Genomic DNA, 144179 nt, shown 5'->3' on the forward strand with positions numbered 1-144179 from the left:
CCCAGGGGGGAGGGGGGACGACTCTTCTAATTATCTAGCTATTTTCCAGCAGCGGCCACCTGGGCCAGAAGCGTTATCAGACCTGGAGAGCAGCACTGATTCGTCCTTGGAGGAGTTTTCCTTTGAAGACTTTCCATCGTTGCCCAGTTCCCATGGGACTTTAGAAGGAGACTTCGACTCTTATCAAGCCTCTGGAGGGGAGGGGGCTGAAATGGAATGTGAATCTGGAGGGGAGGGTGATGTCATGAGTAAGGATGGCGAGCAGGGGGCTCCCATCCAGGCTGTAAAGCGCATGCGTAGTACTGAGGAATTAGGTAGCCATTCAAAGAGACACAGATTGGGCCCGCCTTAGCCTTTGGGGTTTATATGTCTGGGTTTTTCCCACACTTCTTCAGTTTGTTAGGATTTTCTGTCATGTAGCAGTAATAAAACACTAGAGACCTATTCTTGTCTCAGCGTGGTTCCTGGCTGTTAGGACAGTTTCCATCCCATATCTGGCCCTGAATCCTGCTTGAAAAGGGTCCAGATAATACATTTCATCCAGGATCCTCTGGAGCTGCAATGCCACCACTTTCTCAACCATTCTGGACAAAAATTGTCCAGAATGGTAGGGTCCAGTGATGGTTTCTTGAGGAGGAGGCACACGAGCGCCTCTTTAAAGGCTCTTTAAATGCATCCTTGGGGGTGGGAACACTCCCTCCCCCAAGGATGCATTTACCATCGCCTGGACCCACCCACACGTGGGTCCCAAGCTGCTTTTACCAGCCAGGAGGGACATGGATCTAATTGACAGGTGGTGGCATTTACAGATTCAAGAACCCTGTCCACTTATTCGGTCCCAACAGGATCAAACCGCTCCCAGATAACCTGGCAAGTCCACTCCCTAGGCATCTCCCCAGACCCTGCTACACACTTGGCATCCAACTTAGAATGAATCTGAGTGATTTTATCCTCCAGATGCCCAGCAAACTCCTCAGCCTGGCCCTGTAAATGGATTTCTAAACCCCACTTCTCCCATTGGGCGGCATTCTGCGGATACAATAAGAGCTGAGAAATATTGATGTTTCACCACTCTTATTGCCACAAGGTAGGCCTTAATAGCGGCTCTAGCTTTTGTTCGGTCAAAATCAGTCCTTGTCTTCCTCCAGTGGCGCTCTAGACTTCTCTTAATTCTCTTCAGAACCCTCAACTCCTCCATAAACCATGGGGAGTGTTGGGTTCAATTGGACAAGAGATGTCGCATAAGTACGATCCTGTCCAAGACCCCAGCTGCCTCCCTATTCCAGGCAGCAGCCAGGGCCTCCACTGGACCATGCAGCAGATCCTCGGGTATAACCCCCAGCTCCTTCTGAAACCCCATCAGGTCCATTAGTCACCAGGATGGACCAGTTGAATGGGTCCTGCCTCCCTGCAGAAGGGGACAGCATAGGAGAATTTCAAGGTCATCAGGGTGTGATCTCACCATGACAGAGGGGACAGTTGCAACTCTCCCTTCAGATCACATTGCCACTGCTCCGACAAAAAAACAAGTCCTGAGTGAGACCACTGTCCCAAGTCAGGTCCCAAATAGTCTGGGACAGGCCCATGGCTGCCATGGTGGCCATGAACTCCCGAGCCACCTCTGAGGCACACCCCAGGGACAGCAGGTTGAAGTTCCCCAGAACCATGAGTCTGGGCAACTCCACCACCAACACCGAGATTGCCTCCAGCAGCTCAGGCAGGGAGGTTGCTATGCTGCAGGGAGACTGGTACAGTAGCAATACTCCCAACTGTTCTTGGGAACCCAACTTGAAAAACAGGGTCTCACAACTGGCCACTTGTGGAGCAGTGCTCCTGAAGGCCATCAGAGACTCCTGGATAACAACCATAACCCCTTTCCTCCTGCCCTGGGGTCTCGGCTAGTGCCATACCATAAACCCGACTGGGCACATTTCTGAAAGGGGCACCCCCCTCTTCAGGGCCCAGCCAGGCCTCAGTAATACACACCAGGTCTGCCCCCTCCTCGACGATCAGATCACGTCTGAAGGGGGGCCTTGTTGACCCACCTGGCATTAAGCAGCAGCAGCCAAAAGCCAGGGTCTTGATGGGTCTGCTGTCCAGGGCCCGGGTTTTTGCTGGAGGGCTGGAACACACCACCTGTACCAAACACCAGGGGTACCTTCCCCAGCTATGGCCTGCCCTCTGGCCCCCACCATAATATCCCCGACCTGTCACCACCTGAATGGAATGACCCACCCTAATCCCCCCAGAACTTCTGTCTCTCTCCCATCCTGACCCTCCAGGTGCTCCAGCTAAGGGTCCCTCCATCCAATCATACCTCAAGACTCATACATCAAACAACCATGGGGTGGTGGCAAGCCCCCTGGCACTCCGGCTCTTGCTCTCAGCCCTGTAGTGACCAAGCCATCACCCCACCCCCACTGCTGCTGTGCCCCCTCCACTGGCCTCTCTCACTAGCTGGCAGGGGGCACCCCAATCACTCCTCCTCCCTCTTGACTCTCATTCAAGAAGGGAGGAATCCACTCACACCTCATCCACTCTTTGGCTCCCTCCCTGTCTCTTACCCCCAGGAGGGAGCACCCACTTGCCATACAGGAGGGACCCCCAACTTCTCCCTAGGGGGTTTACTGGTCTCCCCCAATGCTTCTTTGAGCCCGTAGAGTCTGCCATTGCCCCTGGTGAGCTGAGCCTGGGAGCCAAATAATATACCTATTACTCCTTCCTCCTCCTATTTTCCCCACAACCACCATGTGAGGTTTGTTGGGCTGAGAGAGAGTGACTGGCCCAAAGTCACCTGCCAGCTTTCATGCCTAAGGCAGGACTAGAACTCATAGCTGCCCATCTCAACCAGTGACTCTGGGTGGCTTACAACAATAAAAACCATAAAACAATAAAACAATTACAATAAAATAAATAAATATACATGGCTGCCAAGTAAACAATATAAGATGTTAATACAACCAAGAAACGGGACCATTACCACACTCGGGGTCCCAGGCCCCAGCACATAACCAGGTCTTCACGGCCTTACGAAAGGCCAACAGGGTTGGGGACATCCTGATTTCTGAGGGGAGAATATTCTAGAGGGCAGGTGCTACAGCTGAAAAGGCACACCTTCTAGTCCCCGCCAACCGACATTCTTTGGCTGACGGGATCCATAGCATGCCCAATCTACCAGATTGAATTGGATGGGTAGAAACAACTGGGAGAAGGCGGTTCCTTAGGTAACCCACTCCCAAGCCATGAAGATTCCCAGAGGAGAGGTTCCCCTTTCTGGAGAATAATGCCTCCATGGGTGATTTGGTTCAATGGTGCTTCTGATAAATCAGGCCAAGGATCCTGTTCCATCCTCACTGGCTTCACAACTTTCAGATTCTTTCAGCCAAATTTTCTGCACTTTGTCACGTCAAAATATTGTTAGAGGATGGCTTCAGGTGTTAGTAATCTACTGCTTCTTTGTTATTAGATCCCCCTCTTCTACAACTGGATCCTGATAGAAAAGCACATCTAAAGGACTCTGATCCTAGGACTTAACTGGAGGACCCAGGAAGCATAGTCATTGTTTGTAATTCTTTTGCATGGACATCTCAAACCATGTAGATGATGCAGTAGCTGAGTGTTAGAAGCAGTAATTTGTGAGGAAGGGGATGAGCCTCAAAGAGATCTTGACATCGAGAATCTTCTCAGAAAAGTCAGCTACTGTCTTTGCAGAATGACTGAAATGTCATCTAGCAACTTTGCATCCTATTGGTGGATCAGGTGAGAGGAAGGGAGTGGAGCAGTGTATGAGAGTGTGGCTGCAAAGCTGTCAGGCCCAGCCCAAGAACAATGAAGAATCAGTCCATTCAAACTTCAGTTATTTATTTGCTCATACCATATAGACAGAATCTTGCCAGACTACAGCTACTCTACCTAACCTCAGGGGAAATAATCTGGGAAGGCTCTAGGGTGGGGCTATTCTGAACCCCTCGTTTTCCCACCATTGCCTCCTGGACTGTGCCTCCTCTTATCTCCTCCACCTCCTTGGAATGTGCTCCCTCCTTCCTGAGAACCAGCGGCACTGCTGAAATCTACCACAGAAGCACTCATATCTGAATATTTATGTGACAGACTCTGGATTTGCAGATGACAAGACAGCTTTGAAAGGGAAATGGCAAGATGGTTTTGAAAGGAGAGTAAAAGCAAGGGGCAATTTCCCCTTAATGCACCCCAATCCCACTGTATACCAGCTTCTCCTCAGTCCCTGCTCTGGAATAGCATCCAGCTCAGGGGATGCTTCACTCCTGGATAATCAGCCTTCTTTTGATTATGAGCCCTAAATATTGACCCTGATATGTCAAAAGTTGATGGTGTTGGTAGGCTTCAATGCAGCACCTTTGGCTATTTTTGAAATGAGAATATGCACCACTCAATCTTCCAGGAGATGGAGAAATCTATATTTCTGTGGATAGAAATCTTTTTGGGCGATATGGGCGGTGATAAAATTTGAAAAATAAATAAAAAATAAAATAAATAAATAAACAATTAAAGATATAAATGAATATGGACCCTTAAAAAAAAACTAAGAAATATTCCAGCTGACTGCAGATGAAGGGATAGGAACATCGCTGTCCTGCTACATATTCAGGGAGTGATTGACAGTTTTGTTTTCCTACCCACTGATGACACTCAGGATAGGAGAAGAATGTCAAGTTCCTGCTTCCTGCTGCCCTGAAAAAAACCCACATTACTTTCTCTGAAGGCAGCAACACTTGTGATCAGTATGATGTGTGGTGTGGTGTGGTAAAAGGTAGCCTGTGAGAGAAGCAGTTTTCAACTTTCCTCCCCTCTCAAGAACAGGAGGAAAGCACGTGAACATGGTCACCTGGATGATTTCTCAACTCCTATTTCTTGTTATGCCTCCTGAAACACTTATTTTTGTAGTATTAGGCATGGTATTCTAGATTTTGGCTCCTTTCTTCTAACCCACTTCCCTATCCATCTTTGGCCTCTCTCATTATTTTATATTTTGATACCATTTTCCCCTTTCCCCATACTGTATAAGGATATATGAAAGAAAGGAGAAAGGTCCCTGAGTCATTTTCTAACTCTTTGAGGGATGCCGCTTTCGTGACTTTTTCTTGGCAGACTATAGCGGGGTGGTTTGCCATTGCCTTCCCCAGTCGCCTTCCCCAGCAAGCCGGGTACTCATTTTACCAACCTCAGAAGGATGGAAGGCTGAGTTGACCTGAGCCGGCTACCCGACTCCAGCTTCCGCTGCAAGCTTCAAACTCGGGTCGTGGGGAGAGTTTCGGTTGCAATACTGCCGCCTACCACTCTGCACCACGTGAGGCTCTATAAGGATATATAATAACAGTAATAAAAAAGAATTCCCTTTCATCTGGAACAGCCCCATTTCCCCCCCAAATGCAATCACATTAAACAAGCAACTTGGTTTTCTTTGTGCGGTTAAAACTGAGGCATGTGTATGTTAGTGTGTGTGTACAGTGTGTGTGTGTGTGTGTATATAAAAAAATAATAAAGGCGGGATAAAAATTAAATAAATAAATAAATAAAAACACACAGACACAGACACACACACACACCCTTCTGTGGTTTCTTTTTCAGGCAATGATTCCAAACCATTAACCTTTTAATCAGCTACCTCTGCCGTAAACCAGCATATAGTATGTTTTTTTTTCTTCCAAATGAAATTGTTGATTACATTTCCTTCTCCAAGCATTCCTCCTAAATCCTGACAGTTTCTCCCTGTTTCCTCTTACCTGTTGGAATGCAAGAAAAGCCGCTGGAACTGTGGAGTATACAGGGATACTGTATAGTGTTTGGAGGATAGACTGAAACTGGATAAGGAAAGGACTTGATTCAACCTTCCACCCATTCTTTCAGTTCTGCAAGTATAAAAGCCAGCTTAGAGTTAACCAGATTGCCCCACTGCCTCCAGCATTGTATTATTAAAATTCAGAATTCAAAAAAATGTGTTGGAGCTGTATTGCTACCTTGTGTTTCATTCAAGGCTCCAATCAGATTGGAACTGGAATTCTAGATTCCAGTTCAGACTTCACTCCCCCAGAAGGGGGGAAATCCAGGAGGTAGAAGGGAAAGGTCACTGTACTTTCTTTTTTACCGCTCAGCCCTTCTCCTATGGGTTCCATCAGCTGAGTGATAATGAGAAGAACCTTTTTCTGAGATCCTGGAGGGTTCCTGCCAGAATAGACAATGCAGGTCCAGAAGGACAAACGGTTTGAAAATCTGAAATTAGGAATACTTTATACTAGATCTGGGCTGTAAACATCTGCATGGCCATTTGCTGCCATCTAGCAGTCATCTGGAATTTTGCAGCCCACATCTTGGGAGGCCTATTTTATCCTGACTTTAAAGTCTTAAGATGTTCCTGAGCTGAATGTGTACTGAATCATTCATAAAACAGGGAAACCCATATCAAATGTCAATTAAATGATTGCAAACTGCCCCCTTAAACTCTAACTGGCTGAGACAATTGCCCTCTAACATGGAAATGCCCTTTAGGAAGTTAATAATAGAAAGAGAGGTCTTTAGATGCCAGTTAAATTGGAGATAGCATGATATGCACTAAGTTAAAATTTCACGGACCATTTAGTTTATTCTAGCATAGTAGCGTAACACAATGAGCAAATAAAAGCACACACATAACAGCAGATTATAACTTTCCTGCACAGTTCACGGGCCACTCCCCCCTTCCAATAGCTATCCTTTAGAATTGATGTGAGCAATTTTAAGACATGTTCCCTATTGAGAAAAGCAGAGTCAAAATGGTAGACTCTTACAACTGCTTTATTTATACACAAATACCTATATTTCTCTTTCACAGCAAGACATAGTTTGCTACTGTATCAAAAGCTGAGGGGTTTTTTTTCCTTGCAATCTCTAGTTAGACAGAAATCCTGAATTTGAAAACAAGATAGTTGTGAAGCTATCTTCTCCTTTTGAAGTGTTTCACCTGTCGTTACCTTCTGCATGAGAGTAGTCAGATACAGGACAGAGGGATTCAGTCTAGCTGCATTTCTGATAGTGATGAGCACTTGGTAGAGAAAATGAAGGAATGCCCCAGAGCCACATTGAAGTAAATGAAGTGTTTAAGGAATCTAGGTTGTACTGAATCAATTCCTGCTCTGACAAAACCACTTCCGTCAGGGGAATGGGGAGGGGGTGAATTCCCTTCCCTCTCTGTCCCTCCGTGCAGGCATAAAATTTGCTCAGAGGGCTGGGGAAGGAGAGAGGAGGAATAAGTCCCACTGTGTGGACAGAATCTTACTCCTCCAACATGGGATTACACACTCTGACCTTCTCTGGGTGATACCCATTGTGCTACGAGTTGGGATTTTTGTATCTTTCTTGTACGTAGTGGGTTGGTTTATGCTTTTACATCATTTAAAACACTTTATATTAAAAAAAAAAACTTCTCAGGGCAGCTTCAGTTAGTACAAATAACAGTGCCTTTTAAACATTTAAATTATAATGTTTAATTGAATCGCAAATAAGCGACAGCAAGAACACTGCAAAATACCCAGCCCAACAGGATACTCAAAGCAGGCGCCTACTGAGAGGCTGGCTGCCCTTGGCTCTCCCCATCTGTTTCCCAGCTGGGTGACTCCTAACTGGGAAATCATCAAGCTATCTGAACAATTGTAATCCCTGCTGGTTGTGATAGGAACTGCAACTTTAAGGACTGGTGCCTGAACTTGAAGGTTTTTCCCCCCCTTTATTCCTCTGCCACCTTTTCTCCCCTCGTATACCAGGGCTTTAATTTTATAAGCTTGAAGGCACAGACTTTCTTACTATTGATATTTATAACCAGCTCTGGGAGCCTACACAGAGAAAATAAATACAGCTAAAACAATTCCAAATTTAACCATTGGATGAAACTTATTTAAGAGAAAACATATACAATAGGAAGGTTCATCTAAAAGGTCTGTAATGGTGATAGATCCTGAGGTGTATCAGCTGGTAACATTTTCTACTTGCCAGAAAAAAAGAATCTGATGGATTTACTGAAATGCTGTTTCCATCCCCAAAAAGGCTACAATTATTGATCATAGGCCAATTCAGAAATATAATTTATGAATTATCAGTATAAACTGATAACTGGACCATTTGAGATTACACTTAAATTAATACATAAACACACACTCCCATAAGCAAAGTTCCTTCTTGTACAGAAATATTATTTATCTCAGTGGACACAGAATATAGCTAATTGTATTCAACAGTGTCATTTTGACTTTCCCCCTCTGTACAAATTGCTTTTGTCTAGTTTGGAGCAAAATATAGAAACAGAAATGGAAAATTGTTATCACCTGCAGAACTGAAATGTCCAGCTTGTTGGAAGCGAAGCGAAGCGAAGCGAAGCGAAGCAAAGCAAAGCAAAGCAAAGCAAAGCAAAGCAAAGCAAAGCAAAGCAAAGCAAAGCAAAGCAAAGCAAAGCAAAGCAAAGCAAATCGAAGCAACGCAAGATATTTTTGTTGTCTCAAATGAAGCCCAGATGGTACCTTTGAAAAATCCTTTTCCACCACTCAAATTTCCTTCATCCACCATCCCTTCCTAGTATCTTCTAAAGAAGGTTGCTGACTGATGAAGTGTTAATAATGAATGGTTACTACCTAAGATAGTTTATGTATCAACTAAAAAATGTCATTTTTCTCCACCAGGCTGATTCCATTTCACTCTGAAAACAATATGAAATAATTTATAGAAAGTGAACACTGAGAATGCATTTTACTCAGGGACAAAAATGGCATCATGTGGATAAGATCTCCCTTTCCGTTTTGTGTTCTGACAGAAACCAATTTTCTATTAGAACAGCACTCTTTCCCTTTCCTGTGATTTATACTTGGAGCAAGTGAAGGTGGAAGGTATAGGGTAATACCCTTTCAAGTTCACATAAGTCTTCATTATTATAAAGCAATTTGGCCTTCCTATTGTACTTCTTCCTATTCTGACTAATAGAACTGGTTCCATCATGTAAATCAAATACAGTGCAATCTGAGGGCCTCCCACCTTCAGCTGTAGTCTTCAAGAATATTTTCCTACATTTCTGTTTACAACTGCTGACTAATGACTGGTTCTGAGGGACTCCAAATCATTCTTCAGGAGTTCTCCTGAATCTGTAAGAACCTTAAAGTAGAGGATAGAGTTCTGCAGAGAATCCCAGCCACAAAACAGCCAAGAATCAGAAGAATTTAAGAATCTAAACTACTTGATTTACTAGTTTCCACCTGATCTGGACCCCTAATGAAGCAAGATCCCAGCCTGCACTGTGGGCTATACTTGTATTCAAGCAAAATAAGTGCAGCTCTCCTTCAGATCATCCTGACTGAACATGTGGAGGTTGGAGAATACAGGAAGTAGGTCCACCCTGCATGTTCCATCTTCTACAGTGCTCTCTTTTGAGCCCTTACACATCAAGCAAATGCCAGAAGAATGCTCAGTTCTCCTCTGTTTCCATGAAAAAGAGGGTTGACTTGATAAAAGACAGCATCTACTTTAAGCTAATTTTGTTCTACATTTTCTTCCAGAAACTAAATCCTATATAGAGGAACTAAATAGGTTGCTTTATTTATCATCTGCAACAAACCACAACAATGCCAAAATGACAATACACATGTGGTGACAATTTCTTGAAAGCCTCTTGGCATTCTGGTGCCTAGTGTAAGTGTGCCCTTGGGGTGGTTACTTTGCGTGTTTCTCCTCAACTCCTTGTTTTTAACAAGTCAGTGTTAAATTGCAATGTAATTTGGGCAAATTGGGGAATAAATTGTCGGTAAAAATTGGCGAACCCCAAAAAGCTTTGGAGCTGTCATCTGGTTTGTGGGGGTTCCCATACTATAATATCCTGAATCTTTGCCAGATCCATCTCAATCCCCTTAGTCAAAATTTGATAGCCCAAATAATCTAACTGGGTTGTATGAAATTCACATTTGGAGAGCTCAGCATAGGGCTGGGCATCTCAAAGTTTTTGGAGCACCTTCTTGACCAAGTTCACGTGCTCTTGTTCTGTTGCTGTATAGATTAAGTTGTCATCTAAATAGACCTATACTCCTTTGTATAAATGGTCATGCAAGACATCATTGATGTATTGCATAAACACTCCTGGGGCCCCAGCCAACCCAAACGGGAGAACTTTATATTGGTAAGAACCTAGCAGGCAATTGAAGGCAGTCTTCCATTCTTCTCCCTCTCTAATTCTGATTTGGAAATAAGCTTCCCTGAGGTCTAGTTTGGTAAAAAATTTTCTCTTCTGACTGATGGAACAACATATCTTTCATCAGTGGGAGAGGGTATTGATTAGTTATTGAAATGGCATTCAATCCTCTGTATTCCTTAAAGAGCCATCCTTCTTGGCTCTGAATAGGACCAGTGCAGCCATCGGAGAGTTCGCAGGCTCAGTGAAGCCCCTAGCTAGGTTCTTATCAATGAATTCCCGCAATACTTTCTTTTCTGCTTCGGGCATGGCATACATTTTGGGTTTCAGGAGCTTTGTGTTTGGGTCAATTTCAATGGCACAATTAGTCTTTCTATGGAGAGGCAGCTGGTCTGATTCCTTCTCGTCAACACATCAGCAAATTCTCAATATTGGTTGGGGATTAAAGGGCCAGGCTCAACAGTCAGCACTTGGCATTCTTATATTAAAATCCCTGCAAATTGACTGGGAGTATGCTTCACCTCCAGACGGGCATAGAACCCATCAGCAAATTTTAATCCTCCCGTCTCCCATTGTATTTGGGGCTTCCTGCTTTTTAGCCAGGGTAAACCCAAGATTATGAAGTAATTATCTATAGGGGCCATGATAAATTGCAAAGTCTCTTTGTGCCCCCCTATGCGCATGGCCACAGTCTCTGTGCAGAACTCTACTGGTCCCCCATGGGCCATAGACCCATCCATCTGTGTAAACTTTATTGGCTGTTTTAGTCTCTTTATCTTTAAGTTCAGGGTGGTAATGAGGGCTGGGTGAATTAAGCACTTAGTGCACCCAGAATCTAGCATGGCTGTTAGATTCGCCTTATGCTTAGTCCTCAAATTTTTTATCTCAACTTTAATGAGCAAAGTGGAACAATCATCGCTCACCATTGGGTCTTCATCGTTGTCCTCCTCTGAGGTGGAACTTTTGCACTTTGGGTTCTCCACATGTTCATTGCCGCGCCTCAGAACAGGTGCCTCCCATTTCCCACCAGCTGGGGGGATTCATCGTCTGTGTCCTTTCCAGAGTCCTCTAGCGGGTCTAGGAGGTTGTCCTTGTGGCCAATGGCGGCAGCGGCTGCTGCTTTGCGCTTGACCAGCAGAGATTTGGTTGATTTCCTGCTTGTCTTCCCAGTTGCGCTTGATCCTCCATAGGGGCATTCAGCAGCTCGGTGGCTTTGCCACATTTGTAGCAGCTCCTTTTCTTCCATCTCTTTTCTCTCTCATCCTCACCTACTCTGGAGGGCCTCCTGGGTCCTGGGTACATCTGGCCAGGCACCATGGTGTTCCTGCCAATTGCCTGGGCTCTCAGCTGCCAGTGGAAATGGCATTCTCCACTTCTCCTGCCAGGTAGATCCACTCTTACAAGGTGGGAGGGTCCCCTTGCCCCAGAGCCCATCGTAGGACCTTGGGCTGCAGACCACCCTTGAAGTAGTCTACCTTCGTGGCTTCATACCAGAACAGTGCCTTCCCTGCCAGGGCTTTAAATTCCATGGCATACTCAACAATAGTTTTTTCTCCTTGCCTCAGCTGCTGCAGGGCTGTTTTGCTCACAATTTATCAAGTGGGTCTTTGAACCTGTCCCTCAAGGCTCTCATGAAATCTCTGAAATTGTCTAATTCTGGGGCCATAGCATCATGGAGTTGCACATACCAGTCTGCTGTGGACCCCCTCAGTTTGGCTCCTACTATACCATATATGCTGACACGTTTGTCATGAAAAAGGAAAGCTGTTGGGGATACCCATTAAATTTAACTTGGAGCTCCCTGGGCACATTTTGGGCAGAGGGTAGGCTTCTGTGCCCCGACACTGGGTCCTCCCAGGTCACTGATTGCCTCCTGCTCCTTCTGGGCCTTGGTGGTGGGAGGGTGTTAGCGGTCTAGGCAAGGGCGTTGGTTGGGGTCCCACACCTCAGTCAGGGGAGGATCTCCTCGAATATGGTATAGACACATCATCTTGTTGACTCACCAGGTAATCCAAGGCTTTGGACATGTGCTGCAACATCTCCTCCATTGCGTCTATCCAAGTCTCCAAGCCTCGGACTTGCTGCGGGGTTGCCCCCTTCTCACGCTCAGTCCCTTGGAAGCTAGGTTGCCAAACATGAACATAAGCCTCAATAGGGACGGGTATTCCCGGTGCCATCCCCCTGTCCATGCAGCAGTCCAGCCTGGATCTCTGAGTAGTGACCAATCCGACTCTCTAGAGTTCAACTTCCCCTTAGTAGAGGACCATGGTTCGGTACCTCGGGATCCCTGGGTCACATCTAGGGTAATAAGCTCGGTTTCCAGCTTGGTGATGTAACCCCTTGGACCCTCAGACTCCTCTGTTGCATCGCTGGCCAGGTCCCTTCCTTTCTTCACTGTCAGCTCCGGCCCCTCAGCATATTGAATGGTCTCTTCAGTGTCCTCCAATAATGAGGGTTCCCTCAATCTCGGTTTCAACATGTCAGACATGTCCCTTGACTCTCAACTGGGTACAGCAGTCACCAGGTAGAGTCGCAGGTTAGACATTCACAACTTTATGTCAATGACTGGTCACTCGAGCTTCACTCAATCACGACCCATAAGCAAATGCTTATAAATCTCTTTAATGAAGTGAAGCATCCAGTACATAATGAAGGTTGTGAATGGCATTTCCCATGTGTTCTACAATTTAAAATCACAAAAGCTTCTAATTCCCCCCCACTACCCCCATAGGTATGCGCCCCTCCTCCTTGTGCCAGCAGATGTCTGGAACGGTTTCTTGCCCGTTGACCTTGGGGCAGGGAGCATCTAGCCCAAACGAAATGATTCACACTCCAGTCCAGCTTCCCCTCCCCACCAGTGACTCGGAGTCTGACATGGGTTGCTAGAAGATGGATGCGAGTCCAATAAGATGTTCTGGGAACATTTGATCGGAGAGCCTGACAATTACGTAAATGCAGGTCTTGCATATTTGTGTCCTGATGTTTGACATAAATATGGAAGTCACAATATTTGTGCAATGGCATTGTCATGCATGTTTTGTCACTTACTTCCTCTTGCCTTCCATGCATATCTACAAAGAACTGCCTATTGCAGAACACCTTCCTCCCTTTCCTAGAGTTTAGATCTTTTCTTTTTCAGGTCAGTGGATTTTTGCCTATTCTTTTCTTACTCTTGTAATTGGAATTCACCTGCTCACTGTCTATGCATGGTTCTGTCTGACCTGAGAGAGAACGAGTTTCTACCTCACCAGCGTCAGCATTTATGTCTGTATACCAAAACCTAGATCTGTAATTAACATTTAAAGCATCTCTCTGAGATGGCTGTGGAGATTGGGATAAGTCAGGGATCCCTCCCAATTATCCAGAATGAAATTCTCAGGACCAGAACACCACTTGTTTCACATATTCTGCTCATTCAGAAGGAGCAAACCTTCTTTTGCTTAGGGGATAGTTTTCAAAATAAGCATTTACTCCTCGCTTCAAACTTATTTGTGGGGATCTACCTAATAATACCATGGCTGAATCTGAGATTTTTCTTTATGATAAAGCTTTACATCTTATAATAGAAAGTCACTGTATGCAGCCTATGTGTTATAAAGATTAACTGTAGTAAAGTGGTAGAATTATGGACCGTGCTTATACAGTCAGCCTTTAGGATATTTGTTCCAATAGCAGTATATTGCTCTGTATGGCTATAGACCGAATGAACAAAGGCCATTTCTTAGTCATTTCACTGTGTCAACATCAGCTGCTTTGTTTCGCCTCCTATATACTCACATGGACACAGCATCAACCAAGGATTTTGAGCCACCAACACTTAGCTCTCTTGCTGTTAGAGGCTGCCTGCGAGAGTTTGCTTGTTTAAAAACAAAAAAAACGTTTTGGTTGGTGCTTGCACTGAAGCTTTGAGATTAAGCTAAATAATTCTGCCATGGCAAGTATTCAGTGGCAAAACTGAGAGTCAATAATTTATGAAGGGAAATGGAGAGAGAGAACCAAGAAAGGAAATCTACTCTACCTTTAAAAATTCAAAAATTGGTGCCAGTTGCAAGGGTGGTGGTTTGCAAATATAGCAAGAGTGGCCACTAGCATAGGCTACATGCTATATCAGCTTTCCCAAACCTGGAGCCATCCCACTGTATTGGGATTATAATTCCTAGAATTCCCACTCAGTTCTGGCAGTGGCTGTCCTAATGCATTGGGTGCAGCAGGCCAAGAAAGGTGACGTCACGTTTATGTTCCAAATGTACCTCACTTGACTTTTTTACTCTGAAGATTAAAGACAGGGCTGTGGTCTAGATGAAATTTACCATGTGTGGGAAGGCAGAAAGTTATCCTCCCAGTCACTTCCTTTCTGAAAAAAAGGGGGAAGGGGGGAAAAAGCCTCCATCTCTTCCTCTGTTGCCTAGGCAACCAGAGGATGCTAGCTTTCTTCCTTAGTTGCTTGCTTGCAGGCAAGAAAAGCTGAAGAGAAACTGCCAAATGAATCAGCAAAACATAGTCAAGGGAGTCCATTTTGCAAAAACCTTGCTCTTCAAAATACTGCAACAGATTTTCAGTCTTTTAGAAGAATCAGCATTTCTCTCCAGCCTTCAGCTCATACAGTGCTGAGAGGTATGGCCAGGGGCCCTAATATAGCAAATCAGGGTGAGATGAACACATCTCCCCAAGGGAGACTACACTTTGCTGCCAGCCCTGGCGAAGTGTCTTCTCTATCTGGATACATGTACACACATTTGCTGAGAAGGCCTTCCAAGTGTCTATGCCAAACCTTCAGGGAGACATGGCTGCCTTGCCTCTTCATTGCCACAAAGTGCCCCATCAAGTAATTTGCACTGCTGGATCCTAACACGTATTTTTTAATGATTACCAAAACCACAGCTGGTCTGTCAAAGTTATGCAGGGAGAAAAGAATGATAGAACTGTGCTGCTGGTCACCCCTCTCAACTTTGCATATGCTACTAGCTCTGCTCCTACATATCCAAAAAGCCATTGTGATGTCTGCAAAGACAGGGATATCTACACATGAGGAATGTAATGTATATTAGATATTAGACCGCCACTTTATTGTATGGGAGATTCTGTTTGCGGGGAATATGCATTAAGTTTCTCATGACTAGGGACATCTTTGCAGATATTACAATGAACAGATAGATAGATAAACAGGGTCACTCTCCCCTTTTTCTCTGAACAGTGAGACCTTCCAGGGGCTGAGCACTTATGCAGATTTGGTTCTGTTGATACTAAATGTACTGAAAGGTTATTTACAAATGTATAGGTTGAACATAGGGGGATGCAGTCTTAACTAGGCACTAATGACCTTTCAAAATTCTTCACTGAATTTATGGGCAGAGAAATTGGGGGGATGGTCTCTTTGAATTTCTTCAGGGGAAGAAGACAGTCTCTGATAATTTCTCAAGAGCAGGATGCTCCATTAGCAGTAACAATAGCACCACTATAGAAAAGCCCAATGGGAAGAATTTCATGTCTTCCCTTGGAATTTAATGGAAGGCAGGGAGGCTACAGAATGCTGGGGAAATAATAGTACAGTGAAAGGCAGGATGCTCATTCACACCCCTTGGCCATCTTTGAATAACTGAACTTATGACAATTTCTCCAAAATTGTTTCCACCTTTGAAAGAATTTCTAAAGCAAGCTTTCTTTCATCAGCTGGAATGAAACCTGATGTGGGGTGGGGGGAAGGCAAGAAAATTTTTCTGCCTAATTTTTGTTTGAAAACTTGAGCAGAACCAAACTGTTGGAAAATTACTATAGATAATTTCCAGTTTAGTTTGCATCCAGCACACTCCCAGTCATTCCCTGTTGCAGATCAGAACAGACACACATGCAACTCAGTTCAGCTAGCACATATATATAGAAAGGGAGGGGGGGAAGGGACGGAGATTTATTAAACAAGAGCCAGTTTGGAGTAGTGGTTAAAGCACCAGGCTAGAAACTGGGAGACTGAGAGTGTCATGTTCTCATTCTAATGTATGGTTAACATTGTAACGTTTCACATGTCATTCTCTGTTCCGTGTTCTTTCACCCGGGGTTTTTCCATTCTTTCGCCCTCTCTTGTTTTGAGGGCTTGGAATGCATGTTTGGGTTTGCGCTCCTGTTCAAGGTTACTTTCCCAGGCGCGTCTAACGGCTTCCAGCACCTGGGAGGGGGAGCGTCCTGACGGGCGACGGGGCGGGACCTGCTCACAAGCAAGGCTTTTAAGTTTGTATTTGGCGCGCTTTTGCTCATTCTCAGCTTTCTCTGTATTTGCATACTATTCCTTTAATAAATCAGTTATCTTTAAGCCCGAGCTTGTGAGACTGAGTATTTGGGTTTAGGCAATCATTACATAAAGCTGAGAATCATTTTTTTTTCCATTTTCCGCTGGCCCCATCCAATCCTTGGATAAGAGGGAACGCCAGCGATGACAGAACCTCAATTTCGCGTAAGTGAGGGAGGCGAAGAAGAGCGGGAGGTGGCCAAAAGCCGGCCAGCGCTAACCTCGAGAGCGCAAAGAGCAGCACGTCGGGAGTTGCGAGATACCCAATTGGACGAGCTGCTAACATCCATACAGGAGAGTCTTAGGAGTGAACAGAGATCTGTTATGGAAAGAACCACGGGGAGGGGGTCTCCCCAATTGGCCTGGGAGCACGAAGTCCCCTTGTCACCAAAGGTGGTGATAACCAACCAACCCCAGGAGGAGCCGGTCACTCCGGCCCGTATGAGGGCATTGGAAGATAAAATGGATTTAATAGTGACGATCCTCAAGGATCTACCCAGAGAGGATCAGCCCAGAGGGGCAGAGCCCACCCCGGAGGATTGGGAGGAAGAGCCGTCACAGTACCCCAGGCACAGCACCCTGTCGACCCGGGGGAGAAGTAAGACTCGATCAGCCCATCAAAGGGGAGAGCGAGAGGCAAGACCCCCTAGGGATCGACTACCTGTGGGGGCTCGGCGTACGCTGTCATTCGCGGCACCGCCACAGCCAGCTGAGCCGGCAAGAACCTTCCCACCATTTGGAGTGAAGTTTGATGGAGATCCCGCAACGCTCTCCTTCTTTATTACGAATGCCAAGCATTATATAGAAGACTGGGGTCGGAACTTTCAGTCTGAACACGGCAAGGTCAATTTCATTGCCAACAAGCTGAGAGGAAGGGCAGCAGATTGGTATGTGCAACTATGCCAAGCTGAGGCAACTGAGTTAGAGGACTTTGATGAATTTTTGTGGGCACTCAAGGAGCATTTCGAAGACCCCCTAGCTCAAGAAACGGCCAAAAATGACCTGCGCAAACTCTACCAAGGGTCCCTCTCAGTTGCTAAATATGCGTTGGAGTTTAAAGCTTTAGCAGGAAAAGTGGAAGACTGGTCTGAGCCAACAATCATCGAATTGTTCAAGCAGGGGCTAGAACCCGAAATCCTTCGATGGGCGCTAGGCAGAGACGATCCCAAAACGCTATATGGGTGGATTCAGTTGGCGGGAAGCGCAGAAAATGCCCTACGAACCTATGCCCATACCAAGGAGCTTCGACAAACACGTCTCGCTAGAGGGGCGCGCACATCTGGACTTGCCAGCCGCCCCAAACCAAAAACCTGGGAAGAAGAGAGGGAGCAACGGTTCTCCAAGGGTCAGTGCCTCAGATGTGGGAAAGAAGGACATCGAGCCACTTCGTGCCCAAGACGCCGTCCAGAGGAACGACAGACGAAACCCACGGTAAAGACGCCTGCTCCTGCTCCACCGCGAAAACTGAAGGCAGCCCTCGCGGAACTGGACCCCCCAGACCTTCCCTTCGGTGAAGAGGAGGAAGAGTTGCAATTCGAGCAGCCGGCGGGAAAAGCCTACCACCTGCCCTGAAGGGCGCCCTAGGGCAGGTGGAAGAAACCGGGCGTAACCATGATTCGGTGAGTGGAAACTTCCCCACACTGACTGTTAAAGTTAAACTAAGCTCAAAAACCAAAACGGTGGAAGTGTGGGCCATGCTAGACTCGGGTTGCTCCCGTTCCCTGATGCACCCTGATGTCGTAGCGGCTCTGGAACTGCCCACGTTCCCTTTGCCAAGACCCATGATTTTCACCCAATTGGATGGAACTATGGCGGGAGGGAAGGCAGTCAATCTTTCCACGGGACTGGTCGCCTTGCAGATGGGCTCCCATCAGGAAAAGCTGCCATTTGTGGTAGCTCCAGTGGGGGGTCCTCTGGTAATCTTGGGGATGCCTTGGTTTGTGAAGCAAAACCCTTTTATCAACTGGCTGCATAGAACTGTGACGTTTGCAGATGGATTTTACAAAGTACCCGAAAAGGACCTACTGGAGGACATGGAGGGTGGTGGGGTAGCGTATACCACTGTGCAAACGCTTCAACCTCTTGAGGGGCTACCCAATCAGTACCAAGATTTTGCTGAAGTATTTGGGGAAAAGGAAGCAGATCGCTTGCCACCCCACCGAAAAACGGACTGTGCCATTGAGTTTTTACCAAATGTAAAATTGCCTCACCCAAAAATATACCCCATGTCTCCCAAAGAGCTTACCACGCTAAGGGAGTTCATTGACAAAAATCTAGCTAGAGGTTTCATTGAGCCGGCAAATTCCCCGGTAGGAGCGCCTGTCCTATTCAGGCCAAAAAAGGATGGGTCATTAAGGCTTTGTACCGATTTCCGCGGGCTCAATGCGGTCTCAATATTAAATAAATATCCTTTGCCCCTGATCAAAGATATGTTATCACATCTGGCCAGAGGCAAAATCTTTTCAAAACTGGATTTGAGAGAAGCCTACTTTCGCATTCGCATAAGGGAAGGGGATGAGTGGAAGACAGCGTTCAACTGTCCTCTTGGGGCTTTCCAATATAAAGTCTTACCATTCGGGTTATCTGGGGCACCTGGGGTTTTTATGCAACTAATCAATGAGGTCTTGCATGACCACCTATTTAAAGGGGTACTGGTATATTTGGATGATGTATTGATTTACACTGAAACCATGTCAGAACATATCCACCTGGTGCGTCAGGTACTAGCTAAATTGCAAAAAGCACAGCTGTATGCAAAACTGTCAAAATGTGCCTTTCATCAGTCGCAAATTGATTACCTAGGGTACCGGATTTCAGCTCAGGGCATTGAAATGGACCCTGCAAAAGTAGAAGCCATCGTGGCATGGGAACCTCCCCGTACCAGGAGACAATTACAGAGTTTCCTTGGATTCTCTAATTTCTATCGAACATTCGCCCAAAATTTTGCGGAAATCGCCCTCCCCCTTACTGAACTGTTAAAAACTAAAGGACAGGGGGATACGCGACGTTCAAAGAACCCAGGCGCGCTCCTTAAATGGACTCCCGCCTGTCAGCAAGCGTTTGAAGCGCTGAAACAAATCTTTACCACAGAACCGATTTTACAGCATCCAAACCCCTCTAAACCCTTCGTGGTACAAGTCGATGCTTCTGATTTTTCCATAGGAGCAATTCTGTTACAAGCTGACCAATCCGGCGCTTTAAAACCCTGTGCCTACCTCTCTCGCAAATTCACGGAAACAGAGAGAAGATGGCATGTTTGGGAAAAGGAGGCTTTTGCTGTAAAAACAGCGTTAGAGACGTGGCGACACCTATTGGAAGGCACTTCAAACCCTTTTGAAGTCTGGACTGACCATAAAAATCTGGAAGCTTTAAGCACCAGTCGAAAACTCAGTCCCAAACAGCTGCGCTGGGCTGAGTTTTTCAACCGCTTTGACTTCACCCTTAAATTTATACCAGGCAGAAAAAATTTCTTAGCTGATGCACTATCGCGCAGACCCCAAGATGCTGGCCCAGGGCCAACGGTCCAAGGCACCGTCTGGACCGACAAACAATTAGGTTTGGCAGCGGTGACTCGCAGCCAGACCCGAGCGCAATCAACTCCGCCTCCAGCCGCTCCGCCTTCCAGCCGCCCGCCTCCCTTGTCAATTCCCTCCGATTTGCAACAACAGTTGCTCTCCCACCTTAAAACAGATACTTGGTTGCAAGCCAATAGACACATTTTAACTTTCACCGATGATCTTGCCTGGCGCAACGATCGTCTCTATGTACCTGAATCAATGCGAAAAACCATACTCCAGCGCTGCCACGATGACAAGCTAGCTGGGCATTTCGGCTACGTGAAAACTTTGCACCTCGTTCGCCGCCAATTCTGGTGGCCAACTTTACTTAAAGACTTGAAGGAATATGTCACTGCGTGCCCTGTATGTGCGGCGATAAAGCGCAAACCGGGCAAGCCCCAGGGTCTCCTTCAACCTGTGGCCACTCCATCTGTCCCTTGGCAGGATATCTCCATGGATTTTATCGTTGATCTACCCCCTAGTCAACGCAAAACTGTCATTTGGGTCGTCAAAGACTTTTTCTCCAAACAAGCCCACTTTATCCCATGCGCTTCTATCCCCACCGCGCAACAGCTGGCACGCCTCTTCCTCATCCACGTGTACCGCCTCCACGGTATCCCCGCCCGTTTGGTGACTGACAGAGGCACACAATTTACGTCACAATTTTGGCGGGCATTTTTGAAACTTTTGGGTACAAAACAATCGCTTTCTACCGCCTGGCATCCGGAAACGGACGGATCTACAGAGGCGGTTAATTCTACATTGGAACAATACCTCAGAGCTTTTGTTAACTACCAGCAAGACAACTGGGTCGATTTACTCCCATTTGCTGAGGTCGCTTACAACAACTCCATTCATCAAACCACTGGTCAAGTTCCCTTTAAAACAGTTTTTGGACGTGACTTTGTTCCGATTCCTGAACTTCCTCATCCTCAACCGCTACCAGCCACCCTCGCTGACTGGGCAGACTCTCTCAAAGACTCATGGTCTAATATTCTACTCGCTCTCCGCCATGCCCAGGCTACCTATAAACGCCATGCCGATGCAAAGCGGTCCCCAGAACCATCCTTTGCGGTCGGGGATAAAGTCTACTTATCAACTAAGTTTATCAAGTCCCCACAACCCTCTAAAAAACTTGGTCCTAAATTTGTCGGTCCTTTTCCAATTGTTGCTCAACTCAACCCTGTTACGTTTAAACTTGATTTACCTCACAACCTTAAACGTTTGCATCCTGTTTTCCATTGTAGTTTACTCAAACCCTGCCTGTCGTCGGACCGTTGGCATCCGCAGCCCATTCCTCCACCTCCCCTCATGATTGACAACCAGCAACACTTCGAGGTGGCATCTATCCTTGATTCCCGACGCCAGCGCTCCACTCTGCAATACCTCATCCGCTGGAAACATTTCCCTCATCCTGAATGGGTTGCTGCTCCAGACGTGCATTCTCCTCGTCTCGTAGCCCAATTTCACTCTGCCTATCCTAACAAACCAGCTCCCTAATTTCTTTTGGGGGGGCAATATGTCATGTTCTCATTCTAATGTATGGTTAACATTGTAACGTTTCACATGTCATTCTCTGTTCCGTGTTCTTTCACCCGGGGTTTTTCCATTCTTTCGCCCTCTCTTGTTTTGAGGGCTTGGAATGCATGTTTGGGTTTGCGCTCCTGTTCAAGGTTACTTTCCCAGGCGCGTCTAACGGCTTCCAGCACCTGGGAGGGGGAGCGTCCTGACGGGCGACGGGGCGGGACCTGCTCACAAGCAAGGCTTTTAAGTTTGTATTTGGCGCGCTTTTGCTCATTCTCAGCTTTCTCTGTATTTGCATACTATTCCTTTAATAAATCAGTTATCTTTAAGCCCGAGCTTGTGAGACTGAGTATTTGGGTTTAGGCAATCATTACAGAGAGTTCTAGTCCCGCCTGAGCCACAAAGCCAGTGGAGTGGCCTTGGGCCAGTCGTTTTCTCTCAGCCCTAGGAAGGAGGCAAGGGCAAACCACTTCTGAAAAACTTTGTCAAGAAAACTGCAGGGATTTGTCCAGGCAGTCTCCGGGAATTGGACACAATAAAAAAAAAAATTAAACATCAGCAAGCATCAAAAGCCAAGCAAAAACAGAGAGAGAGAGATGAACAATGGGCAAGAGATAAAAGGGCAGAGGACTTAATAACAACGATCTACGGTACCTATATCTCTATCACACTATTTTCCAGAGCTGTAGGAAATAAGATCACAGGCAGCATCCTTGCATGAAGATCTGGAAACCAGATAACCAAAAGAAATTCTGGGCAGCTGCCTAGAGTTTGCTTCAGAGCAGAAAAGCATCAGACACAGGTAGCTGTGTTTTATGCAAGGTCCTCCTTAAATACAGGATAGCCCTGGTGGCTTCTAGGTGAATTCTAGCATTCTGCATAAGTCACCAGAAGAAAAAAAAGAAGCTTAAAAATACCCTGTCCAACCTTTTCTTCTTGAATCTCTTTCTCCTATTAGCATACAGGGCTATCCCCATTTTCTTTTCTTATATGAGAGCAAAGGAGTTTAAAATATTATCCAGTCCTTCATAGTCACTGCTCCATCCTGCCTCTTCTATACATTCTGGATTCTGTTGCTGGCAATCAACCTAGCCAGATGCATCCTCAGTCAGAGCATGTTTTCCTTATAGATAATGGCAAATGGACTAGCAAAACCTAGCTGTAGGGTTGTTGTGGTATGTTGCTCAGGCCTATGGAGAAGAGGGCTGTATCACCATTTCTGATAATAGCAATGTCCTGCTAGACAAATTTTAAACTTGGAAATAAGCCTTCACAGAGACTTCATGGCAACTCAAGGTTCAGATTACCAGTGTTTTTCTATTTTCATTATTCAGTATGGGCCAATGGAGAAATGACAAATGGAAATAGCTTACAATGCTGAGAGCAAATCACAGCTGGAAAATCTTTTCAGCAGTAATACCTTTGGTACTGCTGACAAACACAGAGCACTTGTGTTTTAAATGCTCATTAAACCATCGCTCCTTTAAGTCAGTGTTTCCTGAGCAGCTGAGGCACACATCTGGGGGAGGGGGAAGAAGTGGGAGTATGAAAGTTGGAGGCACACTTAATATTGAATCTCAAAAGTTTTGTTTTCAAGGTGTAAGAGGAAATGAGTCCTCCAGTATTAATTAATCAGCAAGGAAAATTCAGTGAAATTAACAAAGCTTAAACGTCAAACATTTACATTCCCCACACATTTCGAGTTTTAACCAAATTAACTCAGAGTCTAGGGCAAGGAGTCACACCACATCTTTATAGAAGCCTTTAATTAAAAGTTAACTTAAATAAAGAATCACACATAATTATTTAATTAAATTATTTCTTACAACACACCAGACGTTTCCCCTGGGGTGCCCCTCTCCATCTCAACATTTGGAAAGGAATGCAAATAAGGAGCTTTCAGCTGGGCTCACCGAATCGTACATGCTGTGATGTTTCTTTACCAAGAGAGGGAGCACCAGTTCCCCAAGAATTTCTCAATAGGATTGTGCAGTGAATGTGTAAGGAAGAAAGCAAAGCTATCACTGTTGGCCTTGAGTCAGTAGCGCAGCAATGTTTCTGTCAAATCTACATTCCTCAAAAAAAAGTAGGTTTTTGTCTGAACAAAAAAATCAAGATTTGAAATCCAGTCTTCCAGAGTCTCTTCTCAGTAGGGAGGCTTAGCATCCCTCAACCTTTTCTGAACCAATATACTGTATTATATTGCTGGGATAGTGATATGCTGCTGCCCTGATACTCATTAGTGTCTAACAAAACACTTTGGCTAACAAAAGATACTGTATTTCCTGATGGTGGTGGAATATTTTGATGATGCCGGGCAATACCCAATGCCATTTATTACCATCCTCCTTCCTAAGATACAGGTACCTGGCTGGTCACACGCATACATGCAAAGGTGCAGTCCCCAAACTAATGCTGGATTAGTCCCCTGTTGAAACTCAGGAGTCTGATAGCACCTTTTCTGACTAACAAATTGTATTAATTTTGTGAGCATAAGTGTATGCTTTTTAATACCATTCGATAGTTGGATAAGGTGCTACCAGACTCCTCCTGATTTTTGGCCACCATAGACTAACCCACTTTTCCTCCTACAATGACCCTTGTTGACCAGATGATGTTTGATCACTGGAATGCTTGCAATTGGAAGCAATTTTAAAATAACCTAATATATCCAATACTAACAATAGCTTGGTATTGTTCCATGAGTATCAAAATTGCTTAAAGAAGGAAATGTTACTTCAGAAATAGCAATGGGCTTGAATGGGCAGGGTATGCTTTCCCTGCCTCCAGCCTATTGGGATTTCACTGCAGTAGCATGCTGGAATAATTTGGTGAAAGAGCCCAAATGCAGAATTGCCAATCATGCCAGGATTAGGAATATTGTAAACAATGTACATTTCTTCCCAGGGTGAGTAAAGAAACACGAGGGGATGCTAGCAATTTATTCCCTTTTATTTTTGCAGGAAAGGGAACACTTGCATGTGGGGCAGAATAAAGCAGTTAAAAATCCAGTTTAAAAATCAAGATCAAGATCATCTGGCTCAATTTTGAACACATCTTAAACTGGATATCGAAGGGTTTGGAGACCAAAGGATGATGTTTTTAAAGCCCAAAGTTACACACCAGGTAACTCTGGCAGCTTAAGCAGGAAACATTGATGGTTTTGCAATACAGAAAGGATTGACATGAGGCAGTTTAAACTATGGGCTAAAATCTAGACAAGGAAAATATCTGTAATCAGGGAGGAACAATGAGGTTGTCAGGGTGTTCCAGTGCTAAAATGGACCTCAAAGAAGGAGGTTCAGACTAGGCATCAGGATGAATGTCCTGACCATACAGAATGTCAGCCAGTGAATAGGCTGCCACACAAAGTGGTGAGTTCTCCTTTGCTAGAGGTCTTCAAACAAGCTGGATGGTCATCTGTCAGAGATGCGCCAGTGAATCCTGCACCAAGCAGGGGGTTGGACTGGGGGACATATAGGGCTCCTTTCAACTCTATGATTCTACGTAAGAAAAGGCCTTCAGGACAAGTCCAATTTTCTGTCCTCTGAAGCACGTATACCTGCAAACACAAACTTCTGTTCACAATCATTTTGTGAATAAATGTCTTCTGGAGGTGGAAGCTCTTTTCCACCATTGGCATTTTTAGTCAGATGCAAGGAGAGTAAACTCAGTCCAGAGCCTTTCAGACTAGCAATTTATAGTGTCACCCAGCCATTACTGTGGTGATATAAAGCCTGTCTTCATTAGTGATGTATTACCACAGCAATGGCTAAAGGATGCTAGAAATAGATAGTGTGGAATTGTTAATAATCAACTCTTAAAGCAAAGGAGGCAGGGCAGGTGGAAAAAAAACAAGCTTTGAGAGACTCTGCTGAAGCTGCTGCCTTTCCTTGTATTTTAGTTTGAGATGAAATGCATTGTGATGGATCAGCAATTAATGTAGGATAAATATATGCAACTGACTAGTTCAGGTTTTTTCCTTGACTTTTTCTTGGGTAGAGAACATTTTTTATTTCCTCCACCTTGGCTGAAGGTGGTACTGTCATTGTGTGGGAAATGAGAATATTTCCCTTTGGTTGAGCATTGGACTCTGAGCAAGATATGGGAATCAGTTGCTTCCCATTCAAGACATTGTTTGAGAAGAGTTGGTGCTCTTTTCTCTAGAATGGATCTCTCCATGCTTTTGAAGGATTGAGAGCTGCCTTACTGAGATATTGGTAACGAGGGGGGAACTTTTGTTATCTGTCCCAACTGGCGTATCATATGCTTGAGTGGCAGTTTTTTAAATAATGAACTGAAAATTCATGAGTCAATTTACAGGCGAACCATTGGGTTTTTGTTTTTGTTTTTGTTATTGGGTATAGAAGGCCTCTTTAAATGATGAGAAAAGGAAGAGCAATAGATATATAAATCTGATGGTTCTGATCCCAAAATAAATACCTATAATCCTTTCACTGAGTAAGCCACAAAGTGGCTAAGATCTTTCACCAGCTTTCCTGAAACTTATGCTCTTCTGTTCACTTTGGAAAAGTTGGCAGGGATTCAGATAATGGCACTGGTAGCAGCTTCATTGTTTGGGAGTATAGATCTAAAGCAGGCCAATTTGTGTCTTACCCCAAGCTGCATTTACAACCCTGGTACATATATAAAATAAATTGTCTGGTGAAATGCAAGAGGATGTTGAAAGCCTTGTGGTTTGGATGCACATGCCTTGCTACTGTCTATAATTTTAGGTTGCCACACTAGTAAATTATAACTATGTGTGGAAATTCCCAGCATATAGTAGGTTTACTAGATAGATTTGTACTCATCATTATGATTTTAAATTATTTTTAAACAGAATGCCAAGAATTGGCTGGTATCCACTTCTGAAATTAGATTCATTCTCTAGAAATATTCCAGAACACACTGAACAGGCTGATTATGCAACCTGAATGTATTCAAAATTATTCAGAGCAATACCTCATAGTTTCATAGTAAGTGGGCATCAGATTGCAGCTGCACAGACTTTATTAGGGATGTGCGAGGCATTTGAAAGAGATGCTTCTCAAGCATGTTGGTATGACTGCAGCCACTCTTTTTGAAGCATTAAAGCAGCCAGATCTTCTGAAAGGCTCCGTGCAGCTGCTTCATTGGTTTCTTTGGTTGGCTGTACTGGTGTGCCCGTGCATAGACATCTCCAGCAAAGTGAAATGGTTGCTCCTGCCCACACATACTCAGAAAAGTTCTCCAAACTGAGGTGCTTTGTGGATGTTAATATGCTTCTTGAATGCTTTAGGAATAAGAACATTGTAAGCTATCATCTTGGATCAGGTCTTCTTGTGACTATTTTAGGATTCATTGTCTGGGGTACTGTTATCCTGCACCATAGAAGAACATTGAAAAAGCATGTTGTTATTCTCCCCAAACTCTAAAAAGAAATTTATATTACTTCTTTTCTAAAAGGATCCTTTTTTTCAGGGGTGTGTGTGTGAGAGTGAATGTGTATTTTTAGAAGCAGAACAGTTAATGCTGCTGATCAGAGCTTACATATGGAAGGTTGTGAGCAAAAGGGCTTAAACAGAAAAAGGGTAGAAGGAATTCTAGGAAAGGAAGACCTAGGGAAGTCTTAGGCTACAGAAACTTGAAGGTGGTTAAGAAATGAAGGTTGGGCTTCAGGAAAGGAGTAATACTAAGAGATGAAGGAGAAACTGAGAAAGAGAGAGAATAAGCAGCAGAGAGCCATGGCCAGGAACTAAGGGGAAGGAAGATTCATACATTCATGCAAGGAGCAGAGGACAGGCAAATATCCGGCCCCCAGTCAACCAGAAGTGTAATTTGCTTATTAAAGGTTTTATTACTATGCTCTCAAGCTTTTCCTTTCCTTTCTTTTCGTTTTTTTCTTCATTTCCAAAATATGTCAAGCACTAAACTCCTCAAAACAAATCAAAACACAGCTTATGACATAGGCACGTATGTATAGACTACATGTGTATATACACTGTGCAGGCATCTCTATTTATAGAAGCCTGCTGCAATTATGGATTGTATTCTGTCAGCAGTTCTGCTATAAACATCATCTGTGGGATTTGTTCTACAGCCACGGGATTAAGGAGCCCAACTAAAATTTGCAGTGAGGGATTTCATGTGCCCAGCAAACTCTCTCTTTTCTAGCCCTCCCTTCCTTCCTTCCTTCCTTCCTTCCTTCCTTCCTTCCTTCCTTCCTTCCTTCCTTCCTTCCTTCCCTCCTTCCTTCCTTTTGCTTATATTGTATACAAACACAAACAGAAACAGCTGTTTGCCAAGCTTTATTTACACAGGCTTAATTTAAAAACAGCTCACGTCCAAAGACGAATTCTGTTCTTCAGGGAAACCATGCATATATTTTTTTAAAGCTTTAACTCCATAGATCTGTTGTACAATCTCTTCTCTGTAATTTTGGGAGGGATGGATTTTTTTCCCTCTTGTGACTCTTCCATGTAGCCTATAAGAGCCTTTCATAAATGCACTATTGTGTCAGTTAAATAAAAAGTTCAGAGAGGTGAAATAGAATATAACTCCAAGTAAATGCAGGGTCACCCCGTTGTGACAGAATCACAAGGCAGCTGCAAGGCTGCAACAAGTTAATGTGAGCCATCAAGTATCTTTTCCAAGCGGGGGAGGGGAGGGGAGGGGAGGAATAGGAGGCACTGAAAGGGATTATAGCTGCAGCAGGATTTTAGCATGAAACATTTGAAATTTGAAAAAAACATTTGAAACCCTAACTATGGGAAAGGTTTCATTTGTGGGCTACATAACCATAGAGGAAAGAATTCAAAAAGTGCATGCCAAAGGCACGTAGAACAAGATACAAATGTACATGGGACAATTTATTTAATTAATGTATTTAAACAATGTATAAGCCTGCCCATCTCACAGCAATGACTCTGGGCAGATGCAGGAAATTAAAACCAAGCAACAATAAAATGAAACAACCAATAATGTGCAAAGTGGGCAGAGCTACCCCTTTCATAAGCAGGATGGCCATATACCTCCCTTACAAAATGTACTATTGGTTCTTCCACATCTCCGAGCCTACCCATTTCATGGGCACTGAGTTGTCCGTACACTCCCCCCTATTCCAAAGCAGCTAGTGATCAATTCATGTAGGGCCCTTTTAAGACTTCAAGAGCCTAACGTTCACCTGAGGCCTTTCTCACCAGTGTCTTTTCAGTGCATCCAGTGTCAATGTAATTTTCCTTAATTTAAACAAAAACAAAACAAAACCACACACTAAGGATGCATACCCTCTTCTCAAAACCACCAATATTGACACCAGGATTAACAAACCAAGAAAAACAGAGCTACACTGTTGGTTTCACCTGCAAATTATAGGGCTCCTGCCAATAGTCATTTTTCCATGTTTCATAAACTAATTTAAACGAGATTGAACAGAATGACAATCCATTCTATACTCGCTTTAGCTTACCATCATGTCAGGTACAGACCAAGGTTGTTTTTCATTAGTCAAAGTTCCATCAACTTCTTTTCTCTCTTCTTCTAATACGCTGCTTAAGAAAAAGTTCGATAGAATTCTAGAACTGGAAGACTTGCATATTGTTCTGTTTAATAGGGCCCAGCATATTGTCCAGTCTTGTTTTATATTTAAAGACATATCTTCTTTTTTCTCTTTTTCTTGGCAGTAAATTCAGATATGAGATCATCAAATGACATTTCTCTCAGGAGGTACAGGAAGAACAGATGACAGTCTTGAGTTAGCAGTAAAGACTGAAACTGACTCTTAATCAGAGATCATTTGGAGAAGGTTCTTTTTCCTTTATCACATGGGCATCTGCAGGGGAGAGGGGCATATGACAAAACATGCACCACAACACTGTGATGCAAATTCTGCCCCTTTTGTGCTTTTGTTGTGTGTTGCAAACAGGCAAGGGGTGAAGGTTGCTGTGTGACACCATAATTCACATTTCCTTATTTGGATGAAAGCTCCATTTGCTGTGGACTCCCTTGCTTCACAGTTTGAAATGGGAAGAGTTTGATAAAGGTGGAAAGCCATAAAGACATTGGGAAAGGTTTCAGCCCAGTAGCTATAGTAACGTTAGGAAAAATTGTGTAAAAGAAACAATTATGTGTGATCTTAGAAACACCCATCCATCTTCATTGTCTGAGAAGAAAATGAAATGTTTTTAGTACTGTTGGGAAAGATAATGTAGAGAATTTTGAGGTAAGCTCTTCCTAGAGTGCCAGAAGTACTCTCTAGTAAACGCTAAGTTTGGAAAGCCTGTCCCAGTCATGTCAGGAGACGGAACAAATTCAGCAACTTCTGTCTAAGCAGAGGAGTGCTTTTCCAATCCAACTGAAGTCAGTCTAATACAATTCTATACGTCTCTACGCTGAACTTGTCTATTTCACTTAGCCTGCAGTCACTTTTTCAATCTGAGAAAATTGATTTGTGTTTCAGTGTAGCTGATTTTTCATCTGAATAGGTGGTGGCCACACAAGGACTCATTTTTAGTGTTTTCAAAGCCATTATGCATAACATGAGCAAGCATGATGAAGGAAGAAAGCACTTCATTTTCTGACACAATAATCCTAGTGTCTGAAGGATTTTGCTGACAGTCAAACCAATGAAAACCTTGTGCCAGAATATTGTCACAAGAGCTGTTTCAAACGTCTCAAGGTTTTTAACCAAATAATTCACCTCTCATTTCTCCATCTTTCTTCTGGAATTGTTCACAACCTTCATGAAGCCTTCCACATTGCATATGGAACAGAAGTCAAATGTTCTCTGCAAGACCATTTGTGATGGGTTTTTAAAAGGGTGGTGATGATGGCTTTTAAAGGATAGGTTTTATATTTGGGGTGGTGACGATGGTGGTGATAATGATGTTGGTGTGCATGTGAGATTGTGCATTTGTATGTGACCAGTGTTTAATATTTTCTTGAAGTACTTGCCATCTATGAGCAGTTGTGGAAGAGAAACTACTTCGCTGCATAAAAGCGAAAGGCTTTTGTTCATACTATTTTCTGCTGATGTTTTAAATGTATTGTTGCATCCATAGGAAAAAACCCTCTACCTCCTAGGTGTACCACATCTGGATTGTGAGTTTCCAAATGGCCACTTAATGTCAGTAAAGAGATGTGAAAAAATTCTAACTCTGCTTCCATCTGACAGAAATCTGCATCTTTGCAGGCCTAAAAACTCCACCACCATAACAAAACAACTACAACATCCAAATAGATTTTAAAAAACAACAACTAACCAGATCCATGTTGATATGGTTCATATTCTTAAAAGATCTGATTTTACAGTTGCCCAATTTAACACAGGCAGAACCATTGCTGGTCAATAATCAGGATCTTCCAGAGATAATTTGGAGGCTGCCTTAAGAACTAATTGACGTTTTGTGTAGCGGCTAAGGTACTAAGGTTAGAAACTGGGAGACTATGAGTTCTAGTCTTCCCTTGGGCACGAAAACCACCTGGGTGACTTTGGGCCAGTCACTCACTCTCTCGGTGTAACCCACCTCACAGGGTTGTTTTTCTTGGGAAAAGAGGAAGCAGGAGCATTAGGTATGTATTACCACCTTGTGATGACCAAAAATAAAAGTGGAATAAAAATTTAATGCATGCATGCATACATGTGCCAGCACCATTCATGAACTAGAGTCCATTTTTTTACAGCTAAAGTGTCAGAAATAATTGGAGCCAAAGGTGACTGCAGAAGTATAATATTTCAGACATCATGGCAGTTTTTTTTAAACTAAAAGGATGGAGGTAGGGTGGAAGGGTCAGTTATTTTTGTTGCTAAATTATTGAAATAACTGATTCCACTTAACTTGAGATGGCAAAGGGGACAGTTGTATTTTCATTGTCCAGCTGTAGGAATAGCTGCTTCCAGTCCTGAAGTATGAAATCCAAAAGGTGATATACCTGTGAGCACCCACAATGTGTGTTTTGAAGGTGTGTTTAATGGCATAATTACCTCATAGCACTGGGGTGAGGAGTTTAATTATTTTTCCCCTTTGTTTAATAGTTTTTAAACATCACGTATATGAGATTTTAAAAGGAAAAATACTTTAGCTGAACCAGTGAATATTCTTTGCTAGTAGAGGATAGAAAGTTAATTCAATTGCCACTAACCAGGCCAAGCTAGGAGAAGGCAGTGACTTAATGGTCCATATGCTGGATAAATTTGAAGCTTAAACAACAGGGCCAATGGCTCAGAAAATGGAGTGTGTGTGGAAACTCACATTACTGAAATAATTCTTGATCCTAAGGTTATACTTGATGAAGTTAGTTTTACCACCTTGAATACGAAGGTTCAAAGTGATCATTTCAAATACTGATGTATGCTTTGGATGAGGTTTTCTCCATGGGAAGGGCCAGGGACAATTCCCATGCAAAGGTTTACTGCCTCGCCACTATTCGACTGACAGAGAAATAGCTGAGCAAGGGGAACATGGAAACTGCCCTTTCCATTCTCCTGGTTCTGGGAGGGTATCAAGAAATATCTTCTAGCACAAAAATACCGAGCAATGCTGATGGAGGAAGAGAGCAGTGTCTTCTCCCACTGGTGGCTTGCTTGGTTTCCATGCTGGGTGTATTACTAGGTCTAGGAATTGGCTTCATGCTCTGATTCATCTAAAACATTTATGGAGGAGGCAATAGATTTTGTAAATGCCCTGCCAATTGATTAGTACTATCCGGATCATCCTGTTCATGTTGTGTGTGAAAGAAAGCATTTCATTTCATTTCCTGAAAGCCCATTTTTGACCAGGAAAGGAGAAAAGAGGATGGCTTGGGGATACAACTGGCGAGTCAAATTGTGGCCCTCAAAGCCAGCCAGCAAAATTAATTTTGTCTGTTACAACAAAATGGTTCTTCACAGTGAAGTGCAATGGGACATCACTATGATTTGCAGCTATTCAAAAATTTGCTTGCAGAAATCTCACCTTAATTCCCAGGGAAATTACTACCATGTTTGTAGCTTGTGTGAAGGTAGGGCAAGGGGCCAACTGCCTTGTCCTGTCCCCCACTTTGTTCCTACTTGACTTTCCAGAGTGAATGATTTTGACGGGCAGGAAAGCTGATGCTCATTTTTAGAGGAATAATTTGGATGAGCTTATCTGAGGGTACAAAAGGAAATGGTTGTACTTGGTACAGTTATATTATGGACCTGCTTAATTGTCTCTCTGTATCTCTAATGTATACTGTACACCACAGGGTGTATATGCTATATATCATGTGATATATCCATAGTCCTGAATGCATCTGGCTGGTCACAGGATGACATAGAATGCTGGACTAGATGGGCCATAGGCTGGATCCAGCAGGGTTCTTCTTAGGTTCTTAACAATATTGCAGCCAAGGAGACATCTCATATACAAAAAGAATTGGACTTTCCTTAGAAACAATGTAAGCATATGCAAAATGTTATTGTACAGGTAGTCCTTGCTTAACAACATTAATTTAGTGACGGTTCAGATTTATAATGGTGCTGAAAAAACCGACTTGCGACCGGTTCTCACACTTACGACCATTGCAGCATCCCCATGGTCACATGATTATGATTTGGATGCTTGGCAATCAGTTTGCTTTTATGACCATCACAGCATCATGAGGTCATGTGATTGCCATTTTTGACCTTCCTGACTGGTTTCTGGCAAGCAAAATCAGTGGGGAACTGCGTGATTTGCTTAACCACCATGTGGTTCATTTAATGCCCGCAGTGATTCACTTGACAACAACTGCAAAAAAGGTCGTAAAATTGGGTCGGGTTCATTTAATGACCATTTCACTTAGCAACCAAAATTCTGGTCCCAATTGTGGTCATTAAGCAAGGACTACCTGTAGTCTCAGATCTCTGAGAAGCTGGAGGCAATTATTAGCCATTAACAACACAGTGTTGGACTGTGGAAAGCCCCCACCCAATACATACTGTGATGCTATCAGGGAGCCACTCAATGACTGGTGGTCCAGAAACTTGTAAAGGTTTTGTTTGTGCAAATGGGCAGTTTTGAAGCTTTTGCACAGGAACAAACAGGCTGCTTCTTTATGGAATTGGTAGGCAGCACTAAGGCAAGCCAGTCCAAGTTGTGACCAGAATCAGAGCTGAAAATGGTATGTCTCTGCAACTATTTTCTGTAGCCCCTGGTCAGCAAACTGGCAATTTGGGGCGATGGTTTTTTTCCCCCTGGATTTGTTTGTTTTACAAACAATTAACAAGGTGTTAATCCCCTGGGATGATTAATGAATCTATCTTGAGTGAAAATCTCCTCTTCCAAAGAAATAGGAAAAACATATGGTCCCCACCCTTTCAGCAGTAACACCTCCTATGATGCTACTACAGTAACCATGACCTCTAAAACCCTGAAACATTAGGAGGGGGTGGGGGGTGAGGGGAAAAGTGCAGCCTGCCATGAAGAAAGTGTTCATCCCTCCTCTGAACCTCAGACCTTGATCAAACAAACCCATTTCCTTTTCTACTGCCAACAGAGGCCCAGAGGCTCCTTTGCTCAGCCAGGAATGTTCAGCAATGTTTCTAAGCTAAAATTCGCTCTAGAACACAGGAACCTTTTCCAGGGAAGTCCTGTGAAGTTGTCATTATTACAACCGGAGCAGTGCCAGAAAATAGCCAATACTGAATTCTTAACAGCAACTAGATTAGGGCAAAGCTACATCAATAAAATGAAACAAGAGGTTGGGTGTTAAAGATAAATTCAGAACTTCCAAATATCAAGGGAGTCCTTTAGGCCTTGCTCCAAGGTCTCCAATCATAATTGGTATGACAGCAGATTTTATTATTATTATTATTTACACAACAACATGCAATCACAGCTGCTGGTTCTTTAGCTAGTGTTGGCCTTCATTCACATCGAGTTCTTCCCAAGAACCTAGGATGTTGCAATGTCTCAGTGTCGTACACATGCAGATTCAAGCAGTGTGGCCTTTTATAATTGACATATGGGAATGTTGTCAAAGCGCAGATTTTCTAAGTGCCATCCAAGGCTTTTTGGTATGGCACCCAGTGTGCTGATAACCACTGGGACCACCACTGCTGGTTTATGCCATAATCTTTCAACTTCAACTACTACTACTACTACTCAGTTGCTTAATCCTCCCAAACTGAAAATATCTGTTTGGGGCATCTGTGGGCCTTTGTGGGGCATAAAGGGTGGAAATGAGAAGACTGTCCCTTCTGGAAGCCTCCAACTCCCATTCCCAGCCTTAACTTGGAACAAGGAAAAAAGAAGGGGGGGGGGGAGCTGAAACTGTCATGCCACTAATATTTTGCCACTTTGCTGTTGGATTTCCCCAGGAGGCTGGGCATCACAAATAAGGTACCAGTGCCTACAACCTAAGGATTGCCCATGCCTTCCCTAAACTATCCTCCTGTGGGATGTATGTATGTATGTATGTATGTTTGTTTGTTTGTTTGTTTGTTTTTACAGTAATTCTAGGCCACCTTACTCTGGGTGGCAAGCAATAAAACAATAATGATGTGATTTAAACAAAACAACTAATACAGTAGAGTTCTTATAAAACCATTTTTAAAAAAATCAAGAAGAAAAGATAAAACCTCATCCCAGTATCCCCATTTATCTAGGGCTAAAGACATGATAGAATAAAACTGTTTTCATTTAATTACAGAAAGCTGGGAGTGGGAGCTGCACTTATTTCTGGGAAAAGAAAGTTTCATAAAAATAAAGAATTAAAAGTAATTACAATTCATTCTCAGTTTTGAACAGGGGTGGGAAATTGGATTTAGTCCAGGATTTGCCTATTAACAGTCCTTAGTCTGAAACCCAAGTGGGCAGCCTTGGTCTTTGGGTTGCATTTGACCCCATGGCCTCCAGATTACTTCTGATTAAAAATGGTCATGCTTCAGCAGCATAGTTTCTTACTTTTTGCAAATCTAAGATGCAAAATAGGTGTGTTAAGCTGAAATACTGAATTTTAATACAAAAGGAAAAATGTTAAGATGCTTGGAGAAGTTGGCTCATTCAAAGTATCAAAAGAAATTGTATAATAGGGAATGGAATGAAGGAAGGAATTTGGAAAAACAGACCATTAAAAGGGGATTTCCAGCAGAAAACTGCATAAGAACAGATAGCAAGGCATTTGTTTCAAAATGGCAACTGCAATGTATTGCATTTATGATGAGTGAATAAACAAGGAAAAACATAATAATAACCAAATATAGACTTCCAAACACAAAATTTAGTTGTTTGTATTTGGAAATAAAACAATAATGAAATTGCCAGCTGCAGCTCATGGACAAAGTTCCTTGCGTATGTTAAGGTACAGATGAGTTCTTCAGGTTGAAAACAAAAGGTCATCAGCAGCTCAGTTTGTGGCCAAGATGGAAATGAACATTTTTGCTGGAGGCATAATACTGATTTTTGTCATTTCCACTGAGCTGGAACCATGCATTTGGCAAACCCATTCATCAAGGGCTGCTGCGTGCAGGGATCGGAGTGGGGAATTTAGATGCAAAAGAGAAGATTTCAGATCCTGGGTGACCCTAACATCTTCTGTTTTGTGAATTTTAAAAACAAATGCTGAATCTCCTAGATACATGTGTGAATGTTATTCTCTCAATGAGTGATTCCATTGATAAACAATGGGGAAATGCTTCTGATAACAGTATTTTGCAATGAGCTGAATGAGAAGAGGGTAGACTGGAACCAGAAAAGGCAGAGAAGGCTTTCTTTCTTTTACATCTCTAAGAAAATTCATTCCTTTAGGAATCCTCTGCAACTGGACATGTTGGATAACAAGGGGGCAATGGATCAGAGCCACTGCTCTTTCTTAAAATATCTGAGGGCCTTGATCTTTCAACACTGACAAGGCCCCATCATCTGAACATACATATGCAGACCAGACCTTAACTAGCTTTTAAGTATTAGACATTCAGACTTGTATTATTTCTAGAAAGGAATAACGGACACGTACACTTTTAAATGCACATTTTAAAACATTTCAATGGGAATTTTAATAATTGCAAATTAATGTGGGAATGGGATAGAATGGACTTATGTGGAAATTAGCTGGACCAGAAAGAACAGATTACTTTGTCCAGCCCTAATTTGAAGTAGTATTGAATGTCATTGGGATTCAGTTTTTGGCTGTTTCCAGTCCCTGGAAAGAAGCTCTCTCAGGGGCCAAGAAAACGACTCCGTGATTTTATACCTTAAATGAAGTACAGCTGTCCGAAAGGAGGACAAAAGGACAAACGAGCCCTACAATTTATCGAAAAGAGCACCAAGATTGTCCCCCTCCTAGTCCAAACTGTCCTACAGGAAGACTTGCTTTCTGTTTCACGACAGTACATTACTACACTTCATCCGACAAGCCAGTAGGTCCTCCCTTCACAGGGCTTCCATTTGAGCTGTCATAAATCCTATTTATGTTAATGTGATTCACTTTCCATTACAGTGCGAAAAGGTCTCATGACAACTGCTTCCTCTTCACTTCCACCATTTATTAAAAACTCAGGATTTGCAACAGCAGAAGGCCAGGAAGCGGGGAGGGGTAGAATCTGCATATTTATGACTTAGGGATTGGAGTTTAGGATGAAAGCTTCCCTTTTATCACAAGACATTCTGTTTAATTAAAAGCAATAAATTAAATAACGCTGCAACGCCTGGGATCTCTGCAAGGCTAGTAGCAAGTAGCAGAGACTGACAATCAGTGGGAGCCGCGACTGCCCAAGCGGTTTGCGTTGTGGCAAAGCTAAATGGCGTATAAAGCGAAAGAGGGAATTCAGTTTCAACCCTCTTGATACCGTCAAGCATTTTCCATGGATGCCTGAGCCAGATGGACCATGCCTTTGTCTTCGGAAGGGGACTTCCACCACAGCTTTAAGGAGTTAAAAAACGAACAAATAAAGCCACTCCCGAAACGTTGCCATTACGGAATTGGAGTCTCTGCAGCACTGTTATTCCGAGCCTGGTAGAAATGTTGCATTTCAGAGCTATGAAGCGGAGTGAGATTAGAAACAAAAAAACCCAAACCCCTTTAACTGCAAATTTTGCAAACATATGGTGTCATGTGGATACGCGGGTAGACAGAATAGTTAGCAGTTGCTGCAGTAGTGCTGGCTTATTTCCACTTTACAAATTCATACGGAGCTACAATGTCGTGCTGGCGACATATGCTTACCGGCTCTCCGTCACTGCCTGCAGCGATGGGCTCCTGTATTCTAATGGTAATTCGACAATCTGTTCGCTGACAGCTCAGGGGGCCGAGATGAGATGCACACTACTGACAGGGATACCACTTTCATGAAACATTTACTTCTCTGCACCTGCATATTGGAGCAATCATAGAGGGAGTCGACACACCATGAAATACAGTTAGATGAAAATTTGGAGAAGAAAATAACAGACTGTCACTCAAAATAAAGTTAATTTGATACCCAGCACAGCTTCCTGAAAAGATATTTCCATATATGCAGGCATGTCGAATCTCCAAGGTTGCAGTGTCTCAGGTAGGTAGGTAGGTAGATAGATAGATCTCTCCCTTCAGCAACCTTTTGGACAAATACACTCAAGCCCTTATTTGAAAAATGTTGTGGAGTTTGCTTGCTTTGCTTGTATTTGGGTCTACCAGTTTAAGTTGGCAGGAACTTCAAATACCAGTGTGTTTTATAGAAACGTCTTTAAAAGTTGGGGGGGGAGTTTAAATTTACCTAATTATTCATTTTTTAAACAAATGAACCTCTATTTAATCAACGCATGCTATTTATGTAGCACCAATTGAGTTCATGCCATAAAACAGATCCTGAGAATTATATTTCAAATGCAATAGGGATTTTTTAAAAAAATGTTACGCTTTTTTTAATAACATTTATATTTACAGGGAAATTATTTGTCATCCCTTATTACAAGGGAAAGTAAAGGGCAAAACCCCATCTAGTCCAACAAAAAGCTACATGAGAACAGTTTTTTGTTTCTTCCACCTTTATTGCAACCAACATCTGTCTGTCTCTCTGTCTGTGTCTTGACTTTATTTTTTGTCACCTCAAGGCAGCATACCTATCTAATGTTCCCACCCCCTATTTTCCCCACAACAACCCTCTGAGGTGGGTTGGGCTGATTTTTTTGGAACTATTAGGATGCTAACAAGAACAGCATGGTAACTACTGTTACTTTGAAGAATAATCTTTTTGCACGACAAGATAATGGTGGTACCTGCTGAGTGAGTTGCTTGAGAGAACATAGGTATCTATCCCAGCAGAAGAGCAACCAGAAAGACATGCCCATGTCTCCATGCAACTGCCTGCAATTCTTGTTGGTGAAATAATAAGAAACAACTACAACAGTAACAGAATACAGTAGTGATTGTACAATATAAAGGAGCATACATTTATTGTAGTGATTAAATTTGCTAACTATAACAGAAAAAAATAAATATAAAAAAGAGATCCATTTAATATTTGTTTAATTAATTCAGGTTTGAGGCTGCCCAATTCCTCGATGGCTCTGGGCAGCTTGCAATTAAAAGAAAACAATTTATATATATAAAAAAAGAATACCAGAAGGCCAACACAATAACAGACAAAAAAACCAAAACATCAATTCAATATTAATTTAAACCTTAAATTATCATTAAATTTAGACCATATAGAAGCATACTGTATTGCCTCATCTTCTTTTCGGAATGTAAAGACATTTTAAAATTAAATAACCAACATCCGTTCCTTAATATCAGGAAAGTTTTTTTCCAGTTATGTAAGATCATCCTTATTGCAGAATATCTGGGCAGTTTACAATTGTTAAAACATTTAAAAAACAAAGAACAATACAGAACACATAAAAGCAGCACAAGACAAAAGGATATCAATGTCAGAGGGAAACAGAAAAGAAGGAAGGGGCACCAGTCGTCCTCTCCAAAGGCCTGGGTGAAGAGCCAGGTCTTTAAGGCCCTTCAAAATCCCAGTAGAGTGGGAGCCATTCGAATTTCAGGGGGAACCTCATTCCAATAAAGCCAAAATTCTTCATATTTTGACATATTCCATATCTTGTGATCTTAACATCACATTTACATTTTTAACCCTGATATTTTTTTCCCAAATTGTATTTACATATGTTATACCTTGAAACCAAAACACAGCTTTGGCTGGCAGGACCAAATCATATCAGTTAAAGACCCCTCCAAAGGGTTACAATGGCAACACACCAAAATCTAATATCCAAACTTTTTAAAACATTCTTTGAGTTGTCATTTTGTTGCAGTGGACTATTATTAATTGCATCATCCGCAGATGGCAACTGAAGAAGCTGATGATCATTTGCCTCCACTTAAAAAAAGAAAAAGAAGAGGTCCATGCAAAAGAAAGTGGGAAAGAATGAAGACCATTGAAGATGACAGAACTGCAGACAGAATTATGAGCTGGAAAACAAAATACTCCATAGATGCTCATAAAACACTTGAAGCCCGTTGAACCACCTCCTGATGGTTTTCCTGTGGCGGGAAAAGGACTCAGTAGATCACAATTAGCTGAGCTCTCTTTAAAAACAGGAACAATGAGTGCTCAGTCATCACCTCAAGCCTGTGAGGCTGGTAAAATTCTCGTGTTCCTTATATGACTACAACTCCTTAGACAGACTTACAATTTTCAAACAGTAACAACCCTGCCTTGCTTCTTTTTACTAGGGTTTGATCCAGTCTTCCAATTTCTGCCCTACCCCCCCCCCACACATTCCTGAGTCAACAGAGAAAACTCCTTAACTCTAATTATCAGCTGTTCCGTGATGAGAACATCCCTATCTGCCAAATCCTTTAAAATAACTTCTACTGTTGTCAATAGAGGCAAAAACATCATTGCTATGTGGAGTCAGACATTTGGGGAGGGGGGAGGAATGCTATTAGGGAGTGAAGGGCTAATCCTCATGGACAAAAATTGCCCACCTGTTTTGCAATCAGGCCTTCATGTAACCTCCTTTGTTGGCAGTAATGACTGTTAGCTCCACTGTGGATTTTTAAACCCTTATTACAGTGTTAGGGAGAAAGGGAGTGAGAGAGAGATGTGACTTGCAAGGCACTTCAGCCTAGAAATTGCACCAAGTATTCACTCAGGTGTTTTCACTGCCATCTCTCTACCAGATCTGCTAGGCCAGGAATGTAAATACAGTAGGTTTCTGGCTACAGGATTCTATAATATTTAAAAGAGGAGAATTCTGTGGAGAAAGAGAAGGGTCTGTCCAGGAATAATGCACAGTGTAAACCCTCAGCCAAAGAAGCCGTTACAGCTTCCTATGGCTGCTAACAATACTAAGGGCAGTGCCGGAGGGGCACATTAGAATGCAGTCCACCAGTCCTTGAGCCAGCAGGAAAGTATGACAGCATCACTTTTGTTTCTCCAAAGTGCAAACCCTACTTTGCATCAGTAGTGAGACTGGTGAATGGGGTGTTTTTTTATAGTTTTAATGGCGGACAAGTTAAAGAAAGAGATTGGCAGATTCCTCTGGGTTTCTTTCCCCTCCCATTGAGCACCATCTGCTGGAGGGATAAACAACCATCAATTCCTCTCCTTAATGTAAGATGGGATGAGGTTGGGCACATATAGGTATATGATGGGTTTAGTCACCTGTCAAGGAAGTTCTACGTCTGTGACCTGGGCTATTTCTGAACTGCTAGACCCGAGTCCAAAAATAGCTTTGCTGATGGGCACAGAAGGAGGAGGATTCCCTCCCACTTCATCCTTGGCCCTTCCTTCACTCTTGTGACCTGTCAGTTGGGAACTTTTTGAACATGGGTTTAGTGCACTTTCAAAACATGCTAGACCTGTGCTCAGTAATGGTCTGATGGACAGGTCGCAGGTGGGGAGGAGGGGTTTTGAGAAGGGGAGGGAAGTTTCCTCCCAGGTGCCCCTCCTCCGACCCTGTCAGTTGGAACAACGAAGATGGAGGAAGGAGGGGTATAGTGTGAAGCAGGAGGGAGGAAGTGATAACGAGTGAGCTGCATCCGATAGTGCTGCAGCTGGCTGTGGCAGGCAGAATCCAGAAGTAGTCTATGAAGTAGGCAAACCGGCATAGGGACAGGCAAGCAATAAAAAAGCAAAAATACAGTCTGCAGCCTCCCCTATTGGCAGAAGCAACCAAAAACCAGTAATCCACCGTTTGTGGACAGAATCAGCAACAACAGTTAGGCGAATATGGCGTCCTTCCAAGGTTTAAATTAATCTTCTGTGCAGCACAGTGCTAGTGCTTTCTCAAGGGAGCACTTCTGTGTGTGTGCATGTACTTTCAAGTCAGTGTTGACTAGTCCCTGCAGTTTTCTTGGCAAGGTATTTTGGAAGTAGCTTGCCCTTGCCTGCTCCCTAGGGCTGACAGAGAGAGGGACTGGCCCAAGGTCACCCAGCTGGCTTCATGCCTCAGGTGGGACGAGAACTTGGGGTCTCTTGGTTTCTAGCCTAGGGCCTTAACCACCACAGCAGACTGGCTAACCAAGAGAGTGCTACTCACAGGTATATAAGGAGCCTACATAAACCCTGAAAGGTGCTTCGAAATACACCAATCTGGTATTATCCAGGCAGCTACCTCAGCAAAAGCCAGGTATTTAGTTTCTCTGGCAGCCCAAACCAATATGGTCATGGAAGGCAGTGCCCAGCAGCCTCCCTTGGCCAATAGCAGCTGAGTAGAATTCAACCCCTGACCGCATCATCAACAATATGGTCAGTGAAACAAGCTAGGTGGTGTCCCTGGCAAAAATTGTCTCAGAGGAGAGTAAAAGCAAAAGACATCTGAAGAGAAACCACATATTGTTTTGTATCTTTTAGGGTTATTTTCCTTTCTTGTTTTATTTATTTGTTTTTTAGCATTATAATATATATATAGTAAAAAAGGAAAACACTGCTTTAAAACTGGAACAACTAATAAGTTGCTTCAGTGATGGGCCGAGAATGAGATTTGATGAAGGCAACATGAGGACACAGCAATAAAAAACTGATTGCCGGAGTGTGTTGTTATGACATTAAGGGAACATGAGGATAAGCCCACAGTCTCACCTTCTTATCACTTAAGTCTTAAGAAATGTCTGTGTATATAAGAGAAGGAGAAGAATCAACTTAGAATGACACCTTTCTTCTCTCTGGACTTCCTTTTCAACAATTGATTCTCCTCTAATTACCTCTTAACAAAAGCTTCTTAAACTAGTGCTATAGGATAATTTTGTCACAGTGTATGGATTTGTTGTTTATTCGTTCAGTCACTTCCGACTCTTCTTGACTTCACGGACCAGCCCACGCCAGAGCTTCCTGTCGGTCGTCAACACCCCCAGCTCCCCCAGGGATGGGTCCGTCACCTCTAGAATATCGTCCATCCACCTTGCCCTTGGTCGGTCCCTCTTCCTTTTGCCCTCCACTCTCCCTAGCATCAGAATCTTCTCCAGGGTGTCCTGTCTTCTCATTATGTGGCCAAAGTATTTCAGTTTTGCCTTTAATATCATTGCCTCAAGTGAGCAGTCTGGCTTAATTTCCTGGAGGATGGACTGGTTTGATCTTCTTGCAGTCCAAGGCACTCTCAGAATTTTCCTCCAACACCACAGTTCCAAAGCATCGATCTTCCTTCTCTCAGCCTTCCTTATGGTCCAGCTCTCACAACCATATGTTACTACGGGGAACACCATTGCTTTAACTATGTGGACCTTTGCTGTCAGTGTGATGTCTCTGCTCTTAACTATTTTATCGAGATTTGTCATTGCTCTTCTCCCAAGGATTAAGCGTCTTCTGATTTCCTGACTGCAGTCAGCATCTGCAGTAATCTTCGCACCTAGGAATACAAAGTCTTTCAGTGCTTCTACTTTTTCTCCCTCTATTTGCCAGTTATCAATCAAGCTGGTTGCCATAATCTTGGTTTTTTTGAGGTTTAGCTGCAAGCCAGCTTTTGCACTTTCTTCTTTCACCTTCATCATAAGGCTCCTCAGTTCCACTTCGCTTTCAGCCATCAAAGTGGTATCATCTGCAAATCTGAGATTGTTAATGTTTCTTCCAGTGATTTTAACTCCAGCCTTGGATTCCTCAAGCCCAGCATGTCGCATGATGTGTTCTGCATACAAGTTGAATAGGTAGGGTGAGAGTATACAGCCCTGCCGTACTCCTTTCCCCATCTTAAACCAGTCCATTGTTCCGTGGTCTGTTCTTACTGTTGCAGCTTGGTCGTTATACAGATTCTTCAGGAGGCAGACAAGATGACTTGGTATCCCCATACCACTAAGAACTTGCCACAATTTGTTATGGTCCACACAAAGGCTTTAGAATAGTCAATAAAACAGAAATAGATGTTTTTCTGAAACTCCCTGGCCTTTTCCATTATCCATCGGATATTGGCAATTTGGTCCCTAGTTCCTCTGCCTTTTCTAAACCCAGCTTGTACATCTGGCAATTCTCGCTCCATGAATTGCTGAAGTCTACCTTGCAGGATCTTGAGCATTACCTTACTGGCATGTGTAATGAGTGCCACTGTTCGATAGTTTGAACATTCTTTAGTGTTTCCCTTTTTTGGTATGGGGATATAAGTTGATTTTTTCCACTCTGATGGCCATTCTTGTATTTTCCAAATTTGCTAGCATATAGCATGCATTATCTTGACCGCATCATCTCGCAAGATTTTGAACAGTTCAGCTGGGATGCCGTCGTCTCCTGCTGCCTTGTTATTAGCAATGCTTTTTAAGGCCCATTCAACCTCACTCTTCAGGATGTCTGGCTCTACCTCACTGACCACACCATCAAAGCTATCCCCGATATTGTTATCCTTCCTATACAGGTCTTCTGTATATTCTTGCCACCTTTTCTTGATCTCTTCTTCTTCTGTTAGGTCCTTGCCATCTTTGTTTTTGATCATACCCATTTTGGCCTGGAATTTACCTCCAATGTTTCTAATTTTCTGGAAGAGGTCTCTTGTCCTTCCTATTCTATTGTCTTCTTCCACTTCCGCGCATTGTTTGTTTAAACATAATTCCTTATCTCTTCTGGCTAACCTCTGGAATTTTGCATTTAATTGGGCATATCTCCCCCTATCACTGTTGCCTTTTGCTTTCCTTCTTTCTTGGGCTACTCCTAGTGTCTCAGCAGACAGCCATTTTGCCTTCTTGGTTTTCTCTTTCTTTGGGATGTATTTTGTTGCCACTTCCTGAACAATGTTGCGGACTTCTGTCCATAGTTCTTCCGGGACCCTATCTACTCAGTCCAATCCCTTAAATCTATTCTTCACCTCCACTGCGGATTTCGTAGGAATATTAGTGAGCTCATGTCTAGCTGATCTGTGGGTCTTCCCTAATCTCTTTAGTCTGATCCTAAATTGTGCAAGAAGTTCGTGATCTGAACTACAGTCAGCTCCAGGCCTTGTTTTTACCGACTGTATAGATGTCCGCCACCTTTGGCTGCAAAGGATGTAGTCAATCTGGTTTCGGTGTTGTCCATCTGGTGAAGTCCACGTATAAAGCCGTCTCTTAGGTTGCTGGAAGAGGGTGTTTGTTATGCACATTGAGTTGTCTTGGCAAAATTCTCTCAGCCTGTGTCCTGCTTCATTTTGTTCTCCCAGGCCATGCTTACCTGTAATTCCAGGTGTCATTTGTCTGCCCACCTTAGCATTCCAGTCTCCCGTGATGAAAATAACATCTCTTTTAGGCGTGTTGTCCAGTAGGTGCTGCAGATCCTCATAGAACTGCTCTACTTCAACTTCTTCAGCATCTGTGGTTGGGGCGTATATTTGGATCACTGTGATGTTAGATGGCTTGCCCTGCATTCGAATTGAGATCATTCTATTGTTTTTTGGATTGTATCCAAGCACTGCTTTAGCCACTTGACTATTAATTATGAAGGCTACTCCATTTCTTCTGTGGTCCTCTTGTCCACAGTAGTAGATCTGGTGGTCATTTGATGTGAAGTGGCCCATTCCAGTCCATTTCAGTTCACTGACGCCCAAAATGTCTATCTTTAATCTTGACATCTCACCAATAACCACATCCAATTTGCCCTGGCTCATAGATCTTACATTCCAGGTTCCAATGGTGTGTTGATCCTTAGAACATCGGATTCGCCGTTCACCACCAGCACCGTCGGCTGCTAGCCGTCCTTTTGGCTTTGAGCTAGCTGCGTCATCACGTCTGGGGCTAGTTGAACTCATCCTCTGTTCCTCCCCAGTCGCATTTTGACCATCTTCTGACCTGGGGGTCTCATCTTCCGATGGTATACCGACATATCTCTGGTTGTACTGATCCATTGAGTTTTCACGGCAAGAATACTGGGGTGGGTTGCCATTACCTTCCCCAGGGATCGCGTTTAGTCTGACCTCTCTGTCATGACCTTCCCGTCTTGGGTGGCCCTTCATGGTTTAGCTCATGGCATCATTGAGGTGCTCAAGCTCCAGCACCACGGCAAGGTAACGATCCTTTGCTGAAGAGTGTATGGATAGCGCATGTGAAATGAGTATATGTGTAGACAAAGTGTCTATGTGCACATATGTATGAATAAGGGGAGCATCAAGGGCAGCATAGCTGCACTTGGGTGTCCAACCTTAGTTGGTGTGGTCACATAGATACAATTTTTATTAAAACTTTTTAAAAAGAAGGTAAAAACTAATACAAACTAATATAAAATAAAGAAGAAAAGAGAAAAAGGAAGAAAGCAAAGAGAAAGCAAAAATTCAAGAGAAGAAAAAAGTTAATGAAAAATAGAAAGAAAAAAGATACAAAGCAGTGGCTTCCAATATTCTTCACAGCAGTTATAAGTACAACTATATTTTAACCTCTCTCTCTAAAGCGACTTCGTAATACTCTTCTTTCTTGGTGTGGTCACATAAGCTGCTGGTTTACAGATTCTCAGGCTGCTATTGTCCAACCTTGCCTTAGTTCCTGCTCCAGAGAACCACCAAATGCAATTTGTATAGAGAAATGGAATTATCAAAGGAGAGTTTAAAATATTTATGGCGGGCTCAGAATACAATCTATTTTTTTCCTGGTTTGAATTTATTAATGAGATTTATAATTTTGCTGGAGGCCACTCTGAGGAATTCAAACATAAATAGTTTGTAAGAACATATGAGTCTTACAAAGCTAGAGAAATCAAGTCATCAAATAAATGTGCCCTGTTTTTACACTGCCTACAAAGCCCAGAATAATTCAATGTTACTTGTATAGAGAACACTTACCTGTGAGTTCCTTGTCTGCATTCTCTTTTTAGTGATTACATTTTAATGTTTTATTAAATTATATTTGCCAAAATACTATTTATTTAAACTTACAAGGTGTCTCTCTCTCTTTAGATATCAATATCCATTGTCATAGCAAGATTTTTTTTGTCATTTCTGCTGACCCAGAATAATTTCCATCATAGAAATATTTGAATAAGACCATAAAGCACACTCAGTGCAGTGTATTTGGATTCTCCGTGGGCATTTTCCCACTTAATTTGTTTGTGACACAGATCATTAACATCTAAAACTGGGTGAGAAAAGGGAAGCAAGTTTCTTTTTTAAAAAATAGCTCATTTCCATAACTTTTAGCTCATTAAAAGGAACTTCATAGTTCATTTTAATAACCACTGAGAAGTGATTACTATCTGGAAGGCTCATATGAAGCAGAGGAAAAAAGATCACAAATCGGATGTTTCAGCTGTTATGAAATATGAACACAATCAATAATACTATTATATCTCACAGAAATTAATGTATATTCACCAGAACCATTTAAATTTCTGCCAAAACATTTTTTGTAAGAGGATGTTGAGATTCTAAACTGATTACATCCTGAATTATTTTTCTCCATTGTGTCTAATTACACCTTTGTTCCTTTAAGTTGGAAGACAAATTTTATATTAAAATTAACAATTGAGAAACATTTTTCATTAATATAGCAGGGGCAAAAGGCATCATAAGAAGGTAAATTATTGAATTCTGGATAATTTGTCTGGACGATAAAGGGCAATGTTTAAGAATCATTAAAACTTATTAGAAGTAGCCAAGTCAAATTGAAATATTATGGAAATCTTGAAATCTTTAAACTGGAAAGCCTTTTAACTAGATATTTCGTATACTTTCAAAATAAGATCAATTTAATGTTTCTTTATCAGTACAGAAAATCAAATCAATTCATCCTTCACTTTTAATTTGAAAAGTTAACATTTCAAAAAGAAGTTTCCTTATAGTATGCTGCCATTTTACATGATTAAATATAAGCTTAAACATAGAACCAGGAGGGGGAAGGAAGGATAGAAGCTGTAATATTTACATCATATATACAAGAGTTGAATGAAAAGAAATGCCTTCAATATTATAAATTGCCAACAGATGGCAATACTGATGTACTAGAAGCTCTGATGGGCTGCTTAGCACCTGTTCTTTCATTTTACTTGGTGGGAAGTTGCTGTGAGAAAAGATTGTGTTGCTATTGTTCATGAAATGGGAGCCTGCAGTGAGTACTTGTCAGTGTGCTTTAAGCAACACACCATGACTGAATTTTTGACTGCTGAAGGAGTCCCTCCAATTTAAATTCACTGCCAAATGCAGGTTGTTTATAGTGATGACTGTACTGACCTAAGTACTGTGTTTCATTGGACCAAAAATTTTAAAGATCATGAACTGGGACAAGCTTATTTGTAGATCAAGAATGAAATGAGTAGCTTGTGACAGCCACCAAAGAATTTAAGGACAACCATCAGATTACTCAAAGGAAAATTGCTGCCAAACTTGGCACTTTACAGGAATGTGTGGGTCACTTTATTGATATTCTTCAGTATTGGGAAGTTTGTGGAATATGGGTTCCTCGCATGCTGACAGCAAACATGAAAGCTTCAGGAATTGAAATTTGCCAGCAATTGTTGTCATGCTACAAGGGTGAAGGTGAGGAAAATCTTCACAGCATTGTGGCAGCCAATGAAACATGAGCTCTTCATTACACACACACACACTTCTGTATGTATCATGTTGTTTCTTTTCATGGTAAGCAATGTGAGTTGTCAGCCCTGATCCTGCTGGCCTTCCATAAGGCTGTAGAGACCTGGCTGTTCTTCCAGGCAGTGGGGCCAGGGTGCTAATGGAGGTCTAATGCAAATGCAGGTCTATCTGTTATTGTCATGAGATTTTTTAAGGGACCTTGTCTGCTTTTCCTATTTATTTTTTATGCCATTTTTTAACATTATGGATTGTGATGGTTACTTTAATTTGTTTGCCACCCAGAGTCCTTGGGTAGATGGGGAGCCATATAAATATATTAAATAAATAAACTTCTTGCAATGTACAATGGACAGGAAAGAAAATAAGAAATAATGAGAAGAAAGACAGAGGATAAGAGAAAAGAAAAAAATCTAAGTAGATCTCTGCACTTTCTCTCCCCTTCTTGTTTCTTGCTCTCTTTGACTACATTCATTGCAACTATATATTTTTCCTATATACAGTCTCTATTCTATTGTTATCTCATCCTGATTTTTTTTCCATTTCTCAGCCTTTTTCACTTCATCATTGCTCAAAACATGCTTTTTCATAATTCCTATTAACATAACTTTATACACTTCCATGACACTTCATAACAATTCTTTTTACCCTATTCAAAATAGCTTCCATAACATCTTTCTTTACATCAATTTCCCATTCATTCTGTTGGAACATGAATCTATAACTTAACTTTTTAAAAGTTTTTTTTTAAGGACAGGACCTGTAAATGTTTTATTTTATTTAAATATCTTAAATATTTATGTGTTCTATTTTCTGCAAATGTTCTTCCTACAAATGTTCTTTTCTAATTTTATTTTGTCTTTTCTCTTTTCTTCCATTAATCTTTTTCTCCAAGATGGAGAAAAAGTTTTATGTAGTTTAGCATTACCAATAAATGGTTGTTTCACATTCAGCAGCTCTCATTATCCTTTAATTTTTCACAATTCTCTCAATCTTTCATTTAAAAGATGAAATCAAAACAAATTTATTTCCATGTATACATATGTATAGACCTATTTTTAAATCAAGTGTTCAAAATAAATAGACCTACTTCTATAATTTTCATTTTAATTAATTGAGTAAAAAGCAGAAGAACAGTAAAAAAACAGAAGAAACAAAGCAAACAAAAAATGGGAAAGGAATAGAATATATACATATAAATAGATACCTAGCAGTACTATCCATAACTCATCTATCTTGTTATTTATCTTTTAAAAAATTAATACTGTTATTACTGTTGAATAAGCTTTACACTGAGGTCATTTTATTTTTTAAACAGTTTCTTTTTCTTCAAAAAACATATTCTAAATATTTTAGCTTACCTTGCTGTGCCATATATTGTCTATAAGGGAACCATTCCTGCTTGAATTTGGTTAGACTTCTGCTGTGAAAAATATATAGTCAGTTTTTGCATTGCTGCATGTTCTTTGGTTTTGGTCTTCCAATCTTGTATTGTTGACAAGGTTTTTCTTTCCCAGTGTTGTGCCAGATTGATTCTTGCTACTGTCATCATAATAGATTATGATGCTTTTCATTTGTAATCTCTGGGATTCTGCCTAATAAAAACATTTGTGGTTTCAATTCATATTTTATTTTCAGAATATTTTATTTTCAGAAGGTTCTGGAGGTTTTGGTGTACTATATTCCTTTCCAATACTTTTTAGTCTTTTTTGCATGACTACCACATACTGCCATTCTTTCTTATGGCACTTTCAACAATTATTGCTATATGATTTGTCCATTTTGGCAATTGTTGACAGAGTTATATATCATCTATAGAAAATTTTATACCAATTTTCCCTCAGATTTTCCCCTGGTGTAAATTCAATTGATTTTTTCCATAGTTCTTATCATTGTTTCACTGTTATCACTTCTTTAGAATTTTGCATCCATTTTAACATGCAATTTTCGATCTTCTATCTTTACTGTATTTCAGTAACAATTTATAAATACATCCTAATAAATGATCTTGGTTCTGTATAAGTGCTTTAAATTCTGTCTTCTTTATCAGGGTTCCTTATTCTTTTCTGAGATCACTTTTTATTTTTCCAGTTATTTGCTAATACATTAACCTAAAACTGTTTTTGTGTGAACAAAACAAATATTATGTTTAAATATTTGGAATCACACAACATTCCCACAATCTACTAAGGAAGTTATTCAATTTAAAAAAAGAGAGAGAGAGAAGACGTATCAAGATTTGTTCTTGGCAAATCTATGCTGACTTCAGAGAACAATCATATCGCTTTCAAGGTCCCACACAACTGTATTGTACGGATTGCCTATTCAAAATCACTACCAGACTCACACAAGGCTTTCATGGATATCTGATTTAATAATGAATAGCATGCAGGATCACAAGCAAAGCTGAGAATAGTAAAAGTGTGGGATTTCTCCCAGTAAAAACCCAGGCAGTGTCCAGTCCCTCCCCCCAGAGTCAGTACAATTCCATTCCCTGCAGGTGCCCCCAATGGTTTCTGCTGGTCCTCGGGAAACGTCCTTGACCAGTCAAGATAACCAAAACATGCATTCTTCACTCCTTGCATCGCAGCCTGGTACAAGGGAACAGGAGCAGCCCCCTCCCACACAGCAACCTGTGTCAGCACCAGCATGCCATGGGAACAGGTTACGATGTTTTCCAGGAACATTGGAACGGGGACCATGACATGTATTTTTCTGATCTGCTCTATAATCTTCCCTGTTAGTGATGACAGATTGATTTCTCTGTGGTTCTCTGAATCCTCCATGTCTTCCCTTTTTGAAGATGGGGACATCACTTTTTTTGCATGGATTTAGGAGAGAAAGATTCCATGATTTCTTTAGAAGATCTAAATTTTATTCTTTAAAAAAATACCCAAATTGTACACACACATATTCACACACACACATCATCATCATCATCATCAGATCAAATTTCAAATTCCACTGTAACTCACCCACGAATACATTGTAGTCATTATACAATCCACTGCCACTCCAATCCATAAATAAAGGCAATAATCCCTAAGCAAATCTTTCTCTTCATTCCACAGATGCTCCTCAGATCTTCACAGTCCAGCCAAAAGATAATGATGAATTATATACTTTTAATATTTAATTATTAATTATTTGTACCACAACCACCACCATCCTGTTTTTCGTTCTTAAAAACAATCTTAAATCATATAGATATAACATTTAAACACTATTAGATGATGACCCACCCAGTGAGCACATGAATTATATTGTATGCAATGCTAAGGCAACAGTACAGTGGGCAAGCTATTAATTTATGCAGCTTTTCATCTCAGCTTGGAAGTTCTGCACCTCTGGGTTCCTACCATGTCAACACAGGACTTGAGATAGTTTATTTCTGATTCTGCTCCAGTCCTTAAAACTAGGAGGTATTTGTGTGCCGGCATATTTTTCAGACGTTGTGGATCTCTTTCCCCATTGCAGGAAACTCTTGCCTTACCCTCCTCTTGGCTCATGACTTTTGGGTCTTGGAAGGGAAAGGCTACAATGAGGGCTTTATAGCACCTCCTCAGTGATCCAGAGAAGAACTTTGTCAGCTTCCCCTTCTTTTCAGAATCATTCAATAGTGCAGTCTGTCAGGCTACTGGTTTATTTCTTTTTCTTCCTAGGGTTGAGATGTCTTTTGTTGCAGCAGGATTTGTAGTAGTTCAAGGTAAGGCAGTAATATTTATTTGTTCTCAGCATCTTTTAGTTGGCCAAAGTGAAAAACAATCATGGATCATCTATAAATGACTTATGAGGATTTCGAAAGTGAAAATGATGGAGGAGTGGAAGTGCTTTTAGTTTAGTTTAGTTGTCCATTTTTCCACATAAAGTCCATTTGTCCCATTTCTATACCAGTTTGCAATTTGGTTAAATTTCATGGATTTTAACACAGATTTTTAATGCATTTTCCCAGTGCAGTATATATGCATTTTATATGCACATTTTGAGTTATCAACTGCACTGCAAGATTTGGAAAAACAGATTTCAGTAAAGAATTATCTTCTGTTTCATGTAATCATTAAGATGCAGTCCATAATTTCTGCCCTTTCCCTACAAGCATCATAGAGCGGCATTGCCTCTGGCAGCTGCAACCTATTAAGCTTATTAAGCAAGAGAAGCTCTCTCCATTAAATGGCTGAACTTTTGAGTAAATATATAGTCATGAAACAGCTTTCACCATGGTGCCTTTTGAATGCTTTGGACTTCAAGTCCCATAACCCTCAGCCATGGCCACTGATAGAAAATGATTAGAATTGGTCGCACTGAAGGCTGCTATAAAGGAGTAGAGTCCTCTCCTTTTTTAGATCTAGTCACCCATCAAGCAGAGAAAAGATTAATGGTTCTTGTATGCATATATTCAAATACGTATTAGATTTCAAACATTCAAAGACTTGAAAGGATCCTATTATTTTCCTGCTCTGTTTCTTAAACAATAACATCTGCCATAGGTTCACTAGTTATTTGATATTACTGTAACCCGCGTTGTACATCACACTTCAGTGATAATTAGTGGAACAAATATCAAACCACCCAAAAAGGAATGTGCATGCAAGGATGTAATATAAACCAGACCTTAAAATTTGCATTTTCTTTATTTCTTCTTACTTAATGAATGGAAAATGAGGGGGCCTAATGTTTATGCCAGCTGAGCCCCCTTCACAGGGCCCACTCAGAAAAGCTAAGTCAATTTAGGAATAAGCAGAATGCTATTGAAGATTAGGAATCTGATGCTCCTTATTCATTCACACATGCCACTTTAAAGCCAGGATTTCAGCAGTCCTACTTTTTGATTTATGCAGGGGAGAAGGTGAAGAGAGACTGTCTTGTCTGGAAAATAAACTTATATTTTAAAGAGATTAATTTTCAGTGATGACAAGTTTTAGACTGCAGGTCCTATGTTCATTGGAGAAAATTCCAAATGCTTTCCAATGTATAGCTGCAATTTTATCGAGTTCAAAATCCTTTGGTGGAAGTCACTGGGTGGGAAAATGGTAGCCCTTATAATCAAGTTACTATCGGCTTCTCTTTCCCTCCCTCCCTCCCTTCCCCAGAGCACAAATGACAGAGTAGCAAAGACTTAATGCCTCAGCCAGACTGATAAACTTGTTGCGTAAATGTGAGTTTAGTATTCCCACATTTTAAAAACAACCTTCTTGCTACATAAAATAGATGAAATATAACAGAAATATGTTTATAAAATTAACAACAGTGATATACTGATAAATTTCAGAGTTCAGAAACTCTACATGATAGCCCCTACATAACTGCAACAACCCCAGGAGATTCTATCTATCTATCTATCTATCTATCTATCTATCTATCTATCTATCTATCTATCTAATCTATCCATATTTCAGCTTCTATTACTTTTAGTAGTGTGAATATAAGGCAACTGTTGCCTTATATTCACACTACTAACTGCAGTTACAGAACAGTGTGATGGGTATATTCCAACGAGGAGCCTTTGCTGTAGATAAATAATGTCAAATATTAAGGACCTGTGATATTAGGGATTTTCTATATTTCCCAGAAGCTTCCTCTTTGCTTTTTTCCTTCAATTCTCCCTCCTTCCTTCAATATGTATAAAAATATGCTGCGTACATTCTTAATCTGTGTATGGATGCAATGCTGAATAGAATGAGGGCCAATTAACTGAGTCTGAATTCTAATCAAATGGAGATCTTGTAGATGGATGGTTCCTGGTTTGGGGAATTAGGAAGTTTTTCTGTTCTTAAGGGGGCTGCAAATGAGGTTGCACTTCCTCAGAGAGAACAGGTATGGGGCGGGGGTGCTTCTAGAGTCTTCTTTGTCATTAGAGGCCCCAGTGATCTTCATGGCTAGACATGCCTATTGCAAGCTCAGATGGTATACCAGTGATGCCCTTTCCTGAAGAAAGACAGCTTATATACAGTTATTCATGTGCTGGTAACCTCACATTCAGATGATTGTAATGTGTTCTAGGCGATCATGAAGCTGCAGCTTGTGCAGAATGGGACAGCCAAGGTGTTGAGAGTGGCATCTGGCCATGCACATATTGTACCTTCGTTGAAGCAACTGCACTTCCTGCCAATTAGGTGCTGTACTTTTTTAAAGGTTTGAGTTAAGATAGATAAAGCCCTAAACAACTTGGGGCCACAATACCTGACAGGTCAGCTTCACGATTATAGATATGTTCAGGTACTGAAATCATCATGGATCATCATTAGATCCATCCTGCTACATGGACCAAAAGATGCTGAATGCTATCAGGTGGCTGACTGTGAAGGGGGCTTTTCTGTGGTGGCACCTACATTCTGGAATGCTCTCTCCCCTGAAAATCAGGGATGTCTATTATTACATCTTTTAAGTGCCTCTGGAAAATTCCCTACCCAGGCCTTCCCAGTGTGCATGTTGGAAGACAGATTTTTTTCTTCTTTCTTTCTACCTCTTTAATGAATATATTTATTGAATATTGTTTTATATATTTTAATGCATTGTTTTATTATGTACGTTATTGTTGCTTTTATTGTGAACCAGCTGGAGAATCTAATTCTAAACCAGTTTGGCATAGGGAGTGGTATGTAGGCTAAATATACAAACAAATAAATGTGGTATGTAGGCGTAATGAATGGAGTATGACCAGAGCACATTTTGACTGCCTTAGATACAGCTCAGTTATCTCTAGACATGTGGAGACTGAAGCTTCCAAAATTCCTCACCAATAAAGCCAGTATGCTGACAATTGAGAATTACAGTCTTAACAAATCTGAAGCACAGTAAATTGGGGGAAATTAGTGTCAGCTCTTATTTAGGTGTCTACAGCTCATTTAATGTTTATAAGATATGCCTCCTCCCTCCACAGGACACCTCTAAGTGTGAATTCTTCACAGAGGGATCCATTTTAACTTGATTCAGTTTCTCTTCCTCTCTGTTTCTGATTGTGATTCAGCCTCAAACACCGATGGAGGGTCTACAACAAATGTCTATGAGATCTGAGCATACCTGCTCTTTCAACACAAGAATTGGATTTCTATCCTATGTGTCTCTGGGGCTGCACTTAAACTCTCTGGGTTAGAAGTGGGAACAAAGTGATTTTTCTACTGGGCTGAGCACAGTAGAACATGATTTACACATGAGAAATAATAGTGACAGTAGAAATCTAGATGTTTCTACTCCATAATAAATCTCACTGAGGTATAGGATTGCCAGTAAATATGTGTATGGTTGCAGCATAAAAGAGATAGCAATAGTAGAGTTCTCAAAATCACCCCATACCCAAATAGTAGAGTTCTCAAAATCACCCCATACCCAAATATATATATATTTCAGGCATCAGATCATGATGATATTATTATTACTGTTGTTGTTATTATTATTCATATCTGACCAATAGAACACATACTTATGGAGCTAGATGGGGAAATTATTGAAAATAATAAATATTTCATAAGAGAAGGGAATCAGTATAAAAGGAACATAGGTCAATTACATATTTATTAAATACCATGATTACATTTATGGTCAGCTATACACAAAAGGACAAACTGTTAAAAATGGGAAATAAATACCTTTGAAGGATATCAGTTTCTTAACAGAAACATTCCTGAAAGGAAATAATTTATTCTAAAATTAACATGAAGTTTCTATAGGAACAGGCATAAACTCCAGGTAGAATTACACATTCTATTCTTACTGTTTAGACTTTGACATACTTTTTCATGGATAAGCCTTCTGTCTATGCCTTGAATTGTTGTACTGTTATTCTTTCAGAATTTTCAAAAGCATAAACATTGTCTGTTTTGGACTTGTTAGGCTGTATATATTATATATTTAAAGTATTGTGATCCTTTTTTCAGCCAAAAAAATCACTTAGAGTAGTGTGATGTGTGTGCATCTAGATGTATTTGTGGGGCAGGGGGAGGTCACAGGTTTACATAGGAAAATATCTAACATAGAAAGAGAACCTCTGGTTTCCTCTGGTTTGGACAGAGGAAAAAGCAGTTGTCATGTATGAGTTTGTGTGAAAGCATTAATAAGATATTTTCCCTTGCACATCCTATTTCATTCATAAGAATAGATGTGGGTTTATGTGTCTCTGTAAGCTGGAAAATATATGGTGTCATTTCATTTCCTGACTAAAAGAAGATCCATTTCAGAATGTTCACACTGGAAGTCAGAAAATACAAAACCTTAATACTGAATCTGCTAGAATGTATGAAGCACATAAAATATCTGCTCTCATGACTATAATACTGACTAAGCTGATGCCCGTATTTCCTTTTGACCAGTAAAGACCTGAGTAGTCTAGAACCAGCATATCCTTAAGGCTTCGCTTGGCAACATTTGACTGGAATCAGGAACAAGGAGTCATGCAAGGCCCCAAAGCTCTAATAAGTACAAAGTTACTGTAGAAAACTCATAAATTTGTTATGGAAGAATTCAAGTTACTGCTATGTAACAGATGCAAGCCCTATTTATAGTAAAATCAAGTTTAGGTTCTTGGGCCTTTTTTCCTGCTCATTTCAAGCTACTCTCTTTTGAGCAAAAGAGATGCTTTCCACTTGTCTCTTAAATGCATATTAAGCTGGTTTCAGGCTGTGGGGGCCAACTCTCACAATCAATAGCTTGATGCCCACAGAGGCCTATCCCCCCCCCAATCGTGTCCAAAGCCTACAATAATTATTGATTGATTGATTGATTATATGCCATCATGTCAGTGTCAACTCTTAGTGATCAGATAGATAGATTTTTCTCTTTTTTTAAAGTAAAATTTGTATAAGATTTTATATAGATTTTAAAAACTACAGAAACATAAAAGGAAAAGCAGGAAAAGTAAGAAAATATAAAAGAGTGAAAGAAAAATCAAAAGATAAAAAAGAAAGAAAAAGAAAGCTCTAAAGAAGCAACTTCCAATCTTCTTTGCAGCAGTTACAAGCACAGTAGTTACCATCTCCACCCTCCCAAATTACATATCATGGTTCCCTTCTCCCCATAAACAAACCTTTTTAATCAATCAATCCTGAAATCACCCGTTCAGTCTTATCCATTTTCAGCAAAAGGTCCGCAAAGGGTTTCCAATCATTTATAAATGTAGTTGTCGTTCCCCAGGAACTTAAAGTCAACAAAGTCCTAAAAATTCCCCTGGACCCTTTATCCATTTAAAACTTGTTTCTGGGAAATTTTGAGTAATTTAAGAAGTAATGAGCCTGGTCATTTGTGTCTCGGGTGAGAACTCTGCATTGATTTGCTTGGTGATCCATTGGTTTGTTTTCTCGGCTGTCCAGGAGTTTTCCCAGGAGTCTTCTCCAACACTAAACTTTAAGAAGAGGAGGAAGAAGAAAAGGAAGAGCTAGTCATCCCTCCTTCCAAACTCCAGTGTGAGTGCTTCAAACTTCAGCAATTTCATACAAGTTCACTAAAATATTGTGAGATTTGGCACTTGGGGTGTACCCAAGCCAATGGCACCAGAAACCCCCAAGAGGCTATTGACCCTCTGTTTAAAAAATAGCAACCTTCCCTCTAGCATTAAACAATTTGTAACATGGATACTGTGTTCTGAGACTCTTTAATCTACAATAGGTTAGACCAGCAGATTTTGGTCCATAGTTATCAAATAGATTGCCAAAACTCTAATTCCACCATATTTCTTCTTTTAAGAAGCATATTAAAAGTATTTGTATTCCTCCAGGCATTTGGGGAAAGTTTATTATTTATTTTGTGTTTTATTGTATGTTTTAGAATATTTTATTAAATTTTCCATGGGCTTGAAATGAATAAAGATATATACAAGTGTAGAAATAAATCCCACTGGTATCAACAGTAACATCACAGGTTTACAACATAACACAAATAGCTAGAACATATCTTTCTTTATGCATAAGAAATATTTTGCACTGATTATGTGATTAAATGTTTCTTTAATACCCTGAGATCTGTAACAGATCTGTGTGCCCTGTTCCAAATTCCACAGTAAATTCCCTTGAGTTGGGTGAGAATGAGAAAATGTATAAAAATACAGTTGCATTGCTCTGCACTCAACCATGACGCTGGCATTTCCTGATTTCTCAAAAGGAAAGCACTCTATTGGCATGACTCCACTGACTTCAATAAAGTCGCACCAGAAGTAAAACTTGTTCTTACACCTCAGATACAAAATTGTAAGATTAACATAGAGTGATAAATATCATTTCCTTTCCCCTTTGGAGGGAATGCAGAAAAGTGGTGGAAAGCATACTAAGAAAAAATCTGTTAGCATGTATGTCTTTCTCCTTCCTGAAAAATCAGTTATTTTATTCAGCAAAGGGCACTGATTCCTTTAAGGAGACATTCAAATAAATCATCCCTTGTTTTTCTTCTGCAATACCTTTGATTAATCTAGAATTTAGGGAAGTGTTCCACTCACCAAGCATAAGGATTATGGGAACCTTTGCCTCTCTGACTGTTAAAATTCCCCACAATTGCTCTAAATAGATACCTTGTTAGTAAAGTCACGGAAATAGATCACTAGGGCCTAAAAACAAAAATGTTCAAGATACTTCATATGATGATGTGATGGGAATGCTGTTACATATCATGTTGAAGCAAAAGGTTTGCCAGCTTGGGCAGGAAGGGGAAAGCATAGCAAGTGGCGGCTCTCTTCCCCAACTCTCCCATTTGACATCCTCCTATTTGCCTCCAAGCGAATGAGTCAGAGAGAGCTATTCTTGTTCTAGAGAAGGCAGTGGGATCACTGAGGACTCAGCCAGCTTTACACTATATTCCTATCCTGCAATCAAACAGAACCCACTTCAGCCACTTTGCACTTATGCTATCCCAGTTGTATGAACATTTCCTGGACATAAATCTATTTTCTCAGTGTTTACTTGGGTGAAGTCTTTTCTGGTGGCAGTGGAAACCATTTTCTATGCATATCAGCTCCATCATGATTTAAAATCTGATCTTTCTGGTTCTAAATTGTGGAAAGGCTCTATGTGGGTAGAAACACTGTATTTTCAGATATAGAGACCAATAAAGCCAATGATAAAAGATATACAAGTAGTCTTTGTGAACAACTGCCCTGTTTAGTGACCATTCAAAGTTATGATGGCACTGACAAAGTAACTTTTTGACCAGTCCTTGCATTTACAACCATTGCAGCATCCCCATGGTCATGTGATTGAGATTCAGGCACTTCTCAACTGGTGGGTGTTTACACCTGTCACTGCATCCTGCGGTCACCGTTTATGTGCTTCACAGCCAGCTTCCAACAAGCAGAGTCAATGGAGAAGCTGGCTATAAAAATGAAAGCTGCAGCAACATGAAGTCTCACTTAACAACCTAGTCACTTAGTGATGGAGTTGCCAGTCCCAACTGTGGTCATTAAGCAAAGAATACCCTTAGTGAAGGATGAAAATTCAACAGATTTGTCTCTGCTGTCCTCTTAATTGGACAATGCTTCAACACTTGAAGAGGTGTTAGCAGAAGAGATAAATGTAGATGGGTGGATAGGCAGGAAGGTAGATGGATAAGATGATAGATAGATGATTGATAGATAGATAGATAGATAGATAGATAGATAGATAGATAGATAGATAGATATGTGATAGGTAATTGCCTGCAAACAGTAAAAAAAATAGACTGTTGCAGGTCTGCATTCTCTACCTTATCTGTATTAAAGTACAGTAAATCACTTTACATATTCAGTTAATTCAGTTAGTAGCATGTCAATTTACACTGCTGAAGAAATAGAAATACATTACTAAATTGGAAATATTATTTTAATGCTTTTCAAATAAGACAATTAATTTAGAGCCTTAGGAAATCAAATAATGTTCAGTAAGTACAAACTGTGATGAACAACTGGGTTAAAGTTCTACTTTGACAATAAGAATTAGAAATTAATGTCCTCAATTTCAAATCCTTATTGAAAATCTACTTCAGAAGTTGGAAAAAGTACAAAAGAAAATGTGGCTTCTAACTTTTCATCTCATCTCCTTTTGATTGATCATTCTTTTTTTAAGTGTGAAGATAAATTTGTTCAATACAAGGGATGGGATGATAGAGGATTTTATAGAATTAGAGATGTAATTATAAATCAGACTTACAATTGAATACATTTTACAAAATCAGTGGTGAAAATACCAGCATGATTTCAAAGTCAAGGCCAAACATTTTTTGGTAAACTATCTAAATCTCATTGATTAACACCATTAATAATACTGAAGATTGACAGATATACAATCCATTAAATAGGAAATAAATCTTATATTAAAAATTATAGGTTTTCCTGAATATTGTATAAAAATTGTGGAAGATGATCTGAGACAATGGTTCTTAAATTGGAAGTGATTACCTCCAAGGGGTTAATCTGGGCATATCTTGGGGGTAATGGAGCAAGTTATAATTGCTTGTTTGTGAGGTGAGGATCCAGTTTGGGACTGCCACTGCCAAAACACTTCTGTAAAACAACAGAGTCTGGTTTTTTTGCAAGGTAATGGCATTATTTGAGACCAGAAAAGGGGATAACTACTATGAATTTACCATGAAGATACTGTAATTCATAGAAGATGTTTCATTCTGCCATATTAATTGTAAGCATCCTAAACTATGCTTGAAGCAAACTGGCACATTTTACATCTTCAGTGGCAATGCCTGATTAGATTGTTCTTTTGGTGGAAAGTTTCTGAAGAAAATGGAGAAATCACCAAATAATTTTTAATAATAAGATTTTCATTGTTCTGTTGGTTAATTATTGTTCCTAATGTATATAAATTGATGCTTTATAAAAAAAACCCAATTCATTTCTTGTTAACTGCTAGTCTGTTACTGCAGAACACTGGAGAAAGTAAAATACATCTTTAATTGGATCAGTGATATTTAAACGTGTGGAAAATTGTTTTGGCTCTGACAATTTCAAATAGCTCTGAAAAAAAGTAAAAATATACTCAAATCTGCTCATCGTTTATTGGCTATATTAACAGTGTTTTTCCAAATAGATTACTTTCGCCTGTACGAATGTCATGCCAGACTTAAGTATCAAATATGGATGTTAAAATGTCTACCTACACATATGCACCTTTCTTATTTTTGCTGTTGTCACTGACTTATCTTTTGTCTCTTCATTTTGCAGACATGAAAAACAGGGGAGAGGCCGGAAGCTAGAAATTTGCGTAAAATTTGCATATGTTGTTTTATACATATAAATACAAATTTAGAAGCCATTGCAACAATCTAAAGACAATACCCATGGGATGGGGAGAAAAACTGAGTAGGTGGCATATATTTCTTTTCCTCTTCAGGTGCTAACTATACATGGGCAATATCAGTGGTGTCTGCAGAAAGGAGAGCGGGTGTCCAAATCTGTGCGTTGGCAGATGCAGTGTTATAATTCAAGCCCGATTCCTTTTGTATGTGTGTCAGTGTTGCCTTCACATACAAAAAGGGGCGGGGCTTAGATCACAACCCTTCATCTGCCATCTTGCAGATTCTGAAGCCCCCCACAGATGTCCCCAGGCAATGTCAAGGCCTTTGCTCTAATAGTTCATTATATTTAGAACCAGATGCCTTCCAATGAGGGTTCACTTTATATGTCTCCTATATAGTTAGATGTACAGGCACTTCATCACAGACGCCATCAAATTCTGGAATAACATCTTACCTTTTGAAGGTCACCATTGGTTTAGCTTTGTTGATAGTTTAATTATTTCACAAACTCCCAGGAGAATAGAGTTTGAGAATGTTATTAAAGATGGAGTTTCCTCCTCCTCCTCCCCCTCCTCCTTATTATTATTATTATTATTATTATTATTATTATTACCAGCCTGAATCAGCTCATTGCAAAATGAAGGCTTCTTTGTTGAAGGTTATGTAACACACATAAGGTAACATACATAAGGTTATGTTACTGGTCCAGTGTGGATTGGTAGATAGATTTTTTTCATTATTATTTCTTATTCTAGGGCTGAGAGAAAGTGACTGGTCCATAGTCACCCAGCCAGTTACCAGGTCTCTCCATTTCTGCTCCAGCACCTCAACCATTATACCACACTGGTTCTCTCTTTTCCATGTGTTGCCAGCAAAAAGAAAGAAAAGTGGAACAGAAGTAAAACCCCTACTTTCCCTCTCAAGTCCCAAGTAAAAAACCTAAAATACCACATACTAGCATGCTAGCAGATACTGCCACACACAACTCATTTTAAAATTTAATCTGAATATGACAAAGAAACATGTAGCTACTGCTTTCTCAATTGTCCAAATGGTGTTCAAGGGCAGCTGGCATTTTGGAAGAGTACATGACTTATTTAAGAACCCAGACTCTTTACTCTGTGACCCTTAGCTGCACTGAGGGACACCCAGTTCAAAATATCTCCCCCTCCCCTCCATCCCAGGGGATCAAAATGGCATTCATTTGTGGAGGCTTTTTCACAGAAGCCAAGCACGGAAGTTGGAGATGCCCTAAACGGCTAAATCCACAAAGACAAAATTGAGCAATTTGTCCTAATCCACAGAAATGGATGGCTGAATGCACATCCTACACAAAATTATACATCTTGTTTGAAAGCAAGATTGCATAGCTCTAATCAAGGCAACACAACCTCAACAAGGAGAAATTGGACCATAATAGTTTTCTCAGAAGAGAACAAAAGAGTTACAAGAATGGGTAATATACTGCTCTGAAGATTCTGAGAACTCCAAATGAAGGTGTACTATTTGTTCACTGCAGAAAACTGTTCTTTACTATTTGTTACACTCTGGTGAAAAATGTAACATTAATTTACCTGGTCATTTCTTTTTTCTTTTAAGGGAATAGAACCCTAATGCTCGGTAAAATAACAACAATTCTGATTTCTGCATAGTCACCCTTTTTTTGAGGAATATACAGCTAGTTTCTTAGATCTGAATAGTTTCTTTTCTCACACATCATGATAATTCTGTTTAATTGATATACGTGTTTGTACTGTACATATCTGAATAAATCTCTGCTACTTCAAGCTTATGATTACACTAAGAGCTATTAACTTTGAGCATTTTGATCTACATTTACTTCTTGTTGGTAGTAAGGAAAAATGGCAACAGTGAAAAAAATCAAAATTAAACAAGCACCTTGTGGGTACTACTAAGTATACCTATGCCTCCTTAAAAACAACGACAAAAATCTTTGTTTAAACATAACTATGTAATCTGAACTGTTTCAGTTCAATTCCGAACTGAGTTGATCATACAGTGGGTTTGCACAATAACATCTGCCCACTTTGAGGAACTACTGTACTGTTTGGATGAAAAATAGTTTAATCTGGATTCACTTCTATTGTTGAGTGGAAAGCCTGACCAGCTTGTTTTCTAAGTTCAGTGACTGTGGTCTGTAAATGAATAGAGTCCCCATCTGCACTGGTAACTGTACACTCCAGTAACAGTTCTAATTTTACTATTTGTGTAATACTAGGACTGGCTCTGGGAAATATCTTCTGCCAAGCTCCTTGAAGTAGGGGAAAAACCATCTGTGGCTACCCTGACATTCATAAAAAACAAAATAAGTGGGACAACCCTTTGCCTACATTCCCAAACTTTTTCACAACTTTTCATGCAAACACCCTCAACTGCTTGGCTCTTTTATCAGAGTTTATTGTGCTTGCTGAACCAGTATTATGAACTTATGACACTGGAATATCATCTACATTCCAAATGCACAATGGCACACATGTGCGTGCGAGCGCACACACACACAAAAGAAGCCATCCAGGACTTGCAGGAATGTTGGAGATCTTAATTTGAGGAACATGTGAAAGGTCAGCCTGATGTTTGATATAATTGGAAATTGTAGATTTATAATCCATTAACTAAGTCTCTAAAATATCTTACATTATTTCAGAACTGAGGGGGCAGGGAGGAAGATGGACATTCTAAATAGTATTGGAAGAAATATTAGATTTCTCCCTATAAGAATCAGAGAAACTGGAGGAAGGATACTTAATATAACTATGGAAAACCTAGGGCCCTCAAATGCTGCTAGATTCCATAGCTCATAACTCCCAACCATGGTGAAGCAGATGGGACTTGGAGTCCAACAATACAATATCTAGAAAGCCATATGTTGCTTAGCTCTGCTTTAAAAGGAAAAGAAGGTCAAAAGAGCACAAGTATCTTCAGGAAAAGAAGGGAGAATTAAGATTTCATCCACCCAGCAATACAGCATGCCTGACAAATGCCAGTATTTATTTCTGAGCAGTACAATTGTCTAATTAAACCAACATGTTTTCATGGCATTTCACTTCACTTAAATTGGAAAAATCTGTTGATGGTGAATTCAAACACTACTCCTCTTTAGATTTTCTGATCTTTATCTTAGCAGTTACATTCTTTTTGCTGTAATAAAATTGTTATAGAAGTTCTATGTGACACACAGAAATCAAGCATCTAATGTTTTGTTAAGAATCAGTCTGTATCAAGAAAATTTGGCAATGTTCATTCAGTAGCCATTATCTTTGACCCTGCCACTCTCAGGGGCATATATGCAATATTAGCTCTAAGTCGGACCACTCTTAAGGGGTCTTCTGTATCACTGAATCCAGCTTTTCACCTGTGTAGATGCCAACTGCTCCTCCTCCTCCTTTCAGAATCATTTGACCATCTGCTTGCAAGCTACCTACAATCAGCAAGTAGGGAATAGCATCCACTGCTCCTCTTTTATGTTACCACATCACCACTCAGGCAAGGGGTAGATGAGCAAATAGTGTAAGACATAACAGTGAAGGAGCAGTTCTAGAAGTCCCTTGTTAGTGGACCCCCTCCTGTGGCATGGGTCTTTGGCTGATGCCTGACCATGTGACCCTTTATGCCAGCTCTGTAAATAATTCCATTTATGGTATACAATAGCCCACAACAAGAGAGCAACAGGAGAGATCATTATGATTTAGGAGTTCCTTCTGTAGATTTCCTTTTTCCATCTGGAAAAAGCACTTGCCTTCCAAAAAAGGACTTAGAACTGCACCAGCAGGGAGCTGCCAGTCTGAGGGTTGGGATACTGCACAGCTGTGGTGGAGATGAGAAGGAGGGCTGATCCCAACAGACACCTGGAAATCCTTAAAATATCTCCATAGCAGAGCCCACTAGGAAAAGAGAGAAGGGACACAACAGAGGGAAAAGGGAGAAGTGAAGTGAAGAAAATCTGAGAGAAGAAATAGCAGGGAGGAAGAGAAGAATATAGAAGGGATAAGGCTAGAAAGAAAGAGATGGCCCAGAAGGTGGCCAAGAAAATCTTATCTGGTTCCCCTAAAACCAGAGACAGGCAGGACAAGGATTGGACAAAGCAGGCTTGGAGGCTGTGAATTCAGCAGAGTGACCAACCATCAAAAGAGATGTAAAGAGACTGGGAAACTGGGGAATTACAATATCTCCCTGTATGTGTGTGAATGTGTGTGTGTTTGTGTATGTAAAGATTAAAAGAAGGAATTCTTCTTTCTGAAGTTGTGCTTTAAGGCTTTAAATGTTGTGACCAATGAGTCAAATTCCCAAGGCAATGATGGAGTAAGGTGGGAAAATAAACACTTGGCTATTTCTTTATCTGCATTGTCATGATAGATGGATCAAAGCAAGGGGTTTTAATATCCCTGGATAAAGTGATAACCTCTGTACTAATACCAACACCACTAGTATAACTACTAATAACAGTTTGGCATATTCAGTACAGTATATGCAGTCTCAGTCTGGAACTGGCTTAATATTTACTGACTTTCTTCCTGAACACTTTGAAAAACCTTGCTTGTTTTCAGGAGTTCTTTCCCATTCTCAGCACTGGTACTTTTGCGCACACATGATACGGTTTATCATTCTTGCCCCATGAAAATGGAGTATGGTTTTACCTTCCTTACAACTCCACCCATGGCAGAGAGTTGCATGAAGTTCAGTGGTTCCGTTCCCAGCCAAACATACCTGGATGTATACTTGCTGCGGATGCAGATGCAACACAGTTAGGACAAAAAACAAATACAGGAATTAATTATGATGCTTGATCCAGACAGAAAAGGCAGTTGTTAAATAAAAGGCACCTGGGATCTATAACCAAGCCACATCCTTCAAAGCATCGAGAAAGAGTCTCATTGTTAGTGGCCAAGATTGGACAACTTCTGTGCGTGTTACTAGGAAGCCACTGGATTTGAATGTGTGATCCACAGAACTGAGAGCGTGTGAAGCCCAGCATCTTGGAGAAACCCTTCTGAGAAAGGGCGCCTGATTATCAGCTGAGCAGACTGATGTACTGAAGCAGGTAATTTATCTTTCTAGAGGTTGTTTGTTTAACAGCCTCTCAGACTGAAATAGCTTTACCTGCTTTACTCAAGAATGCTACAGCTCGGCAATAATATTTTTGCCGTCATAAATTTTAATGTGAAAAGGAAAGTTTGATGTGGAAAGGAACAGCCATACAGGACTCCTATTCTAAACTCCTCATCATCATTCAGGTGATCACTCTGACTTCCTATCTACTGGAACTGAGCATTAACACTGACAGAGATAGTAGAGAAAGAACAGGAAGGGAGGGAGGGACTAAGAGGAGTTGGAAGCAGGTCCTGCACTTTTGACACCCTTGAGAGAATGGCAAAGCTGCTTACTCTATGCCTCTGGCACTATTTTCCAAAATTGGGTATCTTGATTTTTATCTTCTACATTTTTCATATTTCTATCCCTCTGCAATCAAAAGACTCTTGGTGGCTTACATTTTGTCAGTTTTCTATATGAGAAGCATGGCATGAGGAGGGCAACTTTCTTATCAACAAGAGCTCATGCCAATATACTCTATGACTCCAATTTCTTGACACTCACCTAGCTGTATGATTGTGATGCCTCCAAAATGTGATGGTGCCCTTGGACCTGGCTTCAGCATTTGTTTGCTGTTTAAAAAGGTTTCCTTTTTAAAAAAAAATTTCTCACAAATATGGTGAGGCAGGAAGGGGGAAGGCACTGGTCAGAGGCCTATTTCTGCACTCCTCACTTTTAGGGGACAGTCTTGACTGGTTTCTGAGTAACTCCAACACCAGCTAGAGATCTGTGGACCCTCAACAACCCATGACATTCTATCTCTCGCTTTGACAGTTTTCCAGTTCAGTACATTTTTCTTAAGATTTTTTTTAAAGACATTGCCCAATTGAATGCTTATGTTTTTAAAATAATGCAGTCTCTATCAGCTTTATTTGACTTTTAACTTACTTCCTTGCAGGAATGGAGTTTTTTTGGGGGGAGGGGTTGTGAAAGGCATCTTCCAACCCTTCTTAGACTGTTAATAGAAATGACGTTCTATGGTTAACTGGATTTTAATGGTGCCTTACTGATGTGTCATGAATTTTTTTAACCACCATAGAGGCTCCTTTTCCCTACCATGAATAAACTTCCTTAAATAAAATAAAATGGGTGCAGAAATGCATATTTACTGGAAATATACACAAAGTCATTTCTTGGTGCTTTTTAATGGAGAAAGCAGGATGGAGCAGGCTTCTGATTGAACCCGTTTGAAACTGACACAGAATGGAAAGAGAATGATCGCTCCCTCTGCCTAGCAGAGCTGGAGAAAACTTCCACCTGAGACTCTGGAGAGTTCTGCCAAGCAGAATAGAATATACTTGTCCAAGCAAAACAATGGTCTTTTTGCCCAAGACAGCTGCACAGGTACTACCTCCATCTTTTAGCCCATGCTACATCACTTGATATCCTTGATGTAAGGCTATGAAAGGCAGTTGTGCATTTTTTCAGATGTGGTGACAGGTGGCTTACATGTCTGGAAGCCATGACCAAGGGAAGCTCCATAGAAGCTGCTAATGGATTCCTGAATGTGTTTCCAACCTAACAAAATGTTGAAACTAAAGTATGTAAATCTCCAGAGTTATTCTCATAAGAGCCCACACATTATTCAAACGGCACCACAAAAGCCAGGGCTCCCTCCAACTGGCCAATAAACGGAAGACATTGGCTTTTGATCAACTATTCCAACATTGCCACATTGCATTAATGTTTTGGGGTTTAGTTTTTAGATTTATATCCCACCTTTCCTCCAAAAGCTTAAGGCAGTATATGCAGCCTTCCCTCCTTTTTCCCACAGCAACAGTGTTGTGAGGTAGGTTGGGCTTAGGGAATGGGACTGGCCCAAAGTCACCAGGAAGCTGCCAAGGATAGAATTGAACTCAGTCTCCCAAGCCATAATCCAACAGTTTAACCACAATACAACCCTGGTTTGTGAGGAGAAAAAAAAGATAAAGAACATTGGTGTGGCTGCCCAAAGTTTTGGAGTCTAGTGCAAAGGCACCATGATGCTTTGGAAGCCCTGCAGTTGAAAGGGAGGTGGGAGAGCCAATCAACTGTGGGGCTGGCATTGGTGTAAGTTTCCATCCATGGCAATGCTGCCTGCCCCCAAGCTCCCTGAAGCTCAAGCATCTCAAATCCCCACACCTGGACATTTTCCACCACCTGGACATTTTGCACATGAGATCTAGGCAGCTTGGTTGAAAAGCAAATGGGGTTTGGTGAAGGTTAATTCCAGCTTAGGAACAAAGAGAGGCAGCACTGCTGCCAGTCTGCTGGCAAAGATGTATTTGGGGATGCCCTCAGGCTGAGAATATTATTGGCCCTTGGCCATGCAGAGAACCTAGTCAGATGGGAATTTCAGTGCCTTGGAATTAACCATCACCTGGTACTTCCATTTTTCAAATACTAGAATCAGACAGACATAGTATACTATTATTTATTTATTTATTAAATTTATATCACTGCCCATCTCCCCCAGTGGGGGACTCTGGGCGGTTTACAATAAATAGCATTAAAACATAGCCAGATAAAAATTACATAAAAATATACATAAAAACAAACGTAAAATCCAAATGGAGATGGATCACTAAGGGATGCTATGGCGCCAGCCATCTCCAGGTGGAGCTATCACTCTCCCCCTCCCAAGCAACCAGGTCTTAAGTTTCTTCCGGAAGTCCGAGAGTGAGGAAATCTGTCTCAGCTCCGGGGGCAAGATGTTCCAAAGGGTGGACGCCACTGCAGAGAAGGCTTGCCTCCTGAACCCCGTTAGATGAAATTCCTTTGCTGATGGGGTCCGTAGCATGCCCTCCCTGCCTGACCGGGTGGGACGAGTCAATGTTATGGGGACGAGACGGTCCCTCAGATACCCTGGTCCCATGCCATGTAGGGCTTTAAAGGTAATAACCAACACTTTGAATTGGACCCGGAAGCAAACTGGTACCCAATGCAGCTCGCGTAACAGTGGTGTCACATGGGCTGATTTTACAACCCCAAAAGCTGTCCATGCAGCTGCATTCTGGACCAGCTGAAGCTTCCGAATACTTTCAAGGGTAGCCCCATGTAGAGCACATTGCAGTAGTCTATATGGGAGATGACAAGGGTATGAGTGACTGTTCGGAGGGCATCTCGGTCCAGGAATGGGCGTAGCTGGCGCACCACCCGAACATGTGCAAAGGCCCTCCTGGCCGCGACTGCCACCTGCTCTTCAAGCAGGAGTTGCGAGTCCAGGAGGACCCCCAACTTCCGCACTGGTTCCGAATAGGGCAGTGCCACCCCATCCAGAACCAAAGATGACAGCTTCCTGGAACCCGAGGAGCCATCAATCCCCAGCCACTCTGTCTTACCAGGATTCAGTTGAAGCCTGTTTTCCCCATCCAGGCCCCCACAGCCCCCAGGCACCTGGAAAGGGTGCAGACTGCATCACTTACTTCACCTGGGATGGAGATATATCACTGGGTATCATCAGCATATTGATGATACCTCATCCCATGGTGATGGATGATCTCACCCAGCGGTTTCATGTAGATGTTAAATAGGAGAGGAGAGAGTACCGAACCCTGTGGCACCCCACAAAGGAGGGGTCGAGGGCCAGATATCTCCTCTCCTATCACCACTCATTGGGAATGGCCCTGGAGGAAGGAGGTGAACCAGCGCAAAACTACACCACCCACCCCCAACCCCCTGAGCTGCCCCAGAAGGATACCATGGTCGACGGTATTGAAAGCCGCTGAGAGGTCCAAGAGAGCCAGGATGGATGCACTCCCTCCATCCCGCTCCTGCCAGAGATCATCCATAAGTGCGACCAATGCAGTCTCCGTCCCATATCCTGGCCTGAAACCTGACTGAAAGGGGTCCAGATAATCCATTTCCTCCAAAATTCTCTGGAGCTGCAACGCAACCACTTTCTCAACCACCTTTCCCAAAAAGGGAAGGTGGGAGACAGGGCGAAAATTGCCCAGTATAGTAGGGTCCAAGGATGGCTTCTTGAGGAGGGGGTATACCAGCACCTCCTTAAAGGCAGCTGGAAACACCCCATCCCTCAAGGATGCATTAACCATCACCTGGACCCAACCACAAGTCACTTCCCAGGCTGATTTTATCAGCCAGGAAGGGCATGGGTCAAGCTGACATGTGGTTGCATTCACAATCTGGAGAATCCTGTCCACTTCCTCAGGCCCAACAGGATCAAACCGTTCCCAGAAAACAGGGTAAGTACATTCCCCTGGCATCTCCCCAGACTCCGCTTCACACTTAGAGTCCAACTTAGAATGAATCTGAGTGATTTTATCCTGCAGATACTGTGAAAACTCTTCCAAACGGCCTTGTAGGTGGGTCCCTAGATCTACCTGACCCAGAAGAGATCAAGCGATCTTAAACAAGGCCATCGGACAGCATTCTGTGGATGCAATAAGAGCAGAGAAATATTCATGTTTCACCGCTCTTACCGCCACAAGGTAGGCCTTAATAGTGACTCTAGCTTGTGTTCGGTCAGATTCAGTGTTTGTCTTCCTCCAGCGACACTCCAGACATCTCTTAACCCTCTTCAAAACCCTCAACTCCTCTGTAAACCACGGGGAGTGATGGGTCGAGCGAGGCAAGAGAGGACACACAGGTGCGATCCTGTCCAAGGCCCCGGCCGCGGCCCTATTCCAGACCATGGCCAGGACCTCCGCTGGACTGTGCAGCAGGCCCTCGGGAATAACCCCCAGCTCCCTCTGAAACCCTACCAGGTCCATCAGTCGCTGGTGGCAGACCAATCGAATGGGTCCAGCCTCCCTATGGAGTGGTGTGGCACAATAAAATCTCAGGATCACCAGGGTGTGGTCTGACCATGACAATGGGGACAGATCTAACTCTCCCCTCAGATCACATTGCCACTGCTCCGACAAGAAAACTAAGTCCGGGGTGTGACCACTGTCTCGAGTCGGGTCCTGGATAATCTGGGACAGGCCCATGGCTGCTATGGTAGCCATGAACTCCCGGGCCATCTCCGAGGCACATCCCAGGGATGGCAGATTGAAGTCCCCCAGAACCATAAGCCTGGGGAACTCCACTGCCAACCCCGAGACGGCCTCCAGCAGCTCGGGCAGGGAGGTTGCTATGCAGCAGGGAGGCTGGTACAGCAGCAACACCCCCAACTGTTCTCGGGATCCCAGCTTGAAAAACAGGGTCTCACAACCAGCAGGGCCCCTGAAGGCCACTAGAGATTCTATGATGACAACTGCCACCCCGCCTCCTCTGCCCTGGTCTCGGCTGGTGCTACACTTGAAACCCAGCCCGGCACATCTCGGAGAGGGCTACACCCCCTTCCGAGCCCAGCCAGGTCTCGGTGATACACGCCGGGTCTGCCCCCTCCTCTGTGATTAAATCACATATGAGGGGGGCCTTGTTGTTCACTGACCTGGCGTTAAGGAGCAGCAGCCAAAGACCAGGGCCCACGAGGGTCTGTCATCCAGGGCCTGGATATGAATTATTGATATAATTCAGGCATCAGCTACCCAGAAGAAGACTGCAACAATTCTGCATGATAGTTGAAGGTTCAGCAAAAGTCCTCAAATGTTTAGGGATGGTTTGGATTTTTGGGGACATGTTATGGTAGGCCTGTTCAGTCACAAAACACTCTAGTGAAAAAGGTAATTTGACTAAGTACTTATGCAACAAGTTGAAATGTCATTTGAGTTCTAAATGCCAAATCACATATGTGCACCCACAAAGTATTAAACATACATATATTTCAGATAGTAAATTAAAGATGTTTAGTAAGACTAGCTGTGAGGACCACAGGCATCCCTAGAAATAGAATCAATGTGGGAAGTGGGCAGTCTGCTTGGTGTTATGCCATTTCCTATTTTGCTTTTTAAACCTGAAGGGTGCATTCCTGTTAAAAAAACAAGATACATTGCAATCTTTAGTTGTAAGACCTCTCTTTATAAAAACTAATTGCAAGTTCCCATCAGCTAAGCAAGGGAAGTAGTTAGCTTACTCTTCTTTTCTCTTTATTGGGTATTGCTATCTGAACATTGTAAACTAATCAGCTGAGTAAGTATTAGAGATGTATGTAAAACTGTAAACTATTCTAGAATTTCAATTTTAACCATTTACAGAACTTATTAGTGATGGTGGCCATTATTATTTCCAATTGCCGAAAGCATTTCATCTTTACTAGCAATTTTTACAATTGTCTTGAGGTAGTTTAGCTTTGTTATTCTTATTGGCAGCTAATGGACTGAGGCTGAAAAGCAGATACAGAGAGAAAGAGAGAGAGAGGGAATTTTCCAAAGACCTAACCATTGAAAAAATTGTGTAACAAATCTCTTCTAGGATCCATCCAGGCCAGGACTTCAGCATGCCCTGTCTCAGGATTGAATATGAAAGAGGAGAGCTCTGAAATAAAGAGTAAGATTTGGCTTACTAACTATTGAAGGATCTGGATCTCTTAATAGTAGGTCTTAGATTCTTTCTTCTAAAACTATCCACCACATTTTCTAAGCGGGAGAATTCTGCTGATTTCCTATGTATTTATGCATTATTGCATTTATATCCTTTTTTAATATCCTTTTTTTTTTTTTTTTTTGCAAGAGCTCAAGGCAGCATACGCTGGCTGGAGATGGGGAGTTTTTCCCTTATTTTATATCTACGACAGCCAGTTTGGTCTAGTGGTTAAGGAACAGGCCAGAAACCAGGAGACCGTGAGTTCTAGTCCTGCCTTAGTCACAAAGCCAGCTGGGTGACTTTGGGACAGTCCCTCTCTCCAGGCAGTTGTCGAGGATTGGACATGATTGAATGGCATATATATATATATATATATATATACATACATACATACATACATACATATACACATACATACACATACATACATACATACACACACATACATACACACACACACACATACACATACATACATATACACACACACACACACATACTCATACACACAAACGCACACACACAGGCCTGCAACTAGGGTCTGTGTCACCCAGGGCAAACATGGATTCCATACCCATTTTGGTGCCCCCCCCCAGCACGTCACCCGGGGCACATGCCCTGCTTGCCCCCTTTAGTTGCGGCCCTGCATACCCACACATACTTATAACAAGACCCTGTGAAGCGGTTTGGGCTGAGAAGGCATGTGAGCTTCACGGCTGAGTGGGGAATTGTCCAACGCCTTAACCCCTGCAATTCAGTTTACTGACTTTCACACTCTGTAGTCACATTATATCATTGGTAATGAGGCTCTTCCAGGATGGACAGAAATGAATTGATCTCTCTGTATTCATAAACATCCAGACATGGCCTCTGGACCACACACTCCACATATTGCTGTAATGTGGTATCCCACTCCAGGTTGTCTGGGGAAGAAGAGATTCTCTCTGGCTCCATTTCAGGAGGCTCATTTAGAATGCCCTGTGTGTGCATATCAAAGTAAACACTTCCTGACAACTCTGTGAATGTTTAATATGCCATTAGGCATGTTGATCCAAACCTTTGAAGCCAACTCTTTCCTTTACAACCACCATTCTCGTTTGCCACATCTTAATCTCAAGGAATTGTTCCTGTCAGGGGCCAAACAAAGCCTAACACAGGTGAGGAGTAACCCTGTTGAAGTAATAGGCAAAACAAGTCCCTGGCCTGGCCTTGTCTCCCTCCACAGAGACCTGCAGCAAAACAAATAGCTCTCATTTAGCAGTTGCTTCTTGAAGCCCATCCAATGAACCCACTGAAGAAACTGTATTAGCAGCTGGACCCGACATCCAATCTTGTTCTTGCTGTATTAAATCATTCTGATGTAATGTCTGACAAATCATGCAGCTTGCCCATTAAAATCTTTCCCGAGAATGTGCCAAGGCAGTGGGACAGAGCATGTAACAAGCTGAAGCTCCCAGCAGATAAAAAAGAAAACATTATTATGAAAACAAATCTTCAGGAGGTTTATATTTCATCTGGAGGATGATGCTTGGGAAGGAAAGTTCAGATGCACATGTGGGTTGGATTTTTTTCTTCTCCTCCAAAAGAGATCCCCCATTCCTGTTTTTATATTGCCAAGCTAATGGAGTCAGCAGCAGTCTGTGCTTGCGTTCCAGGTGGTGTGATAGAACTTCTCATGCACTAAATAAAAAAAAGAGAGAGAGAGAGAGAGGCATTAATATGCTAAATACATTGTAGCCGATTGGCTCCCATGGTGACAGCTCCAATAGCTTCATGAATAATCCATGGAGCACCTGGAGGCATGAAATTTTCATGTGCAGCCTCTAGAATTTTTTGCAATAAATGCCTTATAGGAAGAAACAAGTGACAGATATACTTGGCACAGAGAGTTTCATAAAATGAGATTCTGTGTATATTTGTTTATGTCACACGTAAATACAAGAATGAAATCTTGGCTTACTTATCAACTGTTCAAAAAATTCTGCCAAAACATGTAATCCCTATACCGTTTACTGAAGTGTAAGGCTCACTGATCTCCGTGGGACTCATTTCTGAATTTACATTATAGGACTGCAAGGAATTATCGGTGATAATGCCAAATAAAATGAATATAAGCAAAATGACTCAATGCAACAGCAGCTATTAGTGATGGCATAATCATTCCAGTTTTGCTATGTTAATTAAATCCCAGTTCAAGCCTAAACAAATAGGGTAAGACAGAATTAAGCAATCATTTTTGGACTAGATGCAAACTTGGAATTTTAAAAGCAAACCATGTATGCTCTCATAAAATGGCTACCATAGGAGGCCTTACTAATTCAGCTAATGTCTTCCAAAATAGTTACATCTAATCACACACACACACAAAAACATCTTTCCAAAGGCAAATGGTTGTGGTTGCTCCCTGTCACTTTCTCTAACTCCTCAAGATGGATGGATGGATGGATGGATGGATGTCATTTTCACAGAAAGGTGGGCACATATCTTAAAAAAGCACTAGGGTACAACTTCCCACCATTTCTAATTTCTGAGATTAACCATTGGGCTTTACTTTGCAGCATGCTCCTTCCTTCCTTCCTTCCTTCCTTCCTTCCTTCCTTCCTTCCTTCCTTCCTTCCTTCCTTCCTTCCTTCCTCACATTAATTAAACAGTTCTTAAAAGTCTTTAGGTAGGGCAGGAAGACAGTTAAACAGCAATAAAGGCACGAGCCACATTTTCCCATGTATGTAAATGTTTTGGGGGCAAATTGTGCTGACTTCCCATATCCCACTTCATTGCTGGAATATCCGCTCCAACTTGAACAGGCCATTCTGAGCACGGACATTTTTAAGGAACTTTTCAACTTTGAAATATTTCATACATCTCTAGGACTTGCCCTTGGAGTAAGAACGTTAATGCTGTTCATTTAGGCCTGAACTGAGACAAATTATTCTTTTTTAAAAATGTATCATCTTCAAAACACTATAGAGCAGAATTCAATATGAGAGAACAAAAAGTCAATTTGAAAGATACATAATGGAACCAATCTAGCCTAAGGAATCTGAAGAGTGATAATTATATATTATTCATCTTATGAAGTAATTCTAGTCCATAAAAGGTTAGGGAATAATGAATTCATTAGCTTTTAGAGTATTTTAAGATACTTCCTCCAACTGCCATAACAAACACTTTTATAATAGCGCATTCCCTGGAAAGAAAAATATCCAAAACATATTGATTCCAGGGCCTGATGCTATGTATGAAATCATTCAGTAATTTCTTCAGCCTGAAAGCTGCAGAACATAAAAAGTATGTCTGGAGAAAACCTAGTGGACCAATTCAGTTCCTGTAATTTATTTCTCTTTCTATCTTTACCAAAACTCTATTTATGAGACCATGGTTCTGATTTATGGAGAATATAACTAGAACAAAGAGTAGGGCAACCACTATGATCATTAAATGCTTTTTTTTTCTTTTTAAGTCTAAAACTGGGTTGTTAGGTATTCAGTTACTTAATAATGTAATGATGGCACTCTGCACACTCTGATTTAGCATGTTATATAGCATTTTGATATGTCTTCAGGGCCACTGGTGATACAGCGTTTTTATTTATTGTAGATAATTTTCATCACCTACTAATGAATGTCAACAATTTGTATCTACAGGACTGCTGACATTGTTAGGAAAAGGTGATTCAGCAGCTCTGCACTACCTCCTGTTAACAGCTAACTTTTCATCCATGAAAATAAGGACACCCTTGTGCACTGTGATATTGTTTACTGTAGACCAGGATTGATCCTGGAATATACACCATCCATCCTGCTGCTGTCCAGTCACACTTGGCAGCAGCTCCATTCAGCTTGGACGGAAGGTGCTATTTAATTGGAGACACCTGCTCAGGATGGATATAGCTTTAATCTGTCTGCATGATGTATGGTCTTTTTGTCTTCTCTTTTGACTTGTTTTAATGTTTTTGACAGTGAAGCCACCTCACATCTATAAAGTAGGCAGCATACAAATTCATGTATCAATAAATATTTTTTCAACCATTTACAGGGAAATGTATTAATAATGCAGCAGGCATGAATACCATTTGATGAGGTATTGTAGAGAGCAAGGAAGATGACTTTGACAGAGATATCCAAAGGTTGTTGCCTAGGAAAAAAGGGGCTAAAACATTTTTTAAGTCCAGAATTCGTTTGCTTTCAACATTCTCTGTGTAAGAACTGACACCATTTGTTCCAACATTGACCCAACTCATGCACAATTAGAATATGCAGAATTCCGGTTTATTGAAATCCAGTGTACAGAACAAAAGAAAGTTATGATTAAAAGATTCCCACCTAAACTCACTCATTAAAACTCTCCAGCACCCCACTCCCTCCTATCTCTTTCTCACCCATCCTCTAATGGTAAGCCATACCAGCCGCAGATGTCTCTGGCAGTACAGCCTTGACTTCCCCTTTACATCCAAACAACAGAGATTCACACTCCTTGAAATTCCCCCCTCCCATCTGGTTCTTGACATGCATTAACTCATCATGGCAGACGAACATGATCAGACAAGTCAGCAATCATTTGATTGTGGAATCTGAATAAATTTAAATTTCTTGAATAAATTTTAATAAAAGAAATATTACAAAGACAATGAGAGCCAGTCTGGTGTAGTGGTTAAGGCCCCAGGCTAGAAACCAGGAGACTGTGAGTTCTAGTCCTGCCAGCTGGGTGACCTTGGGCCAGTCCCTCTCTCTCAGCCCTAGGAAGCAGGCCATGGCAAACCACTTTTGAAAAACCTTACCAAGAAAACTGCAGGGACTTGTCCAGGCAGTTGCCAGGACTCAACACTGACTTGAAGGTGTGCACACATGCATGCACACACACACACAAAATAATAATAATAATTGAAATAATAATAATAATTAAAAAGGAAAATAATTGTTATTGGGCCATCACCAGGCCCTTGTAGCTTTGAGGCACATGACCAGACAAAACAGCCCACCTCTGTAAACAGAGTAAATGTAAAATGTAAAATTCTTTTTTTTTTTATTTAAAAGTAGTTATCTGGAAAACCAGTTGTGGGTGGATAAGGGCTATGGTGCTGATAAAAAGCACCTGAAGCATCAATCTTTCATCTAATGCTATGGGGAGACTAGGCACAATTCTTTGATGTGTGGGACCTGTGGCTCAAGGGCCCTAAGATGGAACAAAGGTAGAAGAACTAAAGCTGTTTTGCACAAATCAAATAAACTTCAGCAGCAAAAGTTTCTAGAGACAATTACCAGAAACTATCAAGAGGTTGGTCAATAAAGCCAACCAGCACACAATTTCAAATAAGTTAACAATCTGATTGCAAGTCCTTGCCTAAAACTATACCTTAGTGGAAAAGGATTTCCCAGCATGCCTTTCCTGGATGATCCCTGACTGTAATCGAGCGAAGCTTAAATTGGGGTTTATGGAGCAATCTCCCTTAGCTCCCAAGTTTTCCTGAAGGCTTCAGGGTCCCTCTCTGGAGCTCCCTCTCTCTCCCCCACTCCTCAGAGAAACCAGCTTCATTTTTTACCATGGGACAGATAGTTTGCCTCAGCCTGGCATACTGCTGCCTGCTTTTTGACTGTTGCCTTTCTCTGTTGCCCAGGTCTCTCTGGGGCTCTTACCAGCCCCTTTTCTAGCCTGCTTGACACATCCTTCATCCCCTCTTTCAGCTCCGTCTTCTAGCACTCTTTCCCTTGCTCACTCACCTCAAGACCAAAGCAAAGGAAAAAGCAGGGTCTTCCCTTGTGCAAGTACTATTAGATATGCTTTACCTTCAAGAAGGAAATATGTTGATTCCCTGTCTGAATGGGATTTGGGTGTTGGGCATGCCTGAGCTGATGTTGAGGTAAGGCCTGGCTGCCTTGCACTAGGGCTACAGCTTGCCCATTTACTGCTATTGATTTTCTATGGCTGGTATTCCGCATTAGAAGCCAGCATTCAAGATTAAAATTGGCTTGCTGTGGGAAGAACAAATACAGCCATGAAAGTAGCAGATGGATAAAATTGACAAACCTTTCTAGTCAAGATTCTTTCTGTTCCTTTTGGGCAAACAAAACAGAAAAGGGTATAAACTAAGAGGCTGCCAATATGTTCTACAACAGTCAGATTTCAGTCAAATTCTATCCTTGAAGAATTTTAAAGTTTTCTAAGTTTCATTGATTTAGTTACACAAATATATATGCTGCCTGATTCACCAGACTCTAGAATCCTTGGTGTTCTCTGAGCTTGGCTGTTTGCTTGCAGACGTTTCATTACCCGACTAGGTAACATCATCAGTGCTGGTGAGTGTGGGGTTTGCTCCCTGTTTATATACAGTAGCTTGCCCTGCCAGTGTTGGTGGGGTCTGATTTTCTCCTTGTGGTTCCTTGATTAGTGTATTGTTTTCTGCTTGACTGTTGTCTGGTGTTAATCCATGCTTATCTGGGTGTTGGCTGCTGGCAAGGATGTGTGGCTCTAGGTGGCTTACATGGATACAATGATAATCATAAAAATATGTAAAAATAAAATCCCAACATAATTGCTAAGTAAAGCTATCTATTATTAAAATCTTCCTTATATACTGTATATAAAAAGGACTCTTTTAACCGCTGTTCTGAAGGATAACAATGTGGGGTCCATTATGGACAAGCTGTTCCATAATAAGGGCGCTGCCACATCAAAGGTCTGAGATCTACCCCTAACTTCCTAGGCAGTAAGCATTCAGAGCCTCCTTTCCTGTCTAGTCCATGTGATGTGGGTAGATTCTACCTGGAGAATATGATCCCAAAGTTAGTGAGGACACAAGCTATATAAGGCATAGTAGATAATGACCAGCACATTGAATTGGGCCCATGTAGCTCCAGAGGATTCCAACTGAACCAGCTAATTCCAGTTAATGAATAAGCAGCCACATTCTGCACAGCTGCAGCTTCCAAGTTATTCTAGAAGCAGCTCCATTTAGTGCAAATTGCAATAGTTTACTAACAAAATTAGTCACTGACTTAACACCTCCTGGTCCAGAAATATCTCAACTCCAGATCAGCCAGAGCTAGACAAAGGCTGTCCTGGCCACTGCCTTCACCTATTTCTCTAGGAGGAGCCATGGGTCCAGAAGAGACTCCAAATTCTGTGCCAGCTTCTTCAGGATAAGTACAGCTCTGTCAAGAGCATCAGATACAGCATCCATAGCTCCAGAAGGTTTTGGTATAAACAATAACTATGTCTTATCTTATTGGGACAATCTCAGACAGTTCATCCACATTCACTCCTTTGTAGCCTCCCAACTGCATCGGGCCTTTTCTTTCTTGGCCTGGAAATAAGATGTAAAGCTGAGTATCTTCAGCAAACTGATGACCTTTAAACCCCTAACCAACAGATGCCCTCTCCCATCAGCCTCATGTAGATGTTTTAAAAAGGGAGACAGGGCTGAAGCACCCACACTAGAGTGCCCAAGGACTTGACCTCTCTTCCACCACCAGTCTGAGGCAACAATTCAGGAAGAAGCAGGAGATTACAAGCAGTCCCCCAACTCCAAGCCCTTGCAAGTAGCCTAAAAGAATACAATGGTCAATGGTATTGAATGCCACTGGAAGAACCATGGAACCATGGAAGGACCAGGAGGAGCACACCATAGGTCATCCAAAATAGCAGCCAAGATGCCTTGGCTGAATCCCAATTGGAAGGGATTCAGATAATCTGTTACTCAGAACTATCTATAGTTTGTCATGATTATTATTTTCAGCCTGATAGTCCTTTTAGTTCTAAGGACTAGCACCAAGGAGATCAAGGTTTTGGTCTACCCTCAGCTACACCAGCTCACTGGGTGGTTTTGGGCCAGTCACTGTCTCAGCCCAAGCCACCTCATAGGGGTTTGTTGTGGGGAAAAATGGGAGAAAGGCATGCTATGTATACTACATTGAGCCCTGTATGAAAGATGGATATCTATCTCTCTATCTCCATCCATCCATCTATCCATCCTGGACAGCAACAGAACAAAACAAAACAAAACCTCTTGGAGTTAATGCTCCTCTTGTAATACTAATGTTTTTTGCCAAGGAATGAATAAACATTTTTATTTTATTACTTTATTTATTTTATTTTTATCCCACCTTAATTATTTTTTTATAAATAACTCAAGGCAGCAAACATACCTAATACTCCTTTCTCCTCATATTTTCCCCACAACAACCACCCTGTGAGGTGAGTTGGGCTGAGACGGAGTGACTGGCCCAAGGTCATGTATATATGTATGTATGTCCTGGATGAGACCCAGAGCCTCCAGGAGTACTTCAGTAAGATGGCCCCTAAAGATGAGCTGCTGAGAGAATGCCTGAGGCAGCAACAGACATGGAAGGAAGATCAAGCAGAGGAAGTGCCATGGCAAGACAAGACCCTGCATGGGATGTATCATCAACAGATAGCTGAGGTGGCTGGCCTTGGGAAATCCTACCAGTGGCTGGAAAGGGCTGGACTAAAAAGCAGCACTGAGGCACTGATCATAGCAGCACAAGAACAGGCACTAAGCACCAGATCCATAGGAGCAGGGGTCTACCACACTAGACAGGACCAAGGTGCAGACTGTGCAGAGAGGCCTCAGAGACAGCCCAACACATAGTGGCAGGGTGTAAGATGCAGGCAGGAACAGCATACACTGAACAGCACAACCAAATAGCTGGCATTGTGTACAGGAACATCTGCAGAGTGTATGGGCTAGACCCTCCCAAGTCCAGATGGGAGATTCCACAGAAGGTTGTGGAGAATGTCAGGGCTAAGATCTTGTGGGACTTCCAGATCCAGACAGACAGGCGGGTACTGGCCAATCAACCAGACATCATAGTAATAAGGACCAGAAGACAGCAGTAGTCATAGATATAGCAGTGTCAAGTGACAGCAACATCAGGAAGAAGGAGTATGAGAAGCTGGAGAAGTACCAGCGCCTGAAGGAGGAACTAGAGAGGATGTGGAAAGTGTCCCAGTGGTAGTAGGGGCACTTGGGGCTGTGACTCCCAAACTAGGAGAGGGGCTCCAACAGATCCCAGAAGCAACATCAGAACTCTCTGTCCAGAAGACTGCAGTGCTAGGAACAGCCAAGATACTGCGCAGAACCCTCAAACTCCCAGGCCACTGGTAGAGGACCCGAGGTTGAGGAAGACACATGCCACCCACAGGGGTGAGAAGGGAATTTATGTATGTATGTATCTATGTATGTATGTATGTATTTACATACCTACACACACATGACACATTTATGTTTATAACATTTATAGAGCCAAACAGCTTTCAAGCAGCAGTTGACTGAATTTTGGAGTTTTGTTATCAAATTTAAAATAAAAAACACATTGATTATCTCTTTAAGGAGTGAAATGCCATGCTGGGGTTTATAAATAACTTTTCATTTGGAGATGCTGTGTGCATCTCTAAATGGGGACAATCAATATCTACTGTGACTGATGGGGAAATTAGCAAAGTGATAAAATTCATGCATGAGTTGTGGCGGTGGCAGCAGCTGTGCATTGAGAGGCAAACAAATGTTACCTGGAAGAGGATCTACAAGCTAGACATGTCTTCCATCTGCCCATTTGTAGAAGGTAGAAATATCTTTCTGTGGGCCTATTATGAAGGTGATTCAGTGACTTATTACTGTTAACAAGCTAAAGGTGGTCTGAGCATACTTGACATTTTAAAATCATTGGAAAATTAAATTTAAAGTGACAGAGAGGAAAAAGACACTACAAATCTGGAGTAATGCTACTGCCTACATTTTAGTTACCCAAAATAGCGTTGATACCAAATGTAGAAAGTCCACTGTGTGTACTTAGGGTAGGGAGGGGGCAACGTTGTTGCTGCCTCTTTTCATACTCCAATCCAGTCATCCAAGATTCATGGAGCATATCCATGGTTCTCCTCATCGTATTTCTGAGGGTTCTGAGAGATGGGACTCCAGAGGGGGAGCAAGAGAGAGGGAATGACGAAATGAGCATTGTGATGTTGCAATGCCAATTCCACCTCTTTTGTATGTGTTTCATGAAGTCATACACATGTCTATAAGTGGTAGAGCTTGCTTGTTTCATCATTCTGATTAAGCGGTCAGATTCTGTAGGTGCCTCTGGCCCAAAGTTATCTTGTGAACTATATAGCTTACTTCTGAATCTCTAATTAATCTAATACTGTAAGCATGACTCCATGACTGGCTTCATATCAGTACTGGAACGTGAAAAAGCTTCCACCATGTCACCCAGATTCTTGGGGTATATTTTACATGCTCCATAACTGTCAAGATCACCAAGAGTCCCACACAAACTACACTGACAAAGACTCAGTCCCACCAAGCCTAGGGGTTCACAGCAGCAAGCCACAGTGATATCTTGTGGATCACGATGTAGTGACAACATGACATCTGATGCAAGTATGTAAACCATACCATTTGTGTCATGATGCACAGGATGTGATTTGCTCCCTCCTCTCCTGCCACCCCACCCCCACCCAGATCCTTGTAAATACCTGTGCACCAAGGATGCAATTATAGAGGCAACAATGATCACTCTATGAAATGTTAAGGTATGGCAAAAAAGAAATTCATCCTTGCTCTTCTTGACCTCCCAGCGGCTTTCAATGCCATTGGTTATGGTATCATTCTGGATAGGCTTTGAGGGTTGGAAGTGGATAGCACTGTGTTGTGCTGGTTCTTTTCCTTCCTCCAGGACAGTTCCAGACAGTGTTGATAGTGGGGGAGAGGTCCAGCCCATAGCCCCAGCTTTGCGGAGTTCTGCAGGGCCCAGTACCCTCTCCATTCCTGTACAACATCCACATGAAGGTCTGCACAGGGTGAGGTATCATCACTATGCTGATGATACCCAGCTTAATATATCCATCCCTGGCCACCCAAGTGATGTCTGGAGGCTATGGGGGTTTGGATGGGAAACAACAGGATTCAACTCAACCCTAGCAAGAATAAGTAGCTTTAGGTACTAGGGCTCCCTGGTTCCAGGAACTTTCCATCTTTAGTTCTGGATGGGGTTACACTATATCAAACAGAACCAATGAGCAATTTGGGGGGTCCTCCTGGACTTGCAGCTCCTGTTCAAGGAATAGTTGGCAGCTATGGCCAGGAGGGCCTTTGCACAGCCTCATGGTGTGCACCAGTTGTGCCCATTCCTAGACCAGGAATCTCTGCTCACAGTCTCTTATGCCTTGGTCACCTTCTGAATGGACTACTGCAATGTACCCTTTAAAAGCATCTGAAAGGTTCAGCTGGTATAGAATGCAGTGGCATGGGTAGTTATGTGCACTCATTGATCAGTGCATGTTACATCTCTGCTTCGCGAGCTGCACTGGCTGCCAGTATCCTTTCAGGTTCAATTCAGGGTACTGATAGCCCTTCATGGTATGGGGCTAGGCTATTCGAAGACTGTATCTCCCTGATTATGTCTACCCATCCCATTAGGTCTGGCAGGAGAGGCATACTCCAGGTCCTATCTACTAGGGATTGTTATCTGGTAGCACTCAGCAAGAGAGCCTTTTCCATCATGGCACCTGCCCTTTGGAACATCATCCCCCCAGAGATCAGTTAGGCCCTGACCCTGCTGGCCTTCCATAGGGCTTTAAACAAATGGTTGTGTCACCAAACTAGTGAATCTGGAAGCGGGGCAGAGCCCATGCAATGATTGTGTTCATTTATTGCTGGTTGTTTTAGTTTTTCGTTCAGCTGCTGATTATGTATGTATTTCTATTGTTACATGTTGTTTTATGGAGTTTTTAACTATTGTTAGCCACCCATGAATTTGAGATAGGCAGCCATATAAATTGAATGAATGAATGTTTATTTACGCTTCTCCTACATACATGACCCATGCTCAGTCACCACATTCTTAGTAACAGGACAATACCTAATCAAATGCAAAAGACTGGCAGACAGATGTGTTTATGACTTTTCCAGGTAGAAACCAACTTTATATCCCATCTATCTCACAGAGTTGTTTTTGTGGAAATAAAATGAGAGGAGATCCACATGTAATCTTCCTTGAGCTCCTGGAGGAGATCTAATAATAAATTATTACATAAAAATAATTCAAATATATTTGGAGTTACGTACATTTGGCACACTGAGTCCAAGAAGTAGTTCATAAAAGCAGTAACTGGGCAGGACGTTCAGTCCTAAGCAAGACTTTTTTAAAATTCCAAAATGCTAACTTCATACAGTATTAAATAACATCAGAATAAAATAGAGCATATAGGCTTATTATTGTATTGTATTGTATAAAATTATATATATTATATAAAATGTATATTAATATACATATTATGGTAGGTGACAAATTTGTGAAAGATTTCAAAGGGTTGTCAAAGCATACATTCTTTCACCCCTAGCTGGTAAGGACATTTTACAATATCTGGGGCTGATGACAGTTTGAGTTATGCATCTCTCTTATCACCTTCCAGATGGATCATTGCAATGTGTCATTGCTGGGCAGAGAACTCTCATCCATATGGACAACCCAGCTGGTTGCAGTGAAACTCCATGCCTTCTCAGCTACTGTACACAAATTAATTTCATCACATTCAATGTGGCACTGTTTGGATTCCACTGCAATGGAGAACTCAGTTCAGGATCACGGCTCTTCTTTATTTCTGGAGATTTCACAGGCGTGCAAAAGGAAATGTGACTTTTCTGTTATTGCAACTGCCCTCTGGAACACCGTTCTCCTAAGGTTAGATTAGGTCCACCCTGCTGGCTTTTCAGAAGGCTCTTAAGACATGGATGCATTCCTGGGCATGGGGGTAAAAGTGTTAGTCAGATGCTGCGGTGCGGTTATTGTTTGTTTAGACTGATCTGACTCCACAGCTGCTGTTTATCTTTTATATTATGATACTGAATTGTTTTTAAATGTTGAAAGCCTCCCAGGTCACTATTGTGATATTGACAGCTATATAAATCAAAGAAACAATCAATCAATCAATCAATCAATCAATCAATCCCAAGTAGGTTTGCAAGAGTTTATCCCAAAGTAAATTAAAGTGGTAACTCATTGAATTGAAAATAAATGAACAAATAGGTATATTTAAGGCTGACTTGTAAAAGAAGCTTAATGGAATCTGAATACCCAAATCATTGCAAGATTTCAAGATTATGCAAGTTACGTACATACATTCAGAAAAAAATCAACTGTAAATTGAGGTTAGAACCGACCAAGGAACATAAAGGAAGATATGACACATTCCTGTTAGCACAGTCAAGAGATAGGAAATACTAGCAAACAGTTTAATCCTTCATGTTTAGGGTGTTTGATTAAATTATTTTAAATATATATAGAAAGGTTTCCCCCCCCATATTTACATTTAAAGCTCACCCCCATTTTAGGGTTATAAATGTATGAATAATATTCCATTAAAAATCAAATAAATTTATTGAACTAACCTTTGCTCAGTCACTTTTGTGTTCACACTCTTTTGGCACTAATGAAATTCAAAGCTTTCCCAGACAGAAAGACTGAAAATCTTTTGAAATTTTAAAAGAGATTCAAGCTCTGGAGCTGATGAGCTACATTATGTAACTCTGATAGATACCAAGAGTCCCTGTATCTGTGCTTCTTTGCTTCAGTTAAAGCAGTGTTTCGCAACCTCAGCAACTTTAAGAAGTGTGGACCAACTCCCAGAGTTGATTGTTTTGACTGTGGGTGAATACCCAATGGAATGTATTTCATTCCCTCACTATCTTCTAAGATTCAGGTACATCCTAGGGAATCCACCAGTGACTAATCAATGCTGGTGTGGTCATATGAATGTACCTCCCAGAATTCTGGGAGTTGAAGTCCACACATCTTAAAGTCACTGAGGCTGAGAAACACTGAGTTAAAGGATGGGTCATGTTATTAAGGATCTTTGCCCATTACTGAGTTAAGGTGCTCTCCCTCCACCAATTTTTGAGCTGGCAGAGAATTATATTGGCAGGAAATTGATGTCCCCATTCCTATCCTACCTCTGTTGCAAGTCTATGCAGCCACTTGCTTTCCCTCCAAAGCAATGGGCAGCAAGGGCCTAACAGAGTTTACACATCTTTAGACTGTTGCAGCACAGAACTAGTGCTGTCTCAAGAGGGACAACACTGTTTTTTAATCAGGGGTCTAGTGCTCTTTCAAAACAGGGCTAAACCCATGTTTACAAAGAGCCAACATAAGATCCAACAAGCCGTTTGGAAAGCATTAGTCAGGCATTGTGCAGGCAGCTGTCTCAGTGGATTCCTACTTTTTGGTGTGTGCCACTGACATGTCTTTCCAGGGACAAATGTCCTCTCTTCCCTCAGCCAGTTATACACATCTCTTTCATACACACATATAGAAAAAGATGTTTAGTGCCACCACATGCCTTTTTAGTGAACCGTTTTCGTACATTATTTCACTCTTAACCCTCTGCTTAGCAGAATTACTGTGAGTGTAGAATAGTGACTAATCACTAGAACCATTGCAGATGCCTTGCCTGTGATTCATAAATGACACTGCAAGACAATTGTTAGTGACACAGAAGGCAGCATTTTATCTAATCGTTCAGACCTCTAGCTGATTAATCTTTAAACATTGTATAAACAGAGAAATAAAAAGAAAAATACAGAAAGAAAGTGTGAGAAAGAAAAATAGTAACTGCATGCTTAAGTCTCTAAACTGTTTCAGTTGTCATCTAAAATATGTTGGAAGTTCTGGCAAATCCAGCATGCCTCATTTGCATGTGAATTAACATGTAAATTAAGTTGTCCCACAATGCAACTCTGAGGAAGCTGTTTGTTGCCACTCTCACTTCCTCCCTTCCTTCTACTCCACCAGAAGCAAGCACACAGATATGTGCTGCTCTCCTCCATTCTGGGCACCATGTGGTGGGCCTGGAATTCCCCTTTCTTCCACACAGCTCTTGGCAGCTGTAGGGCTGAGAGCTTAGGGCAAAACTAAGTATTTAGAAAGGAAAGAAGAACAAAGGAACTTCATCTTTTCCACTAAGATGGACGTAGTAGAAGCAACAATAAAGTCAGTAAGAAATTCTTTTACTTTTTAACCTAATATGTCTAAGCATGTGATTCTTTATGCTTGGGAGGGCTGAATGTGTAAGATCAATAACCTGTGTTTCTCTGGAATGCTCATTGAAGCTATTTTAAGATAATTTTCTTTTTTCTGTGCCAGCTTCTCAGCTGTGCTATAAGCTCTGCTCCATTTCAGTGGTTCTAGCAGGCCACTAAATTGGCTTCAGAATGTCCCCCAGTTTTGGTCAGACTGGCTTGGGAAAAGTCAAGCTATTTCCCTTGAAAATAGGGAAATAAGCACATGTTATGTCATGCTTTTTTCCCCTTGCTCACAAGACACTGGCCTGATATCATTCCCTGCCCATAATTTAAACAGTTATGCTGATTCTTCATGTACCCAAAAGTAACCAGGTTTTCCTCTTTAAACTGCTGCTCCGCATGATGTGTAAATTCCTTTTTCTGGGAGGTACATTCATATGACCACAACAGCATTGATTAGTCATTGGTAGATTCCCTAGTGATGTATCTGCATCTTAGGAGATAGTGAGGGAAGGAAATCCATTCCATTGGGTATTCATCCACAATCAAAACATTTTCCTCAGTATTATTGATTGCAATACATTTCATTAGTTCTAGGTCATCAACGAGCATCAGAACAGTCTTTCTTTATTCCAGAAAGATTACACTTGCACAATGAGAGCTAAATTATGCTAAGGATACCTAAGGAGGAAAGGGTCTAAACCAATTCAGCTGGAGCTGTACTGGCTCTGCTAGCAAGGAGACCTTTCTGCTTTTTGTGTTCTACCTAGTCATCTGTGAACCTCCGTTTCAGTTGCAGTTTTCCTGATGCTTCCCTCTCATCTTCTCACCTACTTCCTTACTTGGATGCTGGTACTTTGCTATTAGAGGCAGAAGCAGGGGGAGGGAAAAGGGAGGAAGTAAGGGAAATCATACTTTTAGGAAAGATCAAGTGAAGGGGAAAGATATAACAGATGTGAAATACCCTATGCAGTTGACAAGCTTTGAGGATTCCTCCTGTGATGGAATCCAGAATGTCAAAATTGCCATATTGTAGAACTTAAATGTAGACCAAGCCAGTTGCTGACAAAATTCATGCTTATCATATCAGTGACCCTTAAAAATAATGCTTTGGACGCACCCTTTCTCTTTTTGAAACTGCCTAGACTATATAGCCTTTCAGATTAGTTAAATATAACATAGCCCAAGCTGATTATATCATGATTGCCAACATGTAGCAACTGGCACCAGAAATTAATCTTTTCCTTCCTTGATCTACCATCCTCTAAAAAAATGTGAGTGCAGTCAGTGCTTTTTCATGAAGCCCTTTCCCAATGACACTCACTGTAATGCTTTGATAAATTCTCACTGAGGTCAAGCACAATGGGCCATGATTTTCTATTCCCTCCAGGTTCCTCTCTTTCATCTACTTACATTTGGCCTCCTGGGTTTGTCTTCCTTTTTTGATTGACAAGCAAGAATAAATATGGTGTGCCAAAGCATGTTGATTTTTTCTTTTATTTTTCTTTGTGGAAGGAGGAAATAACATAAAAGAGAATAGGGACATATTAATATTTTATTAGCAATTCTTTTCTTCCCAAAGTTGACTGGCAGCTCTTGCAAGATAGGGAGAAAGAGCTGTCTTTTAATTACTGGCTTCAACATGAATGGTGTTACTGCCACCAGCTCATCCTTGCAGCAAACCAGTTGAAAAAAAACTGGGTGTGTGTTTGTGTGTGTGTTCATATACATACATGCATGGCATGTTTATATGCATTTCCTTTGTTACTAATCAGGTGACTACAGCCTATAATTACCCTAAAGGATTTCTTTTCTATTTGTAGACATTATGACTTTTTCAAATAGAGATGCAATCACATTGGAGCAGCTGGGGGTCTTTTCAAATGTTCTGCTCAATTTCTCCTTCTGTCCATCTGCTCCTCTGGTTGGCTCTCTCTGAAGAGCTGGGATATAATAATGATATTACATTTTTCAAAGTTGAGAAAATAAAATACATGAGTCTCCTTAGAGGCTTCTTCTCTAAATCGACTGGCTAAAGTTTCTTCCTTCCAAAGCGACTTCACTGTGTATGCCTAAATGAATATGACCTCTGATACCTGTCAAGAGTTTCTCATTATTGCTCCCCTGGAAGAGCCTAGATAGCAGACCAGAGACATATTATGGAGGCCATTTTAAGAGTCAGACTGTAGAAGCCATTTTAAGTACTTCCACATGATGAGCCATTGGCATGCAGCACTCATTATGCAGGTCAGGCAAGGTCCCTGAGGGACAATAAATGCTTCTTTCTCCCATCAGATAGTTGGGAGTGTTGTAAGAAGAGTAGGCATCTTGACTTTCTTCTGATAAACAGCTCACTGTGAGGAAGGATTTTAAAATGGCCTCCATATACTGCCAACAGTGTAAACAGTGTCTAGCCAAAAGTGATTCTTAAGTCTCTTTTTTGTTAAGAGCATCATTACAAGATTTGTGTCCTGCTTAGGGTGAAGACAGATGTATACCAAAGTACAGTTCAGTGAATTCTTCAGCATTTGTACTAGGCTGCCTTCAGAACTACCATGCATATCAGCTGACTAACTGTTTCTCACTCCTGTGTTTTGACAACTGTATCTAGAATGCAAATTCCAGATGACCACTAGAAGGCAGCAAAATGGTATCCATTCTTCCTGCAGACCAGATCTGAAGCCCCTACCTTAATTACAGAAGGAAATATTAAGTACAAGCCTCTTTCAGGAATCCAGGATAAGGAAGTTTCTTGGTGGCCTTGACTTGTGATATGCTTGTGTTCTTCTGCCTCTTTCAGAAGGAAGACAGAAGCCTTACTATGAACAGGTAACAAATCTGTAGAATTTTTTTTAAAAAATGTGTCATTTTAAAGATCAGCAACTTATTAATTTTCTGAACCTGAACTCATTTAATGAAATGCAAAGAATCTCCCTAGCACATGATTGGTTGAGTAGGGTTTCACAATCAGTAAGTTGCTGTAGGAGCTTTAGGGCCATGGGTGTTTGATACGATGCCTCATCAAAGGGCTTTGTCTGTTGATGTGCTTTTTAGCTTAATTCAATTCTAATGTACAATGGGCTAGATCAGTTTCCGTTTGCCTTATCCAAGTTTTCCCTGGTGCCCTAAACTGAACTTTACATCTGTAGGATTGTGTTCTCCAAAGTAACTTATATGGGTGGTGAACTGGATCCGTTCTGCAGGTGTGCCCAAATCATCTCAGTTGCTGGTTTTTTGTTTTTGTTTAATTTCATCAGCTAATATTGACTGGTTGTGACATTCCTGATAAATGGTTTTACTTCTTATACAGTCTGTCAATGTGGTGCCAAGGATCCCATGGAAACAGTGCATTGGAAGGTTTCCAGTTTTTGGAGCTTGAAGAGATCCATGATTCATCTCCATGTATGGTAATAATAGTGACTAAAATAATTGCATTTTGGTGTATAAGATAATATTAGGTTTCCACCATAAGCATAAGATGGGTAAACCCAAAGTGGCACCAATTTAGTTTTTCACTTGAGCTGTTGAGGCAACCTTATTTTCCTCTACTATGAAGCAAGATTTTTGAACTCTTATATTTGTTCTGATTATACTCCATTTAGCTGTACAATTACTAGTGGACCATCAGTGGTCAATATTTTTGTCTTTTCTACAGTGATGACCAGTCTAAATGGCCATGCTGCATCCTTGATGTCACAGAAGATATCAGTGGCTCCCACTTGTCATTGGCAAAATTGCAATGTCATCTGTGTACCCAAGGTTGGTGATTAATTGTCCCTGACCAAGTTCAGTTCCATACCTATCTCAGAAGAGTTTTCTCATGATGATATCTATTGCATGAATAGATGAATAGCAATGGGAACAGTATGCATCTCTGGCATTCTGTGCTTTGTTGTCATGTAAATATCTGGTCACAGCAACCCCTGTTTGGATGGAAACCAGTGCAAAGAGAAGAGTGTTCTCCTCATCTTTGTATATGAAGTTGGAAGATCCATATGAACATTTCACCGATCATGGAAAGAAGATTAATCCCACAGTAGTTTTTGTACTTGTGGCTATCTCATTTTTAAAAATTGGAGACTATGTTGACTTGCTTCCACATACTTGGTATTTGCTCTGATGTCCAGATCAACTGAATTAAGAAGTGAAGTTGTTGTAGTAAAGGATCACTTCCTGACTTGAGTGCTTTTTCTGTGACCTCATCACATTGAGCTGAATTGCCTTGCTTCAGTTATTTTGTAGCCTCTTTGATCTCTCAAGAGCTTGTCATCTCCTCAGGTCAAAATGTAATCAAATTGCTCCCTCTGCATGTCCCTCCACATAGCATCTGAATATTCATGTGCCCTGGAACTGGCACAATCTTGTAAAGAGGTTTGCTGACAAAAAGTGTTACCAAAAATCCAAGGATCAGCAAAGGTGAAAGTTGTATCACAATTTCTGTAGGCATTTGTGAATCATCTGCTCAGTGAAAGAGGAAGAAATGTGCCTAGTTAAGGCAAAAGCCCTACAGAACCGCTTCTTCTTTCTAAAAATAACAAATAAGATAATTCATTTTATATTCTATTTAACCATTTTTAAATATATCCTTCCCACACTTTGTATGGTACTATGCGACCACTGAGAAGTAAGTCCTTTATGTGTCTCTGGGGACACATAACATGGGCCTTACCAACAGTTAACATCAGCTGCAACATTTGTTGGTTTGACATTGTATTTGCTTACTCTTAGTCATTTGTTTATTTTATTTTTAAAACTTGTATTCCACCCCTCATAACCAGATTTTCCCAGGGCAGCTTACAACATCAAAGTCAACCAAGCAGTAAGCATTTAATTCATGCATGCTTTAGGATATTTTATATGGCATTAGCTTTATTCTGCTCTTTGTTTATTATTCCACATGTATCTAGGATCAATCCTGATGATTTTTTTTTCATGTGCTATCAGCATACTGAATGTATCTGATATGATAGGCTAAAAACAAATCTTCTGTTGAAAATTGTCAAGACCAAACCTTTTTACTACACATTTTTCTTGGCAAGGGAGGCGGGGAAGAATCCAGCAGCTGTACAACTAACTCTATTTCTTGTTTAAATGAACTTACATTACTTTTTTTTTATCTAAGTCACATCTGTGCTTTACAATAAATCTTTTGGCACCATCCCAAAGTACTCCTTGCCTGAAAATCTGGACATGGTTTGTGCTACCCACAAAACCGATACATGATTTATATACAGGCTCTAGCCTGCCTCTTACATTCTGCTAAGTTCATTAAGCTTTTGGTCAAATAATGTTCTGGCAAAGACTAAACTTACAACCCAACCAGCAATGGTAATTCTGACTATTTGTGTTCTTCTGATTCCAAAACACAGCTGTTTGAGAAATAGTTGTTTGGATAACATTGCCACAGAAAATCCATGGAAAAGAACGTCAGGAGAACTCCACGAAAATTGTAGCGACCTTGGGATTATCGAGCGTAATTAAACTATGGAATTCATATTCACATATTCGTTGTGATGACCACCAACCTGAGTGACTTTAAAAGGGAATTAGATAAATTAATGAAGGGAAGATGAAGCTGTTAGCCACAACTAGTCAAGAGGATTACGTACAGCTTGCAGTATCAAAGGCAGGGCCTTGGGACTAGGAATGTGATGCTCTGTCATGCTCACATTCCACTTGTGAACTTCCCACTAGCATTTGGTTAGTCATTGTGGAACAAAGCTGAAATAGGCCACCATAATTCTTATTGATTTGGATGACTAATGTGCTATCCAAAACATAGGAATATAAAAAACATCCTCTTTGTGAGGCAAATTGGTCAGTCCAGCTCAGTATTAGCTACAGCAGAGAGAGGCAATTCTTGAGTTTCCAAGGACTCAGGGAGCTTGGTGGTGACAAAGTGATGTCATGAGAGAGGACTGAACTGAAAATTATGAGCGTTGAGGTAAATTGAAGTAAGTTATTAAGTTTCAATGAGATTTGGCCTACCTATTTTGCTTCTTTATTTATATTTTTTTGGGGGGAAAAAGATGTCAGGAGTTTAAAGCAGCTTCTTCCACACAGAGAGCAGATGCTGCGCCAAGCTCTCAACTTACAGTGCCCGATAAGTAGAATGGTTATGAACACACTGGCATGGGAGCAGAAAGTTACTTTTTATAGCTAAGCCAAAGTCTTGACTCCCTTTCACATTCTTTCTTTAAAAGCAGCAAAAATAGGGCAGCATATCTAGCTAGTTCTCAGGAGGCAAGAGATGTTTTTACCAACGGGCAAGGAGAACTGGCTTTCCATGAAGTGGTTTTCCTGGAAGTGTTTTTTAAAACCAAACCAAACCAAACAGATCCTAAATGCTGTCACAAGTGTACATTTTGAGCTGCCACCAGGAAGGGTTTCTTTTCCTCACTATAGGTAGTCCTCTCTTAACAACCATTCATTTAGTGATGGTTCAGACTTACAACGGTGTTGAAAAAAACGATCCTGTCAATTGTGTCATGTTATTGGGGGGAGGGGGCAGTGGCAGCTAAATATCCCTTCCCATTTCCATAATAGAGGTGAAATCCTAGAATGATTTGCCAAATGGAGTTTCTCTAGGTGCTCCATCTCTGACTTTTTCCCCCTTTGGCTAGACAGAATGAATGAAAAAGGATGGAGTGGTTCAGGTCCCCAACTGGGTTGGCACTGACACTGATCACAGCCATGCCACTGTTGGTTTCTTTCCCATTCCAGGCGGAAGAAATCCTGGGAAGTGCCAATCTCCTTTGCAGAGGCGTTAGAAAATGGCTGCTTTCCGACAACCAAGAGATCTGTGATTATGTGCTGGCAGCACATGAGGATAAGTCCAGGGATAATTCAGTCAGTTATAACATCTAAACATGGCCTATGTGTTCCTGAGCTTCCTGCTAACGCTTGGAGGCAAAAAAAATTTAGATTTTTTATCCCGCCTTAATTATTTTTATAAATAATAACTCAAGGCAGAAAACATACGTAATACTGCTAATAACTTTATAAATAATTCAAGGCAGGGAACATACCTAATACTCCTTCCTCCTCCTATTTTCCCCACAACAACAACCCTGTGAGGTGAGTTGGGCTGAGAGAGACTGGCCCAAAGTCACCCAGCCAGCTTTCATGCCTAAGGCGGGTTTCTGCCTTAACCACTAGACTGGTGTTTCTCAGCCTTGGCAGCTTGAAAATGTGTGGACTTCATCTCCCAGAATTCCCCAGCCAGCATTGCTGGCTGGGGAATTCTGGGAGTTGAAATCCACACATCTTCAAGTTGCCAAGGTTGAGAAACACTGCACTAGACCAGACTGGCTTTTTATTTCCTTTAACCATAAAGTAATTGCCTGAGTCTTTGAAGATCAGAGAAGGGTTTGAATAGAATGCCTTTGGCATCATCATTATGCCAATGATAATTTATGTTTGTCTTAATCAAACTGTAAAATTTTCCTCACTGTTCCCTTAAAACAAACAAACAAACAGATTCAAGTAAAAACAAGTAAACAAAAAGTTCAGAGGAAAACTAGGCTTGTAGTGGAATTAAAGTGCCCCAGGAATAAAATAATTAATTAAATAATAAAGTGCCCCAGGAATTAAATAATCACTCATGTTTGTATGGGCAATAACTACACCAAAAATTTCTGCAAAATTGACTATAGGTCCCTTTCAGTCATTTGGAATAGTGCATGATTAAAAGTTGGTAAAAAGCAAGAAATCTAAAGCTCCAAATTTACAAATACAAAATAGGATTGTACAGTTAATCATTTAAGTATGGTCTAACAACAACTTTATGGAGAATTTACCCAAAATTTGGGGATTACAATCAACCCAAAACAAGCAAACAAATAAAAACAAAGAGATCATGAAGTCCCCTGCCACAAGATAATGGCTCTTACGGCCTTAAATCCCTAGTATCGTGAGTAAGGTAAAGGTAAAGGTTTCCCTTGACATGAAGTCCAGCCGTGTCCGACTCTAGGGGGCGGTGCTCATCTCCGTTTCAAAGCCGAAGAGCCGCGTTTGTCCGTAGACCCTTCCATGGTCATGTGGCCGGCATGACTACACGGAAAGCCTTTACCTGCCCACCGAAGCGGTACCTATTCATCTACTCACATTTGCATGTTTTCAAACTGCTAGGTTGGCAGGAGCTGGGACTAGCAACAGGAGCTCACCCCGTCACGTGGATTTGAACTGCCGACCTTCCTATCAGCAAGCTCAGCAGCTCAGCGGTTTAACCCGCAGCGCCACCACATCCCCTATCATGAGTAAAGTATATTGTATATAATGCAATATCCACAGAACCAAGCCACTAGCTGAGATTCATTAAAGTGAGTGAAATCATGACATATATTTTTATTTATGGAACAATTTATTGACTTTAAAATATTTATGATTTGTTTAGACCATTTCTTCCCTGCACTTCACCCCCTAAGGTATCCAGAATGGCTTACAAAATAATCAAACAAAGCAACCTCTGCCTTCAGTCTTAAAATCTAAAAGGACACAGTACAGAAGAAAAGGGGGATGGGGAAGAAAAATAAGGAAATTCAAAAGCACACTGTAAGCTTTGTGCATTGTGAGCACAAATCTTACTGCTTTTCCCATGAGAATACTCAAAGAAGGATGCAATCCTATAGCCACTCAAATAGAAAAATACCCCATGGCATTCAGTGAAACTTCCTTCTGAGAAGCTATGTATAAGATTTGATAGGATTGCATAGAATGTATGAGATAGCAGTGTAAACCTTATCAAGCTGCACTTCTATGTATGCTGACATCTCTAGCCATCTTGACTTCCTGAAGAACACCAGGCTGATGAAAGCTGGTGTACTGTAAATAATACTGAAGCAGAGAGACCAGTCTTCTGATATGTTATAAAACAGGTACACTAGGTCCATCTGAACTTATTAGATGGTTTACGCATGATATTACACTGTTATCGTCTCTCGGTGTGTGGGTTTATAAATACAGTCGACTCTCATTATTTGCAGATTCCATGTTTGCGAATTCACCTTATCACTAAAATTTATTTGTAATTGCAAAATCAGTACCCGCAGTGCTGTTGTGGTCATTCTCAGTCATGCAGAGTGGTGAAAAATTTGAGTCGCCTGATGCGTACATTCCCAGCTCAGGTTTCAATATTCGCTAATTCAGTGTTCGGGTGACTTTATAGAACTTAACTACTGCGAATAACTACTTGCTTCAAAAATGATATTTCTGGGAAGAAAATTAGGAAACATCCTGGTTAGAGATAAAATTAATTCAGGATGGGAGTGTCCCAGATATGTTCTTCAGTTGCTAAACTGCTAATGAGAGAGAGAGGGAGGGAGGGAGGGAGAGAATTGTTTATTTAATCCAAATACATTTATTCAACCCAAATACATGGGGAGGGCATTAGTGTAGTCAGAAGGAGACACTGGAGTCTGAAGATGAAACAACAGAACTGAGCTCATCAAGAATATTATAAGCCATCTCAGAAGGCCAAGGAAGTATTAAAATTTATCTGCATTATAATAGTTCATTGGCAGCAACCCAGCAATTTCTCATTTTGTTCAATGGTTATGACTACATGGGAAATGACTTTCTGTCTACTACTGTTAGCACTTCTTTCCTCCTTTGCAGGAGATTATTAAATAGAGGCCAAATGACCCAATAGGGAAATAGCAGGGGTTGGACTGGATGATCTTTGAAATCCCTTCCCACTCTATGACCAACACCATTTAATAGACCTCATCTTATTCTGGTCACGACTGGCTTTTTTTCCTGGTTTATTGGTGGGAAGCCCTCTTTTTATTTTCTCTTGACTCTAATCTCTGAATGGCAGAGAACTCATAGTTGCATTGTAATGTATGAAGTAACATTACCATGCAATGCAATGTATGAATAATGTATGAAGTAACCAACCCAAATAGCACACATGTATGAATATTTTATCAAACACCAATATAGTCTTCCATTGCCCACACAAGAAAATATAACAGAGAAAGTGGATTTGATTGCTCCTTGACTTGTTGTTTCTCATATCTGTATCTTGATCTAGCAGTTGAGACATTAAGGTTGACCCTAAAGTCCCTTCCATCCTGAGTAAAGGGCAAGACTATGTTCTCCAAGTTTCATACACACTTGGTGTGAGTTATACATACTGCAACATGTGTGCACAGTTTTTTCAGTGTAGGTGATACTTTCCTCTCTCAAAAGGGATGGAAGAATGCAAATGGCAAGAGAATGACCTATTTCACGTAACATACAGGGTGAGACGGGCAATTGTGTGTACTCTTAGATCCTGTTCTGGTGTCCACTATGTGCCTAGACATCCAGATACCTAATTCTTTGTTTATCTCAGTTGCTAGGCTCTGCTTGACATGGGTTTTCTTTCCTTCCCCCCACCCTTCTCTGTCTCTCATCTTTCCTTGCTTGCTCTATGGACAGCCTTCCTGGGTGCTAATGATTCTGACTTTGCATAGCCTACTGTCTTACAGATCACCCTGACCCCTCTTTCGGCTGCTGGGATGTTAACATTAGGTCCACACCTGCCTGCATTCCTGAGTGATGGCCGGTCTTCTGAGAATCTATAAGATTTGGCCAATGGGTGGTAAATTGGAACATAAATCCTGATTGGGGAAGAGCTCAGGCAAGCTTAAGCTTGTAATGCAGGCAAGAAGCTTTACAAGCCAGAACTTGCAGGTAGAAATAACATTCATCTTTTCTTGAATTGCATTTTGATTTCTCTCTCTTCCTCTCCTTCTCTCTCCCCACCCTCTCCAGCATCGTTGTCCAGTGAACAGTTTTAAGCTGCAATTTTAATGCTTTTACTGAGCTTCTGGAAATCAGTATCTGGACATTATTTACATCCTAAAGCCAAGCAGTGTCTGGAGAATTTCAATTGCCTCATTTTATACGATTCTTCAAGCCAGAGGCTGGAGAAGACTTCTCCAGAACCCCTCTTTGAATAAAAAGGAAGTTGGGGGTGGGGGGAGAGAGACTTATTGAGAAAAAATGGACTTGTTACATTACAATTTTCAGTATGAATGAATGTTCAGTGCATGTGAAATAACAATACTCTTTGCTATAGATTTGATTTTGAATAGCTTTGTAGCAGAGTCTGTATTGTACTATTAAAAACTGGTTTTATTTAAGAGAGCCAAGTTATCAAGGGAGGGAGGGAGGAAGGAAGGAAGGAAATCTTTTCTCCATTGCTACGAAAAATGGAGGTTTTGATATTCCTGTGCTGGCAATGAAGTCCTTGAATACCAATTTAAGAAGTATGTGAAATCATCATTAATCTGTGCCACAAAAGAGGCCTAGCACCACTACTCCAAATGGTTGCTGAAAGGAGCACTGACAGTATTGCATTTACAGATATAAAATTCATGCAGTGGATGCTCTTTCTGCATTACCATTTCAACTTAAAAATTTCACTGACCTGAATCTTATGAATATGGAAGGTTTATAGCATTATGGAAACAACCCTATTTATTTCCTCCAAGTATTTTACCCCTACCTACTTTTTATAACGCATTGATTTAGTTGTTTATTAGCATTCAGGGTAAGAAGAATTCCTATGTGCTTTATTCCCAGCCTTCCCAAAGAAAATAAAACATTTTTTCCAGGTTTTAAAACTCTGCCACAAATGTCTAAATATTGGAAGCTAAGACAGTATTATTTGCCAATGCATAATAAAACATGTACTAAAACACATTAATGGAAACGTAATTCATGGGAAAATACTTAAGCTGTTGTAACTCAAGTATTCCTTATTGGATTTTTAGAAAAATGGCCAGTTGATTCTGCTGTCAATATAGATTCTTTGTGACAAATTTCCCATAATGGGGAAAATCCACTTTTGAATTTCTTCCTAATCTGGCACAGAGGCACTACAGCCCAAATCAATTTCAAAATAAAATGTAAACAATTCATTTTTAATGTCTGAAATCACCAGAGACCGCCAAATCTCACAAGACTGGAGTGTTCTTGCAAGAGACCTCAGGGATGAGAATATGAGAATGAGAAATGATTTGGGCTACCCTTAATTGTAATCTTAAAACCATGCAGTGGCACCCACTTGTCAAAAAGGTCACTGACTCCTGCTAGATCTATTTGAGTGTTCAGGCTACAATGGCATTATTTACTTCTTTGATTTAAAGTCTACCTTTTTCCTCAATTTAAGCACAGAAAGGGGGCAATGATCAATAACATGCTTAGAAAATGAAAAAGGCAGGTGTAAGTTAAAAGCATTAATTAACAGTTGAAAGCCTGTCTAGAGAGATTTCCCTTGGCTGCTCCTCGGAAGGAAAAGCATCAGGAGAGACTGTGTGCCACAGCCTTCCAAAGGCCTTCTCCCTTGTGCCAAGTGGGGAGCTCTGATAGCAGGGGCCTCTTTGTAAGGGCCTCTCCTGCAGATATTAATCTCCAGTTGGATTCCTAACAGGAGAGTGGGTCCTTAGTGAGTCCTACATTATGTAGAGCTTTAAAGGTCAACAGCAATACCTTCATTGGTGTCTAGTAAACAGTTGACAATCAGGGTAGAGCAGCCTTCCTCAACCTTTTGACCCTGGAGGAATCCTTGAAATATTTTTCAGGCCTCAGGAACCCCTGTACATTCAGGCTGTGATATAGGCCAGAAGTTATCAAACTATTGCATTTGTTTCATGTTTAGGCCTGTATATATGCATTAACAGTGCTCTTAAACTAAAAATAAAGAATAAAACTTGCTCTTTAATGCAAAGTTGCCTGAATTTGAAATAATTTTTAAAATAAACTGTGATGTCCCAGGGAACCCCTAGTGACCTCTCGCGGGACCCTAGGCTGCCACGGAACCCTGGTTGAGAAACCCTGGTGTAGACCTTCCCATTCAAGCATCATATAATCCCAATACCTTACAGCAGTTGACAGCCTACCTACTGCATTTGGCAGCAACTGCAGTTCTGGACACTTGGTAGTGTATGCTGCAGTAATAAGAAGGATGTCACCAAGATGTGGTGAACTGTCACTAAATCAGGCCAGCTCAGCAAGGCTCCCAGCTGTATACTAGCTCTAACTGTGGAAAAGCATTCCTTGCCACAGCTACTGCCGGTGAGTACAGTAACAGCTGAAGATCAAGGGCTCCCAGCTGTGAGCCAGCTCTTTCAGGGGAATGCAACCCCATACAAAATAAGCTGAACTTCAGATACCAAGTATCGTTTCTGACTTGCCAACAACAACACTGTCTTCTCTGGATTTATTTTATCTTGCTCTCTCTCACAAATGCAGGCAGTGTTCCAGGTAATGTCACAACAAAGTGTTTCACTGCTGGGCTTCAATACAGCTTGTCCTGCATTGCTGGAATAAAAATGATCGTAATTCCCCAGTGTAGCTTCTTCTGAGCAAGATACCCATTCTGTTTTGCTTCTCTGAATCTTCCAAAAGCTTGGGAGCAATTTGCATAAATACATTCCCATATCTGATAAATCCAATTTTTGAAGTTTCCTCCATCCTTTAGGAAAGAGCAAGCTGTGCACTTTTCAGACTTACTCGTCGAACAACTCTCCTTGATCTCATCATATGGCATCTGCAAGACAGAGGAGATTCAGTGCAAATATTAGTGCTTGGTGTGTTTAAATCCATGAGCAAGAGCCAACTGAATTTCAGCTGGCATCTATTCTTATGAAATACTGAGCAAATTGCAATTATACTGTAGGAATTGCAAGTCCACCTGGGAATAGGGTAGGAAAATGTTGTTGTTGTTGTTGTTTAGCATCTGAAAGAAAATCAGGGCCTATTATTTAAATAGAACCTTAAAGATGCAAACTCCTGGGGAACTGAAATTATTTCGCCATGATTTTTAATGCTAGGCTCGAGTTATTGGGCTTATGAAAAAGATTCATGGAAAAGAAAAAACTGATTGATAATCAAAACATTACATATATTTATTTTCTTCTCTGCGCTTTGCCCAGGCCTTTGGAGAGGACAATTGATGCCCCTTCCTTCCTTTCTGTTCCCCTCTGCAATTGTTGTCCCTTTCTCTTGTGCTGTTTTTATGTTTTCTGCATTGTTCTTGGTTTTTAAAATGTTTTAACAATTGTAAACTGCCCAGAGTCGCTGGGAGTCAGGCAGCAAATAAATTTAAGATATTATTAGTATTTAGTTCAATCATGTCTGATTCTCAGATACTGCCTGGACTGGTCCCTGCAGTTTTCTTGGCAGGTTTTTCAGAAGTGGTTTGCCATTGTCTCCTTCCCAGGGCTGAGAGAGAGGGACTGGCCCAAGGTCACCCAGCTGGCTTTGTGCCTAAGGTGGGACTAGAACTCATGGCCTCCCAGTTTCTAGCCTGGTGCCTTAACCACTACCCCAAACTGGCTGTTGTTGTTGTTATTTACACAACAACATGAAACCACAGCTGCCAGTTCTTTAGCTGGTGTTGGCCTTCATTCGCATCAAGTTCTTCCCAAGAACCTAGGACGTCGTAATGTATCGGCGTAGTACATGTGCAGATCCAAGCAGTGTGGCCTTTTGTAATTGACAGATAGAAATTCTGTCAATGCACAGATTTTCTAAGTGCGGTCCAAGGTTTTTTGGCATGGCACCCAGTGTGCCGATAACCACTGTGACCACCACAGACAGTTTGTGCCATAATTCTTTGCTTTTTGAATGCCACAGTAGGCTCTAAAGTGATAATTCATGTGATTTGAAGATCACTTATGGCTTTCTGGAGAGTGGTTAACTATTGTATGCGTACATGTGGTCTGAGTATGCACTGAATTTATCTTTAGGACAAATCCAATTTTTGAATATAAATATGTTATACTGAGCACTATGTTCAATCAGAAGATTAGAAGATACCACTGAGCACATATGATTGGGTGAGAAGTACAAATGATTGCAGATAGCTAGTGAAGATGTCTTTGAAGACGTTGGTTTGGGAGGTGCAGCTTGCCTGATAAATTTTAATACTTTTTTGCAACATCACACTGGGCTTCTCTTTCCTTTCCTTTCCTTTCCTTTCCTTTCCTTTCCTTTCCTTTCCTTTCCTATTCAGTTACTCCACCTCTTCTCCAACCATTTTTTCCCATTCCTTCCCTTCCCTTTTATTCAGTGCAGAGACCTTCTCCTTCACCCATCTCCATCCTATTTTCTTCTTGATCTTTTTTTTTAACAATTTCTGCTGAAACGTGGAACATAGGAAAGTATGTGTGCCCATGTACTTAAAGGTTTCTGTGAGTGAGAGGCAGAATGATTAGTATATGCAGATGGTAATCAATTAATTTTATAAATGGAGTTCCTTACCTTTGAAAGTAAATAAAATCAATAATTTTAATCAATAATTATTTACCAGTAAAAGTCATGGGTCTTACTGATTGATTGATTGATTGATTGATTGCACTGCCTGACTTTATATTGACTCTGGGTGGTTCACAGTATAAGAACACGTTCTTAAGAATACCGTCTACATAGAGAACAGTAGACAAGACGGCAAATCCAGCCAGCCACATAGAAGCATGTATCACACATGCAACAAGGGACTCCAGCCCGTCTAGCCAGAGCCTGGGAGAATACCCAGGTCCTTAAGGCCCTCCAGAAAGTCATCAGGGTGGGAGGCACCCAGATTTCAGGGGGAACCTCATTCTAGAGGAGAGACACCATGATAGAGAAGGAATGCATCTTGGATTCCAATTGATGACATACTCAAAGTGAAAGATTGCAGTGGGTTCCAACCCTCTTGGCTCAAACTGGCCAGGCAGACACCACAGGAGGCAGGAGGTCCCTCAGATAACCAGACCTCATGCCAGGTAGTGCTTTATGGGTGATAACCAGCACCTTGAATTGCACTGAGGAACAAACTGTGAATCAGTCCAGGTGCAGAACACGCCCTTCACTGCTCATGCCTCTGCATGCTTGGCCAATTCCAAGCGGTCTTTAAGGGTAGCCCCATGCAGAGTGCATTGGTGTAATCAAGCCATAAGGTAAATATAATTATTATTTTTTGTCCTGTCCTGTTCCATTCTGAGAATGTGTCTCCTGGCGGTATACAGTATATGCATGCATCCATAATTATGTATTGTACTGAATTATGTACTGACTGCTTGGAATTTAACATGCTCAGAACAAAGATGGGGTTTTCTGCTCTAATAATAGCAAAAGGAATAATCCTCAGGAGATGGAAGAATACTATATATATATATATACACACATATATACATACATACACACACACACACACACATATACATACACACACACAGACAGACATATTCATTCATTCATTCATTCCAGATATAAAGGATTGGATTTTAGAGATGTGTGACTTAGCAATTTTTGAGAAAAGTATGTATCTGGTTAATCAGAAAATGTCACATTATCTTTCCATTTGGAAAAAAATTCATGGACTGGTTTGGTCAGCACTGAAAGCTTAGTTTTGCTTTGTTTTGAAGACTTACAAGATCAGGTGAACTTGGGAAATAGTTGTAATCTCAGTTTTTGTTTGCTTGTTTCTTCTTTTTATGGTTTTTTGTATAATCTTTTTCTTTCCTTGAATACTTGTGTAAGATAAATTGTTCATTCTTATTTTATTTTATGTTATTTTATGTTTCTTTGGACTATATGAACTAATAAAAACTATTAAGAAGATAAACAATATTTTTTTAAAAAAATGTAAATGCATATGTAAATCTTCAGCAAAGGATCGTTACCTTGTCGTGGTGCTGGAGCTTGAGCACCTCAGTGATGCCATGAGCTAAACCGTGAAGGGCCACCCAAGATGGGAAGGTCATGTCAGAGAGGTCAGACTAAATGCGATCCCTGGGGAAGGTAATGGCAACCCACCCCAGTATTCTTGCCGTGAAAACTAAATGGATCAGTACAACCAGAGATATGTCAGTATACCATCGGAAGATGAGACTCCCAGGTCAGAAGATGGTCAAAATGCTACTGGGGAGGAACAGAGGATGAGTTCAACTAGCCCCAGACGTGATGACACAGCTAGCTCAAAGCCGAAAGGATGGCTAGCGGCTGACGGTGCTGGTGGTGAACAGCGAATCCGATGTTCTAAGGATCAACACACCATTGGAACCTGGAATGTAAGATCTATGAGCCAGGGCAAATTGGATGTGGTTCTTGGTGAGATGTCAAGATTAAAGATAGACATTTTGGGCGTCAGTGAACTGAAATGGACTGGAATGGGCCACTTCACATCAAATGACCACCAGATCTACTACTGTGGACAAGAGGACCACAGAAGAAATGGAGTAGCCTTCATAATTAATAGTCAAGTGGCTAAAGCAGTGCTTGGATACAATCCCAAAAACGATAGAATGATCTCAATTCGAATTCAGGGCAAGCCATCTAACATCACAGTGATCCAAATATATGCCCCAACCACAGATGCTGAAGAAGCTGAAGTAGAGCAGTTCTATGAGGATCTGCAGCACCTACTGGACAACACGCCTAAAAGAGATGTTATTTTCAACACGGGAGACTGGAATGCTAAGGTGGGCAGTCAAATGACACCTGGAATTACAGGTAAGCACAGCCTGGGGGAACAAAATGAAGCAGGACATAGGCTGATAGAATTTTGCCAAGACAACTCACTCTGCATAACAAACACTCTCTTCCAACAACCTAAGAGATGGCTTAATACATGGACTTCACCAGATGGACAACACCGAAATCAGATTGACTACATCCTTTGCAGCCAAAGGTGGCGGACATCTATACAGTCGATAAAAACAAGACCTGGAGCTGACTGTAGTTCAGATCACGAACTTCTTCTTGCACAATTTAGGATCAGACTAAAGTCATTAGGGAAGACCCACAGACCAGCTAGACATGAGCTCGCTAATATTCCTAAGGAATATGCAGTGGAGGTGAAGAATCAATTTAAGGGACTGGACTTAGTAGATAGGGTCCCGGAAGAACTATGGACAGAAGTTCGCATCATTGTTCAGGAGGTGGCAACAAAATACATCCCAAAGAAAGAGAAAACCAAGAAGGCAAAATGGCTGTCTTCTGAGACACTAGAAGTAGCCCAAGAAAGAAGGAAAGCAAAAGGCAACAGTGATAGGGGGAGATATGCCCAATTAAATGCAAAATTCCAGAGGTTAGCCAGAAGCGATAAGGAATTATTTTTAAACAAGCAATGCGTGGAAGTGGAAGAAGACAATAGAATCGGAAAGACAAGAGACCTCTTCCAGAAAATTAGAAACATCAGAGGTAAATTCCAGGCCAAAATGGGTATGATCAAAACAAAGATGGCAAGGACCTAACAGAAGAAGAAGAGATCAAGAAAAGGTGGCAAGAATATACGGAAGACCTGTATAGGAAGGATAACAATATCAGGGATAGCTTTGACGGTGTGGTCAGTGAGCTAGAGCCAGACATCCTGAAGAGTGAGGTTGAATGGGCCTTAAGAAGCATTGCTAATAACAAGGCAGCAGGAGACGACGGCATCCCAGCTGAACTGTTCAAAATCTTGCAAGATGATGCTGTCAAGGTAATGCATGCTATATGCCAGCAAATTTGGAAAACACAAGAATGGCCATCAGACTGGAAAAAAATCAACTTATATCCCCATACCAAAAAAGGGAAACACTAAAGAATGTTCAAACTATCGAACAGTGGCACTCATTTCACATGCCAATAAGGTAATGCTCAAGATCCTGCAAGGTAGACTTCAGCAATTCATGGAGCGAGAATTGCCAGATGTACAAGCTGGGTTTAGAAAAGGCAGAGGAACTAGGGACCAAATTGCCAATATCCGCTGGATAATGGAAAAAGCCAGGGAGTTTCATAAAAACATCTATTTCTGTTTTATTGACTATTCTAAAGCCTTTGACTGTGTGGACCATAACAAATTATTCTTAGCGGTATGGGGATACCAAGTCATCTTGTCTGCCTCCTGAAGAATCTGTATAACGACCAAGTAGCAACAGTAAGAACAGACCACGGAACAACGGACTGGTTTAAGATTGGGAAAGGAGTACGGCAGGGCTGTATACTCTCACCCTACCTATTCAACTTGTACGCAGAACACATCATGTGACAAGATGGGCTTGAGGAATCCAAGGCTGGAGTTAAAATCGCTGGAAGAATCTCAGATATGCAGATGATACCACTTTGATGGCTGAAAGCGAAGAGGAACTGAGGAGCCTTATGATCAGGGTGAAAGAAGAAAGTGCAAAAGCTGGCTTGCAGCTAAACCTCAAAAAAGCCAAGATTATGGCAACCAGCTTGATTGATAACTGGCAAATAGAGGGAGAAAATGTAGAAGCAGTGAAAGACTTTGTATTTCTAGGTGCGAAGATTACTGCGGATGCTGACTGCAGTCAAGAAATCAGAAGACGCTTAATCCTCGAGAGAAGAGCAATGACAAATCTCGATAAAATAGTTAAGAGCAGAGACATCACACTGACAACAAAGGTCTGCATAGTTAAAGCAATGGTGTTCCCCGTAGTAACATATGGCTGTGAGAGCTGGACCATAAGGAAGGCTGAGAGAAGGAAGATCGATGCTTTTGAACTGTGGTGTTGGAGGAAAATCCTGAGAGTGCCTTGGACTGCAAGGAGATCAAACCAGTCCATCCTCCAGGAAATCAAGCCAGACCTCTCACTTGAGGGAATGATATTAAAGGCCAAACTGAAATACTTTGGCCACATAATGAGAAGACAGGACACCCTGGAGAAGATGCTGATGCTAGGGAGAGTGGAGGGCAAAAGGAAGAGGGGCCGACCAAGGGCAAGGTGGATGGATGATATTCTAGAGGTGACGGACTCATCCCTGGGGGAGCTGGGGGTGTTGACGACGGACAGGAAGCTCTGGCGTGGGCTGGTCCATGAAGTCATGAAGAGTCGGAAGCGACTAAATGAATAAACAACAACAACAAATGCATACATATCAGTAAGCACGCCTCTAGCAGCTGGACCAGAACTGGGGAGACCAGGTTCAAGTCTTCAGCCACGGATGCTCCATAGGTGAGTTTGGACCTGGCCCTTTTCTTAGCCCAGCTGAGGGAGTGGCTGTTGTAGTAGTAGCAGTAGCCTTTATTTTGGTCACTGACCAGCAAAATTTACATTCAGTGAGAGGTTGAAGGTTGTGCAGAAAAATGGCTGAAACGCCCCATACATTGGCTTGAGCTGCTGAAAGAGGAAAAGCAGGACAAATATCTGCTAACTAAATGTGCCACATGCAGACATTTTACGGGGCTAGAAAGGGTAATCTCTAGAATTGATTTGACTGGAGTTAACATGTTATGGAGGCTGTAAATTCCCCAGGATTTCAGCCTGTGTCTATAATTGCTTTCAGCCTATGCTTCTTTTGGGGTATTTTAGCTCAAATCTAGATTCATTCCCTTTCCCTCCCTCCCTCTGGAACCAGATAGCTGGTTTACCATGTGGTCCATGAAGCAGCACGAAGTATGTCAGCATAAATTAGCTTTGTCTCCTCTGCCGGTCTCCATGTGGCCTTATTAACTAAACCAGTGAGTAGAGGTGCTGTCCAAACAACTTACCGTGGAACAAGCTAAGATGAAACAACTGGTACATTTCTGTGCTAGCAGGAAAAGCATCCACAAACTGCTTTCTTAAACATGAGATGGGCTGGGGAAGAAGGCAAGTTTTGACAGATAGCTCGAGTGGTGGGTTTAACCATCTGTCACAACTTGGTCTGCTGGGAGGGAGGGTGGGTGGGGACTTTTCATTCCTGTTTTCCCAGTAGGGGCTGATGGGCAGGGCAGTGGCAAGGATCTACCCAGGGCAATCTCACCCAGGGTAAGGAGGGACTGACAGCCAGGCTGCTTAGGGCTAAACACTCTGCTTGTTGGACTTTTGTTTCTGCATGAGTGGACTGCCATGTGAACTTCTGAAAGAAGAACTGGGCAGATCCCACTCCTTGCTGTATCATCATCAAGGTTGCTGCCAAACCAGCAAACATATCTATTGCAAGGATTTGTTGGGAGAAGTAGACATTACTACCATATTGGATCAGAAAAACTCAGTTGGCTGGTCAAACCTAGAAGCAGAGGATGAAAAGACTGTGTCGTGGGTACTTAACCTTAAACAAGAACTCTCGAGCCAAAATTAGGGGGATCTGTGGATGCCTGTGTATACACACCCCCACACACATACACACAGATTTTTCTTTTGCACATGTTTTTTTGTTTTCTTTTGTTACGTGTGGCTTTGGTATTCCATAGTTTCTTTGAGGGAGTGCTATAAACATCAAAAGGGACTATACTGGGCCCCAGTTCTACAAGATGCTTTATCTGATTATCTAATTCTAAAAAATTGCAAATGAATTTTTAAATGCATTAATGCAAAAGTTACATTTAATGCTTTGGAAATGTTCATCAGAAATCTAGCCAAATAGGTGTGAGATCAGTAGGCTGACATCATTGGAATTTCTCAGTGAGCAAATTTCTTACCAAGTTTGTGATAGAGGTATGGTCAAACTTCCATCTGTATTATACATGTACCAGGATCATATGAACTTTAGCTTATCTGTAAATATTCCTTTAAAAGTCTCCTAGGCAACACACAAGATTTGTACATAGAATTGTCTGTTCAATTACAATAAGGCAATGTCCCAGCTTGACTATAACACAGAGACTGACATTATTTACATAATTTAATATATTTTGGATCTATTGATCTATCTTTGTCCATCTAAAGTTGGTTTATAATAAAAGTTGTTAAACTACAGTAATGAAAACAATGCATATTAATTAAAAAGTTGTCAGGGAAAGCAAAACAAAACAACACCATCATATATTTAACATTCCCCCAGGAAAGGCCTGGGTGAAGATGTAGATACTCAACAATCCTCTTCATGATGTAATAATGGACATCTCACAAATGTTAGGGTGCAAGAACCCTAGAGACCAGGTGCTTGGGCATCAGGACCTCCTCTGATGATCTTACTGGCTAGCTCTGTTGTGACAAAAACTGTCTATCAAGTATCAGCCCAGGTTGTCTTATAATCTTTACTTTTATCAAAAGTAAAACCTAGAACCTGATTTGGTAGCTGCACAAACACTGGAACACTTCATCTTTTCCTGCCCCATTTTTCTCAGAAAATGCATGTGCTCAAGGACACTTTGTGAAATCCTTCCATCTTTCCCTAAGCGATGGACAGTGTCAGATCCCCCTGATCAAAGGTTTCACAGAAACCCTTATCGGAGCATCTCCCATCATTTCCTTCTCCAAGGAATGGAATCCGTGTCGCCAGATGGGAGGGAGTATGAAGTGGTTTATTATGGCTATGTGTAATGGTTTATTATGGCTATGTGTAATGGTTCAAGAAACTTTGAAGCTGCCGACGCGTGCGTGGGCGCTCCCATTCCAAAATGGCTTGGACCTTAGCAGGATCCATTTCAACACCCTTGTCAGAAATTCGATAACCCAGATAGTCAAGCCGAGTCTTATGAAACTCACACTTAGACAATTTAGCATAAAGCTCAGCTTTTCTCAGCTTGCTGAGTACCTGTTTCACCAACTGTTCATGTTCTTCCATTGTCTCAGTATAAATCAACACATCATCCCCCTTTAAGGACCCCTTTAAACAAATGGTCATGCAAAACCTCATTGATTAACTGCATAAAGACCCCAGGCGCCCCTGCCAACCCAAATGGCAACACTTTATACTGGAAAGAGCCCAGAGGACAATTGAAAGCAGTTTTCCACTCATCCCCCTCCCGTATGCGAATGCGGAAATACGCTTCCCTTAAATCTAACTTGGAGAATATCTTCCCCTTAGCCAGATGTGCTAACATGTCTTTGATGATCGGTAAGGGATATTTATTTAATATTGATACCGCGTTTAATCTGCGGAAATCTGTACAGAGTCTTAAAGTTCCATCTTTCTTTGGTCGGAAGAGAACAGGGGCGCCCACGGGGGAATTGGCCGGCTCGATAAAACCCCTAGCTAAATTTTTATCCACAAACTCCCGTAACGTTGCCAACTCTTTCTGGGTCATAGCATAAATTTTTGGCTTTGGCAATTGTGCATTAGGGATCAACTCTATGGCACAGTCAGTTTTGCGATGCGGCGGCAGCCGATCCGCCTCTTTCTCACCGAACACATCTGCAAAGTCCTGGTATTGTTCCGGCAGCCCTTCCAGCGAACCGGTGAGGAAATGCGGAGTTGCTGCTGCCGCCCTCCCCACAGCACCGTGGTCCTCCTCATCCCCCGCAGGGGCTTTGTAGAACCCATCTGCAAAAGTCACAGTCCGGTGCACCCAATTTATCTGTGGATTCTGGTGGACGAACCACGGGATCCCCAAAATGACAAACGGACCCCCGACAGGTGCCACCACAAACGGCAGTCCCTCCCGATGGCTGCCCATCCGTAATGCCACCATCCCTGTGGAGTGAGTCACCGGTTTTCCCCCCGCTGTAGATCCATCCAATTGGGTGAAAATCATGGGCCGTTCCAAAGGGAACGTGGGTAGCTCTAAAGCAGCCACCACGTCAGGGTGCATTAAAGAACAAGAGCACCCCGAATCAATCAATGCCCACACTTCAACGGTTCGTGTACGGGACCCCAATTTCACCTTCACTGTCAGCGTAGGGAAGTTTCCACTCACCGAAGCGTGATCGCGCCCTTCCTCTTCCACCTGCCCAGCGGCGCCCTTTAAAGCAGGTGGCGGGCGTTTCCCGCCGGCTGAGCCAGATCATGCTCCCCCTCGTCCCCAAAGAAAGGGACTTCCTCCGGCTCGGCCTCCGCCAACGCCGCCTTCATCTTTCGGGGTAGGGATGGGGACTTCCCAGACGACTTTCCTGGCTGGTCCTCCATCTTTCCCTTCGGACATGCCGCCGCCCGGTGGCCTTCCTTCCCACATCGTAGGCACAGCCCTTTCGCATAGTGTCGCTCCTTCTCTTCTTCCCAGGCTCGCTGGCTGGTCTTCCCTGAGGGGCCCGGGGCCCGCGACCCTTTACTGGGCTTGCCATATTTCAGCGCCCTTCTGTGAGTGAAAGTCTCTTGGGCATGCTCAGCCTTGCCCACCAGTTGGATCCACTCATATAAGGTGTTTGGGTCATCACGCCCCAGTGACCACCGCAACACCTCTGTTTCCAGTCCATCCTTGAAAAGCTCTATTAATGTGGACTGAGACCAATCCTCAACTTTCCCAGCCAGCGCCTTAAACTCAAGCACATAGTCTGCCACAGATCGGGACCCTTGGCTCAGCCCCTTCAATGCCCGTTTTGCCCTTTCTTTAGCTAACAGGTCCTCAAAATGTTGCTTTAGCGCGAACAAGAACTCCTTGAAATCTTCTAATTCTGGAGCCTCCGATTGGCACAACTGCATGTACCAATCCGCCGCCCGCCCCTTGAGCTTGGTAGCAATGGCGTTGATTTTGCCCCGTTCCGAACGGAAACTCTGTTCCCAATCTTCCATATAACTTCTGGCATTAGTTAGGAAGAAGGACAACTTGGTGGGGTCCCCATCGAACTTGACGGTAAAATCTTTGATCCCCGCACTGGGCGGCCCCCTTGCCAGAGCTGGGCGCTTCTCCTTCCTTACTGCCCCCAGGGACCTCCTCTCTGCCGGAGGGGATCTCGAGATCATCACTACCAGAGCCCTCGCCTCACCACGGTGCCGTGCCCTGCTTCTCTCCCGTGGGGATGTCGGGGGTGACGAGGGAGTGGAATGCCTGCGACTGGAGCCCTCCCGTCCTCTCTCTGGTGAACCCCATGCCATCGACATTCTCTTTAACATGTATTCGACCAACTCCAATTTAGCCTCCATCAGCTTTATACAGTCAGGGGTTAGTGATCCCTCGGGTGCATCTTTTCTCACCACATTTGGAGACAGCGGGTACCTCTGCTTCCAGGACACCTGAGCCGCCCCTGGCAGAGCCCCCGAGGCTTCATCCCAGGTGATATAGCCCCCGGCCGAGGTGCCGGTCGTCTCTGGGGTTTTCTTGCACTCCTCCTCACCCCTCAGGCTAGGACTGGATTCTTCGCGATGCTCCGGGGTCTCGCTGCGGGGTATCTTTTCTGCTCTTACCACGGTGGAGTCTGGTTCCCCCTTGCTCGACTCCTCGCTCTCCATCTCTTGTAATTTTGGCTCACTCATCGCTAGCACTTCCCCTCACAGTAAAGTCTGGACAGGGGCTAGTGGAAAAATTTTTTGAGGATTCTCAGCTTTATGTAATGGTTGCCTATTCTAACATACTCAGGTCCACAAGTAGCTTCTGAATGAACACTGATTTATTGAAAGAATAGTATGCAAATACAGAGAAAGCTGAGAATGAGTAAAAGCGCACCAAATACAAACTAAAAACCCTCGCTCCAAACCCGATCCTGCCCCTCGCTCCGGCATAGCAACCACCCCCTCCCAGGTGTTGGTGAGCGTTAGACACTGGCCTGGGAAAGTAACCTTGAACACATGCAATAACCCAAACACACATTCCAGAGTAACAGTAAGGAGATTACAGCCCGGCACGGCTGAAATACAACTTCCAGCAAATGACAGACATGGATCAGGAAACTGACATGCGAAACGTTACGATGTACCCAGAACATTGAAACGATGAACATGACACTATGGAGGACATCAAGGACACAGGGCTGAGATATGCCAGGAATACCATCTGGTTGGGAGAGGAGGTGAAATGGTTTCATGGGAAAGGGGACTAACTAAGAGAATGCAGTTTTTAAGTTAGGTGTGAGCAGGAAATCTTTATTCGCAGCTTGCCTTCTGTACCGCTCATTACGCTTCATTAAAACAGTTAAAGGAATCCCAGCCTCCTGGCTGTGATTGTGTGAATGCTCGAATGATCAAGTGCTGACATTAAGCTGCAAATCTCCATCTTTTCGAAAACTCTTCCTGAGCAAGTAATCAGTTGAGAGTTGACGAACCCTGCCTAAACATGGAAAATCCCGGGCTAAGCAGCCATCTCCTTTACTGTCATTGGAGAGGACAGTGCTGTATGCCAAAGTGGAAGAAGAAAAAGTTGAGATGGAGGAGAGCTCAGGGACTGGGGACAGCGAGTGTGAGATGGAACCCCAGCTCAACACTACGGAGTTGGAAAGTGCCCTCCATTCCCTCAATTTCGTAAAAGAGCCTCAGAGGCCGAGCATTATTATGGAAGAACCACAGATGGGTCCTTCCCAGATTGGTGCCAGAGAAGAAGAGGGAAGGGCCCCTCCACCTGTGGAGGCACAAGTAAGGGTGCAGAGTCCGGGGTTGCATGGGACCATTCCAGACCCCAATGGAACTCCGCAAGAAATGCGGAACTTGGAGGCGAGGATGTCAGCCATGGAAGTGGTGTAGCAGCAGGTATCGAGAACCCTGGAGACCGTGGCGTACCCCTTGGCAGAAATCTCAACTCAGCTATCCAGAGTGGCATCGCTGGACTCACGAGGGAGACAGCGTACTCTAACCCCAACCTGGGATTTCGAATCCCCAGTGAGGCGCCGGTGGAGTGGGGGCCACCCAGAGAGCCAAGGCAACTGGGGGAGAGCTCTGCCTAGCGGGCAACACCGGCTGTGACCCCGAAGGACATACAAGTTAAGTTTGATGGAGACCCACGACAGTTGGCGTTCTGCTGACAGACAGTTTCAGCTGTTTTCAGTACAGTATATTTAAAATTGTGGGAAGAACTACTGTTTTTCTGGCACAACATTTCACCAGAAGAATTGGACTCCTTCGTACTCAAACAGAATTTTTAAAAATATAATGCTATCTATATTACCTTTCAAATCTTCCAGTGTCTCTACAATCTGAACCATGGTTTACAGCAATAAACCAAATGGATTAATTTCCTTTGATGGTCATGGCAGGGATGCCACCATAATCCTGTGATGTGACAGCCAAGTTGTACACTTTTTTTAGCTTACATATTCTCCACAGAGCTTCTTTTATTGCTTTAAGAGCAAGGCCAGTTTGCACCTGAGATTAAAATCACTAATACAGCAACACAGCATAAAACTAAACGAAGGCCCAACACCTATTTCATAAGAATGCACACTACCCAGCAAAGATTTAGTTCTTTTTCAACAGCTAATTCTTTCTAGTTGAAGCCAGCAGGGCATTAAAATGCTTACGTTTGATTGAACTGGGACCAAATTGTCACCTGCAATGCTGCGAAAGAGATGTATTACAAAAATACAAAAACTGAGACTGAACAATTCCCTAATTCAGACAATGCATGGAGCAGAAACCCAGCATATAAATAAGTAACAGTTAAACACCCAAGTAATAAAAAAAAGAAAGAGAAATAGCAACCAAATGCATAGATCATCTTTTTTTTTAAATGTGTCTTTGATAAATAGGAATACACATTTTCTTGTTGTTCTCTCTGATTTTATGTTGTTGTTTATTCGTTTAGTCGCTTCCGACTCTTCGTGACTTCATGGACCAGCCCACGCCAGAGCTTCCTGTCGGTCATCAACACGCCCAGCTCCCCCAGGGACAAGTCCGTCACCTCTAGAATATCATCCATCAATCTTGCCCTTGGTCGGCCCCTCTTCCTTTTGCCTTCCACTCTCCCTAGCATCAGCATCTTCTCCAGGCTGTCCTGTCTTCTCATTATGTGGCCAAAGTATTTCAGTTTTGCCTTTAATATCATTCCCTCAAGTGAGCAGTCAGGGTGGGAGTATACAGCCCTGCCGTACTCCTTTCCCAATCTTAAACCAGTCTGTTGTTCCGTCGTCTGTTCTTACTGTTGCTACTTGGTCGTTATACAAATTCTTCAGGAGGCATACAAGATGACTTGGTATCCCCATACCACTAAGAACTTGCCACAATTTGTTATGGTCCACACAGTCAAAGGCTTTAGAATAGTCAATAAAACAGAAATAGATGTTTTTATGAAACTCCCTGGCTTTTTCCATTATCCAGCGGATATTGGCAATTTGGTCCCTAGTTCCTCTGCCTTTTATAAACCCAGCTTGTACATCTGGCAATTCTCGCTCCATGAACTGCTGAAGTCTACCTTGAAGGATCTTGAGCATTACCTTACTGGCATGTGAAATGAGTGCCACTGTTCGATAGTTTGAACATTCTTTAGTGTTTCCCTTTTTTGGTATGGGGATATAAGTTGATTTTTTCCAGTCTGATGGCCATTCTTGTGTTTTCCAAATTTGCTGGCATATAGCATGCATTACCTCGACAGCATCATCTTGCAAGATTTTGAACAGTTCAGCTGGGATACCGTCATCTCCTGCTGCCTTGTTATTAGCAATGCTTCTTAAGGCCCATTCAACCTCACTCTTCAGGATGTCTGGCTCTAGCTCACTGACCACACCGTCAGAGCTATCCCCGATATTGTTATCCTTCCTATACAGGTCTTCTGTATATTCTTGCCACCTTTTCTTGATCTCTTCTTCTTCTGTCAGGTCCTTGCCATCTTTGTTTTTGATCATACCCATTTTGGCCTGGAATTTACCTCTGATGTTTCTAATTTTCTGGAAGAGGTCTCTTGTCCTTCCTATTCTATTGTCTTCTTCCACTTCCGCGCATTGCTTGTTTAAAAATAATTCCTTATCTCTTCTGGCTAACCTCTGGAATTTTGCATTTAATTGGGCATATCTCCCCCTATCACTGTTGCCTTTTGCTTTCCTTCTTTCTTGGGCTACTTCTAGTGTCTCAGCAGACAGCCATTTTGCCTTCTTGGTTTTCTCTTTCTTTGGGATGTATTTTGTTGCCGCCTCCTGAACAATGCTGCGAACTTCTGTCCAGAGTTCTTCCGGGACCCTATCTACTAAGTCCAGTCCCTTAAATCTATTCTTCACCTCCACTGCATATTCCTTAGTAATATTAGTGAGGTCATATCTAGCTGATCTGTCGGTCTTCCCTAATCTCTTTAGTCTGATCCTAAATTGTGCAAGAAGAAGTTCATGATCTGAACTACAGTCAGCTCCAGGTCTTGTTTTTACCGACTGTACAGATGTCTGCCACCTTTGGCTGCAAAGGATGTGGTCAATCTGATTTCGGTGTTGTCCATCTGGTGAAGTCCATGTATAAAGCCGTCTCTTAGGTTGTTGGAAGAGAGTGTTTGTGTATGCAGAGTGAACTGTCTCGGCAAAATTCTATCAGCCTATGTCCTGCTTCGTTTTGTTCTCCCAGGCCATACTTACCTGTAATTCCAGGTGTCATTTGACTGCCCACCTTAGCATTCCAGTCTCCTGTGATGAAAATAACATCTCTTTTAGGCGTGTTGTCCAGTAGGTGCTGCAGATCCTCATAGAACTGCTCTACTTCAGCTTCTTCAGCATTTGTGGTTGGGGCGTATATTTGGATCACTGTGATGTTAGATGGCTTGCCCTGAATTCGAATTGAGATCATTCTGTCGTTTTTTGGGTTGTATCCAAGCACTTCTTTAGCCACTTGACTATCAATTATGAAGGCTACTCCATTTCTTCTGTGGTCCTCTTGTCCACAGTAGTAGATCTGGTGGTCATTTGATGTGAAGTGGCCCATTCCAGTCCATTTCAGTTCACTGACGCCCAAAATGTCTATCTTTAATCTTGACATCTCACCAAGAACCACATCCAATTTGCCCTGGCTCATAGATCTTACATTCCAGGCTCCAATGGTGTGTTGATCCTTAGAACATCGGATTCGCCGTTCACCACCAGCACTGTCGGCCGCTAGCCATTCTTTCGGCTTTGAGCTAGCTGTGTCATCACGTCTGGGGCTAGTTGAGCTCATCCTCTGTTCCTCCCCAGTAGCATTTTGACCATCTTCCGACCTGGGGGTCTCATCTTCCAATGGTATACCGACGTATCTCTGGTTGTACTGATCCATTTAGTTTTCACGGCAAGACTACTGGGGTGGGTTGCCATTACCTTCCCCAGGGATCGCATTTAGTCTGACCTCTCTGTCATGACCTTCCCGTCTTGGGTGGCCCTTCACGGTTTAGCTCATGGCATCACTGAGGTGCTCAAGCTCCAGCACCATGACAAGGTAACGATCCTTTGCTGAAGCTCTGATTTTATAGTCCTCCTTTTTCATTTACACAGTATATATTCCTTACTGGAACAAGAGAATATAATCATAATGCTGTAATATAATTTATTCAAATCATACCACCTTGTAGTATTTGAACTGTAGTGAAATTGAAATGCGTTCTTTTTTTCCCCCTTTCAAATGTCTTTCTAATTTTTGAAACATTGAACACCAACAATTTTAGAAGCACAAGTGGAAAAAATACCACTTCTTTGTTATCTGGATCCTAAATGACTGCAATGGTGGAACAGGCAGCGAATGACATTGCAGTGTGGCAGCAACCATTTCTGAAATATTCCTGAGCACAAAAACTGTCAGTTGGTGTACTTAGCCATAATTTGTTGTTGTGGAAGAGATGAGTAGTAACAACACTGTAAATTTTATTGGGCACAACCTGATTTCACAGAACATTTTGCCTTGTTGGTCTGAATGATTTCCCTTGAATTCATTCGCTGTGGTTGCAGTGCAACCTTCTTAAATTCCTATTGGTTTTCTTATTTTAACTAAGTTAATTTCTATAACCTGCAATGATCATATCTACATTCCACTGAGCTGCACTTTGTGCAACTCTTTTCTTTGCTGCCTGCCCAGCATCTGCTGGATGGCCTCCCAAAGAGCTGAATGTCTTGCAAGCATTCTCTGGCAGTGGCAGCGTTACTCACTTTTAGAGTAATGAAAACGGGCAGTGGCCTCTTGGTATAAGGACAGGCGAAAAGAAAGCTACACAGCAGAATGCTTTGCAACGGACATCTGGCATGCAGTAAATGCATTTCGGAAGTAATAAACAGCCCATTTTGAATGACTTCTGAAATTGGTTTCAGCACAAGCAGTTGGTAGCAAAACAAGCATTTAGGAAGGCCATTTAGAGATATTTACAAAGCCATCTCTTCCTGTTCAAATGGTTAGCAGTGCACAAACCCAGTCCCAACCTGATCATGAATGGAGTCTTCCGAGTTCATTCTGGCAGTTTACCAGGTGTGCCCTGCACACAAATCAAAGCAAGGTGGGATTTTGCTGGCTGAAGCAGAATAACTAAATGTTAAAACCATCATGAAATCTATGCTATCGGCTCTGGAGTAAAAGCATTATCTCCAGTTTGACATTATCAGATAGTAGTCTTATTGCAATCTCTTAAAGAAATAATTTTCTGCAAGTGGGCCTGCTTCTACAAACACATACAAACCCCATGCCTTTTTTTCTTATCGATATTTTTAAAAAAGGGGGGGGGCTATTTAGCAAAGGTTGTGGAGCTAGCAACTGTGCCTCTGCTCACTGATCCACTCACACTTGAGCCAAAGGGGGAAATGCTTGCTAACTATATGCAATAAGGCCACAAGAGAAGGAAGCATAAAAGGGCTCATCAACCCATTCCTTCCAGCTTGCACAATTCCCCTCAAGGTCACAAATACCCAGAAACTCTATCAAAGTTTCCCCTTGTTTTGCCAATTCCATGCTGTCCACAGCACAGACAAATAGGAATAGCAGTTCACTCTATCAACTGGTTGTTTGGCGTTGTCCTCTATTAGGTAATGGCTGGGGCACTGACTAGGGCCACCTTGATTTGTATGAGATACTATTCTGAGGTTCCAGAATAACACATGCCACGTAAAAAAATATGCTTCCCTTCTGCATGTTTAGAGCTGGTATCTCCAGTGAGCTGTGACTTGTGTGTGTAAAGAGGGCATAATGTAATATCAAAAAGCATTAATGTCACCTCTCTTTGCCATGTACACAGCACTTTGAGTTTCCAGGTGTTGATCATCAAGTTACATACTCTTAACGTATGATGCCTTCCAGCAATTCTAGAAACCTTGCTGATTTGAATCTCTCAAGCCTCCTCTTCTGGTAAAGAAACTGGAGCTGTGATACAGTCTATCCATTTTAAATCCCTCTGCACACCATCTCTTTACTTCAATTACCTTCTTTTTGCTGTTATAAATATTTTATTACTTTATGGAATGCAATAAAGAGAAACAAATGTAGAACAGATATTGGCTAAGCAGAAGACTCATCTTTGAAAGTGTACTTCTAAAATAATGGTAAAGAAGAAATAAACAAGAGAATAGAAAGAAAAGGGCAGGGAGGGAGGAGAATGGGAAGAGAAGAGTTAACTAAATAAAAACATATAGGAAAGAGTCACCATTTCATCTGGAACAGATGGACTGATAAATATCTCTAAATGACCTTCCTAAAAGTTTGTGTTCCTACCAACTCAAAAGTAAAGAGCATTAAAAATATGATTAAATACAAGGCATTACCATAGCATCATCATTTCTACTCTCTGGCCCCTCAAAAGCAGTCTGAAAATGATCCATGACTATCTTCAGCTCTATTCCCCTCAAAATGCTGAGACAAAGAGCAAAGGACTTCCTTTAACCACTGGCCTGCCTGAGCTACTGCAGGTCCTGGAGTAACAAAAATCCCTTTAGCTCCCCTCCACACAAAAGAGAAGTGGCATGTTGCTTGCACCATCCCCTCTCATCTGCATCCTTGCTTCACATTGCGGGCATTGATCTGATGCAAAACAGTCCGAGCAGTTCCTAAAAATGGGAGCCAAAACACTCTCAAGCTGTCTGTCCTCTTGAAAGACCCACTAGAGTCAGGGGCTAGGAGGTGAAATGAGGAAAGAGTCCCTGCAAATGGGGAAATGGACTATCAACAACCTCCACAGAGTCTAGCATTGTGAAGAAAAAATTAGGTTGACTGTGATCAGTTAAATTGCAATTCATCAAGGAATGAATGAGCTCAGATCTCAAACACAGCCTGTTTTATTCTGATTTATAATCTATACTGTTGGAGGTTGAAGCATGTGTGCATGTGAGTGTCCCTGAGAGTAGAAATCTGTCCTGAGCAATGATTGGTTTTATAAATATAACAAAAAGGATATTTATTTACAGGAAACACATTACAGGGAAAGGCAAATCCTAGCAATTTCCATCAGGAGAAGAGTCAGGGAGTATGTGCATTGTGTGTCTGTGTGCCAGGGAAGAAAGGAGGAAAAAAGTGATTTCAGATCTGCAATCTACTAGACAAAAAGCTGGCAGAGTGATAGACTAAGGGCCATTCTTCATTACAGCCTTATCTGCTTGTCTCCTGTGCTGTTCCTGTTTCTTAAGCCCACTTCAGAAATTCCAGTCTGGATTGCAGTGGGTGGGCAATGGGGCTGGTGCTCAGTCTGGACTGGGGCCCCTGCACTGCAAGACTTGATTAGTCATTCCCCTGCTTAGTGCCCTTCCCAACCTGTCTGGAATAGCCTACCAGTGCCTGCCTTTCCTTTTTAGGGGTTGTTCCTGCCTCACTAGTTGCTACGCCTTTCCTTTGCTTCCCCAGATGTTTGCATGCCCCCTTCCCACATTCTTTCCTTTGACACTCAGGTTGGTAAAGGATAGCGTTGAATCAAAGGAGAACACATGCGTGGCTGCATTCACAATGGGCTGGGTGTGGGAGGAGATGACATTATTCAATGCTGCACTCAGGCCTGGCATACTGGCAATGGGTCAGCAGAAAGGGTGGATTTGCCCTATGAAGGGTAGATTTGCCCTATGAAGTAAATCCTTAGCTCTCTTTTGCCCATTTATCTGTCAGTCGGTCATGAGGTCCTGAAGAGACAATGCCATTGGATTTAGACCTCCAACATGTAGTGTGTTTCTCAACCTTGGCAATTTTAAGAAGGGTGGACTTCAACTCCCAGAATCCCCCAGCCTCCCACTGGCCCAGAGTCACTGTGTGGAAGTGCCCATATTCTCCTGCTGCATTTGTGATACAGGAGAAAAGCCAAGCTGTAGCTGAAGCCATCAACCTTCAGTTTGTTTTGCTTTCAGGTTACAAAGGCAACTTGGCGTTAGTTAAGGACAGGGGCCTGCAGATAAACACCACATGATAAAATCCATTGCTTACAGTTTGAAAGCTGTGTATATTTGACAGTCACAGTTGAGTGCTTCCCTGTTTATGGGTGAAGTGCTTTCTTGTTTATTTGGAAACAGCATTGTTGGGCACCTGCCAGTTGGTACACAACTGCACTTTACTTGAAGTAAATGAGATAAAGAAATTGAGAAAGGACCAAGGCTAGAAGTAGGGTAACCACAGGTCCTATTTTATAGGGGACAGTTCTTTGTCTGGAAGTGGCTAAGAGAAACTAGTTAAGGTCATACAATTAGAACACTGTCTGTGATGGAGAGTGAAGGAAATTCCTTGTGACAAAGCTTCTCAGCAGCCTGAAGTTAAGCACGAAGGTGAGTTAAGCCCTCACATAAATTTAGCAAGAGAGTATTAAGTTCATAGAAAGAACAGGTTTCTGAGAAAAAAAGCAGGGTTATAAGGTGAAAAAAGGTGACAGGTCCCCTGTGCAAGCACCGAGTCATGTCTGACCCTTTGGAGGGATGCCGCTTTTGCGACTTTTCCTTGGCAGACTATAGCGGGGTGGTTTGCCATTGGACCATCAGATATTGCACTGAATGTCACATATACAATATGATTTCTTCCTAAGGGATCAAAGTCATGGATATGTGCTTGGTGAAAGCTCCTGAGATGGAAAATAGGATAGCAGCATCCCATAGTGGGTGGAGGGCATCTCTGGGTGATGGCATCTCTGTTTTCATGGAGAATGAAGGTCTTGGCAAAGGAGGGCATCATTCCAAAGAAGGAAATGTTCTCTTACAAGTTGCCCTATACCTTGGCAGATGAACAAATAACCTCTCATATTGAAGGTGGGTGGGTGATTCAATAATAGTGACATTTGTGAGAGCATCTGCATGGACTGTGTCAACTCAGCAAATTGAAGTTAGTCATCAGGTTTGGTTTGACAATACAAAATTATTTAGGCTCTTAAAACAGAAAGGAACAGCAAAGATCTTCAAGAGGACCTGGAGGGATGGGCATTAAATACTGTTAAATGCAATCAAATGCAAAATGATGTACATTGGGGTAAATAACTAATAATTTCACATACATACTGATGGCATTTGAGGTAGCAAAGATAATCAAGGAAGAGAATTTGTTCTGTTCAAGACCTGAATGAAAGTGTTGGTTCAATGTACAGCTGGTGTGTCTGTGTGTGTGTGTGTGGGGGGGGTAGATTTCATGCTTTTATTTTTTATTTATTGCCTTTGAGTCAGTCCAGACTCCTGCTGATTACATGGACAGGTCCATGTACAGTAGTTTTCCAGTCAATGGGGTGGGGGTTGTTTTGTTTTGTTTCAGAAGGGCTTTGCCATTGCCTTCTTCCTAGATCTGAGAGAGACTATTTGGCCAAAGTCACCCATTTGGCTTCTGTGCCTAAGTCAGGATTGCAGTTCAAGTCTCCCTGGTCCTAGTCCAGCATCATAACCTCTAGATCAAACTGGCTGTCTAATATAAGGAAAAAAAAGGGGGGGTTGCTATTGTTGCTGAAAGACAGTTTGTAAATGTCCCTCAGCAGTCTTTAGTCTTGACTTCTGCTCACTCAGAATTGCTGAAAGCATGGAATGAAAATCCCTGCCCAGTCTAACCCTGATATCCCCTCACCCTTCCTAGACCTTCCACACAGCTTGGTGATTGACATCACCCAAGGGGCTGTTATTAGAAGAGGCTGATAAGATGTGTAGTTTAGAACAACTACAAATCCCATTTGAACCTCTCTCCTTCCAAAAAACACTCAGAGCATGCAAAGTACTTCTGAGGTATGACTATTGCTCTCAATCTATCACTGGAGCCTTGGGTCAACATTTCTGAGCAGGCGCATTGGAAAAATCATGGTGAGAGGGCTGATCTACATATATGCATCCACACAAACAATAATGAACCATGTCCATTTTATAATATAGCTGTAAATGATTGCTTCTTGTTTCAGTGCTATACATAACCCTGGGGAAGAGATGTCTAGTATAGAAAAAGCAGGGCTGGTCTTGGGACAGGACCTTCGTTTTAGACACCATTTATTTATTTTTAAATATACTGTCATAGTTCCCCACCCCAACCCCACGGTCCACTTTTTATGACTGCATCGGTGTCAGAAGATGCCACTTCTATTCACCCCAGGCAGATTTGAAATGGGAGGGGGGTAGAAGGGAAGGAAGAATTGTATGCATACTTTCTCCTGAATCATGCAGTGAGCTTAGATTCATGGGCATCTTTGCCTTCCAGGCTGCAATTCTCTGCCCGGCAACAGGATTAACGTTGCTAAGAATGGTGGGGGTGGGAGGTAAAGAAAGAAATGGCTAGAACAGAACCAAATGCATCTCCTATCAAAGGTCATTCATAGGACCCTTGCCACTGGGGCGGGACGTGGGCCACGGCTTGGCCTGGCATACTTCTTTCTATGATGTGCAATAGCAGCTGGCTCAGGACTCAGATCAGGATTTGCAAAAAGAGACTTTACCTCCTGTGGGAGCCCTCCCAAGGACACCCATCTCCTCTTGAAGCTGCTATTGGCACAGGATGGAAGCTGCTTGCTCCCTTGCTGATTAATCATGGATTAATAGACAAAGTTGGTTATGTATAAACCAGGCCTTGGACACATGTGCCATAAATAATCAATAACGTTTCTTTTGACTGTGTGTCAAATGTGAATGGAACTTTGGAAAATAAAGGCAAATATCTGGACTAATTATGAGGGACTTGGCCCAGCTAGGAAGCATAGGGTCTGTAAAATGTACCTTTTTATTTCCTGATGCTCTTCAACTGCAGTTTATGTTTATGTATTGCTTTTATCAACAACCTTCCATCTGGGAGCTGAAGCTGGTATATATGGAGGTCTCCTCTAATCTTATCCTTACATCAATGACCCTGTGAGGTAGGATGGTTGAGAGAGGGATCATCAAGAGAGCTCTATTTTTAAATGGGGATCCCAATCCCAATCCAACTCTTTAACCCTGCACATTTATTAAAAAGAATACATTATATTCTATTCAATAACTAATTGTTAGGCTGTTCCTTATCTTTAATTGTTTCTTTTCATTTACTTAGCTTTGAGCTTTTTGATTGAATCTCCACATGTGGTACATATACATGAATATATCACACTCATTTTCTTTTTTTTCTGTAGCCTGGATTTTGGATTGTAAGCCTGAGAGAGGCACAGCCATGTTATTAATACATACAAGCTGCTCTGAAACTCCTTCTGGCTGAAAGGACTTGCAAAATGGCTTTAAATAACGGTATTTAAATGTAAATAACTAAAACATCATTGACCAATCCTGAAGCCACAAAGCATTAAAAGCAGCCTGAATAAAGAAAATTATGCACCAATTTGAAATTGGCATCAAGTGTAGATATTAGATGACTGCTATTCCCCATGTACTTGTGGCAACCATCCCTCATTCTGGGATATCTGCCTGGCTGGGAATAAGAGATGATGTTCGGGCACAGAGAACAGTAGGAGTTCAAGGCTGTTGGGGAATTTGGTTAAGTCATTCTTTTTAAGCAACTCATCACCCTTCCCAAGATGCTAGATGTATCAGGTCCTGATTATTCTTTGGAATGGGCAATTTGGTTGTGAATTCTGTCATATTCAGAGTATGCAAAATGGTGTTTTTCAGGCAAAATTCAGGCAAGTGAAGGAATTTTTGAGGCAAAATTCAGGCAAGTGAAGGAAAAAATTCATGGCATCAAAAAACTACAGGCCAAAATCTCTAGAAGGAAGTGTGTCAAATTTAAACACATTTTTCTCCTTTTTTTATTGGCAGAAAACAGTTACAAGTGAGCTTGTGAAAAATGATAAGAGACTGAAAGGGGATAAATTTTCTCTTCTTCAGGAAAATGGTTCGGTACCTCATCTTCCTCCTCCCAACTCAAATGGCATTTGGGTCCATCCAAATAACCAGCCATCAGTCCTTCAGCTGCATTGTTAGACAGGGTCCACCAGGTGGCATACAGAAACAACCACTATTCTGTGTAGCATTTGGGTTAGCCATTATTAAACATAGTTTTTAAATATGTATAATAAATTAAAATTTAAAATTTTTATTTCATTCCCTCCCAGAAGTCGTTTTGTGAGTATGCTACACAGCACAATTAAAGTAATAAACTATGCACAAAATGAATGCTTCTTTCCCCAAATTTGGCACATGTAAAAAAGGAGGAAAAGTAATGGGGAGGGTGGAATTTTATGTCACGAGATGAAGAAGACTTACATATACTAATTATAATTATATCTTAATAAGCTGAAATTAAGCAAACATGAGGCTAACTTTCTGATACACTTGAAAAAGGGAGATAGATAGATGATAGAAAGAGAGTCTTCATGGACACATCTGCATAATCTTCTTGGTCTTGATAGGTTGCGAAATAGCATTAAAATAGCAATGGATAGATGAAAATGTGAAAACAAATATCCAAACAAACATCGTCAAAGATACTAAGTTGCAACTTGAATTCCTCAGAGAATTTCTAAAATGTACATAACATAGGCCAATGGCATTTTCATGCAGGCCTACCTTTTCTGAGTCATGCTGACTCGGATGTGAACTGATGTTCAGTTTTCAGACTTCTTGGGCACACAACAATCACCCTCCCCACCCTCTCTTTAAAAAAATAAAAAACACTTTTTGTATCTCTCAGTTGCTTAGGAAGCCTTTCCCCTCTGGCTTTGTTGATATCAGGAAGCTACTTGCTACCATATTTTTAAATCATGGGAGAAATATCACGGCCTCTGTTAAAAGAAAAAGGCAGAAGAAATCTCATGAATCAGACATGATGATGTTGCAAGAAGATTCATCTGTGCCAGAAGCTGGACAGAGCGGTGCAACAATGGACATAGTTCCTTCTGAAAGAAGCCACTCTAGCCATTTGGTTCCAGCTCTCTGGAAGGACCACAGCAGGTGAGGGATGAAGTCCAAGGTGAAAGGAGCAACCTAACCATAGTCAGGTGCATAGCATCAGTAAAACAATATTCACTGAAAGCTTGTACTTTTGTTCCAACATGCCTACTTAGAAATTTAAATATTTTTAAAGGAAAAGGAACCATTTCAGTACAGTGGGCACAGTATAGAAAATAAAGGACAGTATCCTCAATCCAGCCTGGGCAGAAACTGAAAAGATGCCTACTGGGAGATGTAAGAGTGGGACAGCAGTATGCTGGCAAAAGAGGTAGGGAAAACATGGTGGCCAGGAGACTGTAATGAATTCCACAGTCTCTATGGTCCATCAAGTCGAAGGGGAGGGGGGAAAGGAAGTTGCTGACTAGCTGTGAACATAGTAGCTCGCAGCCCATGAGGAACTGCCATTGAAGGCTGTGATCAGCCACTGGAGGGGATGGGGCATGCCAGGTGCTGCAGCCTATCAGAGCTGGGAACGTCACGAGGCTAGAATGAGGCATTGTAGACCAGCCACTCAGAAGGACCAGAAATCCTTTTGAAGCTAAACTTCATTTGTGGTGGGCTGGGAATTGATTGAGGGGGCATCATCTGTTCTTGCATTTAAGAAACAGTGGGTGGTCTGTACTAGTGATGGGGCAAGCAGAAAGTGCAGATAGGAAAGAAGGGGCTAAAATGAACTGCAGTAGGTTTGCTTGCTTTTCTTTGTGGGGGCAAGGGACACATTCTGCCATGATGGTTGATCTCTGAAATTATCTTAAAAAGTGTCGGTAAAGGCCATCTGATGAAATCATCTTTGCCACAGTATGCCTCCTTTCCAGAGATAACTAAAATGTGTCTTTTGTAAACCAGCATCATTAGCTAGCTTTTCCTCCTAGATCCATTTAATTTGAAAGTTGACGAGTCTTGTTGCCAGCTGTTGTGAATTCCATTCTTCCCAAAGCTCTGCGCTTCATAAGTACCCCCTCCAGCAGCATCAATTTTTCAGTGATGTGAAACGAAATTGGGCTAACAGCAGAAAATAGAGAGAATTATAGCACAGTAATGATGCTACTTTGTTTATAGTTCCCCCTCCCACAAACACACAGCTAAATCTTTCTGGTACAAGTACATAATCTCTTCCATTTTATACTAGGGTTGAATTTTCTCTGAAATCAGCCATTCTTGATGCCTTGTCAGTAACTCTTTTTCCCTCTAACCACATATAAAGGAACATAATTTTTTCTATAAGTTTTTTTAAGGGCTGGCTTTGTTTCATAACTTTCAAAGATTAACCACATGGTTTTTTACTGTATGTCTTAAAGTGCAAAAATAGATCTGAAATAGATATTTCTGTAAACCTACCAGGAAGATAAAATATGGGATACAGCTTCTTATGGCAACACACACATACACATGCAATACAGCCATTTTACAATAAAGGAACGTGCTTTTTTCGGCCAAGAAAATGGTTATTTTCTAATAACAGAATACTCCAATTATCTGCTACTAATGTGATCACTTTACTGAATATTGAAATATAGCAATTCAATGTGGCATGCATGCTCAGGATATAATTCTAAATCTTATGTTTGAATGCCAGCTCAATCCCTAATCCCTTATTTTATTGTGGAGAGGAAAATGTAACTTTGAAAGGGTTGCATCTGACGTTATGCAAATGAGTCTCCCCTTGCATATCAAAATTTCCCTGTGCTTTCCCCTGAACTCTCTGTTCCTAAGCACATTTCCTCAGTCCTTGGAAAAGATCTAAGTAGAGGGGAACGGGAACAAGAGTCTATTGGCAGGAGCCATTTATAAGTCATTATGAAGCCTTTAATAAAGTTCTTCTTGGGTCCTGGTTACTTTATGGATCTGTCCATGTTGTGTTCTTGGCAACAGTATGGCAATGGTTTGCCACTGTTTCTTTCAGGACTTTTAAAAAAAATTTCCAACCTAATCTACAGTCCCAGGCTTTCATAATAAATACCCATCCAAATACTAACCCTTTTTACCTTTTCTGAGGTCATCCAAAGTTAGTTACACCTGCTGTGTTTGAGATCTTGGCTGTGCAAGGTAGGGCCTTCATGGTGGTGACTAGATTTATGGAATTTCCTTCCAATTACTCTACACATGATTCCATATCAGGCATTAAAAATTCACCTGTTCTGGATTACCGCATTTGAATTTTCAGGACATTATGATTTAATGACTTTCTGTATACCTTAATGTATCCTATGGTGCAGTGCTCAAGAATCATTAACTGAAGTAATTTATACAGAACCTTAGGAATGGTAAAATATCAAAGCACAATTTGCCATTTGTGCTGCATTATGTGTTACAGAAATGCTATTTTTCATCTGAAAGAATTGTACCACCCAAGACCTTTCTTGTTTGGATATTGTATAGTGCCACACATAACATGACACAGTATAAGCAAGGAGACAATAAATCTGATTCTTGTGTTCCTGAAAGCGCAAATGATCCTACACTCACTTTCCACAAATCTTTTCTTCTGTTGTGTCTGAGAGGTCAGATGTTTCACCTGCTTCTTTCAAATGGCAATTAATTAATGGAAAACAAGACTTGTTCTGCCTGACATTTAGATGAATAAGCCATCAGATAGAATCTCAAAACTGTAGGACAAAAAGCTTTGTGCATCTGTTCCCTGAGTGACCCTTTTGGGCTTGAAAAGATGAGTTAATGGAATCCATGTTAAGTTGCCTATCATATCATGTGAATTACTGCACATGCTCCTCCTAAGCTATCTTTGTTAATCCAAACAATAAATACATTCTCTTTTGTATTTGTTTTAATTCAGGACTGAATTTCAGTACCTATTCCCCAAGCAATGTATGGCTTCTGCTGTCCAGTTTCCCTGGGAAGGTTGTTTCAGGGCTACTGCTCAAAAGACTCTTTGCAATAATTGTGCAAATATCATTTTGGCATCATTGCAGTTTGCTTAAAACTTTCCTGTTTTTGAACACTACAAAGAAAGTTGATTTTTTTCTGATCAATGTGAACTTGGTCAGACTCAAGAGGACTTCTTTCCCCACCCCAGAAAATCTCTGTGTGTGTGTGTGTGTGTGTGCTTAAGGAACATTACTACAGCACTTACTACAATTGTCCAAATCCATTAATTTTGTTCTAACCAATAAGATCTAAAACTGATTTGGTGAGCGTGTGAAATTAGAATATTGCCTTACAAATTGAGTGTATGCTAAATTCTATTTGGATTGCTTCACGGGCTGAGGAGTTATTAATTTAAATTAAACACAAAATTGGGAACCAGTGTGTGATTGATTACTTTTCATTCTGAGTAAGAAAAATAGGGCAATTGAATTTGAGTACACATTTTTCACCTTTGTGGATTCTATCTCCTTTAAAAGATGGACTTAACATTCAGCGGGGTTCATGGAGTCAGGAAGTATATTGACTCAGTAGCCCAGTTCAAGGTCATATGGATGATGGCCTTCTCTCTGCAAAGCGGCTAGAAAGGAAAGGAAAGGATATCACAGGCAACAATTTATTTGATCTCTGGAGAAGGGATTGAAGCTGCTTTGTTCTCCAACAATGTTTTGCCAGGCCATCTGTTCATGTTGGATGTCTTTTTGGAACTTATTTAGTACATTAGCATCTCTTGAGTGGACCTTCAATGACTGGATAAAATCAAGTGCAACATTAGGTGAACCCCAGAGGAATCATATCCATGTTATTTAGAGCTGAAAAACAAACAAACAGGAAGGCACATTATGCAGTGTTTCGTTAACATATACTGTATACATACAGTTGTATATTTCTTTTTATACGGTTCCCATGTCACTACAATGACAGTATACGGTATACACCCATAGTGTCAAAACTTTCATTTTTAAATGGTAATATTTCTTGTCTTTCTGAATACAACTATGGCCACTTTCTAGCAAATAATCACTCCTAGAGCAAATCGTCTTTGCTCCTCATAGTCCAGAACAGCCTTTCCCAACTTTTTGACCCTGGAGGAACCCTTGAAATATTTTTCAGGCCTTGGGGAACCCCTGCACATTCAGGCTCACATAGGCCAGAAGTTACAAAATTAGTATAATCGTTTCATGAGTAGGCCTGTATATATGCATTAACAGTGTTCTTAAACTAAAAGTAAAGAATGAAACTTACCTCTTTAATGGGAAGTTGCCCAAATTTGGAATAATTTTTTAATACAAATTTTATTAGATTTTAGATAAAGATAAAAACTACAGAAAAACAAAAAACTACAAAGAATAAAAAAACTAAAAAAAGAGTGAAAACACAAGAATGTTTTTTTAAGGACACAGAAAGAGGTGACTTCTGACTTTTAACAGCAAGGATATACAACAATCTTCATAATCAATCTCTTACTCTATATTAAACCAAAATCACATCATTTCTATAAATCATTCCATTGGCACAATATAAAAATCACTAAATACAATTGCTCTCTCCCTTTACATTAAAAAAAAAGAAAAAAGAAAAGGTATATAAACCTCCTAATCAACTTCCCCCTACAAGGTTAACATTTATTTAATTACTTCCTTCCTACTACTATTCTATATATTCCTGTCTACTATAATAAAGATCAAACTAAAAACATGTAAATTGTCTGCCATTGTAATTAATAATACAATTATAATAATCTTAATCATATTAAACCTAGAACCAAACATTTATTTTTTCTTTTATATATATATATACACACACACACATATATATATACACACACACAGTTTAATAATCTTAATCCAAATCATTAAAGATAGGTGAAGTCAACCAAACCTTAAAAGCAATCCAAATAAATATTCTAAAACCCTTACCCCACATCAAAATAAACCAGAGCATTTACATATCTCCACAATACACACAGAGCTTTTTTCATAAAGAAATCAAACAGCCCAACTGCTCCCCAAAAACTCCAACTTCTCTTCAAAGTCAATTTCACTCATAGCTTGCAACTCAATTCCTTGGTTCAGTCTCTTCAACTTGAGTAACCAATCTTCATCCAGCATTTCAACAGAAGCCCCAATCTCACTATTAAAAGAGACATTTCTATCGCTGTTAAGCTCTTCAATTTCCTCCACAACATCCCCAGTCAGATGACACATTTCAAACCTCACTCTTTCCACAATGTCCTGAATACCCCACATAAGACCTTGGCAGGAATCAGAAAGCATCTATTTCATGTCTCAATGAAAGTCAGAAAAAGTCTGACTGAAATCCTCCATGTCTCACACAGTAGATTATGGTGCCGCCTAGGTACTTAACCAGTGAAAGTGGGAGATAATAGAAGAATTTCCGAAATGTGTTTACACCAGTGAAAGTAAGCTAACAGGCAGTTCCCCAGGGAAAGTAGCAACAGAAAGCTGAGAGTTCAAACCAGCAGATTCAATGTGTAGGAAAATGCTAAAAGAATAACAGGAAGACAATTACATAGTTTCAATCCTCCCTAATATTTGGATGGAAAGCAAAATCCAAAGCTTAAAAAGAATTTAAGAAAAAAAAGAATTAATCACAAAAATAATGATAAGCACCAAGAGAGCCGTTTCTCCTTGTTTTAGAAAGCCTCTCTTAGGGTACACATTCTTAAAAAAACAAATAAATTGGGTCATTTAGAAATGGGGTGGGCGGACTTAATGTCCCTTTAAGGCTACAACATGGCTTGGAAATGATGACACCCCAACCTCCCGGCAGCTCTTACCAGTCGATTGCAAACACTGTTTACAATCTCCTGGAGGACAAATGGGGTAATTCCGAGTGATTTCCTTTCCCAGTAAAACGCTCCTGGGCTTCAGGAAAAAACCTGCCTGTGCCCAAAAAAACCTGCCGCATTGTCAGTTCTGCCTGCAGACCTTGTGAGCACAGCTGTTCAGTCCACCATGTCCCCACCAGAAGTCTAAGCCCGAATTTGAAATAATGTTTAAATAAATTGTGATCTCCCAGGGAACCCCTAGTGACCTCTCATGGAACTCTAGGTTCCACAGAACCCTGGTTGAGAAACCCTGGTCCAGACTCTCTATATTTGACCTTCTTTTTTTCCTTGACCTGAATTTTAAGACTGGTGGTAGCAACAGTAAGGCACATGGCTAATCCCATACTGGGGCGCTAGGGCCAGTTCCATAGTGCTCTAAGGCAAGTAGAAATATCCACCACCCTGATCCTTGGGCTCTTGTTAAGGGGCCAAGGGAAAGGCAGGTCTCAAAGCTCAGCCTGGGGAGATACAAGGGCCAGTAGGTCCCAGCCCTAGACAGCGGGTTGGCATCTCATTGTCTCACTCCAGGGCGGGGGCCACAATCTGCCATCCAAGGAGGCTCCCTAGCTGGTTGACCAGCAGAAATGCAGACCATGTGTCGAGTTTGGATCTGGACCCTCTGCTAGACTAAAACCTCCTGTTAAGCAGAATTAATTGTTTTAGCTAATACTTACCCTCTTTTTTTTTAATAACCCAGTTTGTGGGGGCTCTTTCTTGCTGCGAATGCCACACTCTATGCTGCCAGGAAACGAAATATACTGTTGCAGTGGTATTACCATCATGCTTCCGCTTGAAATTTCTTGGGCTATAAGATGTTAGTATACATTGTCAACATCTGCCTTTTTAAATGCTTACATTTGTCCCTCAAAGTATATTATCCACTACTTTCTAGCATATTGAGGAATTGGAAATCACTTGCACCACAGTCCTTCCTCAAAAATCAGCTCTTCAGATTTGCTATTGAACATCCATTGATCCTGTATTTGACACTGAGGTGTGTATAGCATGTAGTACCTTCATCCCATGGTATCTGCAAGATGCACGGTGTACATGAGCCTGCTTTTATATAGGGCTTAAGAAGAGCAGGTAGTTCAAACTATTGTCACTGGGCTGCTAATTGGGACCAAATGTTGAGAAAAGCTGCTTGGAATCTGGCCCATTTCTGAGCCAAATTCAAAATGCTGGCAGGAATTAGGAATATTCTCAGGAATTAGGAGAGGCCAGTCTGTTTAGTCCTTATCAATTTTGCATGTCTCCAAACATGTTTTGTTCTGTTCTTGCATCACCCTGCAAATATGTGTGCATTATAATTCTGAATGCATTTTTCACAAGTTCTGTATTTTATTCTAAAATATGCATTTTATAAAAGTATACCTTCTACCTTCAAGCTTACATTGTATATACGTTTGGTGAAGTTAAGTTGTTAAGTTTAGAACCAATAACTACACTGCTAAATTCAGAGGAGTGCAAATATCAAAGCATCATCCCATGTCAATTTTGGATATTAATCTAGGACACATAAATCAAGCTAATCAGTACTGCAGTCCAAATGAAATCTTGAAGCAACCAGGTTCTACAGCCACACCCTGCCAACAGCATAATCTGTGGCTTCTAGAGAAATCAAAACCTTCTAGTTTATGCCATTAATGATTAACATAACCCTCCACTTGATTGCATTGGCCCCTAATAATCCCAGAGCTCGACTGTATTGAAAACCTATATTATGAAGCGAACCTGATTTTGACAGCTTTTGAAATAAATAAAGCCCTAATAAAATTTCGTTTTTGCTGTGTTCTTAAAATCAGCCAGAAAATAAGAACTGTTAAAGTGACAGCCTGCTTTTCTGCCTTTTCTGAAAGTAAAAAAAAAAAAACAATCTTTGCAAAGTTTCACTGGGAATACACCTTCCAACCCTCCAGCAAGCAATGAAAAAATGATCATAGTGAACAAATGCCATTTTGAATCTTCCTGAAGGAAAGTAAAACCTAGTAAAAATGTTAAATTCTTATGCACAAAGGTTTAACTATAAGTCTGCAACTGAGCAGAGACACACCCTCACCATAACTGCAGAGATGTGCAAAGCATGTCCTGCAAGGAGATGTTAGTTACGTGTCTGAACGTGGTCAGAGTAACTACTCTTGGCCTGCATAAAGTGTACTCTGCAGGGCTAAATGTCTGTCACTTGGTTACATGTCTTAGCATACCTGGGCAGAAACAGGAGCCTTTTTTCAAGCAGCATGGAAACGGGTTTGTTTGGTGCAAAATTAACCCCTAAGCCTCCAAAGCCAAGGGTGAGAAGAATAAAGAGATTCTGCACTTCTGAACCTTGCAGCCTCTTCGAGGAGAATGCCCAGGATGGATTTACACCACCTTGTTACTGGAGCTTCTGCAGCACACGAAGATAAGTACAAAGATGAAGCAAAATCATCTTGCAGCTTAGTTCTAAACCCAACACCTTAATTTAATTCAATTTTAGTTTAGTTTAATTGTATAGTTTGTGTTATTGTTAGAATTGTGAAGCATGACACAGATTCTGAAGGCTTTTGTCAAAAAACTCCTTCATCACTGCTTGATAGGTTGTCTATGTGCCAAGAAGAAAAAGTTGAGCTCATTAAAAGCTTTTACTGTAGATTTCCAAACCTGAGGCTCTTTGGATCATCATAAATATTTCTACCAAGCTGGGTAAATTATATTTCACACTGGACACTTTTATTGAATTGGCAACCTTATCCTTTGCACTGAGGAGGACGCTAATTCACTTTTAGTAGCATCAAACATTGGGGCCGAATTGCCTGTTAGACTGAAAAGGCTGGAATGTCAAACTCTTACTTGTCAGCTACAAGAAGATGCTAACATTCTCCCATTGAATTTTATAATAAATATATTTACATGTAAAACATGTAAATTTGCTTTGTTCAACTTGTTCTTCTTTTTCAACGTGCACAAATAATATTAAGTAATAATACATTGGAGACCTTAATACTAAGTAATCAGCTTAAGACAGAAACCTGTATTGAACAACAAATACTGTGATGCAATTTGCAGCAGTTTTTTGGTAACCAACTTTAGTCAATACTGTACAAATATCACTGTATCGAAATAATACAATGTATTATGTAATGTATGCTTTCTTTTCCTTTTGCTAACCATGTTTAACCCTAGCACAGTGTACAACTGACACATATTTTAATCTACTTGAAGCAAGGTATTATCCAAATCAGTCTTCCTGGATGTGACTGTTTTTGCAGAAGTATTAAGAATTTAGGTCTGATGTGATTTAATTGTGACATTAATGTGAAATACAAAAGCAGGACCATACATGATTCTTTCAGTATGAGATTTTCTGCCTTACCCAGTCTTGCACATATCACACCTAAGAACCTTTTTTGAGAATTAATGCCACAAACATTAGCAGACTTTATAATTACTTTTCTTTAGAAGTAACCTTGTTAGAGGCAAAATAGTGTTTGTGAATTTTCTCTTTTTCTTTTACAGAATGAAATATCAGACTCCCAGTGACTGAAAACCTATGAAAGGAATTCATTTTCACAGAAATAAAAATCGGTAAAATTTCAGGCTCATTGAGGCATTCCTACAGCAACTTTGGCATCTATTGTATCACTTTTCTTTTTTTGATTGGTTGGATGTTCAAATCTTTATGCACTGCCCACCCATAGCACCAGTATATTATAGGGTATCCCCAACTTTCTACATCTAATACAGCACATGAAAGATTAGTAGGCGTGAGATACATTGTTAATGATTTTGAATATTGTCAGGAAACACAGTCCACATATATTGGTATCAATGTAATGTTTGCTCACTGGAATGTAACAGGACTTATCATAAGTCATCATGATGAAATTATTGTCTTGCCCTCAAACAGATGCACATGACAGTAATGGCACATAGAAGCACCCCCCCCCCAATATCTGATGCTCTACAAGCTCTGTATAAACATATAACATGTTGAAGCCTCTGATAATGTCTTCCGCAAGGGGAATTTTTAAAAAACTATGTCCAGGGAAGAAGCTTAACCCATGTCGGAATTCTTCATTAGTTAGTTCCTTTAATTTTTTGAATCACTGGATGATACTACAGGGTCACCTTAGGCATCAAGTATAAGGTTGTTGTCATCCCTTTGAGGTAGGCCAGGTACAGAAACAGATATTGCAGGCATTCCAGGAATGTTACTTTATTGTTGCAGGGTACATTAACAGAATCCAAAACTTTCACTGCCCTTTTTACAGAAAACAAGATCAAGGTAAGCTGTTCTGACTCTCTTCTTCCTGCTTTCTACTTTCTTAGGACTGAGCAACTTTTTCTTCTCTCCCAGTCCTTCTCAAGGCCAAAGCTAAATTCCTCTACTGTTGTTTGTATTCCCTGTCGCTCTTGGATACTGGCATAGTATTTTCTTGTCAAAGAAAAATGCCACCTCTTTTTCTGTCCTCTTGAAACGGGATTCACACCTCCATAACTCCCTACATGACCAGGCATGTAACCACTGCTCCTAAGAATTTTTCACACTCCAACATATTAAAATTCCATTGGGAACTGATCACACATCAGCAGCAAAATGTAAGTTGATGGATAACATAAATACTGTATACTGAGTTCAGAGAAACATTTCTGTGTCATCAGATGCAACCCCCTCATCATCATCTTCAGAAGAAAATGTGTTGTGATGCCCCAATTTACAATAGGTGCACCTTTCTAGCTAGCCTCCATCCCACAGATCAGAGCCACAGTCACAGGCAGGCCAGTCTGTGCTTGGATTATAGCACCCTTGGTCACAATGGAAAGAGTGCAGCCTTTCCTGGTAGAATGGAATCACAGCTACATTCCAGATCAAACAAATCCTTAGATTTGTGACAGCAACAGCCATCACAGTAATATAAACATGGCCTCCTTCAGACTGTTCACTTTTTAAAAGGCATGAATTCAGAGATGGCAAAACATAAATCCTATTTCCATAACAAGAAATAAAACCAATCACTTATCTGCTAGAAGGCTTTTGTGAGGATCTAAAAGTGGGGAAGGATGGAGCTTTCACCATTTACAGGCTGCCTGGTCAATATTATAGAATATTGCCTCTATTTGCCTCTATTCCTCATTTGTTTCTCCAGGACTGCAGCACTGCTTATGACAGTGAAATATGGTTGGTCTGAAGGAGCCATTTTCTTCATCAAAACTTCAAGAGCAGATTTTATTGCAGTTTGTCAGCAGCCATTGCTCTTTCCACAGAGGCTGGACCATGGCAAGTGCCCTGAGAAAGACAACCTTAAGGTGTAAAAAAGGTTGGAGAATCGTTAAGATTCTCATTGGTAGCTGGTTACCATCTTCACAACTACAGTCCCTTGTTTTTCAAAAGCACAAAAGACTTTAACGTCAGTCAAATATGACTCCTGCTCAGACATACCAAGACATGTAACCAACAACCATTTTATTAACTGACAGACATTGCTTTGTTGGACTGTTGGAACTGTGTGTTTGTGTGTTTCCAGTTAAACTTTGTAAAAAATAAGTTTTTAACTTTCAGAAAAGGCAAGACAAGCAGGCTGTAGTTCAAAGCATTCCTGTTTCTTTCTTTTTCTGCATTTACGGTACTAATTTTAAAAAAACTCAACAAAAAAACTTTATTGGGGCTTTATTTATTTCAAAGCCTGTCAAAGTAATTTCAAAATACTTTCAGTACAGTCAGGCCTTAGGTTGCAAGAGGTCAATGCAATCAAGCAGAGAGTTATATTAATCATTAAGTTCAGGGCTGGCAAGCAGCCGTTCCTGATGGGATTAGGTAACACATCATATCTGGTAGAGTTCATGACCAAGTACTGTCTGCCCCAATAGATCTGGATTTTTTATTTTGTTGATGTCACTGATTAAAATTACTGATAAGTTCCAATTATAGCTTAATACTAATTACCAATGGCTGTTCAGCCTCTGCTTGAAAACCTCCAGTGAATGAATATTTCTCTCATTTCAATACCAGACAGGAATCTTGCTTATTTACCTTAGCTTTCTTTTTTCCCTATTTGATTATATTTTATAACATGATCACAAAAAATAAATAATACAAAAGGCAAGCAATGAAATACAAACAACAAAAATAAACAGTAGAGAAAAACCCTTCCAAATTAAAAAAAAAATACTAGGCATTGGAATATATCATTTTTATATCATATATTGAACTACAAAATGTCTAAGCTGTGCTATTTTACTATTGATTCTGCTTACTTATTTTAGCAGTATTATCTTAATAATTTCATGTCATTCATGATACAGTATTTTTATTTTTCTATTATGAACTATTCTGGGAGCATTTGCACCCTGAGGATGAAGGATATAAATTTTAATAATGTCTTTTTCTTGGCCATTTTTCAAAATGAGAAGGGACCGTCCTATTTAAAAGATTTCTAATCTTTGGAAGAGTGATTATGTTGTTTAGTTTTGCCATATATGCACACTTGATTTTTTATTCACGTTGGTCTTGTTTGTAACTGCTGATATTTTTAATTGCTTTATTGCCAATGTGCTCCTCTTCACAGTTTTAGAATAATGTTTTATTGCTTTTTGTTGCACTTCTTTATTACTTTGAGTTATGCCATGAGCTGTGTGAAGAAAGTCTGAATACTTGCTATCTGATGTATAGTCACATTTGATCTCTGAGCTGATACCATCCTGATCTTTCATTGGACACAATTTGTTATTATTTGCTAATGAGCATTTAATTTGCAGGTGATAGCTCAATGGCAATGGCTCTGCAACTGGCAAATACCCTGAAAATGTAGAAGCTGAGGACACAGAGATTCTGCCAGTAGGGGCTCCATTCAAAAAGGCATACCAAGTTCCTGTCAGCAAATGCTAATGATTCTTCTAAAGGGCAAGCCAGAAAAAACTATTTCAAGAAAGCCTCAGGGACAGGACAGTTAAATATTATGTTGACCCTCAGTAGCATTTCCACAACCTTATGTGGGTTGTCCCCTGATGTGGGTTGAACTGGTATTCCCAACCTCCAGAGCAACATAGTGAGCGATGGAAGGAATCGGGTCCAATGAGGCAAGAGAAAGGATGATCCCGTAGAAAAGTTGGAGTTCCTAGTCCTTCCGCTTCACTAATGAGAAAACAGGGCTCGTCTTAGTGGCTGTATCCCCACAACCTACTTAGCCCGTCACATCTCATTATTAGCAGTTCTGGCAGCACTCATCGTAATACCTGAGTCAAAAATAATTATTTGGGAAATGGAGTCCCTGCCTACTTTCCCTAAGAAGTGTCCAGGACAGCCTTTCTCAACCTTTTGACCCTGGAGGAACCTTTGAAATATTTTCCAGGCCTTGGGGAACCCCTTCCCTTTCAGGCTCAAATATAGGGCAGAAGTGGCAAAAATTTATTTATTTATTTATTTATTCATTCATTCATTCATTCATTCATTCATTCATTCCTCACATTTCTTCACCACCCATCTTGCCAAAGTGACTCTGGGAGGTTTACAGTCAGATTAAAATCCAAGATGGAGAAACAACAGTCTCAATAAAATTTCTCAGGGCCTCATCAAGGCACCAACCACACCCATGATTGACTATCCCCCCTCCCACCCCAAGCAAGGTGGCAAAGCCAAGTCTTTACTCCCTTTCAGAAGGCCAGGAGAGTAGGGGCCTGCCTCACCTCTGGGGGTAATTTATTCCCCAGGGCGGGGGCCACGGCAGAGAAGGCCCTCTTCCTGGACCCTGCCAATAAAAAATATCTCATGGACAGGGTCCGTAGCATGCCTCTCTGGGTCGATGTAATTATTATATTTGTTTCATGTGTAGGCCTGTATATATGCATTAACAGTGTTCTTAAACTAAAAATAAAGAATGAAACTTGCCTCTTAAATGTGAAGTTGCCCAGAATTTGAAATAATTTTTTAAATAAATTGTGATCTCCCAGGGAACCCACAGTGACCTCTTGTGGAACCCTGGTTGAGAAACCCTGTTCTAGTATCACTTGAGCCCTAGCGTAAGTCTTCATGATACCACAAATGCTCCTCTCAAATTGTCTAGCCCCGTGTTTTTCAAACTTGGCAACTTTAAGATGTATGGACTTCAACGCCCAGAATTCCCCAGCCAGCATGAATTCCATACAACTTAAAGTTGCTAAGTTCGAAAAACACTGCTCCAGGCAGATAGCAGGAAGCATGGTCTGACCACCATAGTTAATCAGTGTTTGGGAGGTATGTTCTTAGCTATCAGACCTTGGCAAGGAGCTCCAGAAAAGAAAGGCTTGCTTCTTCAGCCACTCCTTCTCTCCAGCTCTTTTTTCTTGGAGGTCAAGGGAGTAAAATGAATTAATTGACCAGCTTGGTTTTCTCACAGTGCAACTCCCTGGATGAAGATACTTTAGCTCTGTGCATGACTTGATCTGTTGGGAATTAGTTTACTGGATCAACTGACCATTTTTGATATTTCTTTTTTTTTTGACATATATTTTTTTTTATTAAGGATTTTGGTTACAATAGTAACAACTAATACAAACTAAGCTTAAAGAAAGAAAAAAGAATAGTAAGAAAGAATAAAAGTGCAAGAAAAAAGAAAAGAAAAAAGAAAAGAATATAATAAAGATGATAAATAAATATGATAAAAATAGCTTTTTGCTGTTTATTTCAAATACTTTAAGTTCTTAAGCTTGTAATTCTTTTGTTCGGAGCTGAAGTTAAACTCACAGGGCAACTTTTCAAACGTCATTCTGAAGGTCTCTAATAGCTTTAAGATGGTTAATAGGCAATTTCCAAAAGTGATTAGAAAATGAAGCTTGCAAACTTAGTGTCCTTTAAAATGGCTCTGCCATAGTTGTGAGCAGGATGGCTAATCCCATCATCTCCTAGCACTCAAACCCATGGAAAACTGCTGTCCTGCGGCCTCCATGCTAGGAGCAACTGTCTGGAGCACATATGGGCAATCTTCTTGTCCGGAGAGGTTCCAAAAGACTGGTCTACTCTTCTGTCTTTGCTGCGGTCATTGGCTCCACTTTCACGGAGACATCTTCAGTTCTCCATGCCTCCCCCAGAGGTCCATTTTTAAAATATATTTCCACAAGACACTAACCTTTCCCTGGCCCAGGCGTGTTTTGGGGATAGGGACAATGAAAGGAAAGGAAACCTGCTAGGTTCTTAGCTGTGGAAAATTTTGGAAAAAAATCCTAATAAGAGGAAAGTATGATAATCATAAAGATACTTTAACACTTATTGTAGAACTGGAAGACAGAACATTGTTACATATTGTATAAATTCATCCTCTGTAGAATGACTTTAGTTATGTTTGTATTGAACTATAATAGTACAATAGATAAGAGTGTAAATTCGGATCTAGAAAGATCAAAGTTCCTTTTTTTACTTCCACTAAGAACTCACCAGAAAACCTTAGGACATATTGCATTTAATGTTTAGCCTCCTCTCCTATGCTTATGACAGCTTAAGTCTAAACCAGCTGAAGAAAATGCTGTCCAGACTGTGATACTTTGGCAATAGCTTGAAAGACATCCTGTCCAAACCAAGGGCTACCACATCTTTCCCACTGGGAATTCCCCTGCCGCTGTATCTTCCCATCTTTCTGTTCCAGGAAAGCAACTGCCAATCACTTTCTTCCTGGACATATATACTTGTATTTAATTTGTACATATGGATGGATGGAGCATCAACATATGCAGTCACAGAGAACGATCAACTTTAAAATCAAAATTCCTTTCTTACCAATCACTTTACATTCTAATATTTTCTAGACATTCCCTTTATCATCTGAGTTAAAATAACACAGTGGCTAGTTTTGTCTTATAGGCAAGAGGCTGTTGGTCCAGAACTTACCCCAAATACTTTTTTTTAATTAGCGCAAGATTCCATTGTTTCATCCTTTTTTTCAATTACTTGAGGTAAAGGGGTTTCAGGTGACTGGAAGAATGATGAAACAAAAAACCCTGAACTTTTTTTTTAAAGTCTTCAGCTAGCTAAGGAGAATTAGCTAGATGATAGAATAGCAGTTAAAAAGTGTGGGTTTTGAACCAGCAACTTTTCACATACAAGCCAAAGTTCTCAACCACTGTGCTATTTTAATATTGATAGTAGTAAAAAGAAGGTCTTAGATGCTCTTAACGACGATTACTGCCTCATCTGAGTGCTTTCCTTCCTCTGCAAAGTAGCCAACAAACTGCTGGATTTAGCCTGTAATGAAATAAAGTGCTCTGGCCAAAACAGACAAAAGCACTCAAGGATACGTAAGAGGAAAAGGCTACTTTCAAATCACAGCAGAAAAACACATCTGGAGGTCAAATTTGCAATGGGAAGGAGGTGAATATAGGCTGACATTATCCATTATCCTCAAAAAAATGGTCACTCTCCTATTCTGGCAATGGGTCAACTAGGCAATGCAGAAAAAACTCTTAGAAAAACCACCAGCATTCTGGCCTTTAGAAAACTAACCCTAACAAGGCTATTCTAAGGAATGCAAGGCTATTGTACTGTAATTCCTTACAATTACACATACTGTGTATTTCTGACACTCAAAAGTACTAAATAAATGCCAGGACATTATGGCTAGGTTTATTTTTCTTGTGAGCAGAATCAAGCTCTGTGGAAAAGAAAAAAGCATGCATATTTTTACAATCAGAAGCACAATTTCTTACTTCATTCAGTAATATATGTAGGTCTTACTCTGAACACTTAAAAACTTGCTAAGGGAACGTCTAAGTCTATGTTTAAACAACAGATCTGATTGCAGGGTCTGGGATCTTTCTTGTCAGCACAGTTGTTGAGTTCAAGAGAATCAGGTTGGCTGAAATTAACTAACTTGTATATTTTTAGTGCTAGACTTTGGGTTGCTCTTTCAGAGATATATAGCAGAACTGCATTACACAAATGTATATATTAGTTCTTTTTTAAACACACACACTCATGTTCTAAAAAACACAAAAGGAATCAATGCTTAGATGAATGAAATGTGGGAGATTTTTAGCTGCACATCTGCTGGAGTGGAAACACCTGCTGTTCAAAGAATACATTGAAGTATTAACATTTACTTTCTAGCTTGACAAACAACCTCTTGCTTAGGATCATATAAAATATCTCTTACTTTAAAGCCCACTTAAACTTTGCATGATCCTGAAATCGGAGCAGAATTACTGCTATTACAATTCTAAGGAAGAATGAAGTGCAGATTTTGTTGTAGTGAGGAGAGAAGTAACACTAAAATATTGCCATGAATAATAAAATTCAAATCCCTTGTAAATATGAAAGGCATATATTAAAGGCAAGGGATAAAAGTAAAAGAAGCATCCAACATAAGTGGAAGAAAAAAATCTGTGGGAAGAAACACAACAACAACAGCAGCAGCAGCAGCAACAAAAGTAATTCAACTCCTTTGTTCCAGCTGGCTCCTGGATAAGAGAAAAAGCCAAGGACAGGCTTGGAAGGGCTAGGAAGTATTTACTTTGACATGAGAAGCACTGTTGGCACTGGGCCTGGTTTCAAATCTGTGGCTTGCCCAAGATTTCCAGCTAAAGATTTCCTTATTTGCACAGATTTGTTGCTGCTGAACTGCAACGTGGCTCA

The sequence above is a fragment of the Candoia aspera genome, chromosome 1 (assembly GCF_035149785.1).
Source record: "Candoia aspera isolate rCanAsp1 chromosome 1, rCanAsp1.hap2, whole genome shotgun sequence".
NCBI classification, from domain to species: domain Eukaryota; kingdom Metazoa; phylum Chordata; class Lepidosauria; order Squamata; family Boidae; genus Candoia; species Candoia aspera.